The sequence below is a fragment of the Heptranchias perlo genome, chromosome 2 (assembly GCF_035084215.1).
Source record: "Heptranchias perlo isolate sHepPer1 chromosome 2, sHepPer1.hap1, whole genome shotgun sequence".
Taxonomy (NCBI): domain Eukaryota; kingdom Metazoa; phylum Chordata; class Chondrichthyes; order Hexanchiformes; family Hexanchidae; genus Heptranchias; species Heptranchias perlo.
In genome coordinates, this window is record NC_090326.1 from 31,549,782 (window position 1) to 31,676,836 (window position 127,055).

A 127,055-nucleotide genomic window follows, 5' to 3' on the forward strand; every position below is an offset into this window, starting at 1 on the left:
AGATTTAAAGTAATTGGCAAAAGAACCAAAGGTGACATGAGGAAAAACTTTTTTACGCAGCGAGTGGTTATGATCTGGAATGCACTGCCCGAGGTGGTGGTAGAGGCAGATTCAATCGTGGCTTTCAAAAGAGAATTGGATAAGTACTTGCAGGGAAAAGATTTGCAGGGCTACGGGGAAAGGGTGGGGGAGTAGGACTAGCCGGATTGCTCTTGTAGAGAGCCGGCATGGACTCGACGAGCCCAATGGCCTCCTTCTGTGCAGTAACAGAAAAGAAAAAAAAAGCTAAGGAAGAGATAGCAGAGGCATTAATAAAAATATATAAAAATTCAATAGAAAAGAGAATAGTGCCAGAGGACTGGCAGATAGCTAATGTTATTCCTATATTTAAAAAGGGAGCTAGAGCAAATCCAGGGAACTATAGATCAGTTAGCTTAATGTCGGTGGTGGGCAAGATATTGGAATCTTTACTCAAAGGTGTAATAGAAAAACATCTAGCAACCAAAAATATAATAAAAAATAGGCAGCACAGATTTCAAACCAACCTATTAAATTCTTTGAATAAGTAACAGAAAGGGTAGACAAAGGTAATGTAGTAGATGTTAAATATTCGGATTTTCAAAAGGCCTTCGATAAGGTAGACTCATGCCTAAGGTCAGAGCATTTGGAATTAGGATAAGTAGCAGAATGAATAGTGTTAGGGAATGGATGTTTTTACTTATAAGTTATTCCTTAAGATAGTAGGGTTCAAAGGCATTTATTGGCTTTCTTAAGAATTATGCATTTTATGATGACTATTATTACCAATAATCACACATATATAATGATAACTATTATTACCAATAATCACACATATATAATGATAACTATTACTAACAATAATCACACTTATATAATGATAACTAATATTAACAATAATTACACATATACTCAGGGTCACACTTATGATACAAGGTACCGGAGAATTCGTCGTGTCACAGGTTTCGAGCTCGAGGGGTTGGCTGGCCAAGCCTTGTTGAATTCTGAAGTATCCATTCTAACACCCCTCTTTTTATACCTTTCTTTCACTCCAGCTACATGAGAATCCGCATGTTTCAAAGTATTACCTCATCCAATTAGCTGCAATAACTTCAGTTTTAACAAGACTAACTCCCATAGCTTGATTCACACTCCCTCTATGGCTGGTGCCTTTTCAAGGCTAGAGCTAACTGAAACAATTTTGTGGCCCCTCCTAAAACACAATCTGACTGAAATCCCTTTTACTAACTGAGCATTGCTAACAGAAATTCACTTAAAGGCTAAAGTTAATATAAAGTTTCCTTACAGTGGCAAACTGGCTACAAAACAGAAAACAGAGACCAGGGGCTCGATATTAGGAGGGAGGCAGCGGGGGGGGGGGGTCGACTCAGCACGTGGGTAACGCGCCCAGTGAATTCGGGATGCTCCGCACGCGATCGCAGCCTAATTGAAGCCACTTACCTTGCCTTCCGGGTTTCGCGCTGGAAAGCTGCACAGCGGGCGGACTGCGCACCCGCATCATAGGCTGTCAGCTGGAGGAGCCCAATTTAAAGGGGCAGTCCTCCACTGACTGATGCTGCAGAAAGGAGCCAAAATTACAGCATGGAGCAGCCCAGGGGGAAGGCTAATCCCAGGTTTGATGATGCCTCACTCCAGGTGGCAGAGGAGGTCACCTGCACCATCAACATATCACGCATCTGCATACAGTGTAGGAGGCGCTTCAATGACCTAAGTAGGTCAGCTGAAGTGAGTACACTTACTCATTCCCCTACACTCCGTCTGCCACATCACTGCCCCCACCCCACATCTCCTTCTGCACTGCCAACACTACTCTGTCACAACACCCCTCACACCCACTCAAACCTCATCCTCATCTTACCTGCACTTACTCACCTCGCCAGTACTCATCCCACCACTACCACTCAACCCAATCCTCATACAATCTCATGGCTCTATCTCATACTCACCCTCTCATGCATCTCTTTCATGGTCAGCCTCACTCAACCTGCCACTACCTGTGCTGTAGCCACAGGGCATGCATCACATATGTGTAGTAAGAAGCGGAAGGCAAATGTGTCGTGAGCATGAAAGGGATGCACAAGGGTGTTTGAGGGTTTGTCATGGTTTTTACTTATATTTCTGATCAACTCACTTTACATATTATATTGTCACCACTACTGCCATGTCTTTACAAATCTTGTCTGGTTTGTGCAATAATGCCCTTTCCTGAGGATCACAATGAAGACCCATACCTGATGCCACCCATTGTATCACTGCAGAGTGGGTGTAGGTGTATTTGCAGGGCTCTTTTGTGCAGACGACAGAGACGCCAGCGATGTCCCCGGTGGCACCCTGGAAGGATGCGGAGGAGAAGTTGTTGAGGGCAGTGGTGACTTTGACAGCAACAGGTAAGAAGGTGGTGCTCGGGCCAGCCGGGAGCAGCTCGGCATCAAGGAGGCTGCAGATGTCCACGACTACATGTTGAGTGACTCTGAGCCTCTGTGTGCACTGCTCCTCAGAGCGGTCCAGGAAGCTGAGCCTTGGTCTGTGGACCCTATGGCAAGGGTAGTGCCTTCTGCGACGCATCTCTCTCTGCAGTTGTCCTCCCTCCTACTGTGCAGGTGGATGTGTCACAGCACTGTGTTGTGGAGCTCCACCTGTCAGAGGTGGACGGTATGGCCGGTGGTGCTGTTCGTCCTCTGAGGAGGTCATGACTGCAGCTATGGCGGCCCCCATCCGGAAGATGTATGTTTGAGCGGGTCCGCAAGGTAGGTAAATGTGTCTGCACACTGGGGTTGAGGTTCCAAGTTGGTGAATTTTATTGTTCGGAGGAGGGTGGTGGAGGCCAAACTTTGTCCAAAGTGACATAGTGGCCTCCTGCAATGACTGAGGGTCTCTCCCCCCCAACCTGTCATATGGACCTTTGCAGCTGCCACAGGCTGGTAGCTGCAACTCGTCCATTTCAACTGGGAGTGTTTCCCCCAGTAGGGGAAACACGCTCAGTTGAGATGAAAATCCCACCCCTCCTAAAATATCCTACAAATCAGGTCTGCTAACAACCTGAACTATGTAATTAATTGCCTCAAGTGGGATCGCGCCAGCTTTAATTCCCGCCCCGGGAATCCCCGATTTTCGGAGTCCCCCGCCCCGAACCCACCCACTCGGACGTCCAAAAATAGAGCCCTGGGGTTAAAAGTAGCTACTCAGACTGGCGGACGTTGGGAAGTGGTGTTCCACAGGGATCGGTGGGACCACTGTTGTTCATCATTTACATAAATGATTTGGACTCAGGAATCAGAAGTACAATTTCAAAATTAGCAGACGACACCAAATTGGGGGGAGGGGGTATAGTTAATACTGAGGAGGACTGTGACAAAATACAAGAAAACATTAACAAACTTGTAGAACGGGCGTGTAAATGGCAAATTAATTTCAGTTTAGGTAAGTGTGTGGTAGTGCATTTTGGTAGGAGGAATAGGGAGGCCATCTACTCCTTGGAAAATAAGAGTCTAAATGGGGTAGAAGAGTAAAGCGATCTTGGAGTACAGATACACAATCACTAAAAATAGCAATGCAGGTTAACGAAGCCATCAAAAGTGCCAACGAAGCACTGGGGTTCACTTCTAGAGAAATAGAATTCAAAAGCAGATAAGTTATGTTAAACTTATATAGAACCTTGGTTAGATCACACTTAGAGTACTGTGTCCAGTTCTGGTCCCCATATTACAAAAAAGGTATAGAAGCACTGGAGAAAGTGCAAAAAAGATTTACAATGTGATACCAGAACGGAAAGGGTAGAACTATCAGGAAACACAGAACAGGCTGGGGCTCTATTCTCTAGAAAAGAAAAGACTGAGAGGTGACCTAATAGAGGTCTTTAAAATTATGAAAGGGTTCGTAGAGAAGACGTTTCCACTTGGGGGGGGCAGTCCAAAATTAGGGCCCGTAAATATAAGACAGTCACTAATGAATCCAATAGGGAATTCAGGAGAAACTCCTTTACCCAGAGAGTCGTTAGAATGTGGAACTCGCTATCACAAGGAGTAGTTGAGGCGAATTGTATAGATGCATTTATGGGGAAGCTAGATAAACACATGAGGGAGAAAGGAATAGAATATGTTGATAGGGTGAGATGAAGTAAGATGGGAGGAGGCTCCTATGGAGCATAAACACTGGCATAGACCTGTTGGGCCGAATGGCCTGTTTCTGTGTTGTAAAATTTCATGTAATTCCATTCCACAACTTCACAGCAGGCCTCTCAGTTGCTCATGTATTTGCAGATTTCCCATGTCTTGTCATGATGGCGTCGAATTGCTGGAGCAGAGCATCTGGCAGCGACTGCCGTGAATTGGATTTTTTACCTCACCCTTCAGATCGTATTATTTTTGCGCCACAAGTTGCTGGAAATGCTATTGAGAGGTCAACAGGGCATCTGGGACCTTATTAATATCGTGTCGAATGGTCTATCTCCTTAACCAATAAAAGTCAAGGATCGAGAAAGAAACAGAGCGAATGAAAGAAGGAAATAGGTGAATTAAGAGTCAAATTAGATACAGAAAGAGAAATGAACAGAGGGAAAGAGAGAAAGTTAATCAAGAGAGCGAGAGAAAAGAGACAGAAAGGGAAAGTAAGAAAAACATTAAAAAATTTAAAAACCTCTAGGAACAATTTACTACCCGCGGGAATGAGACTCCACAGTTTAATTCCGAAGGGACCACTCTTCCATCACTCGCCTGTGCGAGCGCAGGAGATGCAACACCTACCCTTTCACCTCCTCCCTTTCCACTATCCAGGGCCCCAAACACTCCTTCCAGGTGAAACAGCGGTTTACTTGTACTTTTTAAAATTTAGTATACTGTGTTCGCTGTTCACAATGCGGTCTCCTCTACATTGGGGAGAGCAAACGCAGATTGGTGATCACTTTTGCTGAACACCTCCACTCAGTCCGCAAGTGTGACCCTGACCTGCCGGTCACTTGCCATTTTACTTCTTCGTCCCACTCCTACTCTGACCTCTCAGTCCTCGGCCTCTTACAATGTTCTAATGAAGCTCAACGGAAGCTCGAGGAACAGCACCTCATCTTTCGTTTAGGCACTTTACAACCTTCCGGACTCAACATTGATTTCAATAACTTCAGATCATAACCACTGCTCCCATTTTTTCAATCTTTTGTTTCTTTACCTGTCCCATTACCACCTTCCTTGCTTCGCACCATCATCTCTTGTCATTTAATCACTTATGCCCTCCACCCTATCACCGACCTTTCCTTTTGTTCTTTCCTCCTCTCCGCCCCCCTCCCTTTCCCTGGCTCATGTACTTGTGAAAAGAGTTAAAGTTTTTGAGCATCTTCCAGTTCTAACGAAAGGTCTTTGACCTGAAACGTTAACTTTGTTTCTTTCCCCACAGATGCTGCCTGACTTGCTGAGCTTCTCCAACATTTTCTGTTTTATTTCAGATTTCCAGCATCCGCAGTATTTTGCTTTTGATCCACAGTTTAATTGTTTCCTTTCTAGACTTCAAAGGTTGAGTGGCATTTTTGGCGGTTTTGTTGAGGCTAACAGCGGAGCAGCACAAATTGTTCAGTAATTTGTGGAGAATCACAACTCACGGCATCTCTCTTCGCCACAAATTGCTGGGATTTTTATGCACTATTAATGGCGGGTGTCATGATCTCACCATTATTGTTCCAGCAATTTCTGGGCCAATATGTTCATTCACACCAGGAACATTGCATTGTACTCCAGCTTGGAGGGCAGGCTATTTTTCAAGTTGCCTAATATTGTCAAAATTGAGGGTAAACATCATTGCTTCATCTTAAAATTTTGAAGACAAATTCTATAGTAAGGTGTCCTGCATGTGCTAACATTCGCACAATGAGATTCCATAGTCTGACTGCATCAGCCTGTGCTCTGCAATACACTCTGGGTATGCCCCATTTTGTGTAAGGTGTGTCCAGTACAATATCAGCAGATGCCAATGAAACACAGGAATCCTTTCTGAAGAAAATTGAAGCATTTTCATACAAGTGATAGTTTCAAATTATTGTTGCCCCAGTTTCAGTCCAAAACATCAAAGCCGTCCAAGTTGAAACATTTTTCATTATGATTTTTCCTGTTTAAGGTTACATGAGCTTAGTAATTCCAAGGAGTAATGCTTAATCATTTTTTGCTTGCACCCTCTTTTCATGCAGATCCATCATAGCACCAGGGCAGAGGGGGGGGGGGGGTGGTGCCACAGAGGATGATGATGATGAGGATAAAAATGATGAGGAGTAGGAGGGAATACATGTCTTCCTTGTTGACTATGACAATGATTATGGAAGAGGATGGCGAGGACCAGGCCACACATCAATCCCTGCAGCGCAAACCTGCCTGATGTTCTTCTATCCCAACTCTCTGCGTCACTTGCTGCTTCAGGTCGTCATGCAGTAGATGGTAGAGCTGCCTTGTTGCTTTTTTGGTGAAGGGCTTGTACACACCTCCTCGGTAAGGTCTTTGAATGACCTGTGTTCCCCGTATAGGCTGTGATGCCAGGTAAAATGTGATGAGGTCCATCATCCTTAAATGCTGCCTGATTCTCTTTTGCTCCATCCTGTGGTGTTCCACCTTTTCCTCCATGATAAGGCAGACAAGGGTATACCCATAGGGAATGTCAAACCTGCTCCTGAGAAGCCCTCACTGTGGGTGGGAGGTAGGAAAGTGAACATTTTCTGGTGGTCTCAGAAGTAAGTCCAGGTTTGTGCAGGTAGAAATGGCAAAACAAGAAATCGCTGCTGAAAGTTATGCCCAGCTGCAGAAATTGCTGCCTGCTTATCCCTCCCTCCTTTTTTTGAACATGGGTGTAACATTTGCAATCCTCCAATCCTCCGGCACCACCCCCTTATCTAAGGAGAATTGGAAATTTATGGCCAGAGCCGCCGTAATTACGTTCTATTAAGCTGCCCAATTGTGCTGGTTTATGGAAGATTTTACATTTGTGATTATGCAAATGATCAGAAACTTGATCTGTGACCTATCCAGCGCAATTTCAAGCGCATTTTGGGCGCAAGTTCCCAATTGCTCCCAAAGCAGAAACTCTACTCCTCCATATCTTTGGAATAGTCACAGCAGCTAAATACAGCCAACCATCTTGTGGGGACCACAGCAGTTGACCAGCTGCATTCCATGTAGATCTCATCACAAACATTATAAGACATGATTAAACTAGAAAGAGTGCAGAAAAGATTTACTAGGATGCTACCCGGGACTTGATGGTTTGACTTATAGGGAGAGGTTAGATAAACTGGGACTTTTTTCCCTGGAGAGCAGGAGGTTAAGGGGTGATCTTATGGAAGTCTATAAAATAATGAGGGGCATAGATAAGGTAGATAGTCAAAATCTTTTCCCAAAGGTAGGGGAGTCTATAACGAGGGGGCATAGATTTAAGGTGAGAGGGGAGAGATACAAGAGTCCAGAGGGGCAATTTTTTCACTCAAAGGGTGGTGAGTGTCTGGAACGAGCTGCCAGAGGCAGTAGTAGAGGCGGGTACAATTTTGTCTTTTAAAAAGCATTTGGACAGTTACATGGGTAAGATGGGTATAGAGGGATATGGGCCAAGTGCAGGCAATTGGGACTAGCTTAGTGGTATAAACTGGGCGACATGGACATGTTGGGCCGAAGGGCCTGTTTCCATGTTGTAACTTCTATGATTCTATCTCATCTGTCTGCTTGCTAGAATACAGCATCAGCAGTACTGAACAAAGAATGAACTTGCATTTATACATTGCCTTTTACAACCTCAGGGCATCCCAAAGCACTTTACAGCCAATAAATTACCTCTGAATTGTAGTCACTATTGTAATGTAAGCAACGCGGCAGCCAAGTTGTGCACAGCAAGGTCCCACAAACAGCAATGTGATAATGACCTGAAAATATCAGGAGATACATCAAAAATGAAAGAATATTTCCAACCAGCCTGCCATTACACAGGAATATCTTCTGCTGAGATACTGGGCATGGTTTCTGCTGACGGGCAAAATGTCCTTAACAAAGATCACTAAGCAGGTCAGGTGGAAAGGCTAATTAGATGGCCTTACAAAGCAGGGCACAGATGAATTCACTCATGCCACCATACTTCCACCCTTTTCCTGATGGGAACATGTGAATGCTGCATGCCTTGGTTTCATGCTCTTTTTGGAGCCTTCCATTCTTCTTACTGTCCAGATGCTCCTTTATCACTGACAGCAAGCCACCAATGTTATCGTACAACAAATATCTGCCATAATAGAGGGGAAGCCCCTAGTGCATATGGAAATTAGTAGATAATTGGGTCCTCAAATTTCTTTTGAATAAAACAGTTAATAAATTCTGAGAGTGTGGAGGATGCAATCATATTGTTAGAACACCATTTAATATCACATTGCATAGTAATAATTTCATCTTATACAAATGATCAAAACAGCTAGCTGGATTTCTGTTACACCTTTCCGTTTCTCCACCTCCGTCTCCTCCTTAACACCTAACTCTTTGACTTAGCTTTTGTCACCCCTCCTAATACCTCCTCCCTTGGGTCGGCAGCCATTTTTCTGATTATGCCTCTGGGAAACACTTTGGGGTGTTTTTCTAGGTAAATGTTTTCCCTAAGATTCCCAGTGAAATATCACCACCTAACTTGCTTTCAATTGTCTTTGGAAATGCAATGTATTCTGTACCATATTAACAATTACAAACTAATACATAGAAGTGAGTTATAACACTGAATGGCACTTTAATATTTTCCAAAGCAAAACAACTTACAAAAATTCAGTGTCAAAAGCAGTTATTAGTTATATGTATAAAATAAAAATCAGATATTTTGTTTAACACAACTAATTAGGTATTTTTTTGCCCGCTATATAAATTTTGCAGAATTAAAAAAACATTTTGGAAGCTCGTTATGTTTTAAGGCAAAAAAAAAGTTGAAAAGAGTGCAAAAAACATGGCTTTGGCATTAACAGAGACACCGTATACTTCTATCAACAAAATCAAGAGCCAGTCTCAAACGGAACTTGACACATTCTTCAGCTGTGCAGGGAGTTATCAAAACAGCATTAAAGCCCTTCTTGACAACCAGAAATGTGTAGACAAACATTAAGACCGGTCTACTCTGACCTTGCAGAGGGATTTCCTTTGTGCATATATTTAAGCAGCAGCTTCGTAACAAAAGTCATTTTTGCAGATTCAAAAATAAGACAAGAACATCAGCCTGTTTCACGAGGATTTGAACACCGGCCTGTTTCACGAGGATTTGAATGTCAGTTCACCATTGTTCGAGAGTTACTGATAAGGTGCATCCAGTGGTTTTTAGGCCATTGGATCCCTCTTTTGTGCAGTTCTTTCAGCATCGTCATTCATGTGGCTGCGAGTTATGTGCTGGGAAATAATCTTTTGTCTGGAAGAGCGCTGGAGGCTCAAACTTTTGCTGCTGTCTCTTTGGAGGGGATGATTTCTATAATGAGAAAAGCAGATCAATTAGAATCAGGGCCCCAGACACAGAATGTCATAATCTCGGTCACTTTTTTTTTTTGAGTTTTTACTGTCAACTTCAGCATCAGGCAAGTTACGCATTGCCTAAAATCTGAAGTGTATCTTTCTCTATATCTAAGTAAATGATAAGCGAGATCCAGGGACCACAACAAAGAATCCGCACTTTGTACACCAGCTACTGCAAAGTATCACGTGATTCTCCTCGCTCTGAAAACCAACCAAATTATACAGTCTGTCAGACCAAGGCTCAATCTGAACAGTATAAAACAGTAAGTCATACAACATTATTTTATGTATTGAGGAATATAAAAGTCAATAGACTTTACAACAGAAGCTCACTTCTTACTCTGTGAAACATCACAGCTGCAAACCGACCCAACTTCTCTGCTGGCCAGCACTATCTCACATAGAGCTCTTCTGCTGGCTGGAAAGCTTTCCATAGAAATACAATCCAAACCTCTTTGAAGTTATCCTGAAACAAAAGGCTGCATTTCACATATCAATATTAAATGTATAGCCAATCTTTGGAAATAGTTTACGAAGCTTGCCGTGAAAAGTTAAATCTGTGGTCAATTCACCCAATAAGCATCTCAGAGTTGCTATTGCGTTTGCCTTAACAACCTGCAGCTTGTGAAGCCTACCACAGCCAGCCAGTCTGTTCTGAGCTCATGATTTTTCCTTGAGAAATAGCCTGTGGGCCCCAGGTGCTGTTTCTAGCCACAACAAATCTAAACCAAAAATTTAAAATAGATAAAAAGTACATCACACATACTGTCACTGAACTCTGGGGAACAGGCCCTGTTCTTCTCGAAAGTAAACCTTGGAAAATCTATGAGATTAACTCAATGATCAGACTCAGTACATTTTCATTTCTGTAGGACAACTTTGGGCTATACAACTGAGAAATTACATCATATTGAGCTCACAATGGGTACACAACAGAAATACAGAACAAGACAGCTTATTGTTTCCATATACTATAGATAAGAAAACAACGTTTGAGGCATTATGCTGGTCGGGGGAGCATGGAGCCAAAGGGGTCGATGCTGGGACCACTACTATTTCTAATTTAGATCAATAACTTGGACTTAGATACCCAATGAAAATTGGTCAAATTTGCAGATACTAAATTAGTTGGGGCAGTGGAATTGGAGAAAGCAGCACAGAAATTACACATCGAGTTGGACAAAAATATGTCGGTGGGCAGAACCTAATCCTAATTGAAATGAGCCCAGTGCCATAGCTACAACAGGTTTTTAAAAAAAAATGCACCTCAGAACAAAGCCTATCATATACAAATCTCAAACCTTTTTCTGCAAGGGGCTATTAGAAGTTCAAATTTATCTGATTGACTATACTCTTGGCGCTGGACGCACAATGAAAAACAGCAAGTATGTGTTTTCCCACAGATTCAATTATTTTTTTTAGGACTTACAGCATTCTTCAGCTTTATTTAAATACCAGCTAATCTCACAATGCTCATGGGCAAATAAAGTTATGTGTCTCTTCCTGTAACTGTTCTTCCCACTCTTATTCTTTGTGTCTTTCTGCCCTCTGGTTCCTTTTGTCATCGTGGTGTCTATGTAGCCAATCCTTTCTCCCTTATTATGGATCTTTTTTCACCTGTCTTCTTCCCTCATTTCCCCCAGCTCTCCTGTGTGGCTCTTATATTCCTTTACCATTTATTTACTCCATTTTGATGTCTTTCCTTTCTTTGTTAAACGGCCAGGGTGCGCAGCAAGGCTACAGGCAACATGTAGCAGAGCAGAGCCAGGTATCAGGATCGAGCAGGGTCAGGCTGCCCAGGAGGCAATGCAGTATAGGCAGGAGAGAAAGGAGCATGGGGTTGGGATTGGCATGTGGGAATGGCAGAGTGCAGGCTCAGGAGGGAGTGGGAGAGTCTGGTGCCAGAGAACAGGGCCTGGAGAGGTCAATGAGGAAACAACGATGTAGTCGTGGGGAAAGGGGAAAGAAAAGGAATTTTCAACCCCGTGTTAGTACGGCTGATGCTAACTGGCACCAAAGCCCCATGTACAGAGGCTCAAAAACATCACGAGTTAAACCCAAGTGAAAGATCAGGGCTCGAAGAGTATGTCTACGGGCAAGTTTACTCATTTTTCCCCAGAATGGTTTAACTTTTTACGTGCATTATAAACAACATGGTTGCATAAAGAAGTCTGAAAGCCTCGATGGATTTTACCGGTTTTCTGGCTACTTTTCACTGAAATTGAATCATTTTATGGAGAAATTTAGTGGCATTATATTTGTACAGATCATTCTTTTTGATAATGTTTCAGCCTATCGCGTTTTTTTTTTGATGGCTGAAATATCCCAATCATTATCCATCAACATGACTGACACGCTAGGGTCATTTCTGACCTACAGACACAAAAATTGTAATTTTACATAAACATTTACAAAATTCTCCCTCTTCAGATTCCCCCCAGCCATGGATTCTCCTAGCAAGAGGGGCAGACTGCCTCTTCTCAGGCTATGGCCAATGTCATGTTACGACACAAACAATAACACAGGTCAATTTGCCCTCTGACTTTTTTTAAAATTCGTTTCTGGGATGTGGGCGTCGCTGGCAAGGCCGGCATTTATTGCCCATCCCTAATTGCCCTCAAGAAGGTGGCGGTGAGCCGCCATCTTGAACCGCTGCAGTCCATGTGGTGAAGGTTCTCCCACAGTGCTGTTAGGAAGGGAATTCCAGGATTTTGACCCAGCGATGATGAAGGAATGGCGATATATTTCCAAGTCGGGATGGTGTGTGACTTGGAGGGGAATGTGCAGGTGGTGTTGTTCCCACGTACCTGCTGCTCTTGTCCTTCTCGGTGGTAGAGGTCGCGGGTTTGGGAGGTGCTGTCGAAGAAGCCTTGGCGAGTTGCTGCAGTGCATCCTGTGGATGGTACACACTGCAGCCACTGTGCGCCGGTGGTGAAGGGAGTGAATGTATAAAGTGGTGGATGGGGTGCCAATCAAGCGGGCTGCTTTGTCCTGGATGGTGTCGAGCTTCTTGAGTGTTGTTGGAGCTGTACTCATCCAGGCAACTGGAGAGTATTCCATCACACTCCTGACTTGTGCCTTGTAGATGGTGGAAAGGCTTTGGGGAGTCAGGTGGTGAGTCACTCGTCGCAGAATACCCAGCCTCTGACCTGCTCTTGTAGCCACAGTATTTATATGGCTGGTCCAGTTAAGTTTCTGGTCAATGGTGACCCCCAGGATGTTGATGGTGGGGGTTTCGATGATGGTAATGCCATTGAATGTCAAGGGGAGTTGTTTAGACTCACTCTTGTTGGGAGATGGTCATTGCCTGGTGCGAATGTTACTTACCACTTATCAGCCCAAGCCTGGATGTTGTCCAGGTCTTGCTGCATACGGGCACGGACTGCTTCATTATCTGAGGGGTTGCGAATGGAACTGAACACCGTGAAATCATCAGTGAACATCCCCATTTCTGACCTTATGATGGAGGGAAGGTCATTGATGAAGCAGCTGAAGATGGTTGGGCCTAGGACACTGCCCTGAGGAGCTCCTGCAGCAATGTCCTGGGCCTGAGATGATTGGCCTCCAACAACCACTACCATCTTCCTTTGTGCTAGGTATGACTCCAGCCACTGGAGAGTTTTCCCCGATTCCCATTGACTTCAATTTTACTAGGGCTCCTTGGTGCCACACTCGGTCAAATGCTGCCTTGATGTCAAGGGCAGTCACTCTCACCTCACCTCTGGAATTCAGCTCTTTTGTCCATGTTTGGACCAAGGCTGTAATGAGGTCTGGAGCCGAGTGGTCCTGGCGGAACCCAAACCGAGCATCAGTCAGCAGATTATTGGTGAGTAAGTGCTGCTTGATAACACTGTCGACGACACCTTCCATCACTTTGCTGATGATTGAGAGTAGACTGATGGGGCTGTAACTGGCCGGATTGGATTTGTCCTGCTTTTTGTGGACAAGACTTTTCCTCCCTTTATTTCAGGATATGCATCGAGAGCTCTCACAAACAGTCCAGTGGGACTTGTGATTACAGCAAAATCATCAACAAAAATCTGCATCAGGTCACTATATTTCCTCAATGAGTTTATTTATACAGGCTAGGTTAGCTAATTTGATGCTCAAACTGGCCATGCCCAGTTTGCAATGTAGTTTGTGTCTGTATTTCTTCCCGTTAATTAAATGTTCAATAGTGGAATGACTGTTGCTGTATTCAAAATTAATAGTCCATGTGACATTTAGTTGGTCTTAAAAATGCCCAAAATTGCACTTGAAATCTCAAAATGGTCTCTTACTCCTGCTATTCACTTAACTCAATTAAGTTTGGCAGTGCAGTAAAGTCATAATGTGGGAGCTGTTTATTGGTTGTGACTTATACTGCATCAGTTTCAAGAGCAACAAAATTGATATGTTGCAAGTTCCAATTTGATGGAACTAAACAAACCAATCTCAGTGTCTATGGTTTACAACCATTTTTAAGGCACTTTTACATTTACAGATCTCTAATTCAGATTACTAGTATAGTTAACATTTTCTAATTTCAACGTAATTTAAAAGGGGTAACTCAGCTAAGGCAAGTCATGGCAGCAGACCTCGCACCCGTGATATGCTCCTCCTGCAAGATGTGGGAAGTCATGGACACTACCAGTGTCCCTGCCGACCATGTGTGCGGGAAGTGTGTCCACCTGCAGCTACTGACCGATCGTATCTCGGAGCTGGAGCTGCGGGTGGACTCACTGTGGAGCATCCGCGATGCAGAGAAACTCGTGGATAGCACGTTTAGCGAGTTGGTCACACCGCAGGTAAAGGGTATACAGGCAGGAAGTGAATGGGTGACCACCAGGAAGAGTAAGAGATGCAGGCAGGTAGTGCAGGGGTCCCCTGTGTCCATCCCCCTCTCAAACAGATATGCCACTTTGGATGCTGTTGGGGGGGATGACTTATCAGGGGAAGGCAGCAGCAGCCAACTTCCTGGCACCACGGGTAGCTCTGCTGCACAGGCTGGGAGGAAAAAGAGTGGCAGAGCTATAGTGATAGGGGACTCAATTGTAAGGGGAATAGACAGGCGTTTCTGCGGCCGCAACCGAGACTCCAGGATGGTGTGTTGCCTCCCTGGTGCAAGGATCAAGGATGTCTCGGAGCGGCTACAGAACATTTTGGAGGGGGAGGGCGAACAGCCAGCTGTCGTGGTGCACATAGGCACCAACGATATAGGTAAAAAAGGGGATGAGGTCCTAAAAGCAGAATATAGGGAGTTAGGAGGTAAATTAAAAAATAGGACCTCAAAGGTAGTAATCTCAGGATTGCTGCCAGTGCCACGTGCTAGTCAGAGTAGAAATAGGAGGATATTTCAAATGAATACGTGGCTAGAGGAATGGTGCAAGGGGGAGGGATTCAAATTCCTGGGACACTGGAAACGGTTCTGGGGGAGGTGGGACCAGTACAAACCGGACGGTCTGCACCTGGGCAGGGCCGGGACCGCTGTCCTAGGAGGAGTGTTTGCTAGTGCTGTTGGGGAGGGTTTAAACTAAAGTGGCAGGGGGTTGGGAACCTGAGCAGGGAGAGAGAGGAAAGCGTAACAGGAAGGGACAGAAGGTATGGAGTAATAGGTAAAGTGTTAAAAAAGGAAAAAGCAGGAACTAAGCGTCACAAAACAGATTTGAAAGTTCTTTATCTGAATGCACGTAGCATTCGTAATAAAATGGACGAGTTAACGGCACAAATAACTACGTATGGGTATGATCTTGTGGCCATTACAGAAACATGGCTGCAGGGTGACAACGACTGGGAATTAAATATGCCAGGGTATTTAACAATCAGGAAGGACAGGCAGGAAGGAAGGGGAGGTGGGGTGGCTATGTTAATAAAGGAAGGAATCACTGTAATACAGAGAAATGATATTGGGACAAAGCATCAAGATAATGAAACAGTTTGGGTGGAGATAAGGAATAATAAGGGAAAAAAACATTAGTGGGCGTAGTATATAGGCCTCCTAATAGTTGCAACTCTGCTGGAAGAAGTATTAATCAGGAGATAGTCGGGGCATGTAATAAGGGAACAGCCATAATTATGGGGGATTTTAATTATCATATTAACTGGACAAATCAAATTGGGCAGAGCAGCCTTGAGGACGAGTTCATTGAGTGCATCAGGGATGGATTTCTTGAGCAGTATGTAACTGATCCTACAAGGGGGCAGGCAACCTTGGACCTGGTCCTGTGTAATGAGTCAGGATTAATTAATAATGTCCTAGTTAAGGATCCCCTTGGAACGAGCGACCACAACATGGTTGAATTCCATATCCAATTAGAGGGTGAAAAGGTTGATTCTCAAACAAGCGTACTGAGCTTGAATAAAGGAGACTATGATGGTATGAGAGCGGAATTGATTAAAGTGGACTGGGAAAATAGATTAAAGGGTAAGACGGTACATGAGCAGTGGTGTTCATTTAGGGAGTTATTTTACAACTTTCAAAATAAATATATTCCACTGAGGAAAAAAGGGTGTAAAAGAAATGACAGCCACCCGTGGCTAAGTAAAGAAATCAAGGATAGTATCCGACTAAAAACAAGGACATATAAGGTAGCCAAACTTAGTGGGAGGATAGAAGATTGGGAATTCTTCAAAAGACAGCAAAAAGTAACTAAAGGATTGATTAAGAAAGGGAAGTTAGATTATGAAAAGAAATTAGCAAAAAATATAAAAACAGATAGCAAGAGTTTCTATAGTTATATAAAAAGAAAAAGGGTGGCTAAGGCAAACATAGGTCCCTTAGAGGATGAGACCGGGAAATAAATGGTGGGAAACATGGAGATGGCAAAAATGCTGAACAAATATTTTGTTTCAGTCTTTACAGTAGAGGACACTAAGAATATCCCAACACTGGACAAACAGGGGACTCTCGGGGGGGAGGAGCTAAATACGATTAAAATCACTCAAGAGATGGTACTCAGTAAAATAATGGGACTCAAGGCGGATAAATCCCCTGGACCTGATGGCTTCCATCCTAGGGTCTTGAGGGAAGTGGCAGTAGGGATTGTGGATGCTTTGGTGATAGTTTTCCAAAATTCCCTGGACTCAGGAGAGGTCCCGGCAGATTGGAAAACTGCTAATGTAACACCGTTATTTAAAAAGGGTAGTAGGCAGAAGGCTGGAAATTATAGGCCAGTTAGCTTAACATCTGTGGTGGGTAAAATTTTGGAGTCTATTATTAAGGAGACAGTAACGGAACATTTAGATAAGCATAATTTAATAGGACAAAGTCAGCATGGCTTTATGAAGGGGAAGTCATGTCTGACAAATTTGCTTGAGTTCTTCGAGGATATAACGTATAGGGTGGATAAAGGGGAACCAGTGGACGTAGTGTATTTAGACTTCCAGAAGGCATTCGACAAGGTGCCACATAAAAGATTATTACTTAAGATAAAAAATCACTGGATTGGGGGTAATATTCTGGCATGGGTGGAGGATTGGTTATCGAACAGGAAGCAGAGAGTTGGGATAAATGGTTCATTTTCGGACTGGCAACCAGTAACCAGTGGTGTTCCACAGGGGTCGGTGCTGGGTCCCCAACTCTTTACAATCTATATTAACGATTTGGAGGAGGGGACCGAGTGCAACATATCAAAATTTGCAGATGATACAAAGATGGGAGGGAAAGTAGAGAGTGAGGAGGACATAAAAAACCTGCAAGGGGATATAGACAGGCTGGGTGAGTGGGCGGAGATTTGGCAGATGCAATATAATATTGGAAAATGTGAGGTTATGCACTTTGGCAGGAAAAATCAGAGAGCAAGTTATTTTCTTAATGGCGAGAGACTGGAAAGTACTGCAGTACAAAGGGATCTGGGGGTCCTAGTGCAAGAAAATCAAAAAGTTGGTATGCAGGTGCAGCAGGTGATCAAGAAAGCCAACGGAATGTTGGCTTTTATTGCTCGGGGGATAGAATATAAAAACAAGGAGGTATTGCTGCAGTTATATAAGGTATTGGTGAGACCGCACCTGGAATACTGCATACAGTTTTGGTCTCCATACTTAAGAAAAGACATACTTGCTCTCGAGGCAGTACAAAGAAGGTTCACTCGGTTAATCCCGGGGATGAGGGGGCGGACATATGAGGAGAGGTTGAGTAGATTGGGACTCTACTCATTGGAGTTCAGAAGAATGAGAGGCGATCTTATTGAAACATATAAGATTGTGAAGGGTCTTGATCGGGTGGATGCAGTAAGGATGTTCCCAAAGATGGGTGAAACTAGAACTAGGGGGCATAATCTTAGAATAAGGGGCTGCTCTTTCAAAACTGAGATGAGGAGAAACTTCTTCACTCAGAGGGTGGTAGGTCTGTGGAATTTGCTGCCCCAGGAAGCTGTGGAAGCTACATCATTAGATAAATTTAAAACAGAAATAGACAGTTTCCTAGAAGTAAAGGGAATTAGGGGTTATGGGGAGCGGGCAGGAAATTGGACATGAAGCTGAGTTCGGATCGGTCAATGCCCTGTGGGTGGCGGAGAGGGCCCAGGGGCTATGTGGCCGGGTCCTGCTCCGACTTGTGTTCTTTAGATTTGTGGTTGGGATCAGATCAGCCATGATCTTATTGAATGGCGGAGCAGGCTCGAGGGGCCGATTGGCCTACTCCTGCTCCAATTTCTTATGTTCTTATGTTCTTATACCCAAAAACCAGCTCCTCCTCACAGTGGCGTTGCTAAGACTGCTCCCTAGCAGAAATTCAACGTCAGTTATGTAACTGCAGGGAACCAGTGCACACACATTGACTGACTGATCAGTACAGAAGTCCCAAATATAAAATCACTTTTGCAGGCCTGCGTAGTGCACAGTGTAAGCCCTCTGGTCTAAAAACTGACCAACAACTTCAGACCGTAGCTATCTCTATTTTCTTAAAAGCAGAGAGATAGCTGGGGCTTCACAGTGGGCCCATCAGTGTCCAGGGAGTGGGGAAGGGGACAGATGATGCAGGTGTGGGCCCTCTGTCAGAACACAATTCTGCCGGGATGTCCTGATTCGGGGTGTTGCCAGTGTTCCCTTTACAGGTGCTGACGTCCTGCAGTGTCCTTCCAACGATTTTTGTTTTTATTTTAGATTTCCAGTTTTCCTTTAGATATTTTCACACCCTTGCACTCTTAATATCTTTTCATTGCCTCACTGGGATGATCTTCATAATTCCTCCACCAATTCCCAGTTATTCAATAAAACTTATTCTACTCATTCTCTCTCATCCTTTCCTTTTTTAGTTTGTTCAGTTCTATTAGATAACTTGCTTATCTTCCTATTTTGAGTTCTGACTAATAATCCACATCCAAAATGTTAACTTGCTTTTTCTCTTCATGGATGCTAAAATAACAGAAAATGCTGTGTATGCCAAACATTTTCTATTTTTATTCCAGATTTCCAGTTCTTTTTTGTTCTCTGTAGGTGCAATTGTACAGTCTTTTTGGCTCAACACTTCATATTCTTAAAGCAACAACTTGTGTTTATATAGCACCTTTAACATAGTAAAATGTCCTAAGGGACTTTACTTGAGATTATCAAACAAAATTTGTATTAGGACAGGTGACCAAAAGCTTGCTCAAAGAGGTAGGTTTTGAGGAGCATCCTAAATGAGGAGAGAGGTAGAGAGGTTTAGGGAGGGAATTCCAGAGCTTAGGGCCTAGACAGCTGAAGGCACGGCCGCCAACGGTGGATCGAAGAAAATCGGGAACATGCAAGAGGCAAGGATTGGAGGAGCGCAGAGATCTCGGAGGGTTGTAGGGCTGGAGGAGGTTACAGAGATAGGGAGGGGTGACGCCTTAGATGGATTTGAAAACAAGGATGACAATTTTAAAATCGAGGCATTGCCGGATCGGGAGCCAATGTAGGTCAGCGAGCACAGGGGTGATGGGTGAACAGGACTTGGTGCGAGTTAGGATACGGATAGCAGAGTTTTGGATGAGCTCAAGTTTACAGAGGGTGGAAGATGAATAGTTGAGTCTAGAGGTAACAAAGGCAACATGGAGGTGGACAGCTATACAGGGACACTTGTGGTCACCAATGAGGTTTCCACAAATACATGTAGTAGCTGCTACAACAGCCACAGGGCATAAGAAGTGGATAGCCAACATCAACATTTTCTTTTAAAATGACAGGAACAATACTCACATTAAGGAATGCTGGAGTACCGATTGAGTGCAAGATTTTTCTAAATGCATTGGGAAACGTCCCGAGTTCGGCTTCAGCATGTGTTACTTGGTCATCTAACACACATACATTCTGTCCAATCATCTTGACAAAGGCCTGTAATTCACATTAGCATTCAGTTATTGAAACATCCAAATAATTGCATTTTTATAGCATAGGCAGCTTCCCTTGAAAGCGCATTGAAACTGCCTCTTAAAAAAAACAAATCTTGCTCGTATCTGTGAGTCACCTTTTACTGTTACATCATCCAAAACCTTGTAAAAGTATTAAATATTTCAAGTGTTTTTCCTTCCTCAAGGCAGCGATGCTTTGCTGTGGTACAGTTCCAGACACCTTCTGTTACCTCACCCAAGTAGCCATTATTTGTGAGCCTCGACAGTGAATGCTAGCTGGTTATTTCACTGTGGGAGTATTATAGTGCACCCCAATCCAGCCTGCAGCCAACATCCACAAAGGCACCTTTTCAGGTGGGGTTACTGAGTAGTCATCAGGAACAGGTGGCTTGGCCAATTTTCCCATTTCTAGCCTCGGGTGCTGAGATAGATGCCACACCTTTACTGCTAACCCTGCTAAGATCAGCTAACTCAGCACAGGGATTGAAGCAGAGACCTTCCTGGTCTGTATGGCTCAGCTACTCAATGGATAAACTGGCTGAACCATTGGTGTAGTATGTCCTTCTCAGCCTTCAATGTAAGTATCGCTTCCCTATCTTATAATTTCTATAGAATTGGATTAGCCTGCAAATTTTTTAAGAGCAGTGCTATAAAACAATATTGAATGGCATACAAAACCGAACATTTATTAATTATTGTTCTTACAGCAAAGAAGGTTAAGGGGAGATTTAATGAAGGTGTTCAAAATTATTATGGGTTTTGATAGAGTAAACAGGGGGAAACTGTTTCCACCAGCAGGAGGGTTGATAACCGGAGGACACAGATTTAAGATAATTCGCAAAAGAACCAGGGAGGAAATGAGGAGAATTTTAACGCAGCAAGTTATGATCTGGAATGCACTACCTGAAAGGGTGGTGGAAACAGATTCAGTAGTAACTTTAAATACTTAAAGGAAAAATTTGCAGGGCTATGGGGAAAGAGCAAGGGAGTGGAACTAATTGGATAGCTCTTTCAAAGTGCTGGCACAGGCACAATGGGCCGAATGGCCTCCTCCTGTGCTGTAAGGTTCTATGAATTGATAGCATACAGAGAAGAACAAAGTTTACATAGATACTTTCCACTGTAAATGTGGACATAGGAATTTATAATGGAAAAAGTTGACAGGAAGTGCACACAGAAGCAAGGTTTTTATATGTTATAATTAACTACAAGATGGAAAGTTTCTACAAGACAACTGTTTCCATTGTTTTTAAATCAAGAACAAATAGCCCACCTCTAGTTTATCAATCTTTTTGTACATTTGCTTCATTTCATCTGCTTTTGCATGGATTTCAGGGATACTTTCATTCATTATCTGAGAAGAATCATTTCGGATCTGCAGCAGAAAAGAATATTTTATTCCATAAATCATACTGCAAATCCTGCATTTCAAAAGGCTTACACAAGGGGGCATTGGTGATACAGTAACTTGGACAATTAACATGCTGCACTGGGAACCCGCAAAATTTAACTCCTGCTCATGGAATGCCTAATGCTAGTTGATATCCACCACTTATGTCAATCTAACTCAGTTGTGAGTTTAAAAATCAATTTTCATTTGGACAGCGACACGAATGCTGTGTATGGGAGGGAGGGGTTCCCTCTTGAAGAACACGGACAGTCCAACTCATTCAAATTTAAAATTGCGCCTCTGACTGACTGGTCATGGGATGACCATGGAGAAATCTGTAGGAAATATCTCCGTCCTCTTGGACCTGGTGTGCTCAGCACAGAGGCAGGTTCCTTACCAAAGGAGAGTATATAGAGGGCAAAAATAAAGATCCTAAAACCGCTACTTACCATGTCCAACATCCCACAGAATTCATCCACTCTGGTAAGCATTTCTTCCAAACTTGTCTCCAATTGTTGAATCTGCAACTCAAAAACAAACGGGTCAAGTTGGAGCTTTACCGTCAATGAAAATCAAGTACAATTCTACTTACAATGTATCTTAATTTCCTGTGAAAACATGTTTCTAGTTCATAAATAATCTGACTGGTTGTAAAATTACAAATTTCTCATTTGCTTTCCTCATACCCTCCTGTTTTTGCCCCTTTTTACTGCTTCCATAATTACAGTATCTTGGTCTAATCTTGCCCCTCTGTCATTCTCACTACCTCTAATTATCATCCTCTTTGCCATCTCTGGACCCTCTACAACTTCCTCTTTGCTACCTCCCCCCCGCCCCCCTCTCGGTATCAAGATATTGGTGAACCGCAGGATACCAATCTTCCATACATGGCGCTGAAGGTTGTTTGCTGAGTAACAAAACTAGTTTGGGTTGAACACGAGTTCATTATAGAGACAGAGTGGGCTGTAACTGCAAGGTCAGATAGGTAACTGTGTGCATGCTGGCTGTGTTGCTTTGAGGGTTTAAGCAGATTGTATCAGCTAGAGGCAATCAAGTTGTGATGGGGCAGTAGAGTAAGAAGGCAGTTGAATCAGTACAGAGTTTGGCCTGAGCTGGAGTTTGGTACTGAATTGCAGTTGGTCTGAAACTACTTTCAGTTACAGTATTTGAATTTCCAACTCCTTTGAGTGCTTATTGCGGCAAGACTGTGGAAACATGTGTTGTGCAGAACTTCCATGATTTGAGATTTTTTGGAAAGTTTGGGTGTCCAGGAAATGGCTCCAGATGGATTTGCTCAAACTCAAAGTTGCTAAATTTGAGAAATAGTTGGAGACACTCCACAGTATAATGGAGGAAGGGTGAAGCATGGGAAGGGAAGTGAATCACCAAACTCAGACTCAGGTAGAGGCAATAGAGGAAACACCTGGTTGTCTGAAGTTGTCTAATAGGTATACACTACTGCATATCAATATCACAGAGGGCAACTCAGGAGAGAGAAATCACAAACAATGCCACAGCACCATGAAGCACCCAAGGTGGGGGTGGGTGGGAAGAAAGAGACAGAGTTAATTACAGTGGCAGTGGGAGATTCAACAACTAGAGTCCCTTCTGTAAGGTATCCCTGAGTGTTGTGTTACCTCCCAGGTTCCAGGTAAGGGACATAATGGAGTGGGTACAGAAGGTCTTGGAAGGAAGAAATCAGCCAAAGGTCAATGTTCATGTCGAAACCAATGATAATGGGGGGTGGGGAAGCAAGATTCAGATCCTGCAAAGAAATTAGGAGGTAGATTAAGAGGGGACCTCAAAAGCACAGTAATCTTAGGATGACTACCAATGCTATGCACTAGCCAGAACAGGAACAGCCAGATTAGAAAGGTAATTGCTCTGCTATAGGTGTGGTGTAGAAGTGTTCAGATTGCTGGGGCATCGGAAACCAATTCTGGGGTACAAATGAGCTATACGGACAGGATAGCACACACCGGAACAGAACTAGGACCGACATCCCTGCGGGGAGGTTAACTAGAGCTCTGGGGGAAGAGTTTAAACTAAAATGGTAAAGGGAGCAGTAAAGCGTGAGAGGAGAGTAAGCTGATTAAAAAGGAAACAGTAAACTTTAGGGTCACAGGCAATAAGGAGGTAGCAAGATTAAAAGAGGTTAAAGGGGACAAGACAGTAAAAAGGCATCAGGATGTGGGAAGGTGAAAACAGAGAAAATTGTCAAACCAAGGGAATCCAAACTAAAGTGTATATTATTGTATAGAGTATATGGAACAATATTAGTTAAAATAAAAACATGATATAATAATTACTGAAATACAGTTGCAGTTGGGTCAGGATTGGCAATTAAATATTCTTATGTATAAAATTTTCAGAATGGATAGGGAAGGAAGGATAGTGGTGTGACATCTCTTAGTACTAAAATACAAGGATGTAAATAGAGCCCACACAGAACCCTTTCAGTAACTGCTTGCTGTTCTTCAGCTGAATCCAGATGACCAAACAACAATGGAAAATAAATTGAAGATAAAATTTGTAGACAATTTAGAGGTGTGCATTAACAATGAGTTATAATTTTAGGAGATTTTAATTATCTAAAAATACATTGGGATAAGGAAAATGTTTATGGCAAGAAAGTGTTTTTTCTTGGCAGTGTGTTCAGGACTATTTTCCCCAAACAATGGGAGCCTGTTTCCAACAAGGACGGACCTAGTTCTGAGTAATGAGGCATATTTGTGAAGCAATATATATGATAATGAGATAAAAAAGGCTGATTAAATTTTTTAAAATTGGCAAATAGAACCATAGATCAGCAATGAGAATTTTTTTTTAATTAAAGAGGAAGTAGAAAGGGCACAAATCAAGTATCAGGCTGGAGGCCCAGGGACAAAGGGATCTTAGGTCAAACTTGAAGTTTATAAAAAAGCTTTTGGTGCTTACAGTGCATATAATAAAGCCTGGACAAATATATAAAGGGATATATAGGAAAAAGCTACAAAAGGGAGATTAGAAAGGCCAAGATAACAAAAAAAGGACAATAAAAAGGCTTTCTGCAAGCAAATTATGAAGATAAAGCAAGAGTAGGGCCACTAAATGACAAAGGAAGCAAGCTTTTACTGGAAAGTGATGCAATGGCAAAGATACTAAATAAGTATTTTGCCTCAGTTTTCACAGAACCACATGGTGTAAAAGTTAGTGGAGGGAATGATTCAAAAGAGAGGTGGTACCAATGAAGTTATTCAAACTTAGGGTATATAAATCACCAGAATCTGATAGAGGTTGGAATTCTCCGCCACCAACCATTGAAGCAGAGTCCATAAATTCTTTTAAAAGGGAATTCGATATTTACTTGAAAAAAAGGAATATTTAAGGGAATGGGGAGTGAGTGGAGAATAGGATCGGTTCACGGTGAAAACCACCAGGGCACATTTGGTGGTCTGAATGACCTGTTTCTGTGTTGCAACAGTTCATGATTCTGAAAACTGTTCTATCCCAGTTTCTTCCACATCATTCAGCAAACCAAATACATACTGAATGATCATTCTGCCAAACACCCCTAACCTAAAATCAAAACATTTCAAACCATTGGTATGCGAAACAGGACAAATTCAAGCATTAAAATTACTAATTCCACAGGGCAGGGGAGCATATGCCAATTTAAAACATGGAAATTGCAGAGCTTTTTTTTGCTCCACTCCACCCTCAGTTCAGTGGATCAAATTCTGTCTGGACCAACTAACACGATACACGGGATAGTGAAACCATGAGCTGTGTTCACTGTTCCTGGCGTAACCGCCAGAAGAATTGTGGAAAATTGCCCAGATATGTCCTGTCCACAAAAAGCAGGATAAATCCAATCCGGCCAATTACCGCCCCATCAGTCTACTCTCAATCATCAGCAAAGTGATGGAAGGTGTCGTCGACAGTGCTATCAAGCGGCACTTACTCACCACTAACCTGCTCACCGATGCTCCAGACCTCATTACAGCCTTGGTCCAAACATGGACAAAAGAGCTGAATTCCAGACGTGAGGTGAGAATGACTGCCCTTGACATCAAGGCAGCATTTGACCAAGTGTGGCACCAAGGAGCCCTAGTAAAATTGAAGTCAATGGGAATCAGGGGGAAAACTCTAAAGTGGCTGCAGTCATACCTAGCACAAAGATGGCAGTGGTTGTTGGAGGCCAATCATCTCAGGCCCAGGATATTGCTGCAGGAGTTCCTCAGAGCAGCATCCTAGGCCCAACCATCTTCAGCTGCTTCATCAACGATCTTCCCTCCATCATAAGGTCAGAAATGGAGATGTTCGCTGATGATTGCAGTGTTCAGTTCCATTCGCAACCCCTCAGATAACGAAGCAGTCCGTGCCCGCGTGCAGCAAGACCTGAACAACAGGCTTGGGCTCATAAGTAACATTCGCGCCAGACAATCACCATCTCCAACAAGAGAGAGTCTAACCATCTCCCCTTGACATTCAACGGCGTTACCATCGCCAAATCCCCCAATTCCCCACCATCAACATCCTGGGGGTCACCATTGACCAGAAACTTAACTGGGCCAGCCACATAAATACTGTGGCTACAAAAGCAGGTCAGAGGCTGGGTATTCTGCAGCGAGTGACTCACCTTCTGACTCCCCAAAGCCTTTCCACTATCTACAAGGCACAAGTCAGGAGTGTGATGGAATACTCTCCACTTGCCTGGATGAGTGCACCTCCAACAACACTCATGAAGCTCGATACAATCCAGAACAAAGCAGCCTGCTTGATTGGAATCTCATCCACCACCCTGAACATTCACTCCCTTCACCACCGGCGCACTGCGGCTGCAGTGTGTACCATCTACAGCACTGCAGCAACTCGCCAAGGCTTCAACAGCACCTCCCAAACCTCGACAACCTAGCCTTCTAGGACAGCAGGCACATGGGAAATCTATTGCCGTTCCTTCATCTTCGCTGGGTCAAAATCCTGGAACTCCCTTCCTAACAGCACTGTGGGAGAACCTTCACCACACTAACTGCAGCAGTTCAAGAAGGCGGCTCACCACCACCTTCTCAAGGGCAATTAGGGATGGGCAATAAATGCCGGCCTCGCCAGCGACGCCCACATCCCATGAACAAATAAAAAAGAGATATTCAGGCTAAAGGTGGACTGGAATAAATGAATGCACTAACGCATCCAAACCGAAAAATCACAGACCTGGCAGATTTGCACTGCAACATTTTTTTAATGTGTAGCAGATTACTAGTGGTATCACAATATTAATACAGCAGGCTTGTGCAAGCGTCTGTCTCCATGGGCTGCACAGATGTGCATCATAGAACTTCTGGCTAAATATAACATTAAATCACTATTAATTTGTGTACATCTCAAGTTGCTGAAACAGATCTTGGCACCTGATTTAGGATTTATCCACCAATGAGGCAACAAGAACAGCCCTTTCCAAAGCTCCAGGCCCACAATATTAAAACACAACAGTGAACAATATTGGTTTAAGTTGACAAGATTTGTAGGCCACATGTTGGACACCTCTGTCATTCAGTATAAATGTGACGTATCAACCACTTGGGATCAGTACGTTACCAAAACCAAACATACCCAAGCTGCAGACTTGTGTGTTGCTCAGTTTTTTGTAATGCAAACCACTATCACAGTGTTTGTCAAACTTGTGTGTGTTGGGTGACCCTCCAAATATTGACGCACTGCAGTGGATCTTTTATCTGAAAATATACCAAAGGATGCAATGCAATGGGATTTGCAACCTGACAACCTTTTGCAATGAGATTTTTATTTCTACACATCGGCTTGGTGCAGCTGCTAGGATTCTCCCCCAAATCAGAAAATTGTGGGTTCAAGTCCCAAACAGAACTTCAGCGCCTTTCACAGGCCGACACCAGTGCAGTACTGAGGGAATGCTGTAATGTCAGAGCCGTCATCTTTGGAACGAAGGCCCCATCTGCCGGGATAAGTTTATGCAACAAATCCCAAGGTACTACTGGAAGAACAGCAGGGCGTTCTCCCAGCGTCCTGACCAACATTCCTCACTCAACCAAGACCATCAAAACAAATTTAATTGGTTATTCATTCATTTGCCAACAGTTCTGAGGAAGAGTCTTAAACAACTTGCATTTGCCTGGTGCCAGGGTGAGGGATATTGCGAACCGGCTTGAAAGGATATTGGAGAGGGAGAGGGAGATCCAGTTGTTGTGGTCCATGTTGGGACCAACAACATAGGAAAGAGAAGGCACGAGGTCCTGTTCAGAGAGTACCAGGAGCTAGGAGCTAAATTTAAAAAACAGGACCTCAAGGGCTCTAATCTCTGGATTATTACCCGAGCCACATGCAAATTGGCCTAGGGATAAGCAGATTAGGGAGGGGAACACGTGGCTGAAGGAGTGGTGTGGGACACGGGCACCAGTACTGGGACAGGAAGGAGCTGTACATTTCAGACGAGCTCCACCTGAACCGGGATGGGACCAGGGTCCTAGTGGAAAGGATAAATAGGGCAGTCACGAGGACTTTAAACTAGTAAATGTGTGGGAGGGTGGGCGGCGGCTCATGTGGAAAATGCAGCATAAATAATAATTCTAAAACAAACGAAAGAGGGTAGAGTAAGAGTCAGAAATTATGCTTTAAGCACTACAGGTAAAGGGAAAACTAAAAGATGCAAAGTAATTAAATCATGAGAGAGAAATAAGAAATGTGTGAGAAAAACAGGGCAGAAGGACACGTTAGGGTGTGTGGCCCAAATAAACGTTCTTTATACAAACTCAGGGAGTATATGGAACAAATTGAATGAACTGCAGGCGTAAATTCAACTTAGAGGGTATGACATGGTAGCCATTACTGAGACATGGCTGCGAGACGGTCAGGACTGGGAACTGAATATAGCAGGTTATAAGGTCTATAGGAAGGATAGGGAAACTGATAGAGGGGGAAGAGTCGCCTTAGTGATTAAGGATGAAATTACTTCAATGATGAGAGGATATAATGAGAGGCAAACAGGCAGTGGAGACTTTATGGGTAAAATAAATAGAAAAGGATAAGACTGTAGTGGGAGTTGTGTATAGGCCCCCTGGTAGCAGTGAAGTGGCAGAATATATAAACGCACAGATTAGACAAGCACGTAGCAACGTCAGAGTGGTTTTAATGGGGGCTTTTAACTTTCATATAGATTGGGATAAGCAGACGAGCTCATGTCAGAAATGTTACGAATTTCTTCAGTGTGTTCAAAACAGCTTTCTACAACAATGTCCTAGAGCCAAAGGGGCAGGCCATATTAGATTTAATAATGAGTAACGAGCCAGATTTGGTTAACAGCCTAACAGTGCGTGAACATTTATCTAATAGCGATCATAATCTGATCGAGTTCAATGTTGTGTTTGAAGACAGATTGAGACAGAGATTGTCCACGATAAACTGGGCAAATCTGTTAATGGGTAAAACGACAGAAGATCAGTGGGAGGTGTTCAAAAAAGAATTTAAAGGTGATACAGAACTAGTTTATACACCTAAGGGGCAAGAGCTCCACTTGCCAAAAAAAACCAGCCATGGCCAGCAAAAGAGGTAAGGGACAACATAAAACAAAAAAGCATACAAAAATGCAAAAAATAGCGCAAGATCCTGGCGACTGGGAGAGATACAAAGAACAGTAAAGGGTGACAAAACAGAAAGTAAGAGCTACAAAGGGTTATCAAAATCCACAAAAAATTTTTACAATTATATTAGGAAAAAGAGGGTGGTCAAGAGCAATGTGGGCCCCTTAAAAACTGATAATGTTGATATTGTAGGTGAAAATAAGGAAATGGTGGACGTTAAATAATTACTGTGTGTCATTATTTACAGTAGAGGAAGAGGATAGGATGCTAGACACTCGAAGGAAACTAAATTTTGAATCGGGGGCAGAGAGTCACCATAATTAACATAAGCAAATTAACAGTAATAAAGAAAATAATGGCACTAAAGAGTGATAAATCCCCAGGACCAGATGGTTTCCATCCCAAGGTCTTAAAGGAAGTAGGTGAGAACATTGCAGACGCCCTAACTATAATCTTCCAAAGTTGTCTCGATTTAGGAATCATTCCTTTAGATTGGAAAATTGCACGTCATTCCGCTATTTAAGGAAGGTGAGAGGGGGAAACTGGGGAATTATAGACCAGTTAGCCTAACATCTGTTGTCATGAAATTACTAGAGTCTATAATTAAGGATAGAGTGTCTGAACACCTTGAAAATTTTCAGTTTATCAGAGACAGCCAGCATGGATTTGTAAAGATCACACCTGAAGAACCTGACAGAATTTTTTTGAAGAGGTGACTAAAGTAGTGGACAGGGGAATGCCTATGGATATTATTTATATGGACTTCCAGAAGGCATTTGATAAAGTCCCTCATACGAGACTGTTAGGTAAAGTTGAAGCTCATGGAATTGAGGGCCAATTATTGACCTGGTTAGGAAACTGGCTAAGCGTCAGGAGTCAGAGTAGGGATAATGGACAGGTACTCAAATTGGCAGGTGGTGACTAGTGGTGTCCCACAGGGATCTGTGTTGGGGCCTCAGCTAGTCACAGTATTTGTTAACAGCTTAGATGACGGGTTAGAAAGCCACATATCCAAGTTTGCCGATGACACAAAAATAGGCAGCATTATGAGCAGTGAAGATGGAAGCATAAAATTACAGTGAGATTAACAAATTAAGTGAATGGACAAAACTGTGGCAAATGAATTTCAATGTAGGCAAGAGTGAGGTCATCCACTTTGGACCTAAAAAGGATGGTTCAGAGTACTTTATAAATGGTGAAAAGCTGGAAACAGTGGAGGTCCAAAGAGACTTAGGGGTTCATGTACAGAAAATAATCAAAAAGGGTAATGGAATGCTGGCCTTTATAACTAGAGGACTAGAACACAAGGAGGTAGAAGTTATGCTACAGCTATACAAAGCCCTGGTTAGACTACACCTGGAGTACTGTGTTCAGCTCTGGGCACCGCACTTTAGGAAGGTTATACTGGCCTTGGAGGGAGTGCAGGGTAGATTTACTAGAATGATACCCGGATTCCAAGTGTTAAATTACTAGACGAGATTACACAAATTAGGGTTGTATTCCCTGGAGTTTTAAAGATTAAGGGGCAATTTGATTGCAGTTTTCAAGATATTAAGGGGAACTGATGGGGTAAGTAGAGAGAAACTATTTCCGCTGGTTGAGGAGTCTAGGACTAGGGGACACAGTCTAAAAATTAGAGCCAGGAGTGAAGTTAGGAAACACTCCTACACGCAAAGGGTGATAGAAGTTTGGAAAACTCTTCCGCAAATGGCAGTGATGCTAGCTCAATTGTTAATTTTAAGTCTGAGATTGATAGATTTTTGTTAACCAAAGGTATTAGGGGATATGGGGCTAACACAGGTATCTGGAGTTAGGTCACAGATCAGCCATGATCTCACTGAATGGCAGAACAGGCTCAAGGGGCTAAACTGCCTACTCCTGATCCTATCTTCCTATTTATATAGCACCTTTAAAGTAGTAAAACATCCCAAGGTTCTTCACAGGAGCGTGTTCAGACAAAAATTGACACTGAGCCAAAGAAAGAGACCTTAGGACAGGTGACCAAAACCTTCACTTAAGAGGTAGGTTTTAAGGAGCATCTTAAAGGAGGAGGAGAGGTAGAAGCATTTAGAAAGGGAATTCCACAGTTTAAGTCGAGACAGCTGAAGGCACAGGCACCAATGGTGGGAGGAAGTTGTTGATGCACAAGGCCAGAATTGGAGGAGCACAGTGATCTCAGAGGGTTGTAGGAGGTTACAGAGATAGGGAGCAGTGAGGGAGGCAGTGAAGGTATTTGAACACAAAGATGAGAATTTTAAATTCAAGGCGTTGGTGGACCAGGAGCCAAGGTAGGTCAGAGAGCAGAGGGGTGATGGGCAAAGGGGACTTGGTGCAAGTTAAGATACCAGCAGAAAAAAAAAATAAATACTAAGTTCAAAACATCAACTTCTCTCCTCTTCACAGTCGCTAACCGACTTGCTGTGCATTCTTATCAATTGTGTTTTTTATTCTCATTTGCTTATATTCCTATTTAAACGACATTTCTCTTGACCTGATTTGCTCCACTTTGCACCTCAGGGACCGAACTGCAAGCAGCAACCCTGAACTTTCCTGGGGCAATGAGGAAGTGAATTAAGGTGCAGCCCAGCGAACAGGTCGGAATCTTGTTCTACTTCCATCGGCTGCTTGGGGTGGGGAAAGGCAGTAAACACCTGGCCGCTTCAGGTCTCAGCACCCCACCCACCCCCGGGGACCCGCTCACCTCCTGCCGAGCACCAATTGTTAAATAGCCCGAGTAGCAGCGCGCCGTGCGCTGCAGCAGCGCCTCCTGCTCGCTCTCCGCACCGGCCTCCCCGGGGGCTGCCGCACTCAAGGTCTCCACCTCACAGCCTATGCTGCTGCTGCTGCCGCCGCCGCCGCCGTCACCCTCCTCCTCCGCTGCTTCTTCCTCATCCTCCTCCCCGTCACCTTGCCTGCTGGCCCGGCCACTCGGGCTCCCAGGGTGAGCAGGACCCACAGCCCGACTCCCAGCTCCGAACCCCTGCTCCTCCATCGCGCCCAGTCAGCTGATTGATGTCAGTCACGTGGAGCTCGAGCTCGACCCCGCCCCTTTCCATCCGGGCAAAGTTCTATCAGATAACCAACAGCTGGAGCTGTCAGTTCGGGGTTTGTGTGTAAAGTTATCCTAGGTGCACTTGTATTGCAGCACGGGGTTTCTGTGTAAAGTTATCCTAGGTGCACTTGTATTGCAGCTCGGGGTTTCTGTGTAAAGTTATCCTAGGTGCACTTGTATTGCAGCTCAGGGTTTCTGTGTAAAGTTATCCTAGGTGCACTTGTATTGCAGCTCGGGGTTTCTGTGTAAAGTTATCCTAGGTACACTTGTATTGCAGCTCGGGGTTTCTGTGTAAAGTTATCCTAGGTGCACTTGTATTGCAGCTCGGGGTTTCTGTGTAAAGTTATCCTAGGTGCACTTTCATTGCAGCTCAGGGTTTCTGTGTAAAGTTATCCTAGGTGCACTTTCATTGCAGCTCAGGGTTTCTGTGTAAAGTTATCCTAGGTGCACTTGTATTGCAGCTCAGGGTTTCTGTGTAAAGTTATCCTAGGTGCACTTGTATTGCAGCTCAGGGTTTCTGTGTAAAGTTATCCTAGGTGCACTTTCATTGCAGCTCAGGGTTTCTGTGTAAAGTTATCCTAGGTGCACTTGTATTGCAGCTCGGGGTTTCTGTGTAAAGTTGTCCTAGGTGCACTTGTATTGCAGCTCGGGGTTTCAGCTAGGCAGCACTCTTTACATTCTGATGAAAGGTTCTTCGACCTGAAACGTTAACTCTGTTTCTTTCTCCACAGATGCTGCCTGACTTGCTGAGCTGCTCCAGCATTTTCTGTTTTTATTTCAGATTTCCAGCATCCGCAGTATTTTGCTTTTAACTCTTAACATTGCTTGGCTGGAACTCGACTGCATTGTTCAGGAGAAAGCTCTATATATGCCCGCAAACTGACAGTAATGCCAGGGAGCGTACTCCCAAAAAGTACAAATTAAAATATTTAAAGAGCTGGGAGGGTGATTTACACTAAGTTTAGCGTTGGTGCAAAGGCTGACACTAAACTTGCAGTGTAAATTAATCATTACAGTCAGTTTTCAAGAAAGCTCCCATCTGAGATGCAAACGTGGCTTTCTCTTTAGTTGCAGATGGAACTGTTGTGCATTTTCTGCTTTTATTTCTGATTGACCACATTTTCTTGGTGAAATGTATGTACATCAAACGATTGGATCAAACTGTTTCCAACACCCAGTGTCTGCGTCAGGCACTATTGGATTAAAAGAGGAAAGATTCCTTTACTCCTTCACAGAGCAAAGCTTCCTCTGCCCTGACAACATTCTGCCCAACTACTTGCTCAACTATTATCAACAACAATTTTATTCATACAACGAATAAAGATATACAGAATTGGTCAGAACTCTAGTGGATAAACGGTATGATTACATCATCGCTTTTTCAAAAAAGCTATTAAAAACCAATTAGTTTCATAAGTTTTCTTCAATGGAATTCTTTCAAGCATTATATATTCACTTTTTTTCAAGTCCAGTTTATCAGATGGTTTATGTACCTGGGCAAGATAGCATCTCACACATATTGGTGGTTACTTGGTGAAATTGGCTCATCTGTTGCTGAACCGACCTGTTCTGTAGTCTGGACCAATGTCCACAAGGAACTGGGTTGAAACTTCCCAAACTCTTCTCATGGCAAATAATGGGCTGGGTTTGTTCAATTAAGTAAATGGACTGCCTGGTGTGGGCCTGAGCCTAGGATGGTCTCTAAGATGATACACAATTAGCTGATATGATCTCAGCTGGGGCTGCTACAATTGGTCTTAATGTCGCTGAGAAAGTTAGACCAAGTTTCAGCTGCTAGAAAGTGTACATATATGGATGTTGGATCAGCACAACAACATCTTTCACATAGTAAAACATCCCAAAGCGCTTCACAGGAGCGATTTTCAATCAAAATTTGACACCAAGTCACATAAGGAGATAGTAGGACAGGTGACAAAAAGCTTGCTCAAAGAGGTAGGTTTTAAGGAGTGTCTTATAGGAGAAGAGAGAGGTAGAGAGGCAAAAAGCTTTGGAGAGGGAATTCCAGAGCTTAGGGCCTAGGCAGCTGAAGGCATGGCCGCCAATGAGGGAGTGATTAAAATCAGGGATGCGCAAGAGACAAGAATTGAAGGAATGCAGAGATCTCGGAGGGTTGGAAGGCTGGAGGAGGTTACAGAGATAGGGAGGGGCGAGGCCATGGAGGGATTTGAAAACAAGAATTTTAAAATCGAGGCATTCCCGGACCGGGAGCCAATGTAGGTCAGTGAGCACAGGGGTGATGGGTGAACGGGACTTGGTGCGAGTTAGGATACGGGCAGCAGAGTTTTGGATGAGCTCAAGTTTATGGAGGGTGGAAGATAGGAGGCCGGACAGGAGAGCATTGGAATAGTTGAGTCTAGAGGTAACAAAGGCATGGACGAGGGTTTCAGCAGCAGATGAGCTGAGGCAGGAGTGGAGACGGGCGACGTTAAGGAAGTGGCAGTAGGCCATCTTGATGATGGAGCAGATATGTGGTTGGAAGTTCATCTCAGGGTCAAATAGGATGCCAAGGTTGCAAATGGTCTGGTTCAGCCTCAGACAGTGACAGAAGAACATAAACAGGAGCAGGGGTAGGCCATAAAGCCCCTTGAGCCCGCTCTGCTATTAAATAAGATCATGGCTGATCTCTACCTGACCAGGAACAGGAATGGAGTCAGTGGCTAGGGAACAGAGTTTGTGGCAGGGATCGAAGACAATGGCTTCGGCCTTCCCAATATGTAGTTGGAGGAAATTTTTGCTGTCGGACAATCAGCGTAACAAATCAGAGTGAGCGGAGGGGTCGAGGGAGGTGGTGGTGAGGTAGAGCTGGGTGTTGTCAGCGTACATGTGGAACCTGACATTGTGTTTTTGGACGATGTCGCCGAGTGGCAGTATGCAAATGAGAAATAGGAGGGGGCCAAGGTTGGTTCCTTGGGGAACTCCAGAGGTGACGGTGCAAGAGTGGGAAGAGAAGCCATTGCAGGTGATTCTCTGGCGACAACTGGATAGATAAGAATGGAACCAGGTGAGCGCAGTACCACCCAGCTGGACGACAGAGCAGAGGCGTTGGAGGAGGATGTTGTGGTCAACCGTGTCAAAGGCTGCAGACAGGTCGAGAAGGATGAGAAAGGATAGTTTACCATGGTCACAGTCACATAGGATGTCATTTGTGACTTTGATAAGGGCCGTTTCAGTACTGTGGCAGGGGTAGAAACCTGATTGGAGGGATTCAAACTTGGAGTTGCGGGAAAGATGGCAACGGATTTGGGAGGCGACAACACGTCCAAGGACTTTGGAGAGGAAAAGGAGATTGGAGATGTTTGCTGTGTAAAGAGCCAGTGGGAGCTGGTTGCATAGTATTAGGCTTAGTTGCAATGGTCCTTACGGTGCCATGGTGTTTCGTCCAAGGTGTCAGAGTGTTAGCCTTGCCTCACACACGAAGAATGGACACTTGTTTAAGGTACTGGAGGAATGCTGGTGCCTTGGAAGAAAAACTGGAGGCAGAGGAGGGGAAATGGTCAATGTAGTCCTCTTGCTGACTTGAACATGAGGGAGGAGGCATTTACTATTCAATAAAGCTATCTTGGTCTGTATCCATTGTTTTATTGTTGCATCCACATAACATTCAGTTGGATAAATAAGAAGTTGTGACTGTGTAACAGCCACTTGGATATTCTACAGGTGAATCAGATCTCTGTGTAAAGAGGCAGTGGAAACTGGTGGCACAGTTTAGGATGCCTATCAGATGGTCCAAGGAAGCTGGCATTGATCTATAGCAGCATTGGAAGAGACTGTTAGTTATAATACTTATTGGGCTGTAGATTATTTTAAGTGCAGTCTCTCACAGCCAGTGGATACTGAGAGGCTACAGCAGTTTTGGAATGAGGAAGCAGGAATAGTAGATGGGCGAGCGCTGTATAAAGAAGGACCATAGAAGGCACGTGAGAAAGATTGCACCTGGGCCATCACTGACATAGTCGGTGCACAAACAGTCCATTTAGGACATGCTTAGGGCAGGCATTAGTCTTATAGCTTAGATATAAATACACTCTGCTCTTGTACAATAAGCTCTATAACTATTGGCAGTATGGGCTTGATCTTAGAGTTACTAGAGATAAGCTGGACTACATTGCCCAAACCTTACTTGCACACTGGATTGGGTGCCCAGTGGCCCAGGGTGTTGTTTGTTTGACTCTGCATACATGCAACTAATCATTTGACTTTAACCTGAAGTGCAAAATGTTTGTGTTTTTTGATTGGTGTGAGTGCATTCTGCACAATCTTGGACAACAAATTCACTCTCATGCTAGTATTACAAAAAGCCAAATTAACTTGTAACATCTGGTACACTTTTTCAAATGTAAAGTTTAAGCTCCACATTTGTTTTTTCTTGGTACTCCCAATCCAGCTATTGTGATTTCCTTCACATAAGGGACCCCTTTGTGCAATATATTAACAACAAACCCACACAAGATTTTGTTGAGATGTTAGTCTTTCCCAGCTCTTGGGTTCTGTAGTGTTGCATAATGTCTCTATTTTCAATCTTTAATTCATTGTCTCCCCACTTGTCTCATGACATACATCTCTATAATTTAATTGTATCCTTCATGTGGTTTGGTTATAGAGGGTATACTGTGTGTCCTCAGGAAATTATAAGCTTGCTCTGTTTCACTCTGTAGTTTAAACTGGTTGATTTTATGATGTTTTGGAGGGAGGGGGTGGTAAGATTGTTGTAGTTGACCATGATTGCTCAAATAGTAAATCTTTCACATTTGATAACCAGAGTTCCCGATTTTTAATTTTATTATGTGGTTGGTCATTTCTTGTTGTATATTTAGCCCACTCATAGCTTGTTTTTCTGCGTGCCTTTCAATATTTGATAATGAACAATCTAAAAAGACATCACTTCCACAAACTGCATCAGCTCTTTTGAACACTTGAGGGTTCTCAGTATAATGTTCGGAGATGAGATCCATTTCCTAATGCATAAGAAGTGGTACAAATTTATTTTGAAATGGTGCAGTACATTCTATAGAATGCCTATCTCTATTCCAGACAGAATGGGGTCCTTAGGAGACTATGACTTTATGGCTGGGATTTTCCTCTTCAGGGTGGAGTTCTGGTGGAATGGGAATTCTGCCTGGCCTCCCCAAACCTGTCCCAACCCTGACCCATTTCCCTGGATCTGTACTCATTTGTGATGCACAGTGGGATTCCTGCCACCAAGAGGGAGTCTGCCAGCGTGAAGAGGAAAATCTCGACGGTGCTGCAGAAGAATCAACAAGGGACGTTAAAGGGGCAGAAGCACCCTGAAGATCAGAGTGCCTGTCCTACTGAAGGCCTTGTACGAAATCAGGTAAATGTTGGGGGCCAGACTGGAGGAAGAGGAGGCCGCTTCAGTTAAGTTGTAGAGTTTCTACAGAGAGCTGTTCCGTTAGGACAGACTACACCTGAACCATGCTGGGACTAGAGTTCTAGTGAATTGAATAACTAGGGAGGTAGATAGGGCTTTAAACTAAATAAGGGGGGGGGGGGTGGGGGAGGGTCCCAGTGGAGAGAAATCTAGAATGCTGAAGAGAAAAGACAAAGAAGCAGTGCAGGAAAGTGTTGGGGTAAGGATAACCAGATTGTGTAAGGAAGGGATAGACCGTACAAACAAAAGGCAACAAATAGGGTCCGGGTAAGAAAAAATGGTAATAAGACAAATAGGGCCATAGTAGAAAAAAATGTTAAGATGTCTAAAAATGTGAAAAAGACAAACCTAAAGGCACTGTATCTGAATGCACGAAGCCTTCGTAATAAGGTAGATGAATTAACAGCGCAAATAGATGTAAACGGATATGATATAATAGCAATTACAGAGACATGGCTGCAGGGTGACCAAGGCTGGGAGCTGAATATCCAAGGGTATTCAATATTTAGGAAGGACAGGCAAAAAGGAAAAGGAGGTGGGGTAGCGTTGTTAGTAAAGGATGAAATCAGACCAATAGTGAGAGAGAATATTGGCTCAGAAAATCAAGATGTAGAATCAGTCTGGGTGGAGTTAAGAAGCACCAAGGGGCAGAAAACACTGGTGGGAGTTGTCTATAAGGCCTCCAAACAGTAGTGGTAATGTAGGGGATGGGATCAAACAGGAAACTAGAGATGCATGTAACAAGGGTACTACAGTAATCATGGGTGACTTTAATCTACATATAGACTGGCCAAACCAAATTATCAATAACACTGTGGAGGATGAATTCCTGGAGTGTGTACGAGATGGTTTTTTAGATCAGTACATTGAGGAGCCAACCAGGGAACAGGCTATCCTAGATTGGGTATTGTGCAATGAGAAGGGGTTAATTAATAATCTTGTTGTGCGGGGTCCTTTAGGGAAGAGTGACCATAACATGATAGAATTCTTCATTAAGATGGAAAGTGAAGTAGTCCAATCTGAAACTACGGTCCTACATCTAAACAAAGGAAACTACAAAGGTATGAGGAGTGAGTTGGTTATGATAGATTGGGAAGCTTCATTAAAAGGCATGACGGTGGATAGGCAGTGGCTAACATTTAAGGAACAAATGCATGAATTGCAACAATTATACATTCCTTTCTGGCACAAAAACACAAAAGGAAAAGCAGCCCAACCATGGTTAACAAAAAAAATTAAGGATAGTATTAGATCCAAAGACGAGTCATATAAAGTTGCCAGAAAAATCAGCAAGCCTGAGGATTGGGAGCAGTTTTGAATTCAGCAAAAAAGGACCAAGACATTGATTAAGAGGGGAAAAATAGAGTATGAGAGTAAACTTGCAAGGAACATAAAAGTGGACTGTAAAAGCTTCTACAAGTATGTAAAAAGAAAAAGATTATTGAAGACAAATGTAGGTCCCTTACAGTCAGAAACGGGAGAATTTATAATGGGGAACCAGGGAAATGGCAGAGCAATTAAACAAATACTTTGGTTCTGTCTTCCCGGAAGAGGACACAAATAACTTTCCAGAAATGCTAGGGAACCAAGGGACTAGTGAGAAGAAGGAATTAAAGGAAATTAGTATTAGTAAAAAAATAGTGCTGGAGAAATTAATGGGACTGAAAGCCGATAAATCCCCAGGACCTGATAATCTGCATTCCAGAGTACTAAAAGCGTTAGCCATGGAAATAGTGGATGCATTAGTTGTCATCTTCCAAAGTTCTATAGATTATGGAACAGTTCCTGCAGATTGGAGGGTGGCAAATGTAACCCTACTACTTAAAAAAAGGAGGGAGAGAGAAAATAGGAAACTACAGACCAGTTAGCCTAACATCAGTAGTAGGGAAAATGCTAGAGTCTATTACAAAGGATGTGATAACAGGACACTTAGAAAATTTCAATGGGATTAGACAAAGTCAACATGGATTTATGAAAGGGAAATCATGTTTGACAAACCTACTGGAGTTTTTTGAGGATGTAACTGGTAGAATAGATAAGGGAGAACCAGTGGATGTGGTTTATTTGGATTTTCAGAAGGCCTTTGATAAAGTCCCACATAAGATGCTAGTGTGCAAAATAAAAGCACATGGGATTGGTGGTAATATACTGGCATGGATTGAAAATTGGTTAACAGACAGGAAACAGAGAGTAGGAATAAATGGGTCTTTTTTGGGGTGGCAGGCGATGACTGGAGGGGTACCGCAGGGATCAGTGCTTGGGCCCCAGCCATTCACAATATATATCAATGATTTGGATGAGGGAACCAAATGTAATATTTCCAAGTTTGCTGACGACACAAAACTAGGTGGGATCGTGAGTTGTGAGGAGGATGCAAAGAGGCTTTAAGGTGATTTAGACAAGTTGAGTGAGTGGGCAAATACATGGCAGATGCAGTATAATGTGGATAAATGTGAAGTTATCCACTTCGGAAGGAAAAACAGAAAGGCAGATTATTATTTAAATGGTGATAGATTGGGCAATGTCGATGTACAATGGGACCTGGGTGTCCTTGTCCAAACATGGATAAAGGAACTGAAATCCAGAGGTGAGGTGAGAGTGACTGCCCTTGACATCAAGGTAGCATTTGACCGAGTGTGGCACCAAGGAGCCCTAGTAAAATTGAAATGAAGGGAATCAGGGGGAAAACTCTCCAGTGGCTGGAGTCATACCTAGCACAAAGGAAGATGGTAGTGGCTGTTGGAGGCCAATCATCTCAGCCCCAGAACATTGCTGCAGGAGTTCCTCAGGGCAATGTCCTAGGCCCAAACATCTTCAGCTGCTTCATCAATGACCTTCCCTCCATCATAAGGTCAGAAATGGGGATGTTTGCTGATAATTGCAGTGTTCAGTTCCATTCGCAACCCCTCAGATAATGAAGCAGTCCGTGCCCGCATGCAGCAAGACCTGGACAACAGGCTTGGGCTGATAAGTGGCAAGTAACGTTCGCGCCAGGCAATGTCCATCTCCAACAAGAGAGAGTCTAGCCACCTCCCCTTGACATTCAACGGCATTACCATCGCCGAATCCCCCACCATCAACATCCTGGGGGTCACCATTGACCAGAAACTTAACTGGTCTAGCCACATAAATACTGTGGCTACAAGAGCAGGTCAGAGGCTGGGTATTCTGTGGCGAGTGACTTACCTCCTGACTCCCCAAAGTCTTTCTACCATCTACAGGGCACAAGTCAAGAGTGTGATGGAATACTCTCCACTTGCCTGGATGAGTGAGTGCAGCTCCAACAACACTGAAGAAGCTCGACACCATCCAGGACAAAGCAACCCACTTGATCGGCACCCCATCCACCTCCCTAAACATTCACTCCCTTCCCCACCGGCGCACCGTGGCTGCAGTGTGTACCATTTTCAGGATGCATTGCAGCAACTTACCAAGACTTCTTCGACAGCACCTCCCAAACCTGCGATCTCTACCACCTGGAAGGACAAGGGCAGCAGGCACATGGGAACAACACCACCTGCACGTTCCCCTTCAAGTCACACACCATCCCGACTTGGAAATATATCGCCGTTCCCTCATTGTCGCTGGGTCAAAATCCTGGAACTCCCTTCCTAACAACACTGTGGGAGAACCTTCACCACACGGACTGCAGCGGTTAAAGAAGGCGGCTCACCACCACCTTCTCAAGAGCAATTAGGGATGGGCAATAAAAGCTGGCCTCGCCAGCGACGCCCACATCCAATGAACGAGTAAAAAAAAACCCAGACTAAGCAGGAGGCTACTTGCAATTTCCCAATGTTCAGTAGCTGTATCCTGTGATTTGACCATTTCAGTCAAAGCCAAGGTGACGAGGTTGACCTAAGAGGTCAATGGCCTAGAAATTGCTCACCTGAGGATGCCATTCCATAATGGCGTCCTCTCTCTCCACCAGCGAATTGATGGAGTACGTTCACGAATGCGCAAATGCACACTAAAACCTGGAAATCGCGAACTTTCTCCCAATGCTTCGCTGGCATTTTGACAGGTCCGAATTAAAGGGCCACGCCATGCTACAATCAATAAAATCATTAAACATTTGTAAATGCACCCATCTGCCCAGCTGGAATGAAGATAATTACACCACCAAAAGGTACCCTGGAAAATACCAGCCCTACACTACTTTTTAAAAGCGTGATGACTGTTAATGACTGCGAAACAACAAAAAGTTAAATTTAAAAAATGCTCAAAAAATATTAAAGTAAGAGTAATATTTTTAAACATTAACATTTTTAAAAAAAAATTACAAATTTAAAAAATGTTTTTTTTTACTTTTAACTTCTGTAATTTTCATTACATTAAATCATTTGCTTGGCTATAAGATATGATAAATTTTTATTTAAACTAACATACAGAAGTTTACTTTAAATGAATGATTTCTACTTGCCTGCTTGTGGGCGTGACTTCTCTTCTTGACAGATTCTGTGGGCGTGGTGTCCATTCCCACAGTCTCTATCGGATCCGAATGAACCTGGGCTGAATTCACAGATCGTGGTGTTTGTCTGCAGGATGTGAGGACAGCCTTGCTACGCCGGTCGGAGCAAGTTCCGGCCCAATGTTATTCATAACTATCAATGTCATAGTCATTAGTAAGTAATTGTTATACCGCTGGCAGATTATTATATTTGACAGGAGAGCTATGATAGTACATTGGCTCAGGAGGATGGTGGCGAAAGGAGATATGGAAGTGGGGGACTTCACTCAAAACGTCCCTATTTCTCACCCGCTGTCACCCCCCACCCCCCAAACCGGTACTCACAATGCTGCCTCCTCTCCAGATGTCCAAGTCTGCCCCTGCACAGGTGCAGGTGGAGCAGTCTTTGGAAGGGTCCTCACGGGCTCCGAAAGCACAGTGGTTGTGGCCAAAAGCCTGGCGACTCATTCTGAGCCTTCGTAGGAACTGCTCCTCAGTCAGGTCCAGGAAGCTCAGCCTCTGCCTGCAGACCCTCTCACGTGGATAGTGCCTCCTGTGACCTCGGCCCCTCCATTGGTCCCCTCTCTGCTCTTCTGCAGGTCCTTGGCACCTGTGTCTTGTGGAGCTGCAACTCCCGGAACTGCACACCATGCCTGCCGCAGATACTGATGTGCCTCCTCCTCAGATGTACTGCTGAATACATCCATTGTACCCCCCCTTCCTGATGGTGTCAGTTGAGAGGGTCCAAAATGTAGGCAAACATGTGTGAACACAAGAATTCTGAGTGTGAACAAAGAAATCTTAGTCTAAACACATTGAACTCCCAGCCAAAGGTTTGTCTTAGAGAAGTGATTGCCCTGCTGCAAAAACTCACCTTTTGTACATGTGTCAATCATTGGTTTAAAGGTCCAAATGACTGACGGCTGCAACTCGCCTCTGTTTCCAAGGCGTGTCTCAGAGGCTACGGGAGACATGTTCAGGTAGAGTGAAAATTGTTTGTCTCTCTCAATACACAAAAGTTTAATTCCCTTAACTACTTCAAATATCTTAATTGCCCCATTACGTCATCCCAACAGCTTTAATTGCCGGCGGGATTTCCGGGTTTCAGAAGCGCACGCACACGCAGATGCGTCTGGGTGAAACGCGGAAGTCGGTGGGTTGGAGCTGGGATTCGTTCCCACTCCAAACTTTTAAAATTTTTACTGCCCCTCCGCCCCCATCCCACCCGTTCTTCGGGGTTAAAATTTACCCCTATATCTTTAGTCATCCAGGGAGCTCTTGTTTTGGATGCCTTTCCTTTCCCCTCATGGAAACGTGTCTACTCTGTACCCAAACGACTTCTTCCATGAGGGCCTCCCATTGTTCAATTACTGTTTTGCCTACCAATTTTTGATTCCAATGCACCTGGGCAAAAAGTAGTTTTTGAAGTGTAGTCACTGTTGCAATGTAGGAAAACGCAGCAGCCAATTTGCGCACAGCAAGATCCCACAAAGAGCAATGAAATAAATGATCAGTTCATCTATTTTAGTGCTGTTGGTTGAGGGATAAATAATGACCAGGACACCAGGAGAACTCCCCTACTCTTCTTCGAAAAGTGCCATGGGATATTTTACATCCATCTGAGAGGGCAGACAGGGCTTCGGTTTAATGTCTCATTGGAAAGACGGCACCTCCGACAGTGCAGCACTCCCTTCAGTACGGCACTGAAGTTAACAAGTTAAATAGCGATAGATTGTTTTTGTTGTCGGTAAGACCGTAATAAGAGAACACAATTTAAGACAACCAGAAAAAGGATTAAAAAGGTTAGAAAAATAATCTTTACACATGTGGTTAGAATATGGAATTCTTTGCTACATACTAACACCACCAGAAAAACAGGTTAACTGGTCATTCATCTCATGCTATTTGTAGGACCTTGCTGTGCACAATTTGCCTATATAACTTCAAATAGTAATGAATTGGCTGTGATGTGCTTTGAGAAGTCTTGATAATGTGATAAGATGTTAATTAAGGGCCGGTTCTTTCTTTCTAAATTGGGTTGTTAGAAATGCTGGAGAGATAAGCTTGGGGTTGTTATCACTGTGCCAGAGGTCTAGATACAGAGTCTTTTGCCTATATATTTATTAGAGGCAATGATATTCACAGACAACAACGATGCATAGGCTGCGGGAAACCTCCTGTTACAGTTACTGAGCTCAGTACAGAGTGGCCGACCCTCGATCTTCTCCTGACTTCACGTTACATTGGTCCGGTTATTATACCCTCAGCTTCGAGACATTATGTCATAAACCTTCCATGATCTTTACCCTTAATTTACATTAACTTTCATTAGCTCAGTATTCCAGGTACTCTATGTCTCTAGGGGAGAGATCCACAGCCTTCACTCATAAGCTGCCTGTCTAACTAAATCTGTTGGAAAGGTTATAAGCAACTAAGACAGATAGATTTATCTACCAGAAGGTCAGAACTACACAAAGAACAAACAACTATCTTTATGACTCTAGCTAGTTCCTGCCACAGAGACTTTGACTCTCTGCTGGTTTGGACATGTTGCAGATACTATCTGCAAATTGATTTTCACCCCCTTTGCCTGGTGCTAATGGTGGTAACCTTACAGACTGGCGCCATTTAAAAAGGGGCCTCCATCTGGGTGTCTAAAGTACTCGCCTGATTCAGATCACAGGCCCAAAAATGACGTAAATAGACTCCCGATTGCCATTTGAGGAATAAACTGCTTGGAGCCTGCGCAGTGCAGGCTTCAACCAGTTCCACAGGCAACGGAGAAGAAGAGGCCCGCCAAAAGTAAGTGTTGAATTATTTTTGTGGGCTCCGGAGGAGCAGGACCGCATTTCAGAGGCCCATAAAAATAATCTGGGCTGCTGCAGCCCCAGGAACCTGCACCCTCCACGATCGCGATCCCCTCCTCCCTGCGACTTACCTTCCTGGCAGTGGCTTAGGCCTGGTTTCTTTTGACGAATCTGGCAAGCTGCATGGGATGCTCGCTTGGCAAATGTAAATGAGGCCAGGTCTCAAAATCACGGGGTGGGGGGGGCCACTTCACCTCCCGACCGGGTGGCCGACCACAGCGCTTCACTGGTCAGCTGCCCAAAATTCAAAATAGACTCCACTGTCTTTTATTCACAAAATACAGTCCTCCGTACAAGATGAAACTTGAACACAATCTCACTTAATATAGCTTCTCTAACACCGAGAAGGTTTATTCAACTACGTCAGTCTCCTAAGGCATTGCTCATAGGAATTCAAGATCAAGTGTAGTCTTCAGGTGAAACAGAGTTAGATGGCAGACGATATTTGGACTGAGGCCAGACATTCAGTCCCCAGTTCAAAGTCCTACATTCGGCCCTTATTTTTACAGAATACTTTCATTTTATGTTGTTTATTGTTAAAAATCCAAGCTTAGGGCAATTAAAGTAGAGCTGGCTGGATATTGCTATATCCTCAGCAATACAGACTGAGGAGCTGAGAGCTCCAAAACTGAGATGCAACAGTACCATCACTAGCATGGGGTTATAATTACAGCTTGACAAATTTACACAGGTAGTTTCCAGTATAAATGTGGATATAGGAATTTAAAATGGAAAATGTTGATAAAAATGTGTGATAAAAACATAACAGGAAGTAATATTTTGTAGACAGGATACGCACACAGGCAATTTAAAAAAATATATTATAGATATGTGTAATATTTGCCCAGAAATTGCTTTTAAAATAACAGTGAGCCTAACAGCGCTCACTGTAATTAGTGGTGAAATTCAGCTACTGCACATGCGCAGTTAAACGTGGAAATCCAGAAATTGCTCTTCCTGGTTTGCCGGCGATGTGGCAACTTTGCCTTAAAGGGACATTGCCGGCGACAATCAATAGAATAGCGCCAACTTGCTCTCTTGCCCAGCTGGAAACCAACTAATCTCACCAAAAACCAGTTAAGCTCAGTTTTTTAAAGTCTAAACTAAGATTTAACAGCGTGGTGAGTCTTAATAACTGCCAAACAACTTCTCTGGCACTAAAAATTAACTTTTAAAAAAGTGGAATCTCATTACTCCTGATTTTGATAGTTTTTGGACATTTAAAAAAAAAAATTTTTTTTTTACTTTTTCCTTGTCTCTTTTATCTCAGTCTTTTAATCTCATCCTCTCTATTTTGCTTTCTCTGTGTCATTTTATTGCCCCTTATTGGGCACAGCCGGGTTTTTAGTCTGCACTGTTTGTCTATGAACTGCACTTCCTGGTTCTCACAGTGTGGCTTGCTTTAAGCTGATTGGTTGAGGGGCCTTTGTGATCCTTTCACCACTCACAGAGCCCGGGAAAGAACGCTGATGTTTCTTGAACTCACAGTTCAAGGAAGTTGCTGCCAAAAAGAACGCGGTAACTTAGTGGGTGAATTTAAATCTAATGAGTGGCGGCCATTGCTGGTTTGTCATTCGCAGTAATTTACGTGTTGGACATGTTTAAAAATGGGCTGTCGTTTACATGCCGCAAGCCACAGAGTTGTTCTCCTGCTGATGCTAAGAAATTTAGACACTTTACTAAGATCTATATGCTAAACTTTTGTGACAAACTATATCTTTGGTCCAAGTGAAAAATGTTACAAGGGAAAATTTTACAGAATTGTACTCTTGGCAAATTTTAATGGATAGAAAATTCTGCAGGCCAGTGCGAGGCAACAGTGGGTTTTGTGAAAGAAATGGCTTTTGTCAAACATGGAGTTCTTTACTCAGCATCTATAGCGGCGGAGAAACTGTTCTATCCCTGGGATAGAGCCGTGCAGGCATTCAAAGATAGAGCGGTGTCTTGCCGCTATGGATGCTAGATAAAGAGCTGCCCATTCCACAAAAGCCGCTTCTTTCACAAAACCTGCCGCTGCCTTGCGCTGACCTGTGTGTCCTATGCTTTAAGTTGTAAAAGGCTCGGTGCATTGAAGGATGTTCGTAGTTTGTGATTTGTGAATGTCCATGGTGTCAGAGTGCCTCTTGTATATTTCACCATGCAAGTTATTTGGATCTCTCAATACGTGTCTGTTTTTTTGGGTGTGTCCGTTTATACAGGTTTCACTGTATTAGAAAATAGTGCAGCATTATAAAATTATCACGACAGTATTTCAGATAATCACGTTTAACATTTTAGCAAATAAAAATATACACAAGCACAATTCCCCCCCCCACCTCCCCACTTGTGTACAAATTGCAGTTTAGGTATACCAGGTTACCTCAGTCAACAAATATTACATTGCGGTCTTGCTAAAATCATGTGCATCAAGGACAGGCCCTCATCATAAATCAAAAGGTTTGAATCTCCACTTGTGCAATCAGTGGTTTTTCCTTAATGCATGCAGAAGGCACAATTTCAAAGTTCTTTTCTTCATTATTTCCAGATGTTGCTCCACAGTGCTCTCTACACAGCTGCTCGTTACAGGAACACTGCCACTTCACAAGCCTATTGGTGGTTTCCTTTATCGGTTACCATCATGAACATTCCTTCCTTGCTATAACCATATGGTGCTGCATGTAGCTGGTTCCAAGGCTGTAGCTCAGTATACTATTTACAGTCAGTCAAGAAATTTGCAGCAAATTGTGTCACAGGGGCTTTTGGGGATCATTTTTTACCCTCAAGGACAATATTTGTAAGAAAGAAATGTTCAGTTTTAAGCACGTCTGATTTACATTAAATTAATAATTTATTTTGGTTAAATATAAATGATTGTCAGTGTATATACTGTTTGGGGAAGGTTGTTCAAATTCTCTTAAGTGTTGGAAAATGCTAGAGAGTGAGGTGGTTGGGTTAGTTACATACAGTGGTATGTCAGCGTTAGACATATCTAATGTCCAGCCTGTACTTCGCAAATGGCCGGATTTGCTCTGATGCAGGAATTTAAGGGCCCATGGCCAGAGCAAAGAGGAGGGGGGATATCTACAACCCTGTCCGGTTCCTCAATGAAAGGAAAGGTACAGGAGCTGCAGCTATGATACACACTATGGATATAGGGTATGAGTACAGGATTTTGATCACTCCCAAATGTATTGTCAAAGGGCATACCTTCAAAGGGACTTGGCCGATTGGCCATGAAGGGTTGACAATGGACTCCTTAATTGTTACTACCAGAACAACTTGCATTTACATAGCCTCTTTAATGTAGAAAAACATCTTGGCAGAGGTGTAATAATAAAAATATGAATGCAGAGCTATAGAGGAAGATATTAGAAGCGGCGACCAAAAGCTTGTCCAAAGAGGTGGGTTTAAAGGTCGGTCTTGGAGGAGGAGGCAGAAAGGTTTAGACATGGAATTCCAGAGCATGAGGTCTAGATAGTGGAAGGCATGGCTGCCAATGATAGGGCAAAGGGAGAGGGATGCACAAACTGCTGACACTTCAGTGCAGTACTCGGGGGGAAGCTTTTGGATGAGATGATAAACTGACGTCCCACCTGTCCTCGCAGGTGGACGTAGAAGATCCTACCGCACTATTTGATGAAGTGCAGGGGAGTTCTCTCTGGTGGTCTGGCCAATATTTAACCCTCAACCAACACACAGATTACCTGGTCATATACCATGTATACTGTTCGTGGGAGCTTGCTTTGCACCAATTGGCTGCCACTTTTCCCTACAACAGAGACTACACTTAAAAAGTACTTTATTGGCTGTAAAGCACTTTGGAATATCCTGAGGGCGTGAAAAGCACTAAATGCAAGTCCTTTTAACTTGAAGCACAGCAAATCTTACCATAATACCATCCTGTAAGTAATCCCACTGGAAAAATGACATGACTGCATGTGAAGTTTGGACAACTTCTGCAGAAATGGACAGTATTTTCAATTGATTGAATGACTGAGAAAAATAGCAGATATCTACTATATATGTGGATCCACCAATATAATAATGTATGAATGAATGCAGAGTTGGAGAACTATTGATTAGACTGGCTTTATTTAGTACTAGTTAAGTGGTCCTTATGTTTAAGTGAAGGATCTTTGCAGTAACAAAAATGATCCTGTTCAGCTTTTATAGCTTGATAAGTCCAATTACAGACCATCAAATAATGAGAAAGAAATAGTAGAAGAGATCTGTGGGCAACTCAAAAAGGTTTGTAGGAATAATAGGGGACTTGCAACTATCTAGAGGTACCCTGGTACCCTCAGAACACTGGCCAAAATCAGCAAATACAGTTAGGACTGATTTCCAAGTACCATGAGGAAAACAATACTAGGTTTGAAGCTGAATAATTAATTGGAACAAGTAAGCAATCTAAAAAAGGTAGAAGACCATTTAAATGCCAGTGATTATAATAATTTACAGTCAGAACAGACTAAGTCAAAAAAAGTTTTGGAAAAGAAAGCAAGTTTTAAAGGGATGAAAAGGTTGACAAAATCAGCAGACCAGCATTGGAAAATATTTAAATATGAGATGGATGTTGACAGATTAGCAACATTTTGACGAGGAGTAAAGGAGCAAAAAGTCTAAGGAGAAGGCATATGATAAAATTATGGCTACTAATATACAGAACAAAGCCAGGAGAAATATCAAAGCAGAGGGGAAGAAAATTGGGAATTTTATGGGCTGAGAGCATGAAAAAACTGGCATAAACTTAAAAGGATAAAAGCAAACAACAAAGAAGGGAGGCAGTCACTAAGCGATAAAGAATTAAAGAATGGTAGAGATACTTTATGTATTTAGGCTCTGTACTTACAAACAATTGTGATAAATGCTAGGATACCAGAGGAGGAGACAGAAGAACAAATGGCAGATGCAGTTGAAGTATGGGCCCATATCTGCTCATATCTTTTAATATAGATACATGCAGTGTAATGCACTTGGGAAGAAGCAAATCCAAAGAAGTACATAGCCTACAGGGCTGAGTGCTCAAGGCCGCAAAGTAAGAGAAGGGCTTGGGTGTTATAGTGAGTGAGTCATTGAAGGCTACCGCAAAAACAAGTCAATCGTACTGGCATGCATGCCAACAACTAAGTATAAAACAAGAAATACTATTCTTTTTCTGTATAAGATCTTGGTCAAGCCTCATCTAGAATACCGTTTCTGGCTTTGGTATCTTCATATGTGGGTAATATAGATGCCCTAGAAAAGGTTCAGCAGAGGACCACCAGATTGATTCTTAGATTAAGAGTTACCACACTAGGCTTAGAGAGCTGGAGCTTTTTAATTTAGAAAAGCACTGACTTTGAGGATATTTGATTGAGGTCTTTAAAATAATGAAAGGATTAGACTCAGTCCATGTTGATAGGCTGTTTGAGCTAGGGGACTGGAGTATAGGTTACATAAGCATAGACCTAGGTCAGGTGCTAGGAGGTACTTCTTTTTGCAGAGAGTCTGGACCATTACCAGCACATGCAGCAAGTGAGGATTCACCATAAGCAGTAAAAAGTTAAACGGACGAGTTCCTGAGAGCAGCCAACATAACTGCATATGGAAGGTAGGTGGGTCATTGACTCCATCCCCTTCCCTGGCCACTGAAAGGCTGTACCAGACCGTTCACAACCTTGCCATCCAGTGCTTGCTGACCTACATTGGCTCCTACTGTGGGAATGTCTTGATTTTAAAATTCTCATCCTCATTTTCAAATCCCTCAATGGCCTCACCCCTCCCTATCTCTGTAACCTCCTCCAGCTCTACAACCCGAGGAGATCTCTGCCCTCCTCCAATTCTTGCCTCTTGCGCAGCCCTGATTTTAATCGCTCCCCCATTGGCGGCCGTGCCTTCAGCTGCCTAGGCCCTAAGCTCTGGAAATCCTCCCTAAACCTCGCTGCCTCGCTCTCCTCCTTTAAGATGCTCCTTAAAACCTCTCTCTTTGACCAAGGTTTTGGTCACTTGTCCTAATATTTCCTTAGGTGGCTCGGTGTCAAATTAATAATGCTCCTGTGAAGCGTTTTGGGACGTTTTACTACATTAAAGCTGCTACATAAATGCAAATTGTTGTTGTCATGGGGGTGTGTCACCCAGTCACCACGGTCTCCTGGAATTTGTTTGATTGCCTTCAAGGATCGGAGAAGAATTAACCAGAGATTCTTCCCTAAATCGGCATTATGGTTTTTCTTTTTTTTGCATCTCCCAGGAGATTGTGTGGCTGGTGGGTGAGAGCACAGCGGATATGGTGATAGAGTGCAGAAGTTACAGCATACCAGTATGCACAGGCTTTGTGGACCAGCTGTTCTTTATCTGTCCTTTCTCATATTTTTGTAAAATTGGTATGTGGTCCATTGAAAAATACTGATCACCACAACAGGAACTATTTATTACTTCTTCCATCATCTGCATAATGGCACACGCAGAGGATGGAAGCAGTAATAGCTGCACTTAGAGCACTTTTTCATGCTGAAACATCTCAAAACATTTCACACGATGAATTATTTTCTGACGTGCAGTGACTTATGTAGATAAAGTAGTATAATTGTATTATTAGTATACAAGTGGTGTGGGGAAAGATAAATCTCATATAGATTGCACCTACTGAAGCACCTCTAGTGCAGAAGGCTCAACCTCCTTGAGCATTGCTGATGCAGATTCTTGGAACCAGGGTACGAAGAGACTAAATGAAGAGTGCGGGATTTTAGTTAAGTACAACTGAACACACTATGCATAAACTTAAGTATTTATATCTACTTTGTGATCTGCAGATGCTTTAAAACTAGAAGTAGAAAAAATGATCGCGAAAAGATCGCCTCAAAGCTACTGAAAACATCAGTGAAAATTATGCACAGCTGTCTAAATTTGGTAGAAAAAGGCACAGACCAACATATTATTGTAAACTGAAAATTTCTTGGTGCAGAATGTAATGGTACTTTAGCAAACCATTAAATCGACCAAGTATTGCCAGTTTGCTCCCTCATTGATGGGCCAAATTAGAACCTGTAACAGAGGGATGGAACTGAAAACTGTGCCCAGAGACACAAGGAAATTGAATATAAAGTTAAAAATGAATGAAATATTAATCTAAAATCATCATTTATCATTTTCTTCAAGTACAAGACAAAACATAACACTGGTTTCCACATTCTGTATTTAGTGGGTAAACAGGTGCATTGACAGCTACTGCAGATATAAAAACAGACCCAAAATAAGTACACTTTACATATAAAATTGGAAATGTATACACTATAAATAAGATACCATAAAGTGATTTCCAGCCTAATTCAGAGGCTCATGACAATTACAAACTGCTCAACCTTTGATCTCGCTGTTTATATCACCTAAAGCTCTTGATTACATTACCACTTTGTACATCACTCTTAGGTACCCATTATTGTCTACAAACTACCAACTGGGACAGTCTCCAATTTGCTGATAGAGTAATATTCTCAGCTCCAAAGGGTTTTTCTAGAGACATATTGTAGACATCTCAACATTTGCAGTGACTAAATTCCAAACATATTCAACATTAAAACGTACAAACATAAAACACTGGACATGTATATTGGATTGGATATTTTTATGATGCAAAATTCTAAACTGTAGTAGCTAATTCCAACCTTTATTCTCTAACATTACATCATCTAATAAAAATAATTTTAAACACAATCTGGAATTCATTGGTTATGCATGGATTAACAGCTGCAACGCCCAGGACCAAGTTGTGTTTGAAGAATCTAAGGTAATCTAAATTGGTCTTCCATAATTATTGCCACAAATATAAACTACTGCTTTTATCCAGCAAGTGGTGCTATACAACAAAATCATTTTTGCTCACAGGATATCTCCACGATTTTTTTGTTTAAAAATAATTTGGTATTGCGCCTTTTGATATAGTTCGTTAAAAACTTCACTTTCATTTAAAATAATTTTATAGTTTTAATGTCCATATCCATTTACTAACTATATTTGAGTAATAGTATTAGCCTTTTAACATCAGAGGCAATTGAAAGAACATCTTGTAAGATATTGAATTCCAGTAAACGAAGGAAATGTTCCCAAAAATTAAAAAAGTAAAAATGAACGTATCTAAATTCATTGTTCTCTGTTGGCACTTTACATCAATCTAAACCAAACATTTCAAAGCGTTATGACGGTTCCATCCTCCTCAATGCCCCCTCTACTGAGAGCCAGACTATGCCTTGCCTCAGCTTTGATTGCGCTCAGTGTTTTAAGTATATTTCCATTGCTTTCTCTAATGGAGCCATTGAGTGTCAGCTCCTTCTGCAGTCTCTGACTCAGATTGCCACCGTTTGTTCGAGAAGTGGTCAAGGATGAAGATGGCAGCTTAACTGGAATGCTCTGTGGTTCACCACAACCCTCAATAATAATGTCAGCTTCCTCATCACTTTCATCTTCAGGATTATAGTTCTGCATCACATGGGTAGAAGGCAGACTGTGATGACTAGCTGTACTGTCATTGGAATGGCCAGAGCTACCAGACATACGACTACTGCGGATGACATTGTTCCTCTGGTTTACTGGCTTTACTGTGATAATAAGGTTGTGACTGTTGGCAATCATCATGTCTGTGACTTGATCAAGAGTTTTACCCATTACCTCAATTCCATTCACCTCTAGGACTTCATCATTAACAGCAAGGAGCCCTGTACTTTCAGCTAAGCCTCCAGGCACGAGCCGCGAGATGAAGATACCCGGAACTTTTTCTAGCCCATGAGCAGTCACCCTCACACTGGTGCCATCTCGAATGTAGAATCCCAAGGGCTTTTCACACCCATGCTTGTACAATCTGACTCTCCGGTGAGTTTCAGGAAGAATATCCACATCAATGATGGAAGAGACAGGCCTGAAGTCTTGAGGAATACTAATGCTGAGGTGAACTCGTTTTCGGAGGGTATCGTTACGGAGTCCACCCAAAGGTTTTTTCCTTCGTGTCAGCGAATCTGTGCCAAACAGATCGTAGTCTACCTCTTCTGAAAAAGTTGAACAAAAGTATTTTTTTTAAAAAAAAGTTTTAAAATTCAATATAATGTACAGTAAAAAGTTTTAATTCTGGATAAGGATGTATTTTCAATGCACAAAGCTGTTTTTGAATGTGGTTAAAACTTATTCAAAAAACGAATTTGACTTTACTGTGTAGACTTTTTATAATGTATTTTCACTTTCAAATTGCAATTAGAATTCACAATAATACAAATTAGACATGGAAAACATTACAATTTCAATAAACTTATCTGATCAAGTTCAAAATAATTTTATGCTTTTAGAAACAATACTGTATAGCCTTATTTCATATTACAATTTAATACTGATGAACTCACTCAAACCTGACCAACCTCTGTGTAGTGAAAATTCTTTAGATTTATCATTTAAGATTTATTGGAGAAAAGAAAATCCACAGACTAGGAAGTCATGAATTCAATTCTCCTTTTTGTGATCTCGCTACTTTGGATCAGCCTGGAAGCAGCTCAGGATCACTGGGAAAACGTGCTATTGACAGAGTATGTGGCATACTCACCCAGTAGCACATTTTCCTTTGGTCATGTGGATTGGATCAGCTTTGTCCCATAGCTGATTTAAGGCTGTAAGCCTCGGTAGTCATCAGAAATGAAGCAAACTAAAATTGATGCACCTCAATAGAATAGGTTTTATGTCCCCCTCGCCTGCTAGTATGGGTATTTGATCCAAAGGTCTGTGGCCCCACTAAAATAAAAAGAATCTCTCTAGAACACAAGCAGCTCCTCCCAGTTAGTAATCTCTCGGACGACCACCTGAAATGACCAATCTCTTGGGCAGCAAAACTGAAGATTTAAAAAGAGTTTCACACTCATATATGTTCTCGTAAATAGACAATACTTTTACAGAAGGGTTATACCAGAAATGTTAATGTGTCTTTTCTCGATACACATGCTAATTAATCTGATGTGCATTTCCAGCATTTTCTGTTTTGTTTCAGGATGAAAGAGGCCATTTCATCGTTCTATGTAGAATTATAGATGGAAAGCTACCACCCATAATCATCTACCTCATCATGCTATTCCAGCTCAATTGTATTGTAGTTCACTGATCGCAATGATGTTATTTCCAAAGTTGTATCAATATATTACTTTCAATTTTTACTTGAAGGGAAAAAATTTACAGGGCTATGGGGAAAGAGTAGGGGAATGGGATTAATTGGATAGCTCTTTCAAAGAGCTGGCACAGGCATGATGGGCCGAATGGTCCAATTGCTACAATTGTCAATTTGCGGAAATAAGGTTTTCCCCCAAATTCTACAGTGGTAAATACAATTGTGAATTTTAAAGTTCTAGTTGTACTACAGCCAGAATGTACTTGTATCGTGGCCAGTACTTCAGACATGTATTTGAAACAATTTAGCAGCAGCCATAGTGCAATAGTGTTACGATAAAGGCATCATCAGAACCTTCTGATGCTAAAACCATATTCAATGGCTTTTAGAAATTTGCTAATATATTCCAGTTCCAGCTAGTTTTTTTTGGTGGGGTGGGGGAGAATAACCTCCATTTGTAGTATGCAACTGTTCGATGTAGAAATATTAGGCAGAAATAACATTACTTAGACAGATAAGATTAAACAAACAAGCTGAATTCCACACTGGAGGAGACTTACATAATTCCATTTCATTTTGCCCTCTACAATTCTGCCTGTGTACTTCCTCTATCCTCTGGGAATTGTGGAGACTTAATTGACAGCCTTGAATATAGTTCAAAAGCACAATTACTTTCACCTACGAGTGGCAGCTAAGGAATAAAATTAGATGATTGATCATTCAAGCATCCTTAGCCCTAGAAAACGTAAAAGCTTTATCCAGACTTTTCTATGGGATCTGATCTTAAGAAGCAAAACCTGGACAACATCCAGGCTTGGGCTGATAAGTGACAATAACATTTGTGCCATATAAGTGCAAGGCAATGACCATCTCCAACAAGAGAGAGCCTAACCACCTCCCCGTGACAATCAATGGCATTAAAAGAACTTGCATTTATATAATGCCTTTCACGACCTTGGGACATCCCAAAGCACTTTACAGCCAATGACGTACTTTTTAAGTGTAGTCACTATTGTTATACATAGAAAATAGGAGTAGGCCATTCAGCCCTTCGAGCCTGCTCCACCATTCAATACGATCATGGTTGATCCTCTATCCTCTATACCATATTCCCGTTCTCTCCCCATACCCCTTGACGCCTTTTGTGTCTAGAAATCTATCTAGCTCCTTCTTAAATATATTCAGTGACTTGGCCTCCAAAGCTTTCTGTGGTAGAGAATTCCAGAGGTTCACCACCCTCTTGAGTGAAGAAATTTCTCCTCATCTCAGTCCTAAATTTTTTTTAAATTTATTCGTTCATGGGATGTGGGCGTCGCTGGTGAGGCTGGCATTTATTGCCCATCCCTAATTGCCCTTGAGAAGCTAGTAGTGAGCCGCCTTCTTGAACCGCTGCAGTCCGTGTCCTGAGACTGTGACCCCTCTGTTCTGGACCCCCCCCAGCCAGGGGAAACATCCTCCCTGCATCCAGTCTGTCTAGCCCTGTCAGAATTTTATATGTTTCAATGAGATCCCCCCTCATTCTTCTAAACTCAAGTGAATACAGGCCGAGTCAACCCAATCTCTCCTCATATGACAGTCCTGCCATCCCAGGGATCAGTCTGGTGAACCTTCGCTGCACTCCCTCTATGGCAAGTATATCCTTTCTTAGGTAAGGAGACCAAAACTGCACACGATACTCCAGATGTGGTCTCACCAAGGCCCTGTATAACTGCAGTAAGACATCCTTGCTCCTATATTCAAATCCTCTTGCAATGAAGGCCAACATACCATTTGCCTTCCTAACTGCTTGCTGCAAGATCGCACAAACAGCAATCAGATAATGACCAGATAATCTGTTTTAGGGATGTTGGTCAAAGGATAAATATTGGCTAGGACAACGGGAAGAACTTCTATGTTCTTCTTTGGAATAGTGGCACGGGATCTTTTATATCCACCTAATAGGTTTAACGTCTCACCTGAAAGACAGCACCTCCCACAGTGCAGTGCTCCCTCAGTACAATTAACATCCTGATGGTCACAATTGACCAGAAACTCAACCGGACCAGCCACCTAAATGCCATGGCTACTAGCGCAGGTCAAAGGCTGAGTATTTTGCAGTGAGGGGCTTACCTCCTGACTCCTCAAAGCCTCTCCACCACCTACAAAGAATAAGTCAGGAGTGTGAAGGAATCCTCTCCATTTGCCTGGATGGGTGTGGTTGCAACAACACTCAAGAAGCTTGACACTATCGAGGACAAAGCAGCTCATCCACCAGCTTAAATATTCACTCCCTTTGCCGGCATACCTTTTTAAAAAAATTTGTTCATGGGATGTGGGCGTCGCTGGCGAGGCCGGCATTTATTGCCCATCCCTAATTGCCCTCGAGAAGGTGGTGGTGAGCCGCCTTCTTGAACAGCTGCAGTCCGTCTGGTGAAGGTTCTCCCACAGTGCTGTTAGGAAGGAAGTTCCAGGATTTTGACCCAGCGACGATGAAGGAACAGCGATATATTTCCAAGTCAGGATGGTGTGTGACTTGGAGGGGAATGTGCAGGTGGTGTTGTTCCCATGTGCCTGCTGCTCGTCCTTCTTGGTGGTAGAGGTCGCGGGTTTGGGAGGTGCTGTCGAAGAAGCCTTGGCGAGTTGCTGCAGTGCATCCTGTGGATGGTACACACTGCAGCCACAGTGCGCCGGTGTGAAGGGAGTGAATGTTTAGGGTGGTGGATGGGGTGCCAATCAAGCAGGCTGCTTTGTCCTGGATGGTGTCGAGCTTCTTGAGTGTTGTTGGAGCTGCACTCATCCAAGCAAGTGGAGAGTATTCCATCACACTCCTGACTTGTGCCTTGTGGATGATGGAAAGGCTTTGGGGAGTCAGGAGGTGAGTCACTCGCCGCAGAATACCCAGCCTCTGACCTGCTCTTGTAGCCACAGTATTTATGTGGCTAGACCAGTTAAGTTTCTGGTCAATGGTGACCCCCAGGATGATAATGAGGAGGATTCGGCAATGGTAATGCCCTTGAATGTCAAAGGGAGGTGGTTAGATTCTCTCTTGTTGATGATGGTCATTGCCTGGCACTTGTCTGGCGCGAATGTTATTTGCCACTTATCAGCCCATGCCGGAATGTTGTCCAGGTCTTGCTGCATGCGGGCACGGACTGCTTCATTATCTGAGGGGTTGTGAATGGAACTGAACACTGTGCAATCATCAGTGAACATCCCCATTTCTGACCTTATGATGGAGGGAAGGTCATTGATGAAGCAGCTGAAGATGGTTGGGCCTAGGACGCTGCACTGAGGAACTCCTGCAGCAATGTCCTGGGGCTGAGATGATTGGTCTCCAACACCCACTACCATCTTCCTTTGGGCTAGGTATGACTCCAACCACTGGAGAGTTTTCCCCCTGACTCCCATTGACTTCAATTTTACTAGGGCTCCTTGGTGCCACACTCGGTCAAATGCTCCCTTGCTGTCAAGGGCAGTTACTCTCACCTCACCTCTGGAATTCAGCTCTTTTGTCCATGTTTGGACCAAGGCTGTATTGAGATCTGGAGCCGAGTGGTGGAACCCAAACTAAGCTCAAAAACATTGTTGTATAGTATAGTATACAAAACCATACCCATATAGTAGTGATTATACTACACTGCCACCCTATACAAAGTTGTAAAACAGTACCGATACTTCATCCTCCCCCAACCTATTTTTAAATTTGGATTTTAGTCTTGATTGTAAGCATTAGGTTCTCTTTATCTAGCCAATTCTGTTTTCCCAATTTTAATCATTAATCCCAAGCCACTTGACTACTCCCTTTCATTCCAATCTGACCATCAGTGGAAATAGCTAGATTAAGAAAACAGTAATCCCGCTGAATTAAAGCATGTATAAATTTTAGACATTTTCTTCCAATTTCCCCCCGTAATCCCACCTCTTCTACAGCCAGTCAGTATAGACTCCACTCCTGTATCTCATCTAAGTGCCCATTCTTCAAGAAAGCTTGAACAGCAAGTGGTAGCATGTTATTTGACAGAGTTTGGGGAGGGAAAGCAGCAAGAGAAAACTTCATAGCCGATCTGTATCATGCCCATACCTCATGTAGATGGTCATTAGATAGCAAGAATGAGAACACTGCCCAACTGTTCCATGCTTAGCCCAGGGACACTAAAGGCCAACTCCAGCATCTCCACTGCTGCCATGGTTAAGACTAGCCAGCTGAGCATAAATCTTGGATTGAAATGATCATCATCCTGGGATGTATGATTCAAAACCATGCCATGAAGTACATTTACACATCAAATCACAAGGGATGCTGCTAAACCACTCTATCAAAGCAATACAGGATCAAACTGTACCCTCAAGTCACACTATACAAACAAACTTTTTAAACTACCCAGAATAAGTTAGAAAACTAAAAACTGAGGAGCGCTACAGCAGTTTTTAAAAAAAATATCATTCATAGAGAGCAATCTGATGAATCTGTTATTCAACTGGCTCATTTGCATAATTTATTAACATGCAGGAAGAAGCACTAATTTCTCACTCTGCATGATCCTCATTTTAGTTCTTAATTCAGTAGCAGTCTACATTTGTATCCGTGCGAAGCATCAGGAGGAATTAAAGTTTGTTGCTGGCCATTACCAGCAAGGTTGAACCAACACTGATAAAATGTATATTCTTATATTATATAGAATACCAAAAAGTCAGGAAACTAGAAATTAAAACTAAGTCTATTAAGAATTAATACATAGTAGGGGATCTCCCACAGCATTTTTTGCGATCCTAGTATTGGGTAATGGGGTATCAGAACATTTGGGCTGGAAGCGGTCAGCCACAGTACTGAGGAATGGGGCATGAAAACAGAGTGTGGGGGCTGGAGTACTAAAGGAGGGTTTTGGTGAGTGGGAGGGCAGCAAACCCAGAGTTGGAGCAATTGTGTGGTTGGGGTAGAAGAAGAGTGGGGGCTAACGTACTTGCGCAAGGCTTCAATAATAGGGAGTAGGCAGATTGTGAGCACTCAGGTTGTCTAGGAGGGAACAGAGTGGAGGACATACAGATATGGGAGGGATTAACCACATGGAGGTGGGCATGGTGGGAGACAACAGGGAAATATCATGGCAACCAAAAGCAAGTTGAAAATGTTTTGTGTCAATCTTATTGCACATTAGAGGGTCACTGCTAGATTACAATCATAAAATAATAGACACAGAGAAAAGATGTATGGATAGCTTTTCAAGACTGTAGCTGGCCATAATTTTCAATATAATCTTTAAGAAGATTTTCAAGATGGTGAACAAAATGTTCTAGAAAGGGATGAAAATCACTTCATATACAGGCATGGGGACTATGAAAGAGCTTAATGTAGTCCAGGTTAAACTATAGATCATAAAAGTAATACAAGTAATCATATTGCATCACAAATCCCAAAGTTTTACCAAACAGAATTGGACTCAGAAGGGGGGAAATTTCCATTTTAGGCTCAGGCACTAAACTGGCTGTAGTGGCTCAGCTATTCGTTCTCTGCCTGTGCCCAAAGTAAAAAGTACCCCCAATGTTTTTTTGATATGGGGGGGGGGGGCAGAAAAGAGAGAGAATCTATCTGCTACTCCAATGTTTGGCCAGCCCTTTTTTTTATATACCACATGGGAGCATGGATACCATGTGGGCTGGCTGTCATATGTCGATATTAAAACGGTCAAAGTGTCAGCCATCAAATCTTCCCCAAGACTGTGATCCAAGCTTAGCTAAAAGTCAGAGATATTTGAGGGATACTGAACAAATATGATCTGTCTCTGAAATGAAAACTTGAAACCTGCTCTCAAAATGGTTTACAATTTTGTGAATACAGAAGTTAAAAGGAAAGTAGATGGTCCCTGGGTTCCTGTTATGAGGAACCCTCCTACTCCATTAACATAAGCAATGTGAGTTCCATGTTTACTGTTAGCAATGTGCAGATATTACCTCTAATAAGATCCCAACTGGCCATATACTACAAGAGTGCTAACACATCTACTGATTGAAATTATGTAGTTCTGAGGAACTTTTCTCATGACTTACAACAAACCTGGTGCATCTCTAGCCAGTACTGGACCCAAAAATATTCCAAGACTTCTTTTTGTCATGACTGCAAAATCTGCTAGCCAAATTCCAATTTTAGCTACTCAAGAGATTTTTGTCCCCAACTTTAACACTTTGGCTTTTAAACATTCAACTATCCTTGAGAAGGTTTGCAGACTCACAGTTTAAGTAGGAGCCCAATTTTATTTCAATCAGTAAGAATTAATTTGTCAATGCTAGAAAGTAAGCTTTTATTTTGTCATTTTGTGTGAAATTATTTTGAATTCATGTGTTTCAAAACCTAAGATCTAACACACGGTATTACTATAAATTTTGACATTGCAAACCAGCAGAGTACGTTACACAATTTTACTTTTACCATTATTTTGCAGTAAAATTGTTACAAACTTTCCAACATAAACTATTAAGTTGTTACAATAAATAGGAAAAATAAAAGCAAATTTAACTAAAGCAACTCTGATGGACCAAAAGTGGAGAACTTAGAGCCAAGATTTTCCTTAGGTATGTTGATAGTGAATTGATCAACATTTTTGCAAACTAAAGTCCATTACTGTCCCTGATTTTCATTGGCCCCTCATGGACAGAAATAAGTATCCAAATATTCAAGACAACTTTAACCACTGCATCAAAAAGTTTTCCTTTGGTCACCAGTAGCAAGGGATCAGTCCGCCTGTAAGATAAGCAACTTAATTTTTTCCTACCTGTCGAGTTGCAAAATTTACTGTAATGCTAAACCATAGACACTGCAGATCGGAAATCATCTACTGTAGTGGGAAGATTAGCATTTATATATGACTTCTACACCTATCAGTAGTACTGCCATGAAATGAAGATGGAAGATCAAAACACCCACTCCCTTCAATGCAGCTTCTGCTGTGCCCTGACATGAAGAGTGGAAAATAGAATGGTTAGCAATATAGTTATTTTGGTGCTACAACCAGGTTATACATTTCGGTTTCACAGATTCTATCTTTTCTAATGTACCTAAAGTAGTAAATTAAAAAAATGTAGTCAAAAGTTTTGATTAGCTGTGAAAATAGGAGTTCTCTCTGAACTCCTTTATGTAATCAAATGTCCACTACAAATTCGAACAAATTACTTCAGAAATCTCAAAATTAATTTCAACTCCAAAAAATTACAAATTTAATAAGCATTCATTAATTCTCAGTACACATTCAAAAAAAATGACTGTTGATGTGAAAGAATTAAAACAATTACAGAAGTTGCCGGTCAAAGAACATTAAGCAAAAATACTGCATTTCAGGGTACTAAATCATTTGGTTGAGAGCTCCAATTCTGAACAGTAACTGCTCTAGGGCTTAAAGACGCACTGATAGGTGACTCCACATGCAATGAATAACAATGATTAATGACAACGTATGTGCCACATATAACTATTTAAAAAGAACAAATAAATCCAAAAGCATCAGATCTTGAATACACTTACAGCGTTAGAAACAGCACACACACAGAACTGTTAACCACATCTCTCAATTAGATTAACATTTATTTCCAAAAATTAATTGTCTGTTTGGTTGTAGATTAGATTTTGCAAGCATCATCAGGCCTGCACGAGGCATCTTCTCCACCCAGAGCAAGCCTGGTGGCAAGCGATTAAAAAAGTATGAATTTTCATTTTTTTAAAAATATGCAACTTTGGGGTAGAATAATGCATTTCTTTTCGCCCATTTTTTGTCTCTTGTAGTCTCGCTACAAACCTCTGCCCAATACGACTGTGGAGCATTGCCTCCACAGAACTGTACCTCTACTACAGGCTCCCATAGTAATAGGTCCCATAACTTTTCATGCCGCTCAACATTCTTCTCAATCTGTTGTCCTAATCAGAAGTATCTGAGAATGGAGAATTCATTACATATAATGTACAGCACACAAACAGACTATTCAGCCCAACAGGTTTATGCTCCATACGAGCCTTCTCGCACTCTTCATCTAATCCCATCAACATATCCTTCTATTCCTTTCTCCCTCATGTACTTATCTAGCTTCCCCTTAAATGCATCTATGTTAGTCGCCTCAACTACTCCTTGTGGTAGTGAGTTCCACATTCTAACCACTCTCTGGGTAAAGAAGTTTCTCCTGAATTCCCTATTGGATTCATTAGTGACAATTTTATATTTATGGCCCCTAGTTCTGGTCTCCCCCGCAAGTGGAAACATCTTCTCTACTTCTACCCTATCAAACCCATCACAATCTTAAAAGACCTCAATCAGGTCACCCTTCAATCTTCTCTTTTCTAGAGAAAAGAGCCCAAGCCTGTTCAATCTTTCCTGATAGGTATAACCTCTCAGTTCTGATATCATCCTAATAAATCTTTTTTGCACCTTCTCCAGTGCCTCTATATCCTTTTTATAATATGGAGACCAGGACTGTTCACAGTGCTCCAGGTGTGGTCTAACCAAGGTTCTATACAAGTTTAACATAACTTCTCTGCTTTTCAATTCTATCCCTCTAGAAGTGAACTCCAGTGCTTGATTTACTTTTTTTATGGTCTTATTGCACTGAGTCACTACTTTTAGTGATTTGTGTATCTGTACCCCTAGATCCCTCTGCTCCTCTACCCCATTTAGACTAATCACCCAAGCAGTGTGTGGCTCCCTTATTCTTCCTACCAAAATGTAATAACTCACACTTATCTATATTGAAATTCATTTGCTAATTACTTGCCATTCTGCAAGTTTATTAATGACCTCCTGTATTTTGTCACAGTTCTCCTTGGTATTAACTATACCTCCCAATTTGGTGTTGTCTGCAAATTTTGAAATTGTATTTCCGATTCCATAAGAACATAAGAAACAGGAGCAGGAGATATGGCCCCTCGAGCCTGCTCCACCATTCATTCAATCAGGCCATGGCTGATCTTCAATCTCAACTCCACTTTCCTGCCCGATCCCCATATCCCTCGATTCCCCTAGAGTTCAAAAATCTATCTACCTCAGCTTTGAATATACTCAATGACTGAGCATCCACAGCCCTCAGAGGTAGAGAATTCCAAAGATTCACAACCCTGAGTGAAGAAATGCCTCATCTCAGTCTTAAATGGCCGACCCCTTATCCTGTGACAATGCCCTCTAGTTCTAGACTCTCCAGCCAGGGGAAACAACCTCTCAGCATCTAGCCTGCCAAGCCTCCTCAGAATCTTATATGTTTCAATGAGATCACCTCTCATTCTTCTCAACTCCAGAGAGTATAGGCCCATTCTATTCAACCTCTCCTCATAGGACAACCCTCTCATCCCAGGAATTAATCTAATGAACCTCCATTGCACCGTCTCTAAGGCAAGTATATCCTTCCTTAGATGAGGAGACCAAAACTGTACGCAGTACTCCAGGTGAGATCTCACCAAAGCCCTGTACAATTCTAGTAAATCTTCCTTACTCTTGTATTCCAACCCCCTTGAAATAAAGGCCAACATGCCATTTGCTTTCCTAATTGCCTGCTGTACCTGCATGCTAACTTTTTGTGTTTCTTGTACCAGGACACCCAAGTCTCTCTGAACACCAACATGTAATAGTTTCTCACCATTTTAAAAATATTCTGTTTTTCGATTCTTACTACCAAAGTGAATAACCTCACATTTCCCCACATTATACTCCATCTGCCACCTTCTTGCTCACTCACTTAACCAGTCTACATCCCTTTGCAGACTCTGTGTCCTCACTGCTTACTTTCCCACCTAGCTTTGTATTGTCAGCAAACTTGGATACATTATACTTGGTCCCTTCATCCAAGTCATTAATACAGATTGTAAATAGCTGAGGCCCAAGCACCGATCTTTGCGGTACCCCACTGGTTACAGCCTGCCAATCTGAAAATGATCCATTTATCCATAGTCCAAATTGTTTGTGAATGGTGAACAGTGGTCCCAGCAACGATCCTCGTGGAACACCACGTCTCACCTTTTGTCAGTCTGAGTAACTAGCTTTAACCCCTACTCTGTGTTTTCTAGTTTGCAGCCAGCTTGCTATCCATTCTGCTCCTTGTCCCCTGACTCCACATGCTCCGACCTCAATCATGAGTCTACTATTGAAGTACCTTATTGAAGGTTTTTTGAAAATCCAAATGTATTACCATCTACTGCATTACCCTTGTCTTCCTTTCTGTTACTTCTTCAAAGAATTCAATCAGGTTGGTTAAGCATGACCGTACCTTTTGAATCCATGCTGACTATTCTTTATTATATTTTCAGTTTCTAGATATTTTTCTATTACATCTTTGAGTAAGGATTCCATTATCTTTTGACGTTAAGCTAATTGGTCTACAGTTCCATCTCCCTTTTTAAATATAGGAATTACGTTAGCCGTTCGCCAGTCCTCTGGCACTAATCCCCTTTCTAATGAATTTTTACACATACGTAATAGTGCATCTGCTATCTCTTCCCTAACTTCTTTTAATGTGCTTGGATGCAATCCATCCTCTCTAACTTTGATTATCTCCCTCCCTTTCTATCTTAAATGAGTTAATTTATCCTTTTTGATCTCTTCTTCTAATGTCATGCCAACCATGTTAGTATTTACCAGGGAGACTGAGGCAAGCAATTAATTAATATTTCTGCCATTTTGCTGCCATTACCTGTGAGTTTATCATGTGCCTCTCTTAGTGGCCCTATCCCGATCCTAATTTTTCTTTTGTTATTTGTGTGTCTGTAGAATATTTCACTATTTCTTTTTGTATTCCTTGATAATTTAAATTTTGTAGTTTCTGTGTCTTCCTAATTTTTTTTTCAAAACTTCTTACCTAACCTTTTCATATTCCCTTTTGTCATCCTCTCCTTTACTGTCTATGTACTTAGCGTATGCCTTTTTCTTTAGTTTCAATTTTGCCCTTATTTCTTTATTCATCCATGGTGTATCATTACTGGCTAGTTTGTTCTTGCTTTTTAGTGGGATAAAGATTCACAAGGACGAGAACTGAGCGGATATACTTATCAGGAAAGGCTGAACAGGATGTCCAGTAACATTTAGAATTGTTCCCACTTGTCACTGGATTTCAAAAATTTGACAGACAAGAGACTGAAGAATCAAACAGAACACTTAAATCAGATGATCCAATCTGGATTAAAGATACACAGACATCAAAATCACACTTTGACAGTCTAGGTGGAATTCTTTCCAGAAACAGGAACCTACTTCAACACAAGAATGTAATCAAGAGAATTAATCAGTCTGTGATTAAGTGGAGGAATCATCCAGCCAGCAGCAAATATCAGTGACCCAGAGGCTGTAGAAACACAACTCATTAGGCCTAATAACTCAGTGGAAATATGATAGTATACAAAATCACAATGACTTTTAAAGCTACTGTTCAGAATGGATTTTTTTGTAAGCCCACGTGGGGGGGAGGGGGGGTTGCGTTTGCTGGTATCTTCAGAAAACAAAACTTGACATTCCTATGAATTTAGGAAGTGGAAGTGTTTGCTGAGTGCATGGATTGTTAGCAGCTCTTACGCTGGCAATGTGTGTTCAAGATAGTTTTTGCATTCAACCTCTGACTAAAGAGCAGCAGTGCGGCTAAATCTTTATGCAGCCAGAAGGGGAGAAATTGATGGAAGGAGAGAAGAAAGCACCATCCAAATTTATTTTGTTAAGACTATTTGGAGATGCTTAGACGATGGTTAAAGCAGAAATTAAGCTGGGTTGTCACCAAGCTTTTAGCAAAGCATAAAAGGTAGGCATTGCTAGACGTAGATTACCGGCTGGTATTGCTCCTGTACACCAAGTCAGTTGCATCATTTAAAGCAAATGTAAACAAACTGGCCTAAGAGGAAGGGAAATCCCTTCCTGGTCATATAAATAGCTATAATGCAACATGCATTAGAATCAGTCACAGAAAAAGGGAGCTTGGGGACATTTATATAGTGAAAAATGCAAAGAAAGTCCACTACAAAACATGTTCAATATCTGCATTACAAATCTGGTGTTGCAATATTTTGCAGTTCTTGCACTACTTTGGCACATATTCTCCCTCCCATAGCAATCTGCAAAACAAAAAAATAATCATGGTGTCTGAACCATCCTTTTCCTGCATACCAAAAAAAGGTCTACACACCATCATGAATGAATGGATCCACACACAGTACTCATAAAAGCAAGGAGGGTTTTTTGTTTGTTTTGCACATGCTGCATGAAGCTGCTTCACAAGATAAATAGGGCAATCAACATCACAAAAAAACATTAAACAATGATGCCCTTGCCTCACATTCCAAAAATATCCAAAAAGGTACCAGCAGAAAACAATAAAACCCACAGGCCATCTGCAACTAAAAGGAAATCACCTACAACGTCAAACGTGCAAAAAAAACATACAAACTATTCAACCTTGACAGACACATTCTCTAACGGCTCACCTCATACACTTCCTCCCTTCTTGCAGAAGGTTGCTCACAACTTTCGACAGGAAGTGGCCTGAGGAGGCCGAGCTTGCCCGCACATCCTCTTCCTTGCGGAAGAAAACGTGTTGGCCATCACAGGTAGGTAGAGAGAGATGGCCGTGGCAAGTGGCAACGCTGGAGTCGTCGTCGTGCAGGGTTTCTTCACAGCCTCATCCTCTTTTTCCCTTCCTACTTCTATCTCAACCTACATGTCAAACTGCAGCTGCTTTCACCAGCCACTTCTCTCTCTGCTTGCCCTTCATACTAAGTTAACATGTCCCTCTCTTTCAATTCAGATGCTGAAAATATGGATGCTCTTCTGCCACTGCAGGAAGAGGGGGCAGACTTCCTCAAAATGCCACTGTCACTTGATCTGACCCCAGCAAGCTCAGAGACTGAGGGACAGAGAGGGTAGACTGGAGGAGGAGTCTTCACCGTCCACAAGTGTGCAGGAGCCAAGGCAGGGGATAGGACGCCAGCTTGCCAGAGGGCAAGATTACATACTAACTCTGCTGCAAAGGATTCAAATGCTGACTGTGTGGGCCCACTGAAGGCAGATAATGGGCATACACCAGGAAATGCTAGGTGCACTGGGCAACCTGCCAGCGAGCTTGAACGCAATGGCTCAGAGCATGGAGAAGTCTAGCTCCAACTCATGTCAAGGCTTCACGCAGAGCATGGAGGCCATTCTGTCCAACATGTGGTCAGCTCCACGAACACAACAGTGGCCCCACCATGATGGAACCTCTGCTGACAGCTCATGCTGCTGAAGTCATCCACTATGGGAAGAAAAATAAAAAAGCAAATATTACTTGAATGGCGAATGGATGGATTTCTCCATTCAAATAATATTCAAATACAGGTGAGCAGGTAATCCGGAAGGCAAATGGAATATTGGCCTTTATTTCTAGGGGGATGGAGTATAAAAGCAGGGGTCATGCTACAACTGTACAGGGTGCTGGTGAGACCACACCTGGAGTACTGCGTACAGTTCTGGTGCCCTTATTTAAAGGAGGATATACTTGCATTGGAGGCAGTTCAGAGAAGGTTCACTAGGTTGATTCCAGGTATGGAAGGGTTGTCTAATGAGGAAAGACTGAACAGATTAGGTCTATATTCATTGGAGTTTAGAAGACTGAGAGGAGATCTTATTGAAACATATATGATTCTGAGGGGTCTCGATAGGGTAGATATTGAGAGGATGTTACTCCTCATGGGGGAATCTAAAACTAGGGGCATAGTCTCAGAATAAGGGTTGCCCATTTAAGATGGAAATGAGGAGGAATTTCTTCTCCCAGAAGGTAGTGAATCTTTGGAATTCTTTACCCCAAAAAACTGTGGAGGCTGAGTCATTGAAAACATTCAAGGCTGAATTAGACAAATTTTTGATCAGCAAGAGAGTCAAAAGGACATGGGGAAAAGGCGGAAAAGTGGAGTTGAGGTAAAAATCAGATCAGCCATGATCTCATTAAATGGAGGAGCAGGCTCGAAGGGCCAAATGGTCTACTTCTGCTCCTATCTCTTATAGTGGAGGTGCTGTTTTTTGGATGAGACATTAAACTCTCTCAGGTGGACGTAAAAAATCCCATGGCACTGTTTCAAAAGCCATCCACTTTGAACCTAAGATAGATCAGAGTATTTTCTAAATGGTGAGAAGCTAGGAACTGTGAAGGAGCTGAGAGATTTAGGGGTCCATGCACAGAAGTTACTAAAAACTAGAGGACAGGTACAAAAAATTATTAAAAAAGCAAATGGAATATTAGCCTTGATCTCAATGGGGCATGAACGCAAAGCAATGGCAGTTGTGCTACAGTTGTATAAAGCTCTGTTTAGACCGCATCTGGAGTACTGCGTTCAGCTCTGGGCACCATCTCAGGAAGAATATTTTGGCCTTGGTGGGGGTGCAGCATAGATTCACCAGAATTATACCAGGTTAAATTATATGAGGGCAGGTTGCATAGACTAGGCTTGTATTCTCTCTAGCATAGCAGATTAAGGGATGATTTAATTGAGGTGTATAAGATGATTAAAGAATTAGATACAGTAGATATTTCCTCTGTTGGAGGAGTCCAGAACAAGGGAGCATAACCTTAAAATTAGAGCTAGGCTGTTCAGACGTAATGTCAGGAAGCACATCTTCATACAAAGAGTAGTGGAAATCTGGAACTCTCTTCCCCAAAAAGCTGTTGAGGCTAGGCCAAATGAAAATTTCAAAATTGAGATTGATAGATTTTTGTTAGGCAAGGGTATTAAGGGATATAGAACCAAGGTGGGTAGATGGAATTAAAATACAGATCAGCCATGATCTAACTGAATGGCAGAACAGGCTTGAGGGGCTGAATGGCCTACTCCTGTTCCTATGTTCTTAACAGCAAGTTCTCCCCAGTGTCCTAGCCAATATTTATCCTTCAACCAACACCACTAAAACAGATTAGCTCGTTACTGTTCGTGGGATCTTTGTGTGCAAATTGGCTGCCGCCTTTCCTACATTACGACAGCGACTACACTTCAAAAGTACTTAATTGGCTGTCAAGCGCTTTGGAGCATCCCGAGGTCGTGAAAGGTGCTATATAGATGCAAGTTCTCTCTTTCTTAGTTGAGCTGCTCTCCAAAAGCTCTGGCAGCTAGCAGCACTAGTAGTCGATGTTGTTCCTGCTTTTTCTCCTCTTTGTGCTGCTCCTCCTCCTCCTTCTGCACTTCCTGATGCCCAGGCGGTGGTAAGAGATGGTTCCCTCATTACCGCAAAGTTATGCAGCATGCAGCAGTTGATTATAAATCTGGATACGCGGTCAGGGCTGTACTGCAAAGCTCCTCCCAAATGGTCCAGGCAGCAGCAGTGTTGCTAGAGTACACCGGCGGTCTGCTTGATTAGATCTCTGGTGGCAGCAAGGCTTTCGTTGTACGCCAGCTCTGCAGCTGTGCCTGGGCTCCTGACAGGAAACATAAGCGAAGTCTCAAGGGTATAGCCCTAGTCACCCAGTAGCCAACTTGTGACTCAACGGCCTCGTTGGAATAAAGGCAGCACAGAGGATTGGCGCAGGACGAATGAATCATGACTTCTGCCAGGAAACTGGGCACAGACCTGCATGATGTGCTGCCTATGGTTGCAAACAAGCTGGACGTTGAGGGAGTGAAACCCTTTTCTGTTCAGAGAGATGCCATCCTGGGATGCCTGCAATGCCTAGTGCTCTCTCACCCTGCTTAGCTCTGTCCATTGGGAAAGTAATGTAGCTGTTCCTACTCGCATAGAGAGCCTTGGTGACCTCCCTGATACAACCATGAACAGCAAAATGGGAGATGAGATGTCGCTGTTGTTACCTGTTGCAGCCTGGAATGACCCTGTGGCAAAGAAGTTAAGGGCCATGGTGACCTTGATAGCCACAGGTAGTGCTGACCATGCCCTGGTTCAAGGTTTGAGTTGTGGCTGCAGCAGATGACATAACTTGGCGATAGCCTCCTTAATGAAGCAAAGGCATCTGACACATTGATCCTCAGGAAGTTAGGGTAGGAGATATTTTCTCTGAAGACCCACTGTGGGTATTGTCTCCTGATGCCAGGGCTTAGAGAGTTAAATTATGAGGAAAGGTTGCATAAACTTGGCTTGCATTCCTTTGAGTTTAGGCGGTTGAGGGGGCGATATAATTGAGGTGTTCAAAATGATAAAAGGATTCTAGAGTAGATACAGAGAAGCTATTTCCTCAGGTGGGGGAAATCTAGAACTGGGGGCACAATCTTAAAATTAGAGCTAGACCATTCAGCAGTGAAATCTGGAATCACTTTTTTTTTACACAAACGGTAGTGGAAATTCGGAATTTTCTCCCCTAAAAGGCTGTGGATGCTGGGTGAACTGAAATTTTGAAGACTGGATTGACAAATTTTTATTAGGTAAGGGTATCTATCAAGGGATATGGATCAAAGGCGGGTTAAATGGGGTTGAGATACAGATCAAATGATTTAATTGAATGGCGAAACAAGTTCGAAAGGCTGAATGGCCTTTTTGTCTTCCTATGTGCAGTGCCCTCCTACTCCCTCTTCTCTCAGTTGCCCCTGCCTTCTTGGCTACTTCTCCTTGTCCTCCAGCCCCAAAGGCAGACCTTGGTATCCATCCATGACTGCAGTAAAATTGTTGTGAAGGGAGACAAAGACAGTCTAGCGCCAGCAAAAACTTGTTAGAAGTTGAAGGCAGAAAATAGGCAGAATTAATGCCCAGAACTTAACCAGTAGCCTAAAAGGACAAATCAGGAAATAACCTGTACGGATGAGCCCTTAAAATAGCACTGCTGAAGCGTCCTTGTTGCCAGTTAGCGCCATAAGCTGCTAAGCGAGTTTATCATGTAGCGAGTCAGGTGCTGGGGCAGACCAATTTCACAAAAGGCTCCTACAACAAGCATAGGACCCTTATTTAAATATGATCATGAGGATTTTAGAAGTCAGTTTAGAAGGAGGCGATTCAATATGGCCAAGGGCACACTTCTGGCATTAGATGCAGGAAGGATGTTCCCAATGGCTGGGGACTCCAGAACCAGGGGTCACAGTCTCAGGATACGGGGTATGCCATTTAGAACCGAGATGAGGAGAAATTTCTTCACTCAGAGGGTGGTGAACCTGTGGAATTCTCTACCACAGAAGGCAGTGGAGGCCAAGTCATTAGATGTATTCAAGGAGATAGATATATTTCTTAATGCTAAAGGGATCAAGGGATATGGGGAAAAAGCGGGAACAGGGTACTGAGTTAGACGATCAGCCATGATCATTTTGAATGGAGGAGCAGGCCCTTAGGGCCGAATGGCCTACCCTCGTTCCTATTTTCTATGTTTCTATGGAATGAGCGTGTGCATATCTCCTGCCATATCGGATCCTTAGGTGCAGTTTTTATGCCTGTAAAAAGGGCATGGCACATCTGAATATGTAGGCCACAGTCTTTGATGATGGCCAGTCACTACCGGTATTTCAGCCTATTTCATAGAATGGTTACAGCACTGAAGGAGGCCATTCAGTCCATCCAGCCCATGCCAACTCTTTGTAAGAGTAATCCAGTTAGTCCCATCCCCTCACTCTTTCCCCGTAGTCCTGCAAATTTTTTCCCTTCAAGTATTTATCCAATTCCTTTTTGAAAGCCATGATTGAATCTGCTTCCTCCGCCCTTTCAGGCAGCGCATTCCAGATCATAACTACTCAATGCGTAAATAAGTTTTTCCTCATGTCGCCTTTGGTTCTTTTGCTAATCATCTTAAATCTGTGCCCTCTGGTTCTCCATCCTTCCGCCAATGGGAACAGTTTCTCTATATTTACTTTATCTAAATCCTTCATGATTTTGAACATTTCTATTAAATCTCCACTCAACCTTCTCTGCTCCAAGGAGAACAACCCCAGCTTCTCCAGTCTATTCAGGTAACTGAAGTCCCTCATCCCTGGAACATTCGAGTAAATCTTTTCTGAACCCTCTAAGGCCTTAACATCCTTCCTAATGTGCAGTGCCCAGAATTGGACAGAGTACTCCAGTTGCGGCCGAACCAGTGTTTTATAGAGATTAAACATAACTTCCTTGCTTTTGTATTCTATACCTCTATTTATAAAGCCCAGGATCCCGTCTGCTTTTTTAACCACTTTCTCAACCCGTCCTGCCACCTTCAAAGATTTGTGCACATATACCCCCAGGTCTCCCTGTTCCTGCACCCCCTTTAAAACTGTACCATTTAGTTTATTTTGCCTCTCCTCGTTCTTCCTAACAAAATGTATCACGTTGCACTTCTCTGCATTAAATTTGATCTGCCATGTGCCTGCCCATTCCACCAGCCTGTCTACGTCCTCTTGAAGTCTGTTACTATCCTCCTCACTGCTTACTGCAATTCCAAGTTTTGTGTCATCTGCAAATTTTGAAATTGTGTCCTGTACACTCAAGTCCAAGTCATTAATATATATCAAAAAAAGCAGTGGTCCTAGTACCGACCGCTGTATACCTTCCTCCAGTCCGAAAAACAACCGTTCACCACTACTTTCTGTTTTCTGTCACTTAGCCAATTTCGCATCCATGCTGCCACTGCCCCTTTTATTCCATGGGCTTCAATTTTGCCGGCAAGCATATTATGTGGCACTTTATCAAACGCCATTTGAAAATGCACATACACATCAACATAGGAACAGGAGTAGGCCATTCAGCCCCTCGTGCCTGCTCCGCCATTTGATAAGATCATGGCTGATCTGTGATCTAACTCCATATGCCTGCCTTTGGCCCATATCCCTTAATACCTTTGGTTGCCAAAAAGCTATCTACCTCAGATTTAAATTTAGCAATTGAGCTAGTCTCAATTGCTGTTTGAGGAAGAGAGAGTTCGAAACTTCTACCACCCCTTGTGCGTAGAAATGTTTTCTAATCTCACTCCTGAAAGGTCTGGCTCTAATTTTTAGACCATGCCCCCTACTCCTAGAATCCACAACCAGCGGAAATAGTTTCTCTCTATCCACCCTATCTGTTCCCCTTAATATCTTATAAACTTCGAACAGATCACCCCATAACCTTCGAAACTCTAGAGAATACAACCCCAATTTGTGTAATCTCTCCTCGTAACTTAACCCTTGAAGTCCGGGTATCATTCTAGTAAACCTAAGCTGCAATCCCTCCAAGGCCAATATGTCCTTCCGAAGATGCGGTGCCCAGAACTGTTCACAGTACTCCAGGTGCGGTCTAACCAGGGGTTTTGTATAGCTGCAGCATAACTTCTGCCCACTTGTACTCTAGTCCTCTAGATATAAAGGCCAGCATTCCATTAGCCTTATTGATTATTTTCTGCACCTGTTCATGTCACTTCAATTATCTATGTACCTGAACCCCTAAGTCCCTTTGGACATCCACTGTTTTCAACTTTTTACTATTTAGAAAGTACCCTGTTCTATCCTTTTTTGATCCAAAGTAGATGACCTCACATTTGCCTACATTGAATTCCATTTGCCACAGTTTTGCCCATTCGCCTAATCTATCAATATTGCTTTGTAATTTTATGTTTTCATCTACACTGCTTACAATGCCACCAATCTTTGTGTCATCGGCAAACTTAGATATGAGACTTTCTATGCCTTCATCTAAGTCGTTAATAAATATTGTGAATAATTGAGGCCCCAAGACAGATCCCTGCGGGACTCCACTAGTCGCATCCTGCCAATGTGAGTACCTACCCATTATCCCTGCTCTCTGTCGCCTTTCGCTCAGCCAACTTCCCAACCAAGTCCGTACTTTTCCCTCGATTCCATGGGCTTCTATCTTATCAAATGCCTTCTGGAAGTCCATATAAATAACATCCACTGACATTCCCGTGTCCACTACTTTAGTCACCTCTTCAAAAAATTCAATCAGGTTGTCAGGCACGACCTACCTTTCACAAATCCATGCTGGCTCTCTCTGATTAACTGAAAATTCTCGAGGTGTTCAATCACCCTATCCTTAATTATAGACTCCAGCATTTTCCCCACAACAGATGTTAGGCTAACTGGTCTATAATTCCCTGGTTTCCCCCTCTCTCCTTTCTTAAAAAGCGGAGTGACATGTGCAATTTTCCAATCAACCGCATTGCCCTATCAATCCTCTTTATTACCTCATCAAAAAACTCAATCAAGTTAGTTAAACACTATTTGCCTTTAGCATATCCGTGCTGGCTTTCCTTTATTAATCCACACTTTTCCAAATGACTGTTAATTTTGTCTCGGATTATCATTTCTAAAAAAGTTTCTCTACCACCAAGGTTAAAATGGCTGGCCTGTAGTTACCAGGTTTATCCTTACACTCTTTTTTGAACAAGGGTGTAACATTTGCAATTCTCCAGTCCTCTGGCACCACCCCATATCTAAGGAGGATTGGAAGATTATGGCCAACCGCTCTGCAATTTCCACCCTTACTTCCCTCAGCAACCTAGGATACATCCCATCTGGACTTGGTGACTTATCTACTTTAAGTACAGCCAGCCTTTCTAGTACTTCCTTTATCAATTTTTAGCTCATCCAGTATCTCAACTACCCCCACTTTTACTGTGACTTTGGCAGCATCTTCTTCCTTGGTAAAGACTGATGCAAAGTACACATTTAGTTCCTCGGCCACGCCCTCTGCCTCCACGCGTAGATCTCCTTTTTGGTCCATAATTGGCCCCACCCCTCCTCTTACTACCCGAGTGACTAACACCCCTCAGGGTTTGTCCATTATTTCAAAGCTGCAAAAACTTGCATAAATATGTAGTTCTGTGCCGACACCTTGGGCGTTGCCTAAGAGCGCCTCGCACTTTTCGTTGGAGGTGAGGGTGGAGGGGGCCAGGGAGAGGGGTTTAAGATGACGGTTTGTAGTGAAGAGACGCCGGGGGTTATCTCTGCTTTCCAGGATGATCCTGGAATAGTGAGCAGTTTTGGCAGAGGACAGCAGGACCCGATAGTGCTTTATGTGATCTAGCCAGCTCTATGGCAATGACATAGATTCAAATGTAGGAATGATATCAAAAAATTATTCTTCACACAAAGAGGGATCAACACTTAATTCAAGGTGAGCCAAATTGCCTTGCTCATCCATAGTTATCTTGTGATCTCTTTTTCTTGATTGAAGAAGAGAAGGAGCAATGGAAGGAGAATGAGCAGCATTCATAGATACACATAACCCAACTGGCAGGGCGGCACTGTGCAGTTTGTCTTGCCTGCAATTCCCAATGGCTATCACCTGTGTTCCAAAAGACACTGTGCATTATCTGCAGCTGTGGAGTAGAAGCCCATGCTGCTGCCCGTTGGTCCGATACTTGTCCGCCATCTTTTCCATAACATCATGTTTGAACCTCTCCAAACAGGTTTCAGCCCTAATCAAAGTCAAAAGTGACATCCTCTGTGACTGTGGCTGTGATGCACTATACCTCCTCATCTTTATTTCAGTAGTTTTTAAACACGGTTAACCAAACCATCCTTCTCCAACACCTCTCCTCCGTTGTCCAACTGAATGGGAATGTCCTTGCTTTTTTCTACTATTACCTATCCAGTCGTAGCCAGAGAATCTCTTGCAATGGCTTCTCTTCCAGCCCCTGCACCCTTACCTCGAGTCCCCTAAGCATCTATCCTTGGCCCCATCCTATTTCTCATTTACATGATGCCCCTTGGTGACATCATCCGAAGACAGGTTCCACATGTATACTGATGACACCCAGCTCTACCTCACCACCACCACCACCTCCCTCGATCCTTCCACTGCCTCTGTGTTGTCAGATTGCTTTCCAACATCGAGTCTTGGATGAACTGCAATTCCTCCAATTAAACATTGGGAAGACCAGAGACATTGCCGTCGGTCCCTGCCACAAACTCTGTTCCCTCGTTTCGGATTCCATCCCTGTCCCTGGCCATTGTCTCAGGCTGAAACAGACTGCATGCAACCTCAGCATCCTAATTGATCCTGAGCTGGACTTCTGATCCCATATTTTCTCCATCACAAAGACTACCTACTTCCAAATATTGCCCATCTCAGCCCCTGCCTCTGCTGCTGAAAGCCTCATCCATGCCTCCGTTACCTCAGGCTTGACTATTCCAATGATCTCCTGGCCGGCCTCCCATCTTCCACCCTCAATATATTTGAGCTCATCCAAAACTCTGCTGCAGATACCCTAACACTCAAAGTCTCGTTCACCCATCACCCCTGTGCTCGCTGACCTACATTGGCTCCCGGTCCACCAACACCTAGATTTTAAAATTCTCATCCTCGTGTTGAAATCCCTCCACGGACTTACACCTTCCTCCCTGAACTCGCCAGCAGTCAGCGCCGCGCGCTCCCTGAACTCGCCAGCAGTCAGCGCCGCGCGCTCCCTGAACTCGCCAGCCTGCCTGACACTGAACGGCAGAGACATTAAACAAATATTTTGTATATCTCTTGACAGTAGAAGACACAAAAAACATACCAGAAATAGTGGGGAACAAAGGGTCTTGAGAGTGAGGAACTTAAAGTAATTAATATTCGTAAAGAAAAACTACTGGAGAAATTAATGGGACTAAAAGCCGACAAATCCCCTATAGCTGATGGCCTATGTCCTAGGGTTCTAAAAAGAGATGGCTGGAGATAGTGGATGTATTGGTTGTGATCTTCCATAAGTCCATAGATTCTAGAACGGTTCCAATGGATTGGAAGGTAGCAAATGTAACCGCTTTTTAAAAAAGGAGGGAGAGAAACAGGGAACTATAGGCCAGTTAGCCTACCACCATAGTCAGGAAAATGCTGGAATCTATTATTAAGGATGTGGTAACTGGGCACTTAGAAAATTATAATATCATTAGGCAGAGTCAACATGGTTTTATGAAAGGAAAATCATGATTGACAAATTTATTAAGAGTTATTTGAGGATGTAACTAGCAGGGTAGATAGAGGGGAACCAGTGGATGTAGTATATTTGGATTTTTAAAAGGCATTCGATAAGGTGTCACACAAAAGGTTGTTACACAAGATAAGGGCTCATGGAATTGGGGTAGTATATTAGCATTGATTGGTTAACGGACAGAAAAGAGGGCAGGAATAAACAGGTCATTTTCAAGTTGGCAGGCTGCAACTAGTGGGGTGCAGCAAGGATCAGTGCTTGGGCCTCAGCTAGCTACAATCTACATTAATGACTAAGATGAAGGGACCGAGTGTAATGTATCCAAGTTTGCTGATGATACAAAGCTAGGTGGGAAAGTAAGCTGTGAGGAGGACACAAAGAGTCTGCAAAGGGATATTGGAGCCAGGACCACTTGGCTCCAGTCTTCATTACAGCCTTGGTCCAAACGTGGACAAAAGAGCTGAATTCCAGAGGTGAGGTGAGGTGAGAGCGACTGCCCTTGACGTCAAGGCAGCATTTGACAGAGTGTGGCACCAAGTAGCCCTAATAAAATTGAAGTCAATGGTAAACAGGGGGAAAATTCTCCAGTGGCTGGAGTCAAACCTAGCATAAAGGAAGATGCTCGTGCTTGTTGGAGGCCAATCATCTCAGCCCCAAGACATCGCTGCAGGCATTCCTCAGGGCAGTGTCCTAGGCCCAACCATCTTCAGCTGCTTCATCAATGACCTTCCCTCCATCATAAGGTCAGCAGTGGAGATGTTTGCTGACGATTGCAGAATGTTCAGCTCCATTCACAATTCCGCAGATAATGAAGCAGTTCGTGTCCGCATGCAGCAAGTTTTGGACAACATCCAGGTTTGGGCTGATAAGTGGCAAGTGACATTCGCGCCAGACAATGACCATCTCCAATGAGTCTAACCACCTCCCCCTGACATTCAACGGCATTACCATCATCGAATCCCCCACCATCAACATCCTGGGGGATTCGATGATGGTAATGCCGTTGAATGTCAGGGGGAGGTGGTTAGACTCATTGGAGATGGTCATTGTCTGGCGCGAATGTCACTTGCCACTTATCAGCCCAAACCTGGATGTTGTCCAAAACTTGCTGCATGCGGACACGAACTGCTTCATTATCTGCGGAATTGTGAATGGAGCTGAACATTCTGCAATCGTCAGCAAACATCTCCACTGCTGACCTAACAGCATTGTGGGAGTACCTTCACCACACGAATTGCAGTGATTCAAGGCGGCGGCTCATCATCACCGTCTCAAGGGCAATTAGGGATGGGCAATAAATGCTGGCCTTGCCAGTGGCGCCCACATCTCATAAATGAATAAAAAGAGACAGGTTAAGTTAGTGGGCATGAAGATGGCAGATGGAGTATAATGTGGGGAAATGTGAGGTTATTTATTCACTTTGAAAGGAAGAATAGAAAAACAGAATATTTTTTAAAGGGCGAGAAACGATTAAATATTGGTGTTTAGAGGAATTTGGGTGTCCTTGTACACAAAACACAGAAAGTTAACATGTAGGTAGATCAAGCAATTAGGAAGGCAAATGGTATGTTGGACTTTATTGCAAGGGGGTTGGAGTACAAGAATAAGGAAGTCTTGCTGCAATTGTACAGGGCTTTGGTGAGACCACACCTGGATTACTGTGTACAGTTTTGGTCGTCTTACCTAAGGAAGGATATCCTTGCCTTAGAGGCGGTGCAACAAAGGTTCACTAGATTAATTCCTAGGATGAGAGGATTGTCCTATGAGGACAGATTGAGTAGAATGGGCCTATATTCTCTGGAGTTTAGAAGAATGAGAGGTGATCTCACTGAAACGTAGAAAACGCTTAGAGGGCTTGACAGGGTAGATGCTGAGAGGTTCTTTCCCCTGGCTGGGGAGTCTAGAACTAGGGGACATAGTCTCAGGATAAGGGGTCAGCCATTTAGGACTGAGATGAGGAGAAATTCCTTCACTCAGAGGGTTGTGAATCTTTGGAATTCTCTACCCCAAAAGGCTGTGGCTGCTCAGTCGTCAAGTATATTAAAGGCTGAGATTGATAGACTTTTGGACTCTAAGGGAATCAAGGGATATGGGGATAGGGAGAGAAAGTGGAGTTAAGGTGGAAAATCAGCCATGATCTAATTAAATGGCAGAGCAGGCTCGAGGGGCCGTTTGGCCTACTCCTGCTCCTATTTCTTATGGATCAAATTACACATTCCAGAGAACTTGAATTACTCTGCAGTAGACTGGATCAAAGTACACATTCCAGACAAAGGCTTAGGTGAGTATTGCCCTCCCACACAGTCAGTGGTGGCAATAGCAGAATGTGTTACTGCCACCATAGTGGTGGCAATTGACGCGATTGTGCTGGTAATGGTTCTGCTGTTGCTATTTACAGCTCCTCTAGACCCATCTTTTGTTTCTTTACTTGTTCCGTTACCATCCCCTTTGCTTTGCACCATCATCCCTTTAGTTATTTAATCACTACTGTCCTCCACCCTATCACAGACCTTCCCTTTTGTTCTTTACTCTGCTGCCCTCCCCCCCCGCCACCACCAGTTCCCTGGCTCTGTACTTGCTGAAAAACGGTTAAATCTTGATTTCTTCCAGTTCTGATGAAAGGTAATCAACCTGAAATGTTAACTTTGTTTCTCTCGCCACAGATGCTGCCTGACCTGCTGAGTATTTCCAGCATTTTCTGTTTTTATTTCAGATTTCCAGCATCCACAGTATTTTGCTTTAGGTCTTTTATTTCTTTGATTTCCTTCAATTTACCTCCTTTTGTCTTCTGTTATCACTGCCATTATACCATCTCCTGTTCTTCATGCAAGCACTTGTCAGTCTAGTTTTACTACTGTATGTGGGTCTTTTTTCCCCATTCCCCCTTCTTCTGTTCTTTGTTAAATGCTGTTCATAATCATCTGGAATACATTCCAGTCCTGAGGAAGGGTGATGTTCTCAAGTCCCAAAACATCGTCTGACTTATATTTTTCCTACAGATGCTACTTTACCTGCTGTGTATTTCCCGCTTTTTCTGGTTTTGTCTTCAGTTAATAAACATGCTCGAAATGTACGCTATCAGAATCCAATGCATGGCAGTATGTCACATCCACGGATATTGATGCATGGTGTTGTTATAATGCGGAGATGCCGGTGATGGACTGGGGTGGACAAATGTAAGGAGACGCACAACACCCGGTTATAGTCCAACAGCTTTATTTGAAATCACAAGCTTTCGGAGCTTTGCTCCTTCGTCTGGTGAAGTGAAGAGAGGCCCATGGTAGGATTTGAGAACAAGTATGAGAATTTTAAAATCGAAGCATTGCCGAACCGGGAACCAATGTAGGTCAGCCAGCACCGAGGTGATGGGTGAACAGGACTTGGTGCAAGTTAGGATACAGACAGCAGAGTTTTGGAGGAGCTCAAGTTTACGGAGAGTGCAAGTTGGGAGGCCAGCCAGGATAGCAATGGAATCATCGAGGTAACAAATGCATGGATGAGGGTTTCAGCAACAGATGGGCTGAGGCAGGCATGGAGACAGGCGATGTTATGGCGTTCTGGTTGATGGAGAGGATATGGGGTCGGAAGCTCATCTCAGGGTCAAATAGGGTGCCACATTGAAAATGGTCTGGTTCAGCCTCAAGATAGTGGCCAGGGAGAGGCATGGAGTCAGTGGCTAGGGAACGGAGTTTGTGGCGGGGACCGAAGACAGTGGCTTCGGTCTTCCCAATATTTAACTGGAGGAAATTTCTGCTCCTCCCTATACTGGATGTTGGACAAGCAGTGTGACAAATCAGAGGCAGTGGAGGAGTCAAGAAAGATGGTGGTGAGGTAGGGCAGGGTGTTGTCAGCATACATATGGAACCTGGCATTGTGTTTTTGGATGATGTTGTCGAGAGGCAGCATGTAGATGAGAAATAGAAGGGGGCCAAGGATAGATCCTTGGAGGACTCCAGAAGCAACCGTGCAGGAGTGGGAAGAGAAGCCATTGCAGGTAGTTCTCTAGCTACAATTGGATAGAGAGGAATGGAAGCAGGCAAGCGCAGTCCCACCCAGCTGGAAACAGGGGAGGGGTTTGGAGGGGAATGGTGTGGTCAACCTTTCAATATTTTTTTAAAAACAAACCAATAGCTCCAGTAGAGCAAAGATAGCACCCTTTGGAACTTGGATGTGGATTGGAGAGGCAATATTTGAAAATCCCAATTGCATCAAAATATACCAGTGTGATAGAGTGTAGGCACGCTCTCTACTCCACGTGTGCAACAGGAATGTCCCCCATCAGAGCAAGAGGCAACTTTGCTTGGTGCATACTGTGTAGCCCCCCTGCTCTGGATTGCCAAGTAATGTTGTCGATCACTCGATGTAGGAACAACCAAAGTAGCTTCACAGTACTCCAACTTTAATAACCAGAGTGTCTACTCGGACAATAAGTTCCCAGCAACTCCATTGCAACCTATCAACTGACGTCTCAGAGCTCCAATAAGAAATTGATAAACATAAGGAACCTTTGGACCAGTGGTATTCCAAGTTTCATGACAGGGGCGAGATAAAACTATGTGAATGAATGAGGACAGAGCATGATGTGTGCAGCCATTGGGTAGCAGTGTGTGAGTGTGTCAGCCAGGGCTGTCATGGAGCTGAAAAGTGTGGGAGAAGTAGAGGTGTGGAATGTTGAAAGTAAGCAGGTGGCGGATGATTGCTGTAAAAGTGACCCAAACTAGACCAAAAATTTGGCACCTGCCCAAAGCCTTTTTTACCCCGCACAGTAAAAAGAAAAAGCCCCATTGGGCACGAACCCGCCCAATCTGGCAACACTGTTCCCAATATTCACAGCTGGTGGCTCCTGGTAGCTAACATCCCCTTTATGTGGCACCTTGACGCTCCACTCCAGTGACATCAATGGGAACTGCTGCCCATCGTCCCCATTCATGTTATTTTAGCATACCATTTCACACAAAGGGCAGTTTAAAGCCCCAATCTGCTATTAACTAGCAGTTCTAAAGCAGGGTAACAAAAAGTGACACACACACACACCCCAAACCCACAATATAACATTTAGGATAATATGTCAATTCAGTACATTAAAGTCATTAAATCAAAATACTGTATATATTATTCCCCCCCCGCCCCGCGTGGATATCCAACATGCAGAAGTATTTTACTTTGTCTAGTAGATACACTTTCTTCTCACCCTCTCCAATTAAATCAGATCACCACCAGAGGTCACCCAATTGTTCTCTGGAGTCAAGCGTTGACAAACTGGATTAAAACAGAACACGGTGACCACAACAAATCTTATTAAACTCAAAATTAAGCAAAAACAGCAAAATGTGATATATATTAAAAATACAACACACCAATAAAAATCCCAATTTCCACACCAACAAATGTATTAGATAGCAATAACCCATAATATATATTTACACAGTAGAAAATCTGAGGAATTCATCGAAGTGGTCACTAAGGTACAAGAGGAGACGTTTCAGTTTTTTATTTCAGTAAAATTAAAATAACCCTATAGTATTTCTAAATCAGAAAAGACAACTTGCATTCATATAGCACCTTATCACAGCTCCCGAATGTCTCAAAGTGCTTCATGATGAATTATTTTGACGTGCACGGACTTATGTAGGTAAACGCTGCAACCAATCACTTTAGACACCACCCCATAGAAATATAAGATACAACAATTAAAGTAGCATAATGTGCAGTTAGGAATGTCATGAAGCTTAAATCAAATTGGGCAGGGCAACCTTGAGGAAGAGTTTATTGAGTGTATTAGGGATGGATTTCTTGAGCAGTATGTAACTGATCCTACAAGGGGGAAAGCAACTTTGGACCTGGTCCTGTGTAATGAGCCAGGATTAATTAATAATGTCCTAGCTAAGGATCCCCTTGGAATGAGTGACCATAACATGGTTACATTCCATATCCAATTAGAGGGTGAGAAGGTTGGTTCTCGAAACAAGCGTACTGAGCTTGAATAAAGGAGACTATGATGGTATGAGGGAGGAATTGATTAAAGTGGACTGGGAAAATAGATTAAAGGGTAAGACGGTACATGAGCAGTGGTGTTCATTTAAGGAGTTATTTTACAACTTTCAAAACAAATATATTCCACTGAGGAAAAAAGGGTGTAAAAGAAATGACAGCCATCCGTGGCTAAGTAAAGAAATTAAGGATAGTATCCGACTAAAAACAAGGACATATATGGTAGCCAAACTTAGTGGGAGGATAGAAGATTGGGAAGTCTTCAAAAGACAGCAAAAAGTAACTAAAGGATTGATTAAGAAAGGGAAGATAGATTATGAAAATAAATTAGCAAAAAATATAAAAACAGATAGCAAGAGTTTCTACAGTTATATAAAAAGAAAAAGGGTGGCTAAGGCAAATGTAGGTCCCTTAGAGGATGAGACCGGGAAATTAATGGTGGGAGACATGGAGATGGCAAAAATGCTGAACAAATATTTTGTTTCAGTCTTTACAGTAGAGGACACTAAGAATATCCCAACACTGGACAAACAGGGGGCTCGAGGGCAGGGGGGGGGGAAAAGGAGCTAAATACGATTAAAATCACTAAGGAATTGGTACTCAGTAAATTAATGGGACTCAAGGCGGATAAATCCCCTGGACCTGATGGCTTACATCCTAGGGTCTTGAGGGAAGTGGCAGTGGGGATTGTGGATGCTTTGGTAATAATTTTCCAAAATTCTCTGGACTCGGCAAAGGTCCCGGCAGATTGGAAAACTGCTAATGTAACACCCTTATTTAAAAAGGGTAGTCGGCAGAAGGCTGGAAATTATAGACCAGTTAGCCTAACATCTGTGGTGGGTAAAATTTTGGAGTCTATTATTAAGGAGACAGTAGCAGAACATTTGGATAAACATAATTTAATAGGACGAAGTCAGCATGGCTTTACGAAGGGGAAGTCATGTCTGACAAATTTGCTTGAGTTCTTTGAGGACATAACGTACAGGGTGGATAAAGAGGAACCAGTGGACGTAGTGTATTTAGACTTCCAGAAGGCATTCGACAAGGTGCCACATAAAAGATTATTGCTCAAGATAAGGAATCACTGGATTGGGGGTAATATTCTGGCATGGGTAGAGGATTGGTTATCTAACAGGAAGCAGAGAGTTGGGATAAATGGTTCATTCTCAGACTGGCAGCCAGTGGCCAGTGGTGTTCCGCAGGGGTCGGTGCTGGGTTCCCAACTCTTTACAATCTATATTAACGATTTGGAGGAGGGGACCGAGTGTAAGATATCAAAGTTTGCAGATGATACAAAGATGGGAGGGAAAGTGGAGAGTGAGGAGGACATAAAAAACCTGCAGGGGGATATAGACAGGCTGGGTGAGTGGGCAGAGATTTGGCAGATGCAATACAATATTGGAAAATGTGAGGTTGTGCACTTTGGCAGGAAAAACCAGAGAGCAAGTTATTATCTTGATGGCAAGAGACTGGAAAGTACTGCAGTACAAAGGGATCTGGGGGTCCTTGTGCAAGAAGATCAAAAAGTTAGTATGCAGGTGCAGCAGGTGATCAAGTAGGCCAACGGAATGTTGGCGTTTATTGCTAGGGGGATAGAATATAAATACAGGGAGGTATTGCTGCAGTGATATAGGGTATTGGTGAGACCGCACCTGGAATACTGCATACAGTTTTGGTCTCCATACTTAAAAGACATACTTGCTCTCGAGGCAGTACAAGGAAGGTTCACTCGGTTAATCCCGGGGATGAGGGGGCGGACATATGAGGAGAGGTTGAGTAGATTGGGACTCTACTCATTGGAGTTCAGAAGAATGAGAGGCGATCTTATTGAAACATATAAGATTGTGAAGGGGCTTGATCGGGTGGATGCGGTGAGGATGTTCCCAAGGATGGGTGAAACGAGAACTAGGGGGCATAATCTTAGAATAAGGGGCTGCTCCTTCAAAACTGAGATGAGGGGAAACTTCTTCACTCAGAGGGTGGTAGGTCTGTGGAATTTGCTGCCCCAGGAAGCTGTGGAAGCTACATCATTGAATAAATTCAAAGCAGAAATAGACAGTTTCCTAGAAGTAAAGGGAATTAGGGGTTACGGGTAGCGGGCAGGAAATTGGACATGAATTTAGATTTGAGGTTAGGATCAGATCAGCCATGATCTTATTGAATGGCGGAGCAGGCTCGAAGGGCCGATTGGCCTACTCATGCTCCTATTTCTTATGTTCTTAATTTCTTTTTGGTGGGGGCGGGGTGCGGGGCATAATTACCTGTTCCTGCAAGTGATCCAGAGTTTGTACTTCCGGTGGAGTAATGCCCTTTTTGCTCTGTTTGTAGCACTTTTGCCTCTCGGTAATAAGGTTGTGGGTTTGAGCCATACCAGGGCTTGAGCTCACAATCTAGGCTGATATTCCAGTGCAGTTCTGAGGGAGAGTGCATTGCATGGGGTGTCTGAGATGTTAAACCATGCCCTGTCTGCCTGCTGTGGTGGTTCGTGTGGATGATATTAAAGACTCCCAAGGCACTACTTAAGAAAAAGCAAGGAATTCTCCTGGTGCTTTAACCAACATTCACATCTTAACTAATATTATCAAGAGACACAGGTCAGCGTTAAAAGTTGAAACTGGATTTAATGAAATAATTTACTGATTGCAATTCACTGGTGTAAAGCACTTTGTGATGTCCTGCGGATGTGAAAAGTGTTATATAAATGCAAGTTCTTTTTTTTAATATTAGTTACACATTTTCTCAACTCTGGAGGGATATTGCTGTGTATTCCTAGGTGCCATAGCAAATTGGTGAAAAGGGTAATTCATTTGGATATTGGGGAAAGATTACTGAGTGGGTAAGTGAGTTTCTGATTGCTGTTAATGGGATCTTGCTGGTGCAGAATAGTTGCAGCAATTGCACTTCAAAGAGTGATTAATTGTGTGAAACACTTGGCGCTGTTTTGATATGATATGGCACTAAATGAACCCTCACAATATTTACTTCGCGGAAAAAGTAGCTGCTTGAAATTTGTTGGTGGTTCAGAAAATTATTTTCTAGCTGTTGTAAAAAAAAACTACCAGCAACTGCAGAATTTTGAATTCAAATCCAAACAAGCCAGCATACTTCATGTCAAAATCTATTTTTCTAGCCTTCTCCAAAAAAATGAACAGCTGCAATCTTTTCAATTCAAATCCAAACATGTCAGCATACTTCATGTCACCACTTGTTTTGTCACTGAAACAATATCCCTCTTAACAATTTTTATTTTTCACAAAGTTAGAGGTTACCGATCAATTTCTTTTTAGAATCAGTCTCACTAACTCATTTAAATTTCCTCCAGAAAGTCTCCTGAATATTTTTGATAATTTAGAAATAGGCGGTTACTTAAATCATCACAGTAATCTGTCTTCATATCTTCAAATTATTTGCTCCTCTTACCAATTTGATATGGCACCTAGGAACACAAAGCAACTTCCCTCCAGATCGGAGAAAATATTTAACCAACACAATTCCAGTAAGTCTAGTTTTCAACTTCTAATACTTCACTTTATCTTGCAACACAGCCACTGGCAGCGATCCCTCATTAACAAGCAGCAATGCAAGGTAAATAAGGTAGCTCTACTATTGCCAGTAACATGGAGAATCTTTGGCTGCAAAGCCAGAGCAGCTATGCAACTGGCTGTAGTTGGTTCCATGTTTTCTGGCAAAGTGGGCTGGGCACTCAGCCCACCATACATGTTTTTACATGGAAGATACACAGTCAGAACCATCTGACTGTGTATCTTCCATCTGACAAAAATTCCATCTGACAAAAATTCCAATTTTTAGACAGCAGATGCACAAAATTACACTTGCAACATTGTTTGCAGATCACAGAGCGCTTGCCATTAGAGCCATGGAATCCATACCAGAATGGGATAGATTTCACTTAAGTGGAAGCCAAGACAAATAGAATCACTATTTGAAATGGCTCTGTAGAAATATGAAAGCAATATTAAATGCCATTTCAAACAAAATGACATTCTTTCCTTCAAATCTCGCTCCTTATACACAAAATATTTCAGAGTTAATCTTTCTCCTCAACCTGTATTATGTGCTCCATGATATCTTGAATGACAGTGGGTCAGACTACTGCCATTACAACTTTAGCTCGATTGCAGTATTTTATAGAAGGCAATGCCTTGCTCTTTCTGCAGGTGCAATGTTCTTATATTTTGTCTGGTTCAGTAGTTAGAGTTATACAATTGAATATCCCGATAAGTTCTAAATGCACTCAAGGCATAAAAACGTGAATTACACTAGAGTTTAAATGTATAAAAAATAAAGGGTTCAGGGCAAGAATGACTGCAATGGCAGGTGGCGCAGTGCTCAATATCCCCACTAATTGGTCCTCTGCGAAAGTTAAATCTATTTGCAAATAAAATGCACTATTTACAATCAGATCAACTTTTGTGCTTTATAAAAAGGTATAGAGCATATGACTCCTTAAATGTTCCCAAGTGCACCAGTTAAATGAAAATAGTACTGTGGGAGAAAATACTGGTTTTCACCATTCCTCTACTGATGGCACTGACTCATATTGAGGTGCGAGTCCATGAATGTGGACCACTGTGCTGTACTGTGCCCAACCGAGTATCCTTCACATGTAAGCATAAATCATGAGTATTTGGCAGGCTACTTTATCTTGGGTGGACCCACAGCTGTGCCTGATCCTGTCTTCACACATGCATTTTCAAACAGGGATCACGGAGAGTGATCAGGAGCAGGATCCCTGGTTGACATTTCTCCTCCCTGATTTAGGGAGCCCGAGGCAAACTGTAGAATCCAACAAATGACCTGGCTGAGCTCAGCTGACAGCACAGACTGGGGGATTGAACCTGGAACATTTCTGGTTTGTATGGCTCAGTCCCATACCAGATGGTGCACTTACCAGTGTTGACTGAGGTGAAACGTTATTAAAAAAATAAATCACTTTGCCCACACAAGATGTTTCAATGATGTGGAGATGCCGGTGATGGACTGGGGTGGACAAATGTAAGGAGTCTTACAACACCAGGTTATAGTCCAACAGCTTTATTGGAATCACAAGCTTTTGGAGCTTTCCTCCTTCGTCAGGTGAGTGACGAAGGAGGAAAGCTCCGAAAGCTTGTGATTCCAATAAAGCTGTTGGACTATAACCTGGTGTTGTAAGACTCCTTAAAGATGTTTCAAGTTAGGTTGTGACAAGAGTGGCACTCAGCTGAACCATGAAGTCCATAAGTGAGCAACTTGATTGAAACAACATGGATAGGCATTCCTTCCATTTCAGACTGTAGATCCAGAACAGTCAACGCACAATTATTTTACCAGCTAAATTCCACAAGTCACTAAGATCCATTTTGGAGTCATTACCAGATTTCATCAGCTTACCATTTTTAAAAAAAGTGTTCAATTGGAATACCATTTTTAAACAATGATGGACAATTGAAATATATATATATTTATTCCGGAGGGAAATTACACGAGACATTATATGCTGCTTACAGAAGCTAACTACTGTTTTTTTTTTGCTTGCACATCAGACTTTTATTTAACTTGGCTAAGCAAGGTTTATTGACAGGATGATGAAGGTTTTGTAACTTTAAATGGTTTCTTTTGGGAAGTATTTAGAGGCCGCAGCATGATTAGGTGCAACAATAGTGAAATCATGGCCAAGATATTAAAGCCAACATTTTGGCAGAATAATTAACATGTTGAGGCTATAACCGGTACCATCAATAACTATAAAACAGAAAACATCCTCTTCATAAAAAGCACAGTTATTAAAAAAAAGCCACATATAGACCATGTTCAGTATACATGAGTGAAAATTAAGATAATAATGGAGTGCTCCTGACAGTCCTAAAGAGATGTCATTCAAAATACAGAGAAACTGAAATAGATGGCTTAAAAAAAACTCAATGAGAAGTCTTTTAAAGGCTTAGTTACCCTTGAAATTAAACCACACCCATCTCACATTTTGCTGGGGAAAACAAAGTACAACCCTTTATCTTTACTAAATATATAAACAAATGAGAATTGGGCATAAATTATTGGTCACAGACCTATAATTTGCTTAGCAATATGATAAATTATATTCCCACTCACCCAGCTCATCCTACTACAGACCAGGTAAAAGTTATTTGCCTGTGTATATTTTTGTTTGGAAATGTGCAATGGTGTCATGTAGCGTGATCTGAACTTTGGACAATATACCTTTAGTATCTTGCCTTGCCACCCTCATCCCTTTTGTCATTTACTCACTCCTGCCCTCCACTCTAGCACAGACCTTCCCTTTTGTTCATTCCTTCCATCCCTTCCCTCCCCCCACCCTTTGCCTGGCTCTGTACGTGCTTAAAAACTGTTAATTCTTCTAATTCTTCCAGTTCTGATGAAGTCATCGACCTGAAACTTTAACTCTGTTTCTTCCTCTACAGATGCTGTCTGACTTGCTGAGTATTTCTAGCATTTTGAAGACAAATGTAGGTCCCTTACAGTCAGAAACGGGAGAATTTATAATGGGGAACAAGGAAATAGCAGAGCAATTAAACAAATACTTTGGTTCTGTCTTCACGGAAGAGGACACAAATAACTTCCTAGAAATGATAGGGAACCAAGTGACTAGCGAGGAGGAGGAATTAAAGGAAATTAGTATTAGTAAAAAAAAGTCCTGGAGAAATTAATGGGACTGAAAGCCAATAAATCCCCAAGGCCTGATAACCTGCAACCCAGAATACTAAAAGAGGTAAACATGGAAATAGCAGGTGCATTAGTTGTCATCTTCCAAAATTCTATAGATTATGGACCAGTTCCTGCAGATTGGAGGGTGGCAAATGTAACCCCACTATTTAAAAAAGGAGGGAGAGAGAAAATAGGGAACTACAGACCGGTTAGCCTAACATCAGTAGTAGGGAAAATGCTAGAGTCTATTATAAGGGAATTGATAACAGGACACTTAGAAAATATCAACGGGATTAGACAAAGTCAACATGGATTTATGAAAGGGAAATCATGTTTGACAAACCTACTGGAGTTTTTTGAGGATGTCACTGATAGAATTTAAAAAAAAATTATTTGTTCATGGGATGTGGGCGTCGCTGGCAAGGCCAGCATTTATTGCCCATCCCTAATTGTCCTTGAGAAGGTGGTGGTGAGCTGCCTTCTAGAATAGATAAGGGAGAACCAGTGGATGTGGTTTATTTGGATTTTCAAAATGCCTTTGATAAAGTCCCACATAAGAGGTTAATGTGCAAAATTAGAGCACATGGGATTGGGGGTAATATACTGGCATGGATTGAAAATTGGTTAACAGACAGGAAACAGAGAGTAGGAATAAACAGGTCTTTCTCCGGGTGGCAGGCAGTGACTAGTGGGGTACCACAGGGATCAGTTCTTGGGCCCCAGCTAGTCACAATATATATCAATAATTTGGATGAGGGAACCAAATGTAATATTTCCAAGTTTGCTGACACAAAACTAGGTGGGATCATGAGTTGTGAGGAGGATGCAAAGAGGCTTCAAGGCAATTTAGACAAGTTGAGTAAGTGGGCAAATACATGGCAGATGCAGTATAATGTGGATAAATGTGAAGTTATCCACTTCGGAAGGAAAAACAGAAAGGCAGAGTATTATTTAAATGGTGATAGATTGGGAAATGTTGATGTGCAAATGTTGGGTGCCCTTGTACACCAGTCATTGAAAGCAAACATGCAGGTGCAGCAAGCAGTTAGGAAGGCAAATGGTATGTTGGCCTTCATTGCAAGAGGATTTGAGTACAGGAGCAAGGATGTCTAACTGCAGTTATACAGGGCCTTGGTGAGACCACACCTGGAGTATTGTGTGCAGTTTTGGTCTCCTTACCGAAGAAAGGATATACTTGCCATAGAGGGAGTGCAGCGAAGGTTCACCAGACTGATTCCTGGGATGGCAGGACTGTCGTATGAGGAGAGATTAGGTCGACTTGGCCTGTATTCACTCGAGTTTAGAAGAATGAAAGGGGAATCTCATTGAAACATGTAAAATTCTGACAGGGCTAGACAGACTGGATGCAGGGAGGATGTTTCCCCTGGCTGGGAGGTCCAGAACGAGGGGTCAGTCTCAGGATATGGGGTAGGACATTTAGGACTGAGATGAAGAGAAATTTCTTAACTCAGAGGGTGGTGAACCTGTGGATTTCTCTACCACAGAAGGCTGTGGAGGCCAAGTCACTGAATATATTTAAGAAGGAACTAGATAGATTTCTAGACATAAAAGGCATCAAGGGGCATGGGGAGAGAGCAGGAATATAGTATTGAGATAGAGGATCAGCCATGATCATACTGAATGGCGAAGCAGGCTTGAAGGGCCGAATGGCCTACTCCTGCTCCTATTTTCTATGTTTCTGTTTTTATGCCTTTAGTAAAGCGGTGTTAGATTTTCTCCTAGCAAAATCCTCAAGAATTGCTAGTAAAAAGGTAACAAATAAGCTACGACCAACCACCAACTGATTTTAAAGTGCAGTACTTGCATTGTACTTTGTCCTCTCCCACAAAGCACCTTTTCTACCACCCATTAAAAACATGTTAGAACTTAAAGCTTTACATCTCATACTTTGAATTAGTGTAAAACAAACATTTCTAATTAAACACATATTTTCAAATAGTTAGGAAACCACCATTAGGTGGTCATATACCATTATCCAGAATGCAATTCTAAAACCGATTTAAGGATCCTAAAAATATTTCCCAGCCTTATCCTTAAATTCAGCCAGTTTTCAGGCTCTACAAAATTATATAAAATATAGCACATTGCAGGTGAATGCCCTGCTGACTGAAAATAAAAGACCTAGAGAACTAATTTTCACCTCATCACATGGACGATAATCTGGCGAAGCAGATCATCCACCCATTGCAGAGCCTGCCCGATTTTCATCCCATTGATTTCAATGGGATGAAAATCAGATGGGTTCTACAATGGGTGGCTGATCCGCTCTGCCAAGGCAGTGAAAATTAACTGGCTTTTCTAACTCCTCTCATCATTGTGGAAAGTTTTGGCATTTCAAAATGAGTCTCCGCTTGTGAAACCAGTTGGTGGTTACTAAAATTACTATTGCTTTCTCTTTGATCTTTCATAGTAAACTAGGAATCTTGCAGCTGAAACAACAGAGTTGGTAATTGTCCAGTAAAATGAATAGAATGATCATAAGGTAACCTCAGGTCCTGAGGTCTTCTGGTTCACCTTGGTTACTGCCATTGGCTGATGGTATCAACTATTGCACTGTCTAACCCAACGAGATCCTGTGCTAAAGGCATCAAGTAGTTCACAGAGCAATAAGCAAGCAGTACAGCATCTTGACTGAGGCACAAAGTCAGTCCCATCTCATTTGACAACATACTGGACAACCACTGTGTTGTATGTCCAAAGCTGAACAGTTTGAAAATGTCTCGGGGCCAATTGTAGTGCTTGTATTTTGAGCCTGTTGATGTGCCAGGTCGACTTGTCTGCACTCTACCTGCCTTGAGCTCACCCAATCGGTCATGAAACTCCCATCCACACAGGCATTCACCATCAGCATCAGTTGAGGAGGTAGTGGCTGTAGGAAGACAATTTGGAGGGCATTTCATTCCTGCGATCATCACTTCAGAGGCCTGATCTATCTCCAATGTCTTGAACCCTCACCTGCGGAGAGACCACTTGTGGAGGGTATTCAATAACAACTTCATGGACAGTCAAGTATTTAGAATGCCACCAGACCGGAATACAAAAGTAGATGCAGCTTCTTATAGTTGACAATAAAGCCGAAATGTTGGAGTATTGAGAACATGCCTGACAACTACCCGAGAATTCTCTTAAAAAGAGTTCTCACAAATTGGTTACCGAGTATAGACAGACGTAGGTGCCACAACGCAAGATTGGCTACAACAGTGTAAAGGAATTGTTACAGATGACAGAAGATTTTTCATCTCAGCCATCTGCATATGCACCAGCCAATGGGTTTTCAAATGATCCAAACTGGATCAAGTATAACTCATGGATATTTCACCTGAAAATTCAGTGGATATACTTGCTGATGGTCTCCTAAGCCCAGAATAATTGGTCATCTCGTTCCTTCTACTTGTTATCATCCACCCATCTGGATCCACCTCGTTACAAATTCAGGTCTGCCGTAGAAACTTTCTGAACTTCGGTGGTGTCAGTTGCTCCCGTAAGTGGATCCCAAGCCCCTTATTTGCTGGATGAGACTCGCACTGCCTATTATTTACTTTTACAAGAGTGTAGCCCAGAGGTGTAACAATGGTACCCCCCATGGTAATCAAGTGTTTTTTTAAATAAAGTTTTCTTGCTCCTAAGTGTCCCACTCATTTCGACCTCAGTGTACAATGTCCCAAGGTAGTAAACACTAGTTTCCGTATTCTATTGTTTGATAAAAATAAAACCATGTAGTATAGTGTTATCCCTCCACACTTTATCATAGACTCAAAAATAGTTTCAGATTCAGAAAGCAATGAGATTCCTTCAGGAGGGGGACAACTTAAAAAAAAAACAAGACCCCAAGATGAAGAGCCAAAGCCCATAGCAAAGGACACCATGGTTCAAAAAAGTGAAAGTGAAAACAAGGTACACCAGGAAGTACTGACCAGGTGGCACCAAGCTTGGGTTTTAAAAGCCTGAAAATTGTACGACACAAAGAGTGAGTGAGGCAAGGAGTTCCACAGTTTTAGGTGCTAGGAGGCGTTAGGTATTAGGGTAGGAGACTGTGCGAGAAGTCTCTATTTCAAAACATCAGCACCAAAATGCAATTATATAGCATCTTTAACATAGAAAAACATTCCAAAGAGCTTCACGGAGGTATAAAGAAAAATGGATGCTGAGCCAAAGGAGACTGTATTTTGAGCTTAGTAAAAAAGTGGAGGGGCACGGGGGTTTAGGGAGGGAATTCCATTTCGTGGAACCTAGGCGGCTGAAGGCACAGCTGTCAATGGTGAGGTGAAAGGACAGAGTATGTTCACAAGGAATAAGAAAATGAGCTTCAAATAGGAAACATACCCAGTCTCATCTCTTTATTTAAGTTTATTTCTTGTACTTCCAACTCAGTTTGTGGATCCCTGAGAATCTGACAATAGCTGAGATTATTTCCCACATTTAGTCGATTTATCTACATTTCACACATTTTCAGGTTTTCATCTTTTCCAACCAGTGTAGACCTACATTAGTCCAGGAGAATTTAGGCTTAATTTACTTAAGGACTGACTGAGTCTAACCATTGAAGAAACTGCCTTCACTGAAGCTATCACAGACTCCTTGCAATATTCCATCTTCAGCCACGTATGCAAAGTCTCTTATACAGAACAAAACTCTTCCAAGTTTTGAGGCTGTTTCTTTGTGTCCAGATTGACGTCTGGAGAAAATGTGTACCATATGAGTTGATCAATGTGGCACTGTTCACATGCAAAATTTAAATATTTTTCTCCCTCTCTCTCTTATGTTTGCACGCTCTTTATCTTTTATGCTGACACTGTCTCTGTATCTCATGCTCTTTTGCATTCAAATGCACCTTCTCGTTTGTTCTTTCTAGTATTCTTGTTCACACCGTATTTGCTCTTGCTCTCACTCACTCTTGATGCTTCTTGCACATAGTCCTTTGCTGATTTACTCATTTGTATCTTGCTTTTCTTTAAGGCCAGGGTATAGATAAAGATAACAGCCTCTGTGTACCAAGTTGGGGAATGGATAATGGGGCCAAGTAGTGAGAGGCTAGGGCAAAGACTGTCTCGAGACTTCTCAACATCTGCAGGGATCTTATGTGGTCCATAGATCGAGTTAATATTTATGAAATATTAAAAATGGCTGTGAGCTAATTTGACACTGTAGTTTTGGTACAGTTACAGTAGGCTTAAAACATTGATGGGTTGACATTCAGAGCTGTGAGATTCTTCAGCCTGTCAGGATTTATTTCTTTTTAAATTATAAGAACTGCATTTGATCTCAATATCTATTTAAGGAAAAGTAATAAGTTTGTTCACTTTGGAAATGTTATTTACTTCCTTCCCCCACACCATTTCTACTGCACCCATACTATTCTCATTCAGCAGGGTAGTATGATCTAAGTCATGGACTTCAGTCAACAGTTCTTCTTTGGTTAATCTCCCAGGAGGCTTGCTCAATTGGACTGAAAAAATTCCCAGGTTAGATTTCTTTCCCTCAAGCAATATTATCAAGGCTGACGGTTATACAATTGTAACTTGGGACTGCAGCAGGGGTAATATAGAAAATGTAGGAATAAAAGCACTGAATGAGAAATACAAATGAATGGAAAACTGAAAATGAAGAAGCATTAAGAATCTAGAATTGTCAAAAAAATAACAGAAAATGAAAACATTTAAAAAGGGGGAAACAACAAAAAAAAACTTCAAAATGAGTAAGAAGAGCAAAACATTAAAGAAGGAAAGAAGCAAAATTAGTTGGAAAGACAAATAAAATTTAATCTCGAACATAATGGGGAGAAGGAATGCTTCTTGAAGAGATACTATTAATTTGGAACAAGGAATTCTCCTAGTCCTTCTCTGTGGTCATGTGTGATTTCAAATTTTACATCGATGTTTTGCAAGAAAAGAAAAGCCAGTAGTTGAGACCCCGGCACAACAACTTGCCTGGTACTGCAAAAGGGAAAATAAATATACTGGGATTTCCAGTAGCCATGAAGCTATCACTTTGCTTCAAGGTGCTTCCAAATAAAGACTATATATATATTTTATTCGTTCATGGGATGTGGGCGTCGCTGGTGAGGCCGGCATTTATTGCCCATCCCTAGTTGCCCTCGAGAAGGTGGTGGTGAGCCGCCTTCATGAACCGCTGCAGTCCGTGTGGCGAAGGTTCTCCCACAGTGCTGTTAGGAAGGGAGTTCCAGGATTTTGACCCAGCGACGATGAAGGAATGGCGATATATTTCCAAGTTGGGATGGCATGTGACTTGGAGGAGAACGTGCAGGTGGTGTTGTTCCCATGTGCCTGCTGCTCTTGTCCTTCTAGGTGGTAGAAGTCGCGGGTTTGGGAGATGCTGTTGAAGAAGCCTTGGCGAGTTGCTGCAGTGCATCCTGCGGATGGTACACACTGCAGCCACAGTGCGCCGGTGGTGAAGGGAGTGAATGTTTAGGGTGGTGGATGGGGTGCCAATCAAGCGGGCTGCTTTGTCCTGGATGGTGTCGTGCTGCTTGAGTGTTGTGGGAGCTGCACTCATCCAGGCAAGCGGAAAGTATTCCATCACACTCCTGACTTGTGCCTTGTAGATGGTGGAAAGGCTTTGGGGAATCAGGAGGTAAGTCACTCGCCACAGAATACCAAGCCTCTGACCTGCTCACGTAGCCACAGTATTTATATGGCTGGTCCAGTTAACTTTCTGGTCAATGGTGATCCCCAGGATGTTGATGGTGGGGGATTCGGCGATGGTAATGCCATTGAATGTCAAGGGGAGGTGGTAAGGTTCTCTCTTGTTGGAGATGGTCATTGCCTGGCCCTTGTCTGGAGCGAATGTTACTTGCCACTTATGAGCCCAAGCCTGGATGTTGTCCAGGTCTTGCTGCATGCGGGCATGGACTGCTTCATTATCTGAGGGGTTGCGAATGAAACTGAACACTGTGAAATCATCAGTGAACATCCCCATTTCTGACCTTATGATGGAGGGAAGGTCATTGATGAAGCAGCTGAAGATGGTTGGGCCGAGGACACTGCCCTGAAGAACTCCTGCAGCAATGTCCTGGGGCTGAGATGATTGGCCTCCAACAACCACTACCATCTTCCTTTGTGCTAGGTATGACTCCAGCCACTGGACAGTTTTCTCCCTGATTCCCATTGACTTCAATTCTACTAGGGCTCCTTGGTGCCACACTCGGTCAAATGCTGCCTTGATGTCAAGGGCAGTCACTCTCACCTCACTTCTGGAATTCAGCTCTTTTGTCCATGTTTGGACCTAGGCTGTAATGAGGTCTGGAGGCGAGTGGTCCTGGCGGAACCCAAACTGAGCATCCATGAGCAGGTTATTGGTGAGTAAGTGCCGCTTGATAGCGCTGTCGACGACATCTTCCATCACTTTGCTGATGATTGAGAGTAGACTGGTGGGGCTGTAATTGGCCGGATTGGATTTGTCCTGCTTTTTGTGGACAGGACATACCTGGGCAATTTTCCACATTGTCGGGTAGATGCCAGTGTTGTAGCTGTACTGGGACAGCTTGGCTAGAGGCACCGCTAGTTCTGGAGCACAAGTCTTCAACACTGCAGCTGGGATGTTGTCGGGGCCAATAGCCTTTGCTGTATCCAGTGCACTCAGCTGTTTCTTGATATGCACTCTCTTCCCAACAGTACAGCTGGGTTGGAAGCAGTGTCAGGATGATGCTCATTAGAATAAAGGTGAGCCAACAAAGTAGGTAGCTTTTTTTCTTCCTTAGGTTGCATCCCAACACAATGCTGGAGATTCATCAAGTAGTGAAGGGGGAGGAGGGTTCTTGTGGGAGCAGAGAGACTCCAAGGAGTTGGACAGCTCTGCTACCAGTATAATGACCTTTCACTGACCCTGTGGATTTCCTGCAGCTAGATGGTAGCAATGCAAGTGCAACCAACAAGCCACTGGGCAAACAGCAATATCCTGACAGTGCCATATAGAACAAATAACTGCTGAGATTAGTGGAAGAATTTGATATGGTTTGCATAATAAGACAGACTTCTTTTAAAATCTACACAAAGATATTTTTCCAACTCTGATTTATGAGGAGTGGGATACAAACTCTGCCAGGAACCCTAGATATTTCCCAAGAGATAGCTATATTGGTCTACCAATCACCTCTGCCTACAGTGAGGCTGTTAGTTTTTAAGATTGCTGGATCCAGATGCAAAATTGACCCCACAAATGAGAGATAATATTTCCCATCGGGTAGTAAGACCAGATGAGAAATCAGTGGAAGAATCACATTTCCTCCTTGTGCTCAGATTGTCTGCAATACTGGGTATTAGGGAAAACAGAGAAAATACATACAGAAGGATTTGTTTCCAAGAAAAAAGATTGTTCTGCCTTCAGGCCAACTTGTCTTTGATTGTTAAACAGAATGACAGAAGTTGCAGATTGTTTTGTCACCAATGGCCATTGATGGGCAAACTCAAGTCTGGAATATGTTCTGGATTACCTCAGTGTGAATCTTCTACTTGTGAGTTTTGTCAGTCATGTAGCTTAAAGCATTTGCTGTTGTAGTATCTTTCCTGGCGAGATGATGTGCCATAAAACTTATCTTAAAAACTGTGGGCTACACAGATCAAAGATCAACATCTTGTAGTGGTAGCTATTATCCTAAAAACTAAATGGGAGATAACTGCAATGACAAGACTGAATGAATGGCAATGTGAAAGCAGGTATCCTTGACATCCATTTTGGCCATGTAGTTTCCTGGACACTGCCTGAATAATCTGAGGCAGGGTCACCAACTTGAACCATTCCTTGCGAAGGAACTAATTCAATGTTCAGAGATATAAAATGAGATAGTATCCTTTTTGAGAACCACAAAAACATCCCTTTCCTGATCTAGATGGATCTGCTAGAGCTGGACCTAGACCTAGTCCCATGGAATGTCTTAAAGGAAAACAACGATCCAAGCCCTGGTCTAAGACAACAAACCCTATCCTATGGTGACTCACGGTTCAGTAAACCTCAAGACCTCATTTGCTGTTCCTTAGTTAACTGGTACCACTTCCAAGTGATTCATCCACACATATTTTGTTCAAGTATCCAGCCACCAACAATCTTTTTGCATCCATTATGTATTTCCTTGGACTGGGTCTAACTAGCCTCTGTCGCAGACAACTTAATAGTATTTGAATGTCTTCACTTTATCATAATTTAGGTTCTTTTAACAATTTTTCTATAGAAAGAGTTTAATATGTTAAACAGCAGTTGGTTTTCCTAAAGACTAAATAAAACATGATGCGTTGGTTTGTTTAGGTAATTGAAAACATTTCTCACCCGTTGTGTTAGAATACCCTTTGATTTCTGTTTGTTTGTGAAGCAGGGGATCAGAAGAAGATAGATAGATATAGATACCTAAAAGGAAGTCTAATTTTTGCAACAGGGAGGGAGCTGAAGCAGAAAGGTCCAGAAGACATAGGCTCTGTAAGTCAGAAGGCAGAGGAGTTAGTGTGTTTAAGTCAAGCAACACGAACCCCTGAAGTGTGTTTGTTATTTTTGTTATGTGGAGGTAAATTACGTCGATTGAACATAAGAACATAAGAAATAGGAGCAGGAGTAGGCCAATCGGCCCTTCGAGCCTGCTCCGCCATTCAATAAGATCATGGCTGATCTGATCCTAACCTTAAATCTAAATTCATGTCCAATTTCCTGCCCGCTACCCGTAACCTCTAATTCCCTTTACTTCTGGGAAACTGTCTATTTCTGTTTTAAATTTATTTAATGATGTAGCTTCCACAGCTTCCTGGGGCAGCAAATTCCACAGACCTACTACCCTCTGAGTGAAGAAGTTTCTCCTCATCTCAGTTTTGAAAGAGCAGCCCCTTATTCTAAGATTATGCCCCCCAGTTCTCGTTTCACCCATCCTTGGGAACATCCTTACCGCATCCACCCGATCAAGCCCCTTCACAATCTTATATGTTTCAATAAGATCGCCTCTCATTCTTCTGAACTCCAATGAGTAGAGTCCCAATCTACTCAACCTCTCCTCACATGTCCGCCCCCTCATCCCCGGGATTAACTGAGTGAACCTTCTTTGTACTGCCTCGAGAGCAAGTATGTCTTTTCTTAAGTATGGAGACCAAAACTGTATGCAGTATTCCAGGTGCGGTCTCACCAATACCTTATATAACTGCAGCAATACCTCCCTGTTTTTATATTCTATCTCCCGAGCAATAAAAGCCAACGTTCCGTTGGCCTTCTTGATCACCTGCATACTAACTTTTTGATCTTCTTGCACAAGGACCCCCAGATCCCTTTGTACTGCAGTACTTTCCAGTTTCTCGCCTTTAAGATAATAACTTGCTCTCTGATTTTTCCTGCCAAAGTGCATAACCCTCACATTTTCCAATATTGTATTGCATCTGCCAAATCTCCGCCCACTCACCCAGCCTGTCTATATCCCCCTGTAGGTTTTTTATGTCCTCCTCACTCTCCACTTTCCCTCCCATCTTTGTATCATCTGCAAACTTTGATATCTTACACTCGGTCCCCTCCTCCAAATCGTTAATATAGATTGTAAAGAGTTGGGGACCCAGCACCGACCCCTGCGGAACACCACTGGCTACTGGTTGCCAGTCCGAGAATGAACCATTTATCCCAACTCTCTGCTTCCTGTTAGATAACCAATCCTCCACCCATGCCAGAATATTACCCCCAATCCAGTGATTCCTTATCTTGAGCAATAATCTTTTATGTGGCACCTTGTCGAATGCCTTCTGGAAGTCTAAATACACTACGTCCACTGGTTCCCCTTTATCCACCCTGTACGTTATGTCCTCAAAGAACTCAAGCAAATTTGTCAGACATGACTTCCCCTTCGTAAAGCCATGCTGACTTTGTGCTATTAAATTATGTTTATCCAAATGTTCCGCTACTGTCTCCTTAATAATAGATTCCAAAATTTTACCCACCACAGATGTTAGGCTAACTGGTCTATAATTTCCAGCATTCTGCCTACTACCCTTTTTAAATAAGCGTGTTACATTAGCAGTTTTCCAATCTGCCGGGACCTTTGCCGAGTCCAGAGAATTTTGGAAAATTATTACCAAAGCATCCACAATCCCCACTGCCACTTCCCTCAAGACCCTAGGATGTAAGCCATCAGGTCCAGGGGATTTATCCGCCTTGAGTCCCATTATTTTACTGAGTACCAATTCCTTAGTGATTTTAATCGTATTTAGCTCCTCCCCCCCAGAGCCCCCTGTTTGTCCAGTGTTGGGATATTCTTAGTGTCCTCTACCGTAAAGACTGAAACAAAATATTTGTTCAGCATTTTTGCCATCTCCATGTTTCCCACCATTAATTTCCCGGTCTCATCCTCTAAGGGACCTACATTTGCCTTAGCCACCCTTTTTCTTTTTATATAACTATAGAAACTCTTGCTATCTGTTTTTATATTTTTTGCTAATTTATTTTCATAATCTATCTTCCCTTTCTTAATCAATCCTTTAGTTACTTTTTGCTGTCTTTTGAAGACTTCCCAATCTTCTATCCTCCCACTAAGTTTGGCTACCATATATGTCCTTGTTTTTAGTCGGATACTATCCTTAATTTCTTTACTTAGCCACGGATGGCTGTCATTTCTTTTACACCCTTTTTTCCTCAGTGGAATATATTTGTTTTGAAAGTTGTAAAATAACTCCTTAAATGAACACCACTGCTCATGTACCGTCTTACCCTTTAATCTATTTTCCCAGTCCACTTTAATCAATTCCTCCCTCATACCATCATAGTCTCCTTTATTCAAGCTCAGTACGCTTGTTTCAGAACCAACCTTCTCACCCTCTAATTGGATATGGAATGTAACCATGTTATGGTCACTCATTCCAAGGGGATCCTTAACTCGGACATTATTAATTAATCCTGGCTCATTACACAGGACCAGGTCCAAGGTTGCTTGCCCCCTTGTAGGATCAGTTACATACTGCTCAAGAAATCCATCCCTAATACACTCAATAAACTCTTCCTCAAGGCTGCCCTGCCCAATTTGATTTGTCCAGTTAATATGATAGCTATAATTATGGGGGATTTTAACTGTTCCCTTATTACATGCCCCGACTATTTCCTGATTAATACTTCTTCCAGCAGAGTTGCAACTATTAGGAGGCCTATATACTATGCCCACTAGTGTTTTTTTCCCCTTATTATTCCTTATCTCGACCCAAACTGTTTCATTATCCTGATCCTTTGTCCCAATATCATGTTTCTGTATTACAGTGATTCCTTCCTTTATTAACATAGCCACCCCACCTCCCCTTCCTTCCTGCCTGTCCTTCCTGATTGTTAAATACCCTGGCATATTTAATTCCCAGTCGTTGCCACCCTGCAGCCATGTTTCTGTCACGGCCACAAGATCATACCAATACGTAGTTATTTGTGCCGTTAACTCGTCCATTTTGTTACGAATGCTACGTGCGTTCAGATAAAGAACTTTCAAATATGTTTTGTGACACTTAGTTCCTGCTTTTTCCTTTTTTAACACTTTACCTTTTACTCCATACCTTCTGTCCCTTCCTGACACGCTTTCCTCTGTTTCCCTGCTCAGGTTCCCAACTCCCTGCCAACAGCTTTGGTGCTGGGTTAATCGCCTTACACCTTCTAGTTTTTATTTTATCCGTCGTGCCTAAAGTACACTTTCTTTCCGCTGCTCTATGCTTTTCCCTCTCACTTGTTCTTGAACAACTGTTTGTACTATTTGTATTGTAGATTTCCCCTGGGTCTTCCCCTCTCTTGTTGCTCTCAATTTTATTCCCTTCTGACTCCCCGCTCAGGTTCCCATCCCCCTGCCACTCCAGTTTAAACCTTCCCCAACAGCACTAACAAACACCCCCGCGAGGACATTGGTCCCGGTCCTGCTCGGGTGTAACCCGTCATGCTTGTACAGGTCCCACCTTCCCCAGAACCAGTCCCAATGTCCCAGGAATCTAAATCCCTCCCTCCTACACCATCCCTGCAGCCATGCATTCATCCTGTCTATTCTCCTGTTCCTATACTCACTAGCACGTGGCACCGGTAGAAATCCTGAGATCACTATCTTTGAAGTCCTGCTTTTTAATTTATCTCCTAACTCCTTAAATTCGCCTTGCAGGACCTCATCCCTTTTTGTTACCTATGTCGTTGGTACCAATATGGACCACGACTACTGGCTGTTCACCCTCCCCCTCCAGAATGCCCTGCAGCCGCTCCGTGACATCCTTGACCGTAGCACCAGGGAGGCAACATACCATCCTGGAGTCACGTTTGCGGCCGCAGAAACGCCTATCTGTTCCCCTTACAATTGAATCCCCTATCACTATAGCCCTGCCACTCTTCTTCCTCCCCTCCTGTGCAGCAGAGCCACCCGTGGTGCCCCGAACCTGGCTCTTGCTGCATTCCCCTGATAAGCCATCTCCCCCAACAGTATCTAAAGCAGAATATCTGTTTGAGAGGGAGATGGCCCCATGGGACTCCTGCTCTACCTGCCTAGTCCTTTTACTCTGCCTGGCGGTCACCCATTTCCTTTCTGCCTGCGTAATCTTTACCTGCGGCGTGACCACCTCACTGAACGTGCTATCGACGATAGTCTCAGCATCGCGGATGCTCCACAGTGAATCCACCCGCAGCTCCAGCTCCGAAAGACGGTTAGCCAGTAGCTACAGCTGGACACACTCCCTGCACACATGGTCACCAGGGACACTGGTAGTGTCCATGACTTCCCACATAGTGCAGGAGGAGCATATCACGGGTGCGAGCTCTGCTGCCATGACTTGCCTTAGACTCTCAGACTCTCCTCCCGCTCTAGGTCTCTCCTTTTATACTGTGCTCACCTCTCGGACTCTCCTGCCTCACCTGTGACGTCGCACAGTAGTTGTCTCTTGTTGCAGGTCTGCTGCTGCTTTTTATTCCCCAATCTCAGTCTTCTACTCTCAGGTGGGGTAAAAGTTAGGAAAAGCAAGGCAAAGCAGCACCTCCTTCCCCCACTTCACCGAACTCCCACACGTACCAAACTCTCAGTTCACACTGTGTATCCGCACACCGTGCTGTTCGCATTGACAGGCCCCTGTATTTCTACAGTTTGAGACTCCGATGTGTCAGGCCTGCCCCACCTTCAGGTAACCAGTTTAATCTAGCTAACCAATTAACTTGCTGCAGCAGCTCTCTCTGCTGAAGCCTGACAGAAACTTAAAAATTTAAACTTTAAAATTGAACTTAAACAGTTAATAGCAATTGAACTTAAACAGTTGAAAGCAATATGCACTAGATTTTAAAGAGATTAACCCTTAAACTCCCACAAGAGATTAACCCTTAAACTCCCACACGTACCAAACTCTCAGTTCACACTGTGTATCCGCATACCGTCTAAGTGGATCTGATCATAACTATGGCCCTGATATTAACGGGGAGGTGGGGAGTTTGCAGGGAAGCCTGGTAGCGGGCGAAGAACCCGGGTAGCGGACGAAGAACCCGGTAAGGCCTCATTTGAAAAATTTTGGGCTGACACTCGCCCGACAGCCAGATTGACTGCCTGGCTGGTGGATAGGAGCGGTAAGTAGTGACAGGAAGCTGCAGCCGGGGACCAGTAGGGACGGTCCCCGGCAGTCAGTGGGACTGGGGCAGGGGGTAAGGCTTGAGGCAGTGATTGGGAGAGGCAGAAAACTGGGACCGGGATTGGGGGAGGTACAAGATCGGGGCTCTGGGGGGGGGGGGGGGGGGGCAAAAGGCTTCTTTGTGAGGCCTAGGGGTGCACACCTACTTCTCCTGGCCAACTAGGAGTGCTAAAAAGGACCTTATCCCGTCTGCCTTTCGCAGGAGCCTTGTTGATGGCCTGATTTGGGTTGGTAAAAATTTAAACATTGATCCCAATATTTTAACCTACATCACCACCCGCCCCCACCCCCCAAATCAGGGGAGCGTTAAAATTGAGGCCAATGGCTCTGTACGTTCATCTTACTGTGGAATAAAGTAGCTTAATGATTCAAACCAAGTTTTTATTACTTTCCCTGTCATCCAGGTTGGTCTTCATTGCCCACAGTTTGTCCTAAAACGTCTAGTTATTTATATTGCCACCGCCATCTCAATTATCTTTATAAAGTCTGTTTCATTTAGCAACCACTCTTAACCCAACCCATTCCCCCCCCCTTTTTTTTAAGCCCTGCCCCATTCTCCTATGTGGCATACTAATTGGACCTTTGCCTCAACTTGTGTGAATGTCTGTTTGCCCCAAACAATGGAACAATATCTACCTTAAGGACATTCTGGTTTAACAATTGAAGTACAACCACTGAATTCTCAGCCAATGGATTTTAGAACAAAGCAGCAGTGGCATGATAAACCCAGTCGGTTTTGTCTTCTTTAGTCTTAAATAGGGGGTGCTTATGCATGCCCTTCCAAACTGAACTGCAATCTTCAGGGAAAAAAAATGGGAAAAATAAGTCTCCCAATGATAAACCCAAAATATTTGGGAGATCCCGATAAACAGCTCAATTCTTAATGCAGGGATCTCTGGACCTGAAATGTTCAGATTCTCAGCCGCCAGAGTGTAAAAGCACTAAATATCTGTACCATCTGATTGCGTGGCGCTTGGTCAGCAAAAGCTGGCATGCTCGCATCCTCCTCTTTCTCAGGCAGACTTGGACTCCAGTCATTTTCCAGTCTACACATGGATAGAAGTGGCAGACAATGCTGTGCACAAGGCCCTTGGGTGGCAGAATCAGTAGTGACTAAATAAGCTGTGAGGTCTTGAATTGAAGTGAGTGTGTTAAACCTCTGACACAGTATCTCCTGCCAGACATGCTTACAAGTTGCTTCTAGGAAATGCTTCAGCATTCCAGATGATGCTCAGAAGTTGCTGGGAGTGCATCAAGGGGATGCAGAAATTATGGGCTCTGAAATGGACCCATGGTGGGCAAACAACAAACCAGGCATTAACCATTGCAGAACTCTACAATTTTTCCCAGAAAACATTGCATGGTGCTAAACTAGGAAGTGATGTGTGCAGGATGTGATCTGTAAAAGAATATGAACATTTTGTCTATAAGCACATCAGACATGGAAAAATGTAATTAAACAATTTCTTATTATGGATCTTAGTTATTGTGTCAATTGGTGCAATACTGTCCATATTTTTATTTTTTCTGATTTAGTTTTGTAGCTATATACATCACTGGATAACCATTTATAGCTTTTAATTTATTTTGATAATTTTTTATCTAACAGGATTTAACAACCAGTGTTAACATGACCAACTAGTGTACCTTCAAATAATGCTGTATATTTGCCAAAGCCAGAATTTTACAGAATACTATACTTACTTTGCTGATCAAAAAAGCAACTTTTCTTACTATATGACACCCAGAGGAAAATATTCTCACATATTTTATGTAGCAAAATACTCTCATGCTATTTTTGCATGCAGTCAGATCTAAATATTCATACTAGCTCAATGTTTCCAATCATACATGTACCAGGACGCAGGGCCGACAGAAGCAACAGACAGTTTAAAATAATCACAATTTTCAGGACTTTTGAGATGGCAATATCTATATAGTAGCAGCTCGTAAGGCACTGAATATTCATTGGTCAACTTTATGTAATCCCATTAAAACTTAAAGTAGTAACTTAGACTTGCATAAACAGAAAATAGAAGTACAGTAGAATGCCCAATGCCCAGTTATTAGGTCTTCCTCGCCTCGTGGAGGAAACTGCAACATAATGTAAAGTTGTTTATGTTTAGTTTTACATAATATTACAGTTTATGTAAACTGTAACTGTATGTAGTCTTTAATTATTAGCTGATCAATGATATTGATTGGGGCATCCAATTTGAATAAGATGGAGAGAATTTTATATTTTCTAGTTAATTGCATAATCACACCAATCAAGTTTTAGCTATAAATATTTGGTGAACTATTTTAATACAAAATCAAGAGAACATAGGCGGCCAGACACCAGGTGGGAGAAAATGAATAGCGCATAAAAAATCTAAATAGGCAAGGCCTAAGCATATATGCAGTACTTTCAACAATTTCTTTTCAGGCGAAATTTTTCCGAAATCATACCTTTCCGTTGTACAAAAATCCTGAGTAATGGGTTTGCCATGGAAATGGCTTTGCAAAAGTTGTCATCGTTGTTGATTGGCAGCAGGTCACCATGGACATCAGCGTATCCAATTAATATATCCATGTTTGAAATGTTATGCATATGAAGGATCAGACCGTAGAATTCATCAAACTTCCCAGGTTTATACCGACTTAAGGAAAATCTTCGGAATTCTGCCCCAAACTGATGAAAAATAAAAATATTAGAAATATACTGGAGCAAATTTGAGACTGCACAAAATAAACTTTAGTTTAATAATAGTATCCACTTTTTAAAAATAGAATAGCAGCCAGTTATATGAAAACCAACTTTAGCCTATGATAGAGAAAAATATCACAGCATTAAAATTCCCAATCTCTAATAGGCTGCTGTTTCAAAAACAATCTGGAGATGAGTTTCCTTCTTTTCTCCTCCACCCTTTATCAAAAGTCTGGAAGCAGCTTACCTGTCAGGCTCTCTTGGGAGGGTTGGGCATGATTGCAAAGCTGAAGATAGGTTGGCGAGAGAGGGGTAAAGAGAAATTAAGAAGCACAATGTAACAAGGAGTCTCACTACTGCATTTTATGCATTTTGCAACCATGCTTCTTGAGGATAATGGAAATCTGCAAAGTGAGCATTGCAACTCAATGGTTCTAACAACAAACAAGACCTAAGTTTTACATCTATCACCTCTACACAAATTGGATAACTGCTCTGGTTTACAGGTGTTACAATTCATTGTGATACGAGATAGCCATTGTAAAATTAAAGCAAATTCTCCAAACTCAACTTGAAAATAATAAATCAAAAGCAAAATACTAAGGATGCTGGAAATCTGAAATAAAACAGAAAATGCTGGAAAAGCTCAGCAAGTGAGGCAGCATATGTGGAGTAAGAAACAGAGTTAACGTTTCAAGTCGAAGACATTTCGTCGGAACTGGAAGATGTTAAAAGAGTTAAAGTTTTTAAGCAAGTACAGAGCCGGGGAAAGGGGAGAGGGAAGGAAAGAACAAAAGAGAAGGTCTGTGATAGGATAAAGGGCAAGAGTGATTAAATGACAAAAGGGATGATGGTGCATGGCAAGGAGGGTGGTAATGGGAAAAGTAAAGATACAAAAGATCAGTCTAGATAGCTGTAAATGGCAACAGCAGAGCCATAACCAGCAGCTGCAGTCCAATAAATAAAACAAAATATATGGGGGAAAAAAAAAATGGGAGTAGTGGTTACGGTCTGAAGTTATTGAAATCAATGTAGAGTCTGGAAGGTTGTAAAGTGCATAAACGAAAGATGAAGTGCTGTTCCTCGAAAATAATAATTTTATTTCAGATTTCCAGAATCTGCTGTATTTTGCTTTTGAAACTAATGTTACATGGTGGTGGCTATACCATTTTAAGGATGGAAGATTTGAAGTATTTTATGTCATATGAAAAAATCTGCAAATTACATCTTTTCTCTCATTACTTCCTTGCCTCCTTCCTCTTCTTCCCCACCACAACAAATTTGAATAAAATTAACTGATTGAGAAAGCTGGAAAGATTTTGCTTGTATCAAAACAGGCAACTATCCCAGATGTACCTTTGGTCAACTCATCTAGCCCAACAGTTTCATTAGTGGAATCTTTGGATTATCTTCCCATTACCTCACAATTTTTTTTCATTGCTTTTTACTATTGCGATTCAACTCTTTGTATTTCCCCTTCTTCCTTCTCCATATATTTTTTTTGCTTCACTTGCTTTTCTCATTCCAATCATTCATTTCTCCCTTCTTTGTCCATTAAAAGGGACAGCACAACCTCCAGGAGGTAATAAAATTCCAACCTGGTCAAAAGTATAAGTTTAAACAGTAATTTCAGTGGTCACCAGTAAACATCATTCACAGCGCAAAGCTATGTTGAAATTGTATTCTTGTTAATTCAGTACATAAAACACAGAAATATAGTAGGTAGCAGAGATCTTTCTTCTGATGTTGGGTTTAAATGTTAGGTATTGTATATGACCCTTATTATACAGTAACTGGCACTGCTGGAGGTAGTCACTAGCTACAAAACGGTCACTAGATTTTAGGTTATTTTTTTCCAAAACATTTTTAAACTTCTGCACCCAAGTACTTTTTTGGAAAAAAATGGAACTTAGTGTTTCCCAGTACTATTTTTAATCTTACAATTGAAAGACCCCGACCCATTAGATCATCAATTACGTTGGAGAAAGTTAACCCCACAGATATGATTGTTCCATTCGTACCGTCTGGAACAATCACAAAAACTATTTCTAAACATACAAGCACTCATGCCATATGAAGGGCAGTGCTGGTTCACCACGAGGACCTGGAATGCAACTTTAGCTCGAGCCTGCTCTCCATTAGATTAAAATCGGAAGGCAGACTGTGAGAAAGAGGAAATTCAGAAATAAGATAAAAATACAGTCCCCACCACTGAAGCTGCATGAAGACCTGACTTTGCCCGAAATCAGCAGAGCTTTTAAATCGGTTATATATGCGGCTGTCCATGATGAGTGCGAGCGGTGTAAGTGGTGGGGACTGTACACACATTAGGCACATGTGGAAATTTTTCAATTTTTAATGCAAATCATTCTGATGCCATAAAGATGCAAAGATACAGAAAGTACATTTTGCTACGCCCCCTCCTTTCCCAATTTCCCTATCCTTCCTAAAGATCCTATAGCCTGGGATATTTAGCTCTCAATCATGCTCAGGTTGTAGCCAGGTCTTGTAATGGCTACATCATCATACCCTTTAAGCTGGATTTGTGCTTCTATCTAACTTGTTTTATTTTTTATGCTACGTGCATTTGTTTATAGAACTGTCCCCACCCTGCCCGTATATCCTGCTGCTCTTTTTCTCATACTTTTTGACTTAGATTTTAACTGGTATGGGGAAAATCCAAACTATTTCTCCACTGACTTATTTACCCTTTCTGCAAGGATATGGGTGCATCTCCGATTTAGGTGAAGGCCATCCCATCTGTACAGCCTTTCCTGGCCACAAGAGTGGTCCCAGTATCCCAAGAATCTGAAATCTTCCCTTCTACATTATCCTTCCAGCCACATGTTGGCAATACTAATCTTTGTCTCCCAGTCTGGTCCAGCACAATGCACTGAGAGCAATCAAAAGATTACTATCCTGGAGGTTCTACCCCTTAATCTAGACCTTAGCCACTTAAAATCCCATTACAGAACCTCGAACCTACACTTATTGATGCCTTCAGTTCCCACCTGAACCACAACCTCTTGCTGCTCGCCCTCCCATTCCAGAACCTTTAGTATTCGCTCAGGATGTCCAGAACCCTGGCATCCAGGAAGGAACATACCATTCAGGACTTTGGATCATGTCTACAAAATAAACTAACTATCTCCCTGACTATAGAACACCCCCACAATCATCACTCGCCTATTCTTACTACCTGTACTGTCTTCCCCCATAGGAAACCACTTATTCTCCAGAGTTTTGTAGTCGGTCATGGTTATCCCAGTCAGCGTCACCCTTTTTGTCAACATCACAGTTACCTAAACAGGCATACCGATTAGACAAATCCAGCTCCATCCAGGATCCCATGTCTACCCTCGCCATTCACTTCCTGCTTTCTCTGTCGATGGTCACACAGTCTCCCTTTCCATCTTCTCTACTCCTAGCAACCTGTGGGGTGACCACCCTCTTCTGCTCCAGAAAACTTTCTCTGTCGTGAATGTTCCGGAGTGTGTCCAATTGTCACACTAGCTGTGCAACATTCTGCGTGAGGAATGAGACTTCTAGAAACTTCATACATATGTATTCACCCTGCATGGTACACGAGTCCAGGAAAATCCACATCATGCATGTTGCACACATTACCTCAGACGTTGATCGTGCCATACCTATTTGTATGTTTAGCCCAACAGATATTTAACCCAGATTTTTTTAAAGTTGTTTATTGAATTATTTCTATTTACTCATTAATTCATTATTTTTACTTAATATGTTTTGAAAGTCTCTTTGTCCTACCTCTGAAGCTATTATATAGTAAAAACTGTAAATTAGAGTTCAGATAACAATTTGTTTGAAAAAAGTTTAATCTAACAATGCGTTACTTTGTGTTATCAGGATTTACAGGAGACAGTCGCCATCCTACAAATTCTCCATTAAACTATGTCATTATTGGGGTTAATTGTTATAACTAAGGTATGCTAATTCAAATACAGTAAAGAATAAAGGAACTCGTTTCAGCTTGTAGGATCTTTTACGTACACCTGAACAAGCAGATATCTGATCTGAAAGATAACATTGAACTCAGTCTTGATTCTATGCTCAAGTTCCAATGTTCTAATAGACGGCTATATAATATATGGGTATATTAATTGATCTCCCATGGTGTTGCACGAAAAGTTAAGACAAAATGTAACCTTCAGTTGAGGCAGGGTTGGGGGCAGGGAATAATTGGTCGAGGTGCAGACATCTCAACACCCATTTTGAAGTCATATATTCTGTCCTTAATTTTATATTTTAAAATACATTTTATAAATATTACATAGGCAGTTTCCATTATAAATATGGATGTGTGTGTGTAAAATAAATTCTTATTTCCACATTTATAATGGAAACTGCCTATGTAAACTTGTCACATTGTAATTACAGCCTCCCACCAGTGGTGGCAACAGTACTTTTACTAGCAACAGGGTCCAGTTGCATCTTGACAAGTTTGCATAGGCAGTTACCATTATAAATGTGGGCATAGGAATTTATAACTGAAAAACTTGAGGAATTGTATGCAGATTCAAGATTTGAGAGAGAAAGAAAATAATTGTTCTTTTCCTTCAAAAAAATGTTGTCAAACCTGCTGTACTAAAACAATCATTTACCTAATTCTATGCAGCAATCCACAAGTTCATTTCTACTCACAAAAGAATTTCAACGTTGAATTTACTGTATAATCGTACTTTTTTATTATTCGTTCATGGGATGTGGGCGTCGCTGGCAAGGCCAGCATTTATTGCCCATCCCTAATTGCCCTTGAGAAGGTGGCGGTGAGCCGCCTTCTTGAACCGCTGCATTCTGTGTGGTCAAGGTTCTCCCACAGTGCTGTTAGGTAGGGAATTCCAGGATTTTGAGCCAGCATCGGCGAAGCAACGATGAAGGAACAGCGATATATTTCCAAGTCAGGATGGTGTGTGACTTGGAGGGTAACGTGCAGGTGGTGTTGTTCCCATGTGCCTGCTGCTCTTTTCCTTCTGGGTGGTAGAGGTCACAGGTTTGGGAGGTGCTGTCGAAGAAGCCTTGGCGAGTTGCTGCAGTGCATATTGTAGATGGTACACACTGCAGCCACTGTGCGCCGGTGGTGGATGGGGTGCCAATCAAGCGACCTTTGTCTTGGATGGTGTCGAGCTTCTTGAGTGTTGTTGGAGCTGCACTCATCCAGGCAAGTGGAGAGTATTCCATCACACTCCTGACTTGTACCTTGTAGATGGTGGAAAGGTTTTGGGGAGTCAGGAGGTGAGTCACTCGGCGCAGAACACCCAGCCTCTGACTTGCTCTTGTAACCACGATATTTATATGGCTGGTCCAGTTAAGTTTCTGGTCAATGGTGACCCCCAGGATGTTGTTGATGGGGGATTTGGCGATGGTAATGCCGTTGAATGTGAAGGGGAGGTGGTTAGACTCTCTCTTGGTGGAGATGGACATTGCCTGGCATTTGTCTGGCACAAATGTTACTTGCCACTTCTCAGCCCAAGCCTGGATGTTGTCCAGGTCTTGCTGCATGTGGGCACGGACTGCTTCATTATCTGAGGGGCTGTGACCGGAACTGAGCACTGTGCAATCATCAGCGAACATCACCATTTCTGACCTTATGATGGAGGGAAGGTCTTTGATGAAGCAGCTGAAGATGGTTGGGCCTAGGACGCTGCCCTGAGGAACTCCTGCAGCAATGTTCTGGGGCTGAGATGATTGGCCTCCAACAACCACTACCATCTTTCTTTGTGCTAGGTATGACTCCAGCCACTGGAGAGTTTTCCCCCTGTTTCCCATTGACTTCAATTTTACAAGGGCTCCTTGGTACCACACTCGATCAAATGCTGCCTTGATGTCAAGGGCAGTCACTCTCACCTCACCTCTGGAATTCAGCTCTTTTGTCCATGATAGCACAGTTGACGACACCTTCCATCACTTTGCTGATCACTGAGAGTAGACTGATGGGGCGGTAATTGGCCGGATTGGATTTGTCCTGCTTTTTGGGGACAGGACATACTTGGGCAATTTTCCACATTGTCGGGTAGATGGAGAAGCAGCATTACATCTTCAGTTCCATTCGCAACCCCTCAGATAATGAAGCAGTCCCTGTCTGCATGCAGCAAGACCTGGACAACATCCAGGCTTGGACTGGTAAGTGGCAAGTAACATTCGCGCCAGACAGGTGCCAGGCTCCAACAAGAGAGAGTCTAACCACCTCCCCTTGACATTCAATGGCATTACCATCACCGAATCCCCCACCATCAACATCCTAGGGGCCACCATTCACCAGAAACTAAACTGTACCAGCCACATAAATACCCTGGCTACAAGAGCAGGTCAGAGGCTGGGTATTCTGCAGCGAGTGACTCACCTCGACTCCCCAGAGCCTTTCCACCATCTACAAGACACAAGTCAGGAATGTGATGGAATACTCTCCACTTGCCTGGATGAGCGCAGCTCCAACACCACTCAAGAAGGTCTACACCTTCCAGGACAAAGCAGCCCACTTGATTGGTACCCCATCCACCACCTTAAACATTCACTCCCTCCACCACCAGCACACCGTAGCTGCAGTGAGTACCATCTACAAGATGCACTGCAGCAACATGAAAAGGCTTCTTTGACAGCACCTCCCAAACTCACGGCCTCTACCACCGAGAAGGACAAGGGCAGCAGGTGCATGGGAACACCACCACCTGCAAGTTCCCCTCCAAGTCACACACCATCCTGACTTGGAAATATATCGCCGTTCCTTCGCTGTTTATGGGTCAAAATCCTGGAACTCCCTACCCAACAGCACTGTAGAACCTTCACCACACGGACTGCAGCAGTTCAAGAAGGTGGCTCACCACCACCTTCTCAAGGGCAATTAGAGATGGGTAATAAGTGCTGGCCTTGCCAGAGACGTCCACATCCCATGAATGAATAAAAAAGTGATAAAATTAATATAGAACTGAAGAATCATAGAATCTTACAGAAAAGAGGAGGCCATTCGGCCCATCATGCCTGTGCTGGCTCTTTGAAAGAGCTGCCCAATTTAGTCTCACATTCCAACTTTTTCCCCATAACCCTGCAAATTAGTGTTCTTCAAGTACAGTGACACCTGCCAAAAGAGGGGCACCCATTGACAGCCCCAAATAATTTACTATACATACAATGACCATTTTGAAAATTGGTACACCAGCAAATAAAGGACACCTGATGCAAGGTGTCCTTAATTTACAGGATTCACTGTACACGTCGAATTGCTTTTTGAAAGTTCCTAAGGAATCTGATTCTACCACCCTTTCAGGTAGCGCGTTCCAGATCTTAACAACCTTCTGTGTGAAAAAAAATTCTCTTCATTACCCCTCTAGTTCTTTTGCAGATTATTTTAAATCTATGACCTCTAGTTATCGACCCAGTTGTGAGAGGAAACAGTTTCTTCCTCTTTGCTTGATCAAAACCCCTCATTATTTCGAATACCTCCACTAGGTCTCCCCTTAATCTTCTCTGCTCTAAGGAGAACAATCCCAGCTTCTCTAAACTCTCCACATAACTGATGACCCTCGTCCCTGGTATCATCCTGGAAAACCTCCTCAGTACCCTCTCCAGGGCCTTGAAATCCTTTATAAAGTCTGGTGCCCAGAATTGTACACAATACTCCAGCTGAGGCCTAACCAGTGATTTGTAAAGGTTTAGCATGACTTCCTTGTTTTTGTATTCAATGCCCATATTTACAAAGCCAAGTATCCCATACGCTTTCTTAATCACCTGATCAACTTGCCCTGCCACCTTCAAAGATTGTCCTCTGCCCTTGCACCCCCCGCCAAAATAGTACAATTTAGATTATACTGCCTCTCCGTGTTGTTCCTCCCAAAGTGCATCACTTTACGCTTATCCATATTAAGTTGCATCTGCCCATTTCACCAGTCTGTGTGCCCTCCTGGAGTCTGCTACTATCCTCACTACTGACTACATTGCCATGTTTTGTATCATTTGCAAACTTCAAAATTGTACTCCCTATGCCCAAGTCCAGGTCATTTATACATAAACAAGAAATGCAATGGTCCGAATACAGATCCCTGGGGGACCCCACTGCATACTTCTCTCCAGTCAGATAAACATCTGTTCACCGCTATCTGCCTCCTATCCCTTAGCCAATTACGTATCCAAGTTACCAATGTCCCTTTAATCCCACATGCTTCTATTTTCCGAATAAGTCTGTTACATGCCTTTTGAAAGTCTATATATACACATCTACTACACTACTTTCATCAGCCCTCTTTGATACTTCAACAAATAACTCAAATCAGGTCAGTCAGACATGATTTGCCTTTAAAAATCCGTGCTGGTTGTCCCTTATTAACCCATGCTTCTCCAAGTGAGAATTAATTTTGTCCTTTACAATGGTCTCTAGTAGTTTTCCCAGCACTGACATTAGACTGATTGGCCTGTAATTACCAGATTTATCCCTCTCCCCTTTTTTGAATGGGGTGTAACATTTGCAATTCTCCAATCCTCTGGCACCACTTCCATATCCAAGGAGGATTGAAAGATTGTGGTCAGAGCTTCTGCTATCTCCACCCTTGCTTCCCTCAGCAACCTAGGATGCATCCCAATGAAAATTGTTGAAAGATGCTATCAAAACATTTATTCAACTGGAAATACACTATAAATGGTGGATACCAAACAACTTATTTGAAGCATCTGTAAACTTTAAAATTCAGCACAACCATGTCAACTTTGTAATTAGCTAAAAACAAGTGTAATCCTCATTCAAGTAGTTACTGGCTTATTAGTAAGGCAAGTCAACTTTAATCAACTCCTTCCAACATATACATAATAAGGTCTGAAATCCGTCTCAGTTTTTAACCATTAAAATAATTATGAGAGAATTGCAATAACTTAAAAAATGTCCATGAACAGATAACTGATGATATCACCTGTTTTTGACTGGCAAAAACAGGCTGGGACAAGCACAGTTTTTATTTCCAAATTTAAAAACTAGAACTAGTTTTGCAGGAGCTCTTTCATTCTAAGGAACAAGACTCAGCAGCTTTTCAGAATAGGTGAACAAACAGCAGTAGATAGACACAGCAGTGCAAGCAGGGCGGGTTCACCAAGAAAGAGAAAAGCACCGCAATAATCATTTTAGTTTGGCATCGCAAATTTGGATGTGAAGCTGGTTATGTTAGTGGGAGCTACAAATTCATAAAATTCAGAATAAATTATGAATGAAAGGGCTTTTTATTCCAATTATTTAAATTCATTGTTTATTGAAGCAAACTGGAACCATTTTTGTTGATCCAGTTCTCTTTTTATACTATCAGAACAACTAACTAGGTAGGTTCCAAGAGAGTACAATATAAAGGATCTTAAATTTATGCTCCACATGCTCAAAATTGAACTTAAATCTAGATTAAACATAATCATTTTTGGACTTGTACTATTGAGGAGCTAGCAGTTCAGCCTGATAATAATCATGCCTCAAAGATACAATAATTATGCTCTGAAAATTAAAGTTTGCAATTCAATTCTTTTTTTAGGACTGCAATGGGCCTGTCTGGGACCTACCATTTGACTATATCTGAATGATCAAAATATTTCCCACAATACATCAACATGAAATGCAATCCTTTCCAGCACCTCATCCGCACCTCGAACATCAATGTTCCCAGCTTCAGCACACAGCATTTATAGATATTTGTACTGCATGTCACGACTATTCCAAAAACAAACTCTAATAGATTATAAATACTTGATAATGAGGAACTTCCCCCTCTGCCCATTTTCTGCAGTGACAGTACATTTTCCTCTATTCAGTAAATGGGGATTATACCATTGAGACACTCCAGCAGCTGAAATAAAATTTAAACATATAGACCTTTCCACGAGCCTAAACCCAGCTACTCCTGCTCACAAGATTCAAAATTTCCTTATTTGCATAATTTTCTCCGCTCCCCTTTAACTGAAGATATTGAATCTTTGCAACTCTAGAATACTAAATAGCCACTCTTCATTTGTGAAGCTTAATGTCAGAGGAGGTTAGTTGAGGCGAGTCCTGATAGTACTTCATCGGGAAGCCATGAGGTTGACTCAAGTTTATGCCTCTTTACTGAGCAAATAATTTAAACAGGTTAGTTACAAGTCAAATTTGATTGGCAGATGCAAGTTTGTACACACTACGATATTACTCCATGGCATTCACACACTACAACCATGTCAAGCTAAATTCATGTTAAACATTCCTCACTGCATTTAAAAGGTGTTTGTATGTGCACTTGAAGTGCCATAATCTACAAGGCTACGGAACAAAAGCTAGAAAGCGGGATTAGGCTGGATAGCTCTTTTTCAGCCGGCAGACACGATGGGCCGAATAGCTTACTTCTGTGCCGTAAATTTCTATGATTAGATTCCTGAATATTTAGTACGGTAAATTATAATTACTGCTAAGGGCATGCTGATAGGGTTAGATGAAGAAGGGTGAGAGGAGGCTCGAGTGGAGCATAAATGCCGGCATAGTCCAGTTGGGCCGAATGGCCCATTTCTCTGCTGTACTGTCTATGTAGCCATTTGTCTAACATCTCTCAAAAAATGCAACCTGAATACATTGGGAGAACAGCTCATTATTAAAATTAAAACATTTTAAAATTGTGGGGGGGGGGGGGGGGTCAAGAAAGAAGAGAACAACTTGTATTTTTCAATAAGTAACACATATTGATCGCCAGTGCCAAATTGGTACAGTAAAATCTGAAAAAAATGAATGCTTCGGCATGCATGGATATATTACAATGACATCAATGGCACACTATTACAATTAGATCACTTCTGAATTAGTGCCGACACTATTCAGTAATTATCTAATGCTGCATTTAGTTGCATGCGCTGCAAGATAAATGGGGTAGTGCTCCAGTTTCTACGGTGTTGAGAACCACCTGATGAGGTGGAGACTGTCAAGTCAAGCCACCCTTCTTGCTAAAAAAAATGGAGTCTCCCGATGCCGTTCCACTGGAAACAAGAAATGCCATCACTTTGGTCTAGCCTGAGCGCTAATCTGTAGCCACAAAACCCCCTCGAAATCTGGCTCCTTCTCAGGCTAATTCTAAGTTGTGGCTCCCATTGCTTTCAACACAGCCACTCCAAGACACAAAAATCACATTCCCTGGTGATGTCATGAAGCAGCCCAGCAGGAAGCAAGGCAATAAAAAGGACTTAAAAAGAAGCATCAAAAATCGATACTTTTAGCTGTTTGTATCCTCTACAATATGGAGCACTTCAAACGGCCGTTCAAACAGTGAATTATATTGCCAATAAGAATTCTTAATTTCATTTTAAAAAATCAGTCAACTTTACAGAACTGAAACCAATATTCAATCCCAAGCAACTAGTTCTGAATACAGTATTATATGCTTAATGACAGCACTGAAGACAGGGCCTAATGTATGGAAATGTGAAGCGTAGAATAAAAACAGAAAATGCAGAAAGTATACAGCGTCAAGAGCATTCAACGTATTGGGTAAGAACGTTCGTCCAAACTCATTAGCATGGGTTCTATATCCATACAGCAGAGTCTGAAGTCTCGATTATTTTTCTCAGTTCTTAATTAGCTGCTTAATTGAACTTTTAATATTTGTAGCCTAGTTGTTCGGAGCAAGTATACCATAAGTTTTACTGTGACAATGACAGTGCAGACACAGAATTAATGGCAATCTTATGCTGCATTAACCTTGCAACATGCAAAATAAGCTCAACTGCCCCAAAGGACAGAGATCTACTTCAAGTAGCATTTTTTTTCCTGTACCACCAGCAACATAAAATGGGAATCAGGGCAGTATGGACCAACACCTGCCAGCCACTTATTTTTGAGTTTGGGCAGGTTGAACACATAGGCTATCAATGTTGTTTTCATGTAGCTGATCTGTACGGACCATCCCTAGCCAGAGGTTGTTTTGTGGTGCCACTGGTCGTGTGGTGGAATCCACCCTGCAGTTTAAATAGGGCAGATTCCACAGTACCACAAGTCAATTTAGCCCTTAGGCTGATTCCTGACATTTATTTGAAAGTTTTTATAACTCAGTATCCTGAACCAACTTGTGCTTTACACTGATAGGGCAGGCCAACTGTAGAGGGGAAGCAAAATGTAAAACACAACAACCCATAGAAGTAATTTAGTATTTGGCACTATTTTCCTTCTATTCATCAATTTTAATAGGACCGAGATTAAACATATTTAGTGGCCTCTTACAGGAGGACAGTTATTTCATTTTAACAGAGTACATAATTTTCTGGTACAAATATTCCAGAATTAAGTAGGAGCTACTCAAATTAGGCATGAAACATGTGCAAGCTCTGACATGATAGAAAAAATCATGCTAGGGCAGAAGGCAACTTGAACTGTTAGATATGAATTATTGATGGTGTCTTACCTATCGTGTGCAAAGCAAACATCAGAAAAGATGACTAAGAATACATTGGTTGTGGAGACTGAAGGACTAAATAGGGAAGTGGCCGTAGCGTGCGAAGCTGAATAAACACAACCTTGTACATGTAGAAATATGAAGATTATGCAAAAACACCTGGGAGCAAATATTGTTATAAATTAATACTGGAGTCCAGACAGCAGCACAGACTTAACCTGATGCCTGAGTAGTTTATATTGGTCATTAAATCACAAGATTAAATTACAAACTATTTTCTTGATACATAATTGACCCAAAGAAAGAAAAGTAAAGTAAGAGTGATGGTCAGAATTAGCTGACCTGCAACGGTCTGAAATGATTGCAGTGGTTTCAGATCATGAAACAACCCGCAAATTGCTGCAAAATCCTGTGTCCAGTTTTTAAAAAAAAGTTTTGAAAAAGAACCTTACAAGTACTGCCCGAGTATTTGTAAAGTTCTTTTTCAAAACTTTTTTGATCATTAGATCAAACGAAACTGATCTGGGAATAGTATCAGCTACCCACCTACAAACGGGAACTGCAGCTCTGGTATCAAACGAACACACACAAAAACAAAACTCCTGCACCCAACTCCTCTCTCTGGAGCTGACCCTGGGAAAACAGGTCCCAAAAAATGTCAGATCCTGATGAGCTTCTTCGTGTGCAGGAGAGAGAGTGAGTGAGAGAGAGAGAGGCTTAACAATTGTGCAGCAGTTCGGCTCGGTGGCCTCCACCACCTTTTCTCTCCGAAGTGCACGGGTACTTTTAGGGGAAGAGGGGCAATTGAGTGAGACCAGGAGGGACATACAAACATGTTCCAGATGTTGGCCCTGAACTTTTACGCGAGAGGGGAGGGGGGGGGGGGGGGAACTGAAAAACTTGATTCGCTTGGAAGTTTCCTGTAAGATTTTAATTCCAGTGATTAGAAAAACTTATAGTTTAAAAGGGTCACAACTAAATAGAAACAAAAGAAACCTTCCGAGTACGATTTTAAAAGCTGCCGTTTGCACCTACATGTTGCGTTCCAGATTTACACAAACTGGGGAAGCGGGGGGTGGACCAAGGCAGCACAGCAGTACGATCACAGCGCGGCCGTGCAAGAAACCTGCAACAAGTCGCGTCCATTTAAATCCCCTCGACTCCCACTCTGACCCGGACCTCGACCCCGACCCAGCCGCGCCGGCTCCGCTCCCTACCCGAGGGTAGAGCCACTCTCACACCCCCCCCCCCCCCCCACATGGCCTCCAGTCCACACATACCGGGGTTGCAGACATTTATTATCCACTCGCTCACCTTACTCTTCACTTCCACGGCCACCTTGTCCAAGTACCTCAGCGTGCTGGATTTGCTGTAACTTCTGCTCATTTTCTCCGCTGGTGTGTTTTTTTTAATATATAAATCAACGTGCCCTCTGACGGGGCTCGCGCTGCCTATCCCGGCAGAGGCTTCTCCCTCTCCCTCTCTCTCTCTGCCGTTCTAATTGAATTTCGAATGCGTTCTAGAAGGACTGACCGTTAACCGTTATCCTCGTCCCCGATTGTTGTCGATCGAACTAGATGCCGCGAGCGAGCACCTACCAGATCGCGCGCGCACGTTCTCTCTTGTGTCTTTCTTGCTCCCTCGCTCCGACGGTGCCTCCGGGGCGTGCCCCCGCCGCACCAATGTCATCACGCAAAGCCGATGAGCTCCCACGCCCCCGCCTCCTCGACTATAGAATCGGAGTATTTGCTCTTCCGAAACTGTAGGCGGCGCTGTAGTCCAGAGGCCCACATTCACACTTTTTTTTTAGTTATGCCCCTTATAAAAGGATATGGGATATGGGATGGTGGGTGTGGAAATCAAGTTTAAATTTGTTTCTCTGTTGATGACACTGGGGCAACGCATGTCATCTTTATGGATCAATTAGCAATTTAAATCACAATATTATTATTATCATCACACTCACCTGAGGAAGGAGGAAAGCTCGAAAGCTTTAGATTTCAAATGAAGCTGTTGGGCTATAACCTGGTGTTGTAAGACTCCTTACATTTGTCCACCCCAGTCCATCACCGGCATCTCCACATCACAATTGTTATCAGTCTCTATTGTGTACTCCAGTCCCTGCGGTGCCCACCGCTCGCGGAAGGCCCCAAGCGCACCTGCAGACACCGCGTGCTCCTTCTCCAGGACCACTCGGGCAGGGAGAAAGCCATGGAAGAGAGGCAGATAGCCGGAGCGGCCACCCCCATGGGTCACGTCACATTTGGTGTTAAACACACACCAAGGGCCCCCAAACTTTTAAAAATTGTTCTTACAATCCTGAAGATAATTTCAGATGGGGTAGACCATTGGTTCCATATTATTTCATCCATCTAGAAGCACCCTATAGCCTCCCATTAGAGTATCTAATCGTTTATTCAGGTTTTTTACTTCCACCACCGCTCTATCTGGAAATGTTGATCATCCTCAACACGAAGAACTTCCTAATATCAGTTTTAAAGTTCCTCTATACTAGTTTGAACCTTTTCCTACTCCCACAATAAATATTCCAGATTTACTTTCCCATACGCAGGAACATAGGAACAGGAGTAGGCCATTCAGCCCCTCGAGCTTGTTCTGCCATTCAATTAGAGCATAGCTGATCTGTATCTTAAATCCATTTACCCGCCTTGGTTCTGTAACCCTTAATACCTTTGCCTAACAAAGATCTATCAATCTCAGTTTTGAAATTTTCAATTGACCTAGCCAACAGTTTTTTGGAGGAGAGAGTTCCAGATTTCCACTACCCTTTGTGTGAAGAAGTGCTTCCTGACATCACCCCTGAACGACCTAACTCTAATTGTAAGGTTATGCCCCCTTGTTCTGGACTCCACACCAGAGGAAATAGTTTCTCTATATCTACCCTATCAAATCCTTTAATCATCTTAAACACCTCAATTAGATCACCCCTTATTCTTCTATATTCAAGGGAATACAAGTCTAGTCTATGCAACCTGTCCCTATAATTTAACCATTTTGGCGCAGTATCATTCTGGTGAATCTGCACTGTACCCTTTCCAATGCCAATATATCCTTCTTGAGGTGCGGTGTCCAGAACTGAATGCAGTACTCCAGATGGGGTCTAACCAGAGCTCTGCAGAGCTGTGACATATCTTCCACCCCTTTGTATTCCAGGCAACAATCGCCAGACAGTAGGGTTCCCTCCCAGTCGGGGAACACTCAAGGACATTCAGCCACCGATCTTCGGGTAAGCGTTCTCCAAGGCGGCCTTCGAGACACACGACAGCGCAAAATCGTCGAGCAGAAATTGATAGCCAAGTTCCGCAACCATGAGGACGGCCTCAACCGGGATCTTGGGATCATGTCACGCTACACGTAACCCCACCAGCGGGAAAAAAAAGTTATCTGTTTTTAATACAACTGGACATTCTCTCTCTCTTTCTCTGCCTTTCGGATCTCATTCTCTCTCTGTCTGTGTAATCTGACCCACTGTGTATTCAGTATACTGGGATGTAATGTTTTCCGTGGCTAACCTGTCTGAACACCAACTACACCTTTGATTGCTGTGATTGTCTCCCAGCCTAATATATGATATGCGATTTTAAAACCCTTCACTCACTCACCTGACGAAGGAGGTAAGCTCCGAAAGCTTGTGATTTTCAAATAAAATTGTTGGACTATAACCTGGTGTTGTAAGATTCCTTACATTTGTCTACCCCAGTCCATCACCGGCATCTCCACATCACAGATAAAGGCCAACATTCCATTAGCCTTTTAAATTATTTTTTGTACCTGCCCACTAGCTTTTAGTGATTTCTGTACTTGGACCCCTAAATCTCTCTGCTCCTTCACGGTTCCTAGCTTCTCGCCATTTAGAAATACTCTTCTATCTATCTTAGGTCCATAGTGGATGACGTCACAGTTTTCCACATTGAATTCCATCTGCCACAGTTTTGCCCACTCATTTAATCTATCAATGACCCTTTGCAATTTTCTGCTCCCATCTACACTATTTACTGTGGCACCTAACTTAGTGATGTCAGCAAACTTAGATATACGGTTCTCTATTCCTTCATCCAAGTTATTTATAAATATAGTAAAAAGCCGCAGCCCCAGTACAGATCCCTGGGGGACACCACTAGTCACATCCTGTCAATTTGAGTACATACCCATTATCCTTACCCTCTATCTCCTACCTCCTAACCAATTCCCTATCCAAGCCAATTGGTTGCCTGCAATTCCATGTGCTCTCATTTTTGTTAACAATGACTTAGATGAGGAGACCGAGAGTAATGTATCCAAGTTTGCCGACGATACAAAGCTAGGTGGGAAAGTAAGCTGTGAGGAGGTCATAAAGAGGGAGGAGGAATGTGGCACCGTCGGTCGGGTTTCTGCATGCTCTGTTTTACCAAATGAGGAATCTGGAAGGATTCAGGGAACGTGATTCCCTTGTTTGAATGGAGTGAACAATTGTACATGTTACACTGCTTGATTTTAAGAAAAATCAGTTTTTATGGCATCCAGGCTTACTCTGTCAAATAAATTATTGAAATATATGTAAATGAAATTCAAAGGGATACAGACAGGTCATGTGATTGGGCAATAATAATTTGGGGAAATGTGAAATTATCTACTTTGGTAGGAAGAATAGAAAAGCAGAATACTTTTTAAAAGGTGAGAGACCAGTAAATGTTGGTATGCAGAGGGATTTGGGTGTCTTTGTACACGAATCACAGAAAGTTAACATGGAGGTACAATAAGCAATTAGGAAAGGAAATGATATGTAAGCCTTTATTATAAGGGGGTTGGAATTTAAGAGTAAGGAAGACTTGCTGCAATTATATAGGGCTTTATTGAGACCACACCTGGAGTACTGTGTACAGTTTTGGTCTCCTTGTCTAAGCAAGGACGTACTTGCCTTAGAGGGAGCGCAACAAAGGTCTTCTAGATTGATTCCTAGAATGAGAGGGTTGTCCTATGAGGAGAGATTGAGTAGAATGGGCCTATATTCTCTGGAGTTTAGAAGAATGAGAGGTGATCTCATTGAAACATATAACATTCTTGGAGGGGTTGACAGGGTAGATGCTGAGAGGCTGTTTCCCCTGGCTGAGAGTCTAGAACTGGGGTCATAGTCTCAGGATAAGAGGTTGGCCATTTAGGACTGAGATGAGGAAAGATTTCTTCACTCAGAGGGTTGTGAATCTTTGGAATTCTCTACTCCAGAGGGCTGTGGATGCTCAGATCGTTGAGTATATTCAAAACTGAGATCGATAGATTTTTGGACTCTAAGGGAGTCAAGGGATATGGGGGTAGGGTGGAATGTGGAGTTGAGGTAGAAGATCAGCCATGATCTTATTGAATGGCGGAGCAGGCTCAAGGGGCCATATGACCTACTCCTGCTCCTAATTCTTATGTTCTTATGTGAACTTCATCGAATAAAATATAAATAACATTCATAGACACTCCCTTATCTACATGTTAGCTACTTCCTCAAAAAATTCAAATAGGTTCGTTAGACATGACTTACCCTTTACAAATTCATGCTGGCTCTCTCTGATCAGCTCATATTTGTCCAAATGCTCAGTCACTCTGTCTTAAATAACAGATTCTAGTAACGTCCCCACAACTGATGATGGACTAATAGGCCTATAATTTCCTGGTTTATCTCTCTTACCTTCTTAAATAATGGAGTGACATTGGCAATTTTCCAATCCAATGGGACAATTCTGAATCGAGTGAGTTTTGGAAGATCATGACGAACGCATCAACAATTTCCTCACCTACTTCTTTTAATATCCTGGGGTGGAAACCTGGTCCTGGGGAATCTGTCGATCTCTAATCTCATTAGTTTCTCCATCACCATTTTTTTTACTTTTATTGAATCTAGTTAGTTCCTCCCCTTGATTTATTTTTATTTTTCCTTGTATCTCTGATATTTTATCCTCATTCTCTACTGTAAAGATCGATACAAAGCAACTATTTAGTAAGTCTGCCATTTCCTGATTTCTAATTACAATATCATTTACTATATTATATACCTCTCCAAAACCGCCTCTTACAGGCCTCCTTTCCAGGTTGGAAAGTCCAAGTCGTTTTCGTCATCTCTCACATTCAGGCACTTGACACCTGGGGTCAATTTTAACCACCCTCCCCCCAACGGTGCATTGAAGGGGTTAAGATCGTTTGAGTCCACTTATTGGCCCAAGGCCACATCAATCCCGCCCAGCACGTTTTATCTTCACTGACTTTGAAGTCGGCCGAGGCTGCCATTGCAGCCAGCTGAGGGCCTAATTTAAATCTAAAAGTAATGGCTGGATGATGTCATTGGTGTCGCAACGGCATTTTAACTTGGGAGGCCCGCACAGGACCAACACCGACAGCCGAATCATGCAAGAGTCTGAGGAGTGGCCAGAAGAGGCCAAGGTAAGTTAAAAATGTTTACGTTTATGTGGAATCCTTGTTGGCCAGGAGGAGCAGGAGTGTTCCTCCGGGTCCTGCAAGGAATCCTTGGGCTTCCCCTGTTCTGGCTTCGACTCTCCCTCCCCTGACCGGCATGGCTCAGCAACCCCCCCCCCCTCCAGTGCTTACCTTATGCCTGGGTCTTTCCCTTGATCCCCGGCAGCGTTCGGCTCCTGCCCCAATTCCTGTTCCCGTCCGCCGGCCCCAAAGTCATTCCCCCCTGGCTTTCGGCGGGAGACAGATTTTTAAAAATTTAAATGAGGCCCGGCGGTAAAAATCGGCAGGGCCTCACTTAAGGACATAAGAACTTCCTTCATGACTTCCCGGGTGTGTCACCTGATTTGGGCCCCCCACACACCGATCCCGCCCCGAGTTAAAATTGACCTCAGGAATTAGCGTTGTTTCTGTTCTCTGCACTGAATGTTTTCATTGTGTCTGCGACACAGTACTCAAGGTATGGTCTGATCAGAGCACTGCACATTCTGATCATGACTTCCTCTTACTTATATTCAACTATTTGGCTGTGCAGTTCAATGCGCCTTGTTGATTGCTGCTCTACATTGTTTAGTATAAAGTCTATAAGACTCCTAAGTCTCTTTTCAATTCATCCATAGCTATTTCAACACAATTCATGGAGTACGTGTTGTTTACTTTTCCATCCTATGTGCAGTATTTTGCACTTGTCTGCATTAATTTCATCTGCCCACGTATTTATCTTGTCCAACTCACACAGTAATTTTTGAGCTGCTTCTCCGATTTCACTGCCCTCCCAGTTTGATCACTTCACATTGAGTATCTGAGTA

The 127,055-nt window shown here is 42.6% G+C and overlaps 2 protein-coding genes across 3 annotated transcripts; both read right to left on the reverse strand.

Annotated features, from left to right (window-relative positions):
• Window positions 1-8,387: 8,387 nt before the first annotated feature.
• On the reverse strand, window positions 8,388-31,829 carry LOC137336658 (biogenesis of lysosome-related organelles complex 1 subunit 4-like). 2 transcript variants are annotated; one of them, XM_068001676.1, is made up of 5 exons: window positions 31,500-31,829; window positions 21,656-21,727; window positions 21,090-21,191; window positions 19,665-19,799; window positions 8,388-9,483 (listed from the first exon to the last, which is right to left on the reverse strand). In XM_068001676.1, exons 1-5 carry the CDS (start codon window positions 31,788-31,790, stop codon window positions 9,382-9,384), a joined length of 702 nt encoding a protein of 233 aa, XP_067857777.1. In that variant the 5' UTR covers window positions 31,791-31,829; the 3' UTR covers window positions 8,388-9,381. The 2 variants fall into 2 exon arrangements, with proteins under 2 accessions (XP_067857777.1, XP_067857778.1); XM_068001677.1 differs by lacking the exon at window positions 21,090-21,191.
• A 19,887-nt stretch (window positions 31,830-51,716) lies between these two features.
• On the reverse strand, window positions 51,717-121,443 carry LOC137333211 (partitioning defective 6 homolog gamma-like). Its single transcript, XM_067997382.1, has 3 exons — window positions 121,108-121,443; window positions 107,158-107,380; window positions 51,717-53,576 (listed from the first exon to the last, which is right to left on the reverse strand). The coding sequence occupies exons 1-3, from the start codon at window positions 121,177-121,179 to the stop codon at window positions 52,723-52,725; spliced, it is 1,149 nt and encodes a 382-aa protein (XP_067853483.1). The 5' UTR covers window positions 121,180-121,443; the 3' UTR covers window positions 51,717-52,722.
• Window positions 121,444-127,055: the final 5,612 nt, after the last annotated feature.

What these genes read in the sequence shown, in the direction of transcription:
- LOC137336658 (XM_068001676.1), bottom strand. Translation starts at nt 31,790, where the DNA reads ATGGAGGAGCAGGGGTTCGGAGCTGGGAGTCGGGCTGTGGGTCCTGCT. An exon ending in CAATTGGTGCTCGGCAGGAG is followed by an intron (nt 21,728 to 31,499) that starts GTGAGCGGGTCC and finishes TTTGAGTTGCAG; the next exon opens with ATTCAACAATTGGAGACAAG. An exon ending in GTACTCCAGCATTCCTTAAT is followed by an intron (nt 9,484 to 19,664) that starts GTGAGTATTGTT and finishes TTCTCATTATAG; the next exon opens with AAATCATCCCCTCCAAAGAG.
- LOC137333211 (XM_067997382.1), bottom strand. Translation starts at nt 121,179, where the DNA reads ATGAGCAGAAGTTACAGCAAATCCAGCACGCTGAGGTACTTGGACAAG. An exon ending in CCGTGGAAGTGAAGAGTAAG is followed by an intron (nt 107,381 to 121,107) that starts GTGAGCGAGTGG and finishes ATTTTTCATCAG; the next exon opens with TTTGGGGCAGAATTCCGAAG. An exon ending in GATTTTTGTACAACGGAAAG is followed by an intron (nt 53,577 to 107,157) that starts GTATGATTTCGG and finishes CAACTTTTTCAG; the next exon opens with AAGAGGTAGACTACGATCTG.